Below are 136,929 nucleotides of genomic sequence, written 5' to 3' on the forward strand. Positions count from 1 at the left end.
GTGTATTTTTTAAGGCACATTTTTAAAGTTCTCAGTTACAGAATGTTTTTGGGAGAGACATGCTGAATAAATACATCATGTTTTCAATAAACATTTGAAAAACAATGATTTCAATATTGACCACAATAATCGTTGTTTTGATTTTTTCCATAATCGAGCAGCCCTAACATACAATAAGTGTGTACATTAAGTGCCAGGACGTGCAACATACAATAAATATGTAGAATAAGTGCCATAACGTACAAACATACAATAAGTGTGTATATTACATGCCAGGACGTACAACATACAATAAGTGTGTACATTAAGTGCCAGGACGTACAAGTATGAGGGGTGGGAGGGGGAGGCTATGCAGAGTCTAGGTGAACTCTGAACAGCTTTCGGCACGCATTAATGTGCCAAATAGGCATTCCCATGTTGCCTCTGGCCGGGAATCCTCCTCTGGGAATAGCAAGTGACTGTGATGAATCACTTTTAGCTGGAGAACCACAGAATAATAATTATATTTTAGAATAATTTATGGTAAATGGATGTTGGCAATGGTTGCGATTCCGATGCAGAAAGCATTGAAATCTCATCAAATCAGCACGCTCAAATAAATAAATAAATATATATATATATATATATTTTATATGCATTGGGCTAATTGTATATGTGTGTGTGTGTGTGTGTGTGTGTGTGTGTGTGTGTGTGTGTGTGAATTTGACATATACAGCGTTGTGTTTATAAAGTAGTATTCGCGTTTAGTGTATTTAGTGTAGTTTTTACTGTAGTCTTTAGCATTAAGTGTATTTTGTTTAGTATTTTGTGTAATATTTAGCACTTTAAACTTCACAGGTGAACTTTATTGTTCACCTGCTTTGGCAATGAAAACGTTTGTTTCTCATGCCAATAAAGCTTTTTTGAATTGAATTGAATAGTTGATAAAAGTGTTTGACAATTATTAGTGGTCTACTTCAGGTGCAATAAGGATGAAGAAGCGCACGCCCATTAAAAAGGTATATAGAGAGAGAGAAGTGGAGAGAGAGAGAATCCCACCGCGTTTAAACACACACATACAACCATATAAATATACAAAGATATGATGAATCACGAAGGAAGTGGGAACACATTTGGACGAGCTGCGATGGTGTGTGAAGTGTTGACATCTGGCACCACACTCACACATTTATACACACACACACACACACACACACACACACACACACACACACACACACACACACACACACACACATATATACATATATATATATATATATATATATATATATATATATATATACACATACAACCAAATACATATAAAAACACACACAGTCAATGAGGTGGAAAAACGTAGAGCTGTATTCTTTGACCTCCTCTGTATGTTGCACCGAAAGCACAAATTACTTTGCATCAATATAAATGTAACGGAAAGATGTCCTGATAGGCCTGTTACATGATTGCTCTCTCTCTCTCTCTCTCTCTCTCTCTCTCTCTCTCTCTCTCTCTCTCTCTCTCTCTCTCTCTCTCTCTCTCTCTCTCTCTCTCTCTCATTTACACACGCACAGACACACAGTCTCTCTCGCTCTCTCTCACGCACAAACACACACGCTCTCTCTCTTTCTCACAAACACCGACAATCAAACACGGAAACACACATTAGTCGACACGGTAATCGGCTTGAAAGACCCATTCTCAGAGACGCATCTCCCCGAGCGCGCACCGAACGCAGCGGCTGATGTTATATCTGCCCAGGCGGACAGCGGCGCGCGCGCTCCCCGCTCCCCGCTCGCACGGTCGTGCCGCTCGTGGCGCCTACGACGTGTGTGTCAGATCGGGGGTTTTCAAGCAAAAAAAAGAATCGTTTTTTTTTCACTCACGTTGACTCCGGCGTCGTGTTTGTCGAAATCGTCGAAGTTCCTTAAAAAAAACGTTGATTCCCAGGAGCGCCTGTTCACTCCGAGTCCTTTGGCGGCAGCGGCGGCGGCAGCAGGTGATGATGAAGAGGATGATGATGATGATGATGATGATGAGGAGGATGCTGCGGCAGAGGAGACAAAAAAACGCGAAACACGTCCGCACGAGACAGGGATGAGAAGAAGCCAAGTGGCGCACGAGAGCAGACCCCAGTTGACGGGTTACCGGGGGTGAGGGAGCGCGGAGGAAAACAAGGACATTTTGGAGTCGGCAAACGCCAAGCTCTGCTATTGGACGAGAGGAAAAAGAGGCGGGCCAAGAGGGCTGGAGTCCGGGATGGCGCATGACGCGGTAATAAGGCATTGATTGGTCGCCTCTCGCGATAGTGTTGGTTTTTAGGGGCCATGTGTGACACGTTTTTGTTTTTGTTGTTGTGTTTTGTTGACGTCCGCCAATAAAGGCCAACCCAACCGACACCTCGAACACCTTGATGCGCTTTGTTAGTTTTCTTATTGGTTCAGGGCTGCTAATTGAAAGGATTTGAATATGGCTCTGCCGTGCGCTCACACACACACACACGCACACACACACACACACACACACACACACACACACACACACACACACACACACACACACACACACACACACACACACACACACACACACACACACACACACACACACACACACACACACACACACACTTCGTGCAGTGGAGGGGGGGTACTACACCACGCGTGGCTGCTCGGGTTAAATGTGGGTTGATGCACTTTAGCGAAATGGCGCACGTGCACAAGCGCAGACCTACGCGCGCGCCTAAAGACACACGCAGACATACCCACCACAGGAGCAGCCCGGCGGCAGCACAGTCTCGCGCAAACAATCTTGAATCACAAATAAAAAAAGACACGCGGACTGCAGCAGCAGCCCTCACGCCAGAGCCGAAACCCCCCGGGAGCGCCTAGTGTGTGTGTGTGTGTGTGTGTGTGTGTGTGTGTGTGTGTGTGTGTGTGTGTGTGTGTGTGTGTGTGTGTGTGTGTGTGTGTGTGTGTGCGTGAGCACTTGCGTGTGCGTGTGTGTGTGTCTCTTGAGTAGTGGCCTACTTTTCAACCCGGGTGGGGTCGAGCAGAGATTTCTCGGGTTTGTGTTATTTTTCGTGCGACTATTACTTTTCTCGTTCTTCTGTGGCCCCCCTTGGTGAGCGGATGAAAGAAGGGTTAAATCGCGAGATGTTGGCCGTGTGTGTGTGTGTGTGTGTGTGTGTGTGTGTGTGTGTGTGTGTGTGTGTGTGTGTGTGTGTTTTGCGTAAAAGCACACAATATGTCTCTCAGAACAAATAAACAAACACACGTATGTGTAACAACAATTGCACGAAGTTTCCGCACGAAGCGCGGTACGCTGTGACGTCACTTAGCTGTACGCTGTGACGTTTCACATTCCTAAAAACAAACATTTAGGGGTGTTTTTGAATGCCCATAGCCAGCCATTGTGAAGCAGGCAGGGGCGATTCGAAATGATCACTCGAGACAGGACCGATATTCAAAATTTCGGTGTTAACTACTCTATTTCTTCCTAGACAAACCAGAAAGGGGGCTTAATGTTAAAAATACCGGAATGTACTTTAATAAACATCTGAGAATTTGTCGTCCGAGAGCGTCGCAAACTTCCGGTTCTGGGATTCGAATCCCCATCGAACGCCAGAAACATGGAGGAGTGTGTGTGTGTGTGGGTTACCATGTGTGTAGTTTGGCCAGTGTCCGAGGTGTGTGTGCGAACGTAGGACCGTGTGTGTGTGTGTGTGTGTGTGTGTTTGATCCTCACTTTGATTCTATGAAAGGGGGATGGGTTGGACAGAACTATGTGTGTGTGCGGTCGCTCGCGTGCGTGTGTCTGCGTCAGCCTGTTTCTGAGGCCTGTGTGTGTTTGTTCCTTGTTTCAAGTCTATGGGGGGGGCTAGACAGTCTTGCCCCGGTCCACACCCCCGGGGGAGGGCGTCCTATAAGGGTCCCGGGTGGCCTTCCTCCTGCTGCCTCATCCTCTTCCTCAGCTGCTCTCCGATGTCAGCGAGGGGGTTGGAGCGGGAGGCCAGGGAGCGGATCGCCTCCCCGAACCAACATCTCTGTAAAAGATAACATCATACAAATAAAAGCAATTGACACCAAAGTGCTTAATGAGGCTACAGTACTCTCCTCGCTAAGCTACTAAGTGTGTGTGTGTGTGTGTTTTGTTGTGTGTGTTTCGGTGTGTGTGTGTTTCGGTGTGTGTGTGTGTGTGTGTGTGTGTGTGTGTGTGTGTGTGTGTGTGTGTGTGTGTGTGTGTGTGTGTGTGTGTGAGAGAGAGACTGTGCGTGTGTGTGTCGCTGAATGTGTGCGTTTGTTGGTTTTAATTGAACCACCATTATCATTTATCATCAAAGTTCAACCCCTGGGCATATTTAATAGTTTAAGTCATGTTTTACAAGACCTCATACTTTCCTCAAACAATATCTGAGAAAATCAACAATTTTATTGAAATATGAAGCAGACGAGATTTTGCGGTTCCGGAGTGTATTTTTACAACAACCATCGTTAAAATCCCTTGTCCATTAACCCCACCGCACTGCAACCGTTCGTAATTTAATTCCTGTTGTCTAACATTAGCGTACTAACGCACTGCTGCATAGTGTAGCAGTCGACGGAAAGTTCGTAAATTAACTAAATAATAAACAGAATATGGTATTTGTTATCATCTTTTTAAAATAAATATTTGTCGGATTCTCTGTTCTTGAGGCAAACGTAACCCCTTAAATTGTCCAATCAGATACCAGCATGAGTCCCCCCTCCCCCCCACCGACTGATCCTAATGGAAAAATACCAGAGGGAGAGAGTAAAATACATACAGTATTAGGAGCTATATAGGGCATCTACGTTACACACACACACAACTCCACAGAGTGGTGACCTGGAATGGGCTTTTAATGAACACACAAACACGCACACACACATACTCATACACACACACAAATACATATATACATACCCACACACACACACGCACGCACGCACCCACCCACCCACCCACCCACCCACCCACCCACACACCCACACACACACACACACACACACACACACACACACACACACACACACACACACACACACACACACACACACACACACACACAAATCAGCACTTTGTAACTGATTTGAAAACTGCTATATAAATAAAGTTTATAATTAGGGGTCCGAGCTAGGCCCCTATTGTTTCTGTAACGTTTTTTTTTTCTTTTTTCCTATACTGTATGAGTCGAAAACTCTTGAAAATTTCAGGCATGGTTACCAATAACCCCCTCTACCCATAAACCCACATTTGTGGTACTGCACCCAAAGGTGGCGCTATTGTAAAAAATCACGAATTAGGCTTATTTCTCCTCACCAGATTGACCTTGACTCAAAATTCTTTCAGAATATTAATCTCTAGAATCAGACGCATTTATAAAACCCCGGTCTTATGGTGTACAGTTTTTTACTTTCCCCACGATTTCATATTTAAGCTAAACATGATAAAAAGATTCAAAGGCTACAAAATTGAGCCATTTCAGAAATATTGGCCATTGAAGTTGGAGCAGTTAGCCCACTTTCCTTATATGAGCATTTTGTTATTGTATAAAAAAAACATACGACTATTATTAGGTGGATACCAATGCCCACCACTACTAATAAACCCAAATTGTGGTACTTATTTCTCCTTACGAGATTGACCTAGACTCAAAATTCTTTCATCATATTAATCTCCAAAATCAGATGCATCTTTTTCACCCTGGTCTTCTGCTCTAAAAATGTTTACTTTTCCCACAATTTCATAGAAAAGCCAATCGTCCAGTGTCAATCCATTTAGCCTATATGACCATTTTGTTATTGTGTAACTACCATACGGCTATCAGTAGGTGGACTCTTTTAAGAAAGCCCTTAATTCTCTTGTGAAATGTGTGCTTGGAGTTTTCTTGATGTTGTGTGTTTGTGAATCGACATTTTCAACTTGTGGAATTGTTAATGTCAGTGGCTCAACGGGTTAATACAGTGTACTGGTGATCCTTAGGTTGAGAGTTTGAATCCTAATTAGAGCATTATGAACAAGCTGAACATGACATTCTGTAATTGGCACTCACTTAAAAAACACAACATTGAACAGCACCTGAAAAGCATCAGGCAATCAACATTCCGCCTCATTAGTTTCCTAGAATTGGTCTGACAAGTCACAGTATGGCATTAAGGGGAACTTCTTCGTTAACCATTTTTCTTCATAATTAACTGTCATATTTATATTTCTTCCGTTAGTGTTCTTGACTACAAAGGTTTAATTTCCCGAGAATTCCAAAGATTTTTCAGGTATATGCTTTTAAGAAAGCCCTTAATTCACTTCAGAATTGTGTGCTGGAGTTTTCTGGACAATGTTTGTTTATCTTAGACATTTTGACCATGTGAATGAGGCTGCAGTTCAGGGTTATCAGTGGCTCAATGGGATAATGCCTTGTACAGGTGATCCTTAGGTTGAGAGTTTGAATCCCGATTATAGCATTATGAACAAGCTGAACATGACATTCGGCCATTGGTTTGTAGCTCACCTGAAAGCCGAGGCACAGTATTGCATTAAGTGGAACATCTTCATCAACATCTTTCCTTCATTATCATATGTCATATTTATATATCTTCCATTAGTGTGTTCTTGACTTTTAATTTTGCTTGGACCCCCTTAATCACCGCTTGAGGTTATATTTATTATTATATATACATATACATAGACAAATACACATTTTCATACATATACGCACACACACACACACACACACACACACATACTGACACACATACACATATATGCACACACAGACACACATACACAAATACAAATATACATACACACACACACACAAACGTATACAAATACATACATGTACACACACGTATACAAATACCTATATATACACACAGGTACACATATATACACACTGTACAATTACAATTAGGGCATTTAGCAGACGCTTTTACCCAAAGCAACCTACATCGGTTAATACACATATTGACACACCGACGGCAGAGTCAACTATGCAAGGCGACAGCCAGCTCGTCAGGAGCAGTTAGTGTTAGAAAAGCGCCTCCATCAGCTCCTACACCGACCCCCTGAACCTGTACCGCACACACACACAAAAACACACACACACAAAAAACACACAGACACACACACACACACACACACACACACACACACACACACACACACACACACACACACACACACACACACACACACACACACACACACACACACACACACACACACACATACACACACACACACTTATTTTGAGCTGGTAATTAATCTTCAATTAAAAAACACCTTTGAGGAAACAAGTAGGTCGACTTTAGACCGCTGGGGTTATACGTTTATTTTAAATAGAAACTAAACTCTCCTACATTGGTACATATTACGCATAAATGTCATTATTTTACATTTTTTTATTCCATGTAGTTTTCTAATTGATTTACAATTATTAAATTTTTATTTGATACTTGTCATTTCAAATCATGCCCAGTATTCTATTTCATTTGAAGTTTTATTTTTATTCTAATTATTCATGCCCACTATTCCATTTGGTTTACAGCTATTATCATAATTTTATTTTAATACAATTATTTCATTCCAGTTTATGTTTCTCTGACTTTTATTTTTATATCACATTGTTGAAGAAGCCTGAGACTCAAGAATAGCATTGCGAGCGACTGCTGCTGTAATTCTTGTGAATACGACAATAAACCATCTTGAATCTTGAATCACCTTTAAACCTTATTATCCAAGGTTACAGGTGTAGTGATGCCAGTTACTGCCTCTGTTACTTAGTAACGCGTTACTGGCCTCGGGCCACTTTTTTCAGTAAGGAGTAATCTAACGCGTTACTATTTCCAAACCAGTAATCAGATTAAAATTACTCATCAAAGTCTCTGTGCATTACTATTCTGGTAATCTTTTTAACAGACCACCGATTTGCGTTGAGAGCAATGGAGTGGTGTGTGTGGGTGTGTGTGTGTGTCTGTCTGCATGTTTGTGTGAGAGTGTGTGTGCATGTGAAGCGTAAGTCTCCAAAGACTTCAATCGATCAGAGGCGAGTTTCGACCTTGACTCTCCAGAGTCCGCTCCACCAGTTGTTATTAGCGGCGGAATTAGTCGCGCGGTGCTGCGTGCGAGCTTGTGGAGCTGTGTCCGGTGATCGCCCCGTAAAGCGCGCAGTGATATATCTATTCATTAAAAGTTGGCAGAAGCGTTTGAATGCCGTGTGTCAGTGCGTGCACCCAGGGCCGTAGCATCAAATTCTGGGCCCTGTATACAAGAGGTACTGATGGGGGGGACCAGTTGTTGACCGGGGTGGAAGACCAGTTGTTGACCGGGGGGGGGGAAGCATTTGTTGACAGGGTCAAGACAGTTAGTATAATACATTTTGTCTTACAAGAAGGTTGTCTCATATCTGGCTGTAGGCGAGTTTGGTAACTAAGATTCCTAGTGTTTAGAATTACGATTGCTTGTTCTAACTTTCCATCTGTTGGTCACTCTGGCTAGTCACTTAAGGTGAGAACAAAAGCCTTGATAGCTGGGCGGAGCTAAGTCTGCCTAAGCTACCTTGCCCATTTAAGGGCTAGCTATTATTAGCGTCAGCTGTAGCGTCAGGACCCAGCAAAGGAAGACCTGGGAAACAAAGACTAAGGGAGTCTCTCTGTGGGAGTCAAGATCCGGGAAACAAAGACTAAGGGAGTCTCTCTGTGGGAGTCCCTCGAGGAAGCCCGGGGAGGCCCCCTGCCCTATTGCAGCTATGTGTCGTACTTCACTCATTGTCAGGATTTCCATCCGTAGACGGCGTTACCATAGCTCCTCTGCTCGGTGCAGTAACCCGTCTAATCTGTGCCATCCACCTACCCTTGCTTACAATGACCTTGAGGTGATGGGAGGTCTCTGCAACTGCCAATCGGCGGTCAAGAAGGCGGACTCGATTTCAGCCTACATGACCCTTCACTTCCTGGCCCTGACTTGGATCACCCCAGAGAACTCTGCTACTCCTGCTGCCCTCTCCACTGTCTACTCATTCTCGCACACCCCTAGACCATCTGGGCGAGGAGGAGGGACCGGACTGCTCATCTTGCCCATGTGGTCCTACCAGGTCCTTCCACTAGAACACAGATCTGAGTTTGAACTCCACGCTGTCACTGTCACCCTTCCTATCAAGCTCTATTGTGGTGATCTACCGTCCTCCTGGTCCTCTCCGTGTCTTCTACGACGAGATGGATGCCCTCCTCAGCTGCTTTCCTGAGGATGGCACACCACTCGTTATCCTCGGCGACTTCAACATCCTGCCAGAAAGGTTGCACTCACCTGAACTGACCAATTTGTTTGCCGCCTTTGATTTAACACTATCCCCTTCTCCTCCCACACACAGGGCCGGGAACCAGCTTGACCTAATATTCACTAGGTCCTGCGGCACCTCTGCTCTCTCCGTTACCCCGCTCCCCGTGTCTGACCATCACTTTGTTGATTTTTCTCTCCCCCTCCTCTCTAGTCCCCACATTGTCACCACCCGCCGTAACCTCAAATCCCTCTCTCCCTCTACGTTTGTCTCTATTGTTCTCTCTTCAATACCTTCTATCGAACGATTCTCTCAACTATCTACAGAGGAATCTTCAGACACTCTGCTATCCTCCCTCTCCTCCTCCTTGGATTCCCTCTGTCCCTTCCACTCCAAACCAGCGCGATCCTCACCCCCCCTCCTGTCCGAACCTCTGCAGACTTGTAGAACAAAGTTGTGGGCAGCTGAGAGGAAATGGAAGAGATCAGACTTTCTTAATGATCTATCTCAAAATCTTTTCCTTCTTTCTGATTTCACCTCCACTGTGTCAACAACCAAATCTGCCTTCTACCGGACCAAAATCCACTCCTCCGCCTCAAACCCCAGGAAACTGTTTTCCCTGTTCTCGTCCCTCCCCAACCCTCCCTCACCCCCACCTCCTTCCTGCCTCACTGCTGATGACTTTGTTACCTACTTTACCCAGAAAGTAAATCACATTAGCTCCTCTTTTATCCCTGCCTCCATCCTCCCTCCTCCCATCCCCTCCTCTGTCTTTACCCAATTTATCCCTCACCTCTGACGAGGTCAACAGAATAATAACATCTAACCATGCCACCACCTGCCCCCTTGACGCTATCCCCTCCTCTCTCCTCCAGGATGTCTCATGCGACACACTGCCATTTCTCACCTCACTTATCAACTCCTCCCTCACTTCAGGCATTGTTCCAGCATCTTGCAAGACTGCCAGAATAAAGCCTCTCCTCAAAAAACCAACTCTTAATACCACGACATCCAGAACTACAGACTGGTATCTCTTCTTTCATTCCTCTCTAAAACACTGGAACGTGCCAATGCAAACCAACTGTCCTCCTATCTCTCATCTAACAACCTGCTTGACCCTCACCAGTCAGGCTTCAAGAAGGCACACTCCACTGAGACGGCTCTCCTCGCGGTGACTGAGTCCCTCCGTGCTGCCAGAGCCTCGTCCCTCTCATCGGTTCTCATTCTCTTCGACCTGTCCGCAGCATTTGTCACTGTGAACCACCAGATCCTCCTTGTCACTCTTGCCGAACTTGTTTACAGCCATGTCTTACAGACCTGCAGACATGTCCAATTTCCACCTATTGTATTACAAATTTACTTGGCCTAAGGTAACTCCCACTCCCTACCCACAATGAAAACGTTCCCTATAAGAATCTTGTTCATCCATTGTCTCGAGGAATGTATCCTTGGTAACTTTGCTGCCAGTACTTTTCCCATGATCATGCTTTAAGATTAAATCAAATATTTCGCTGTCCGACGTGTCCGCGAGAGAACTTTCTCTTCATCAACATCCTACCTGATTAACCGCATCTATCAAGTGACATGGAATGGCTCCCTGTCCAAACCTTGCACGCTTGAAACTGGTGTCCCTCAAGGCTCTGTACTGGGGCCTCTTCTGTTCTACCTCTATACCAGATCTCTGGGCTCTGTAATTACATCACACGGCTTTTCCTATCACTGCTATGCTGACGACACTCAGCTATTTCTCTCTATCCCCTCATCTGATAAAGCCGTGATTGCAACACGCATATCAGAATGTCTGGCGGACGTCAGCACCTGGACAACTGCCAATCACCTGAGGCTTAACCTCAACAAAACCGAGCTCCTCCTAATCCCAGGGAAAGATTGCCCACACATGGACTTACTGGTCACCATTGAGAACATCACTGTATCTCCTTCTCCAACTGCCAGAAACCTCGGTGTGGTATTGGACAATCATTTATGCTGCACCGCAAACATCACTGCGGTGGCCCGATCCTGCAGATTTTCACTTTACAACATCCGCAGAATCCGGCCCTTCCTCACAAGGGAAGCAGCTCAGCTTCTAGTCCAATCACTGGTCATTTTCCGCCTCGACTACTGCAACTCACTCCTGGCTGGACTTCCTGCCTCTGCGATTAAACCCTTGCAGCGCATCCAGAATGCGGCAGCGCGCCTCGTGTTCAACCTACCGAAGTTCTCCCATGTGACCCCCCTCTTCCGGGACCTCCACTGGCTCCCTGTAGTAGCTCGCATCAAATTTAAGACGATGTACTGGCATATAAGGCAGTCGATGAAACTGCCCCTGCCTACCTCCAAGCATTGGTAAAGCCACACACCCCAGCTCGATCCTTCCGTTCAACTACCTCAGCTGGACCTCTGGTACCGCCATCGCTAAGAGCTAGCAAAGGTTGATCAGCAAAGTCACAACTTTTCTCGGTTTTGGGACCTCAGTGGTGGAACGAGCTCCCTGCCGTTCTCAGGACCGCAGTCGCTCACTATCTTCCGAAAAAGACTCAAGACTCACCTGTTCAGAGTCCACCTCGACTCTGCATAGCCACCCTCCCCCTTCTGGCCACCATTGTACATTGTATTGTATTATAGTACTTTATTGTGTAGCAACTGCAGTAGCTGCTATCATTGCTGTAACACAGGGAATTGGTTAGCCTAGCGATTGTTGTACTTGCACTTGATTCTGTGAACATCCTTACTGTACCGACAGCGATATATTGTTGCACTTTTTATGACCAATGTACTTATTGTAAATGCCCTAAATGTAAATGTATTGGCAAAACCGGTTGTAATTTTTTATTTTGAGACGGCAGGGGGTGTTGTTGCAGCTAATTGTAACTAATAAAGTAACTTGTAATCTAACTTAGGGTGCACTCACACTAGGCCATCTGGCCGTGGCCGTGGCCGTTTTCACACCCAACCGTGCTCAAAACTGCCAGTGTGAGTGTAGCCACTCTGGCCAGGCCAGACCAACTTGGCCACTTCGGAGGTGTACTGCTACGGTACGGGCCGCCGCGGTACAGATGCTAATGAGCCGACACACCCACGGCTACGCAACCTGAGCTGGATGACGTATAGTCCATGCGACGACCATGGACATAATAAAGGCGACAAGCCTTCTTTCCCATTAAATGGTAAACATGGCGTGAAGCGGTTCAACTGTTGGTTCACGTTGGTCCCATAGAGAAGTCGAGTGTCTGTTAGCTATTTGGGCAGACGATGCTATTCAGGCACAGTTGGAGAAGACCCACAAGAATTCCGATGTATTTGGGAGAATCCACGAATCAATAACTTTATTATGGTCCATGCAGCGGACGCTTGGTGATGACGTGTTACGACATGATGACGTATGTACAAGAGCCTACCGTGGCCAGGCCACAGTCGCGACGGCCAACGGCCACGCGACTGTAAGTGCACCCTTAAGTGCACCCTTAGTTACTTTAAAACCAAGTAATCAGTAAAGTAACTAAGTTACTATTTTAAGGAATAACCAGTAATCAGTAATCTGATTACTTTTTCAAGGTAACTGTGCCAACGCTGGGTAACCAAATATTAAAGTGACTTAACCTTGTAAAATTTCCCACATTCTTAACGGATCAAGCACAATACCCTCGTTTAACCACAGATTGCGCTGTTCCGGAGGTGTCTTTTGAGTGAATCTCGAAATAAAATACAAATGATATTCTACAATAAAAAACAAGTACAAAAAAACGAGTTCTATAGTTTTATTCAAAGGGACAAATATTAGAACTTTCAATTGTAATAAAGTCGCAAATAACCAACAACGGAATGCGTCCGATGTGAAAAAGAATATCTTTTCTATAAATTCCCCCAGTAACATTAACGAAATAGCTCGACTTTTGTCAGGACAATTCATGGATTCCGTCGCTCATCGAAGGGCAAACCGCTGAGTTACGGGAAGGGTAAAAAAAAAGTGAAAGGGTTCGATAATATAACAAGCAGCACTCGCGTCAAAGTATTTATAGTTGCGTACACTGATCTCCGGTTTCTTTTAATTCGACACTTGGATGCGTTGGGGGAGGCTGCATTATTGATGAGCGCTAATGGCGCCGCGCTAACACCGTAGCTGCTATTGATTAGTTTTTTTTTGCGCTGAACCATCACATTGCAATGAAAGTAAGTCGATTTAATTCATTAAGTAATTATTTTAAGTAGTTGAAATTAGTCAGTAGTTTAATTTATAAAGCACATTTACACGCAGCATAAACTGACCAATGTGCTGTAGAGTGGATAACTAAAAAGAAAAATACAAAAAAAACATTGGAACGATAATCATAATTAAAATACAGAAAATTATACCCCAAACACTCTTTGAATGTTCCGGGTATTTCAAACAACCGTACAACTTTAAAACGTGTGGTTTTGTAATTTGTGCAAAGTTTCCATGGAATTTTACCCCAGCACTAGTCGCTAGTCGAGAGCTTGAGAAAAACGTATTATTGCAAAACTGATCACTGATCACTATTCTGCAAAACTGATCACCAGAACACAAAACTCGGAACTGGAGTATATTACCGGAGCCGCCTGTTATTATGTAGAGCTCTTTGAGAAGGAGTAGAAGGAGTAAGAGGTAGAGGAGGAGGAGGTGGAGAAGGAGAGGGAGGAGGGAGAGGAGTTCTAGAGTCGCATCTTGAGTACAGTCGTCAATGCGCTTGCGGTAAAGACAGAAACCCACCGCCTTTGCCATAAAAACATTTCACAATTTATTTCAAGTGAAACAATCTTTCCAAACAAATGAAAACAGAAGAGTGGTGAACGCGTCATAGGACATGCAAACACCCCGACAAAATGGCCAAAAAAAGGGGCTGTGACCACTCTTTATAGATTGCCACCAAATGGTACTCAGGTGCACCAACCAGTAACACAGATAACACCAGTGCCACCAGTAACACCAGTGGCACCAGTAACACCAGTGCCAACAGTGCCACAACCAGCAGGAAATGTCTTCGTTTGATCCAATGGAGCGGTTTATTTCACCCGCCCGCCCCCCGCTCCCCCATCATCCATAACACACTTAAAAGGACAATTCCGGTATTTTGAACATTGAGCTCCCTTTTTGGTTTGTCTAGGATGAAACAGAGTGGTTAACACCAACATTTTGAATATTGGTCCTGTTTCGAGTATTTCACTAATTTCGAATTGCCCCTGCCTGCTTCACAATGGCTGGCTATGGGCATTCAAAAACATCCCTAAATATTCGTTTTCAGAAATGTGAAACTCATCGAGTTGTTAGTGGTGTTCGTTGATGTTCCTAATCAAGTATCGTAGCGAAATACATCGAAATACGTTTCTCTTGTTTTATTTGGCATTTTGTAAATCTGCATTTTGTAAATGAAACGGAAACCGGACCGGAAACGGAAAGGAGGTTGCTTGTAGTCTTTTCGCTCAGTTCTAGCCTTACTGTTGATACGGAGAACCAAACGAAAAGACTAAAACCAACCTAAACTTCCGTTTGTTGTTTTTCCGGTTCCGGTCCAGTTTCCGTTTCATTTTCAAAATGCCAAATAAAACACGACAGAAACTGTATTTCACTACGATACTTGATAAGGAACATCAACAAACACCACTACGACTTGATGAGTTTCACATTTCTGAAAACAAACATTTAGGGGTGTTTTTGAATGCCCATAGCCAGCCATTGTGAAGCAGGCAGGGGCGATTCGAAATGATCACTCGAGACAGGACCGATATTCAAAATTTCGGTGTTAACTACTCTATTTCATCCTAGACAAACCAGAAAGGGGGCTTAATGTTAAAAATATCGGAATGTACTTTAATAAACATCTGAGAATTTGTCGTCCGGGAGCGTCGCAAACTTCCGGTTCTGGGATTCGAATCCCCATCGAACGCCAGAAACATGGAGGAGTGTGTGTGTGTGTGGGTTACCATGTGTGTAGTTTGGCCAGTGTCCGAAGTGTGTGCGAACGTAGGACCGTGTGTGTGTGTGTGTGTGTGTTTGATCCTCACTTTGATTCTATGAAAGGGGGATGGGTTGGACAGAACTATGTGTGTGTGCGGTCGCTCGCGTGCGTGTGTCTGCGTCAGCCTGTTTCTGAGGCCTGTGTGTGTTTGTTCCTTGTTTCAAGTCTATGGGGGGGGCTAGACAGTCTTGCCCCGGTCCACACCCCCGGGGGGGGGCGTCCTATAAGGGTCCCGGTTGGCCTTCCTCCTGCTGCCTCATCCTCTTCCTCAGCTGCTCTCCGATGTCAGCGAGGGGGTTGGAGCGGGAGGCCAGGGAGCGGATCGCCTCCCCGAACCGACTCATCTCAGACTCCCTGGTAGGGGGGGGGGGAGAGAAACAGACAGAGAGAGACCGAGACAGACACACACAAACAGATACACAGGAGTTAGTTTTGGTGTTGTAAATAACTCTTCTTCTGATATAAGTTGATATTGTCTATTCTATTGTTACATTCAGTGTAATTCATTCCTGAGAAACGGTCTCTCAGAGAACACCGTGTTCAAATCGGTCTTCAGATCGAGAACATTTTAGAAGAATACACACAGATCGGTTACTATTGTCAAAAACTTTAGCGGAAAAACATCTTGGTAAAAGATTATAGAATACAGATCGTTTTTTACAATTACAATTACGGCATTTAGCAGATGCTTTTATCCAAAGTGCCCTTAATCGGTCAATACACACATTGACACACCGACAGCAGAGTCAACCATGCAAGGCGACAGCCAGCTCGTCAGGAGCAGTTAGGGTTAAGTCTCTTGCTCAGGGACAAATCAACAATCAGCTAGGAGGAGCTGGGGATAGAACTAGCAACCTTTCGGTTACCTCCTGAGCTAAGCCGACCCACCCTCAACATCTCTGTAAAAGATATCATACAAATAAAAGCAATTGACACCAAAGTGCTTAATGAGGCTACAGTACTCTCCTCGCTAAGCTACTGTGTGTGTGTGTGTGTGTGTGTGTGTGTGTGTGTGTGTGTGTGTGTGTGTGTGTGTGTGTGTGTGTGTGTGTGTGTGTGTGTGTGTGAGTATGGCGACACATTAGTGCCATAATTCACTAATGTGATAAAAGATGCATTCGGGCGTATTATATTATTCCACACGCGTAGATATTAACTGCGAGCGCGCAAATGATCTCCGCGCGCAAAACAGCCTCTTGCGCGCGCAAATTATATAGGCGCAGCCTTTTAAGTGTCGGCCGCATTGTCCTTTAAATAGCTGAAGAAAAGCTTTTTATTGGGAGCAGAACGTCCGCCGGCGCCCGACTATATCTGCGAAATGCGGCCGTCGTTGAGGTACGCCGCACGCGGACGTAATTGAGGCCCACGCTGTTGGTGGTCGGGGATTACACATTTTTCAGTGCTACGGCTCACGCCTAGGGATAACCCAATAGCGATAGCCTTAAAAGGCTGCGCCTATACTCATAGAATCTAGAGTTACAATAAGTAACTATCGTTTCAGCCATTTACTGTACAATTCAGAATTGAATGAGAGGAGGGCTGAGGAGGGCTGTCAATCAAATATCACGCTTCAGAAACGGCCAATCATAGGAAAGCCCGCCCTGCCTTGGTTCCCTCCCCCATAGTGCCAAAATTAAATTCGAGCGAGAGCGTAAAAACATCTTTCGCGAGAGGTTTTGCACGCGCTGAGGTAATTTGCGCGCGCGAGAGGCTGTTTTGTGCGTGTATGTTTTGTGTGTTTGTGTCTCTTACAGGAGTTTGCGTTTCTGCGACTGCTTCATCAGAGTGAAGTCTGTGGGCTCCTGCTTTTTCTTGACAGGCCTGGAGGAGGAGGAGGACACAAACATGAGGAGGAGGGAGAGGAGGAGGACACAAACATGAGGAGGAGGAGGAGGAGGAGGGAGAAGAGGAAGTGGAGGAGGAGGAGGGAGAGGGGGAGGAGGAAGTGGAGGAGGAGGCACAAACATGAGGAGGAGGAGGGAGAGGAGGAGGAGGAGGTGGTGGAGAAGAGGGAGAAAAATTTGCGTCAGTAAAAAGTGTTCTTCTCCTGAAGACGATCATAGCATATGAATGCTATGATCATTTCCCGCTTTACATACTATATGACGAGCTGGAATCAGGTGAATAGCACAACATTAAGGCCTATCTTATTACGTTTTGGACAGAAAACACAAACTTTACCACCGCCTGTCAATTTTTTTTACATTATCAATGGCAAGGCTCCCCCACCACTCTGCACTTTAATACAGCAGAGAAAAATCAGCAGAACCACAAGGGCTGCTCTAAGAGGGTACTGTGTCATCCCTCTTAGGTCCAGCTCCTTTGGTCAATTATGTTTCTCTGTGAGAGCCTTCTAACTATGGAACCAATGCGAGTGGAGATATATAAATAAAAAAAAGACGTTTCATCCCCCCTCTCCTCCACCCTCCTCCTCTCTCCCCCTTCTCCCCCTCTGTCTCCTCTCCTCCTCTCCCCCCCACACCCATAAGCTCCACCCACACTCTGTTCTTGCGGTTGCGGTTGCGTCGGGCGGAGTCAGAGGCGGCGCAGGCGGGGCCAATCAGCTCCGAGAGTTCCGGGAGGGCGTCGGCCAGAGCCTTCATGTCCCCCACGACGGGGGTGGCCTGTCGCCGTGCCAACGCTGCCTGCTGCTCCCGGGCCAGCTTGATGGAGCTGATCTCTGGAGAGGGGAGGGAGGAGAGAGGGGAGGATGGAGGGGGAGAGGGAGGAGGGTGGAGGGGGGAGAAAAAAGTTATTTACAGAAGAGAGGATGAGAGGGAGACAGAGAGAGGGCGAGTGAACGACAGAGGGAGAGAAAGTGAGCGAGTGAGCAAGCGAGAGAGAAAGAGATGGCAGGCGTGAGACAGAGAGCCAGAGAGAGAGAGAGAGAGGGATGGCGAACGAGCCGAGAGACAGGCCCGGGCCATTAAGGCCTAATTATATGAAGAGGATATGGTTTGTGTTACTGGGGGAATTGATTGTCTCAGCAGATAGCATTACAAGGCTGATCGCAATTAGAGCAGATAGTGTTGCTGCTGGTGCTGGTGGAGGGTGTGGGGGTGGTGGTGGGGGGGGGGGGGGTGGTGGTGGCGGAGGGGGTTGGGGTGGGGGGATGGGTGTACGGGTGGTGTCTGACTGGGAGTAAGACGGAGAGATCTTCAGCCCGGCCCAGGACCCAACGCAATGACCACGCAGTCGCTCTGACGGGGTAGTGAACCTGTTGTGGTTCTGCGTCGGGTTTTAGTGAGCGGACAAATCCCAGCCCTTGCTGCTTCATTGCACTTAGATTTTTGGGAGGCGCACTTCCCACCCTTGCGGTGGACGCAAGGAGGGCCCGCAAGGACGTAAGGGGTCCGTAACCCCTCCATGCGTTGCGTCATCGTGGAACAATAACTGAGCCTTTAGTCCTGGGAAACCACGGACGTCATTTCCCACGTGTACGACTTTCGTTAAAAAGGACTTGTTAGCTGGTTTTTGGGGTACATTTTGTGTTTTAATTAGGTTTGAATTTAATTATGTTTTAATTAAATAAGGTGTCAGGAGAACGATGGACGAACCACCATCGCAAACACAACTTTTTAAAATGAGAAAAAAAAGGGGCTGTCCTGGTATTCTTTTTATTATGATGTTTTAAGTAGAGAGAGTTTGAATGTTAATAATTAGCTATTAGTAAATGAATAAATCGTATTCCAAGCTTTCGATAGAAAAGCTCAGATGGGAGTTCTCATAACAGAGTGATTGTCAAGATTTAACGAATTCATTATTTTTCCTCCAACCAATTGACTTCAAATGTTTGCATTTTTGTTGATTTTAACCGATTCATGTTTCAAAAGTACAGGCAGAAAACATTTAGAAAAAAAGGGGGGGGGAGAGAAAGAGTGCGACAGAGAAAGAGAGAGCTTACTGTTGAGCCATCGGTCTCTCCTTTCCTTCATCTTCTCCTTCTTAGGCTTCATCTTCCTCTCCTCCTGGCCTGTAAACACACACACGCACTTAAGGGAGACCACATTGCATCACAATTAAACAGTTATGACTCAGTGTTAAAAACCTAATTTCCAGACGTTGTGCGTGAACTGTGTGAACCCAAAACAACACAATCAAGGCTCTCTCGCTTTGCCTCTGCCAACCCAGACGGAAACCTGCCTATAGCCCATGAGAAAGGGTCGTTAGCAGAGTTTACACCGTCAGAGCTTCGGATTGCTTTCAGGGGAAACTGAGAAATAAACATTCTGTGATACTAACAGATGATTCTGATGATGACCGTCGACAACTCCTAACTTGGGATGGCACTGATGCTGTGTTGCGTGTCTGTGCGTGTGTATTTATGTGGGTTTTTCTTTATGTGTGCGTATGTGTCTCTTTGTGTGTGTGTGTCTTTATGTGTGTGTGTACCTCTTTATGCGTGTGTGCGTCTGTCTGTGTGCGTCTTAATGCATGTGTGAACACGCTGACGGGGCGAAGTTGTCCGGCCCCCGGCCCACCGCCAAGGTCATAAACTCTCCCCTCCCTAGCCCACAGGTCAGAGGTCAGCCAGATCCCGATAGACCTTCCGATCAAGAGGGAAACCTGAATAAAGTCGTCACGAACATTAAACTTCCGTAAGAATCCATGCATTCCACGCATGGTCGGCTTAGCTCAGGAGGTAGAGCAGTTGTCTTGTAACCGAAAGGTTGCTAGTTCGATCCCGAGCTCCTCCTAGCTGAGTGAGCTGGCTGTCAACTTGCATGGTTGACTCGGTGTGTTAATGTGTGTATTAACCGTTGTAAGTCGCTTTGGATAAAAGCGTCTGCTAAATGCCCTAATTGTATTTGTAATTGTAATTCCAAAACCGACCAGACAAAATGGGAGTGAAATTTTTAAACCCACCTATTTTATCTTCTTATGCTACGAGTAATAATTTACATTTGAACAATTACATTCAGGGCATTTCTTTTATTTTTTATTTTTGTTTTGCTTTATTTTATATATACACCGGTCTGTCTTTGTCTCTCTTACTTTGCATCATTTAGAATTATTTCATCATGGGTCGCAGATAAACGAAATTTCTTGCACATATTTTGGAATTGACAATAAAGAAGACTTTTACTTTTATTGACTATACTTTCTTTTTGACTGTACTTATTTTATGTAGCTTTGGATAATATTAGGGATGTGAATAGCTCAAAATTTTCAAGGTTGAATAATCAGTGGGTGGTATGAACGAATAATCAATTATTCGAGGAGTTCCGACATTCACAAATGCACCCATGGATAATCGGCAAGAAATCACTTAATATCTTAAACGCAAAAATAACAACTACCTGCTAAGTAGTTCCAGTCAAATTGTCTGTTCAGGGGTCTAGAGGTTATATGCTCTAGACCCCATTGTATCTGTGGTATAAAGGCTGGGACAAGTTTCGAATTATAAATATGTACAATCCATAACGTTAGCTCTCTGGCTCATAGCTGAGCGGGATAATGCCCTTCGAGGTGTCCAACATAAGTTCCATCTGTTAATTCTTGTTTATTTGAATATTATAAATTAATACCCGTTTTCTTTGGCTAAATGAAACTTGCAATTAATACCTGAAATTACAACATATATTAAAGTTGTCAACTTGGACATACAATCTTTAGGGAGAGAAACAACAGTATATCTCTCGGTGCATTAAAGAAACAAGTGCCAAGGATTCAGTGTGCTGACCTCTGATTGGTCAACGAGCAACAGGTGGTCAGCCTCCGCCACAGAGTCCAATCAGACTCAGACCAGGTGAGGCTGCTGAGACCACAGCCCAGTTGCCCCTCTCTCTATCCCACTTTCACACCATTCTCATTTTGTCTCCCTTTCGATCTCTCCCCCTTTATCTCAGATTTCTACTCCCCCTCTCTTCTCCCTCCCCCAATGCCTCTCTCCCCCCCTCTCCCCATCATCTCTCTCTCTTCCCCTCCCTTTATGTGTGTTTGTTTTCATATTTATGTGTGTGTCTGTGTGCGTTCTATACGATTACTTCACCAATCACAGGACGCACACACACACACACACACACACACACACACACACACACACACACACACACACACACACACACACACACACACACACACACACACACACACACACACACACACACACACACACACACACACCTTGAGTGGACTTAGGTGGAGGGAAAGAAAAGCTTATTGTTACACAAAAAAAAGGAACACAAAATGTCGTGAAAATGTTGAAATCCAACACGCACAGCCCGTAAAACATTCCTTGACGAGACGGATCAATCAGAAGATAGCGTTTCCGCTCCCCCCCAATTGATCTGTGGGGGTCCGGGCGCGGCCGGGGGTCAAAGGTCGCGGTCAAGCGATATGCCGAATGTCGACGCAGATCAGACACAGAGGGGACTGAGGTGAGGAGTGGCCCTCCTCCTCCTCAGACTCCAGAGACTACTGCAAGATCGGATATCAAAATAAAGGCGCTCGGTTTAGCAAACGCACACAGCCTACGGGGGGGGGAGAAAGCGAGAGAAGGAAAGAAGAAGGAGAGAAGGAAAGCGGTAGGGATGCAGGGAGAGAGAGAGAGAGAGAGAGAGAGAGAGAGAGAGAGAGAGAGAGAGAGAGAGAGAGAGAGAGAGAGAGAGAGAGAGAGAGAGAGAGAGAGAGAGAGAGAGAGAGAGAGAGAGAGAGAGAGAGAGAGAGAGAGAGAGAGAGAGAGAGAGAGAGAGAGAGAGAGAGAGAGAGACAAAGAGAGAGAGAGAGAGAGAGAGAGAGAGAGAGAGAGAGAGAGAGAGAGAGAGAGAGAGAGAGATAGGGAGGGAGAGAGAGGGAAGGAGAGAGGGAGAGAGGAGACAGTTCTACGGGGGAAACAACTCTTCGACCGTCCAAAATTAGACATTAAAATCCAAAATATAAAAACCCTCCCGATCAGTGCATTTATTCAGGAAGGTGTTCAGCAGACGCTTTCATCCAAAGCAAATCACAACGGCTCACGCAAACATTCAGACACAGTCGACCCCTCAGGGTGACAGCCAGCTTGTCGGGAGGAGTCGGGGTGAGGCGTCTCGCTCAGGAACACCTCCACACTCAGCTAGGAGGAGCGGGGATCCAACTAGAAACCTTCAGCTTACCAGCCAACCTGCTCTACCTCCAGAGCTAAGGCGACCCCAAGCATGAACAAGACAATTCACGTCGTCACAGGATTCCGTTCTTCGGGATGAAATGCGTCGCGCTGGAACCCAGCTGTCCCTGGTCAGACTTAAACCAAACCGAGCAGGAACATGATATCATTGAAACAATGATATCACCACTTAATCCTCTTGGCATTAAAGCACTAAACCGCTAATGGACGCGTTGCATGTCTTTGTTCGAGGCTTCCTCTCCGACGCATGTGGAATGGAAGTTTTGCAGATATTTGAATGTACAATAACAATGTTTTTGCTTTACTTTGTTCAGTCTGGAATGTTTTTCGTACGGAAATGGAGCTGGTAAGGTACTAGCTATTAGAAGTGGCTAGCAAGGTGAAGGACCTTTGAGTGCCGGAGTATTGCCCGGGATTATTTAGATGACTGTGGTTAAAACGCAAAGGGATTAGTGTGAATGTGAAGGATTATAATAGGAACTCACCCCTGCCCTTGCTTTCATGAGAATTCTCTTAGAAGAACTATTGAGCTCTCTGATGCCACGCTTTTATGTTGAAATGGATAACATTTCGACAATAGTAAAAATATATATAGATTAAAACATGCAAATGGACTGATGTATGAATACGTAATGGTTAAAAATTTCAGTTAAAAACATCTAAAAAATATATTTCCAATTAGTTTTAGTAAGTTTTTTTTAAATTAGTTTGGATACTTCTCCACTCCAGTACTCTAATATAATATCTTTCTCGTTGGTTAATAATAATAATAATGATATGAAATATTCTAATTCGAAATATTGAATTGAATATTGAATCAATCTCAAATCCAGATTTTTTCAATCTAATTGACAAGACAGACCCACTAATGAGCAAATGCTTGAATATCAAGGAATTGCAAAGCCCCAAGTCATTTATTAATTGACTTCGTATGTTCAAATGCAGCCTTCAATGCACAAGAGAAGAAATCTGTTTTGCTGCAAATATAACTAATTAATATCAGCCAGGAAGTGAAATACGCCAAAGTCCAGCGATCTTTGTTGATAGTTTTCCACGTTTTACTTTGTAAACAGATTCACAGATACATCTCTGTTTTCATTTCAGCCCACGATGGAATTTAATCAAATCTGACTCCCCCCACCCTTAAAAAAAAAAAATCCATCGGAACCACCAACCGACGTATCGTATTCACCCTTGTGTAGCGACTCGCTGAGATTGAAGACTTGTCAACATCAACGTTTTTTTGTGCTCTCTTATCTTCTGTGATCTCTCTGTGGTCGATAGCACCGACCGGAGCTCAGCACTTCTGAGCTCCGGGCAAGGCCTAGCGCACGCGGCTAATTTCCGAGCTACCCGTAGTATCGTTTTTCCCCGCCAAAAAGTCGGTAGTGGCTCGCGCGCGTGTTTGTGTGTGGCTCGCGCGCGTGTTTGTGTGTGGCTCGCGCGCGTGTTTGTGTGTGGCTCGCGCGCGCGTTTGTGTGTGGCTCGCGCGCGCGTTTGTGTGTGGCTCGCGCGCGTGTTTGTGTGTGGCTCGCGCGCGTGTTTGTGTGTGCGCTCACACACTTCACTCCCTGCTCTCCCATTTCATCCATTCCACCAAAAGAAAAGGCCTGATGCTCCCAGTGGGAGTAGTGGTAAAGACCCCCCTCTCCCATCACCCTCTCCTCCCTCCCTTTTCTCCCCATCCTCCCTCCCTCCCTCTCTCCTCCTTCTCCTCCCCATCCATACCTCCTCCTCTCCCCCTAACAGAGCCCCCCTCCTCACCTGTGATCGGGTGTCCCTCACCACCACCACCCCCCCCCCCCCGTCAGCAGCCGAGAGCGGGTCGCAGATCTTATCTCTCTCCCTCTGGAGCTTCGAGAGGAAAACAGAAGCAGAGCGACACGTCCTGTTGTATCAGCGGGAGAGATGGAGAGATAAGACCACACGCAGAGACCTCCAGACCTCTGCCTGCCTGCCTGCCTGGATAAAGCCTTGGATAAAGCGTCAGCAAAATCCCCTAAATGTAAAATGTAAACATGTAGAATAATGCAACGGTGTGTGTCGGTTTTCATTTACAACATCGCTCGTTACAATGCTCATATCAGTTAATCAACGACGGTACTAAAATGTTGTACATTGGAGATACTTTTGTGAATTAATTAAACGTCAACAAAGATATATATCGGTAGATTTTTAATGATGCACACAACATTGCACTATTTTGAACTATAGAACGATAGTTCCCTAGATGGGGAAGTAGACAGCTGCTGACAGCATCGCGAAATCTCACCGCGATAGCTCATCGTTTTGGAAAAAATATATAAATATATTTATCTGAGAAATGCCGATGTTTAGAACGAACTTCAGTATAACTGTGATCTGTTGGTCAGCCACACGGGGCAGGTGAGTTTGTCGTAGTATGCTCTCATTTTCGGACACAACCCCCTCTGTTAGTGCTTTCCACTTGGTTCTATGAACATCCTTACTGTACCAACAGCGATATATTGTTATGAACCAAAAAAAGTGTAAAATCACTGCAGACGAGTAAGATGTCGTTTATTAATGTGAACGATGCGTTTCGCTGTTGCTTCGTCAGGTTCACATTGATATTCATATTGTTGTTTCTGTTTCTTCTGACCAACGTTCTTATTGTGTCGTCTATTTGGCGTCTGATAAACGCTCTGAATGTAAACCATGTTAATGTTCGCAATGCCTCAGTATAAACAAGCTCTTATTTTGCCAGTGGGTGCTACTACCCTTTAAATGACTCATCTGAGTTCCCCGTCACGTTGGTTCCGACTTGACCGTGAACGGACGCACTGATGCCAGCTCAGAGCCAGAGGGCCGTCTGTCTGTCTGTGTCTGCTGCAGGACGGACAGACGGCCCTGTCTGGCTGCATCCCTGCAGGGAGAGAGTGGATGCGAGTGAAACACACACAGACAGACTCTTACTAACACATGCACACACACACACACACACACACACACACACACACACACGAAGCGAGAGCAAGAGAGGGAGAGACAGAGATAGAGAGAGACCAGTGTTTCCCATACATAGACCAATGTGTGGCTCAGCGCCACAGAATCAACACAGAGCGCAACACATTGATTCTGCATTTCTTTCTTTTTTTTAGCGATTTTGAAATATAAATATTGTTCCGTTCATTCATCTCCGCGTAGCACTCTTTCTCCCTGTCATTGTCGTTCTCACACGCACACAGAGACAAGCTTGCATACATGCCAATGGTGCGCAGGTGCACTACATGCACAAGCACTAACAGCGGATTCGCCCTCGCCCTCTCCTCCTCTCAACGCGCCTAAGGCAAACCCGAAGCAGCGGGATATGTAAGGGATAATGTATAGAACGCCGGTCATTATCGGGAAAATAAGCCCCAGGACAGGGCAAACATGACACCGGCGCGCATCGGAGGCGTCTTGCTTCGCCCTGAAGGGGCTTATTTTCGATAATGACCGACGATGTTCTTAACATTATCCCGCTTAATACACGGCTACTTGCCAAAACGAAAAAATAACTACATTCGTAGTGTTGATCAGCAGAGAAATAGTCCACCAAAGATGTTGACGTCGCTTAGTAACCGAAGACGCTGGGGTTGACAAGTTAACGGTAAATGCGGAGTGATACCAAAGACGTCATTAGAGGCAAAAAATCCTTTGTTTTCCTTGACAGCGGTCAAATATCCTCATGATTATACTTAGCAACGGTGAATTATCAAATATAATTAACCGCCCAAAGTTGTGAAGGGCCCATGCAAGTGAACAGAGTGTTTCCATGGCATTGAGAAGACCCGTGAAATAATTGTGATTAATGTGAAGTACGGTTATAGTTTATAGATATGACGGTGTTAGACCCCCAGGCCCTTCTGCCCGCGATTTTAATTCGCTCTGCAGCAGACGCTGGAGATTCGGGAAGATCGGGAGTTCTCCCAGTGGGCCGGTCCACTTTGAAATGTATTTTGTGCGTGATTGATCGATTACGCGAATGAGCAATCGCGAAATGTCCCCCTTCCCCGGCTGGACACCTTGTCCCCGCGCTACGGCCATCCGGAGGTGCACAGAGCTATATTATATCATATATACAATTATATTATACTATTATACAGGGACGGCTGGTATAAATGGGCTAACAGGGCTAAGCCCTCCCTACCTTTTACAGTAAAAATGAAAAAATATTATTAAAAACCTTAGAACATATTGTTTTAAATTTTGGTAGAACCTAAAGCAGCAACTGCACCAAAAAGTGACAGAAAAACCCAGGATATATGATATATCTTGGCTTTTTTCCTGTGAATGGGCTAAATGTATTCAGCCCAAACGGAGTAGTGTAAACTTCCATTCAATTTTGATTGACAGGTATCGTGACACGCCCCCTTCATATGCTTCCCATTTGGGCTAGTCATTCAGCCCAAGCACAGTAGCTAAGCTTCAATTGACGTTTGATTGACAGGTGCCCAGACACGCCCCCTTCATATGCTTCCCATTTGGGCTAAATTAGTTTAAGGCTGACCTTGGACTTACAGCTAGCACAGTAGCTACAGAACAGCGACCTTCGACCAATCACAGCACATGCGCAAGTGCAGTATGGTGGGCGTTAGCATGAAAATGAACGAAGTGGATTATTTACTTTCTAATCGGTTTTCTTTAATGTCTTTGGAGGAAGAATTGGAAGTGAAGAGATTGGGGACACATCATCCAAACGATGTACATCACACAAATTAATTAAATGCTGACTCATCTATATAACATTTTATTTTTACTCGGTGCATTACGGAACGCACTGCTTTTACTGTCAGGAATGCGGTCAGAATATGGCCGGTAATTAATGCATTTGTAAGCGGGTCAACAACGTTTCGTATCAAAACATTAAAAAAGCATATGTCTAAATAACCCAACATGACGTGACAAGTGTGTAGAGAAAGTGGCCCCTCTCCCAGCTGCATTTCAGCGACAGGCAGTAACAATAAGGTTCTCTAAGGAATCGGAAAAGATCATGTTGCATACAACATTGCCACTTTAACGTCAACCCGACGTATAGCAATGAGATGGCATGTGCACAACTCATTGCAATAATAGGCGACACCTTAAAGCAAAAGACAGCTGCGGACGTCGGAAATGCCACATACATGTCCTTCATGATTGATGGCGACACAGACGTCTCTACCAAAGAGTGTGTGAACGTCTACAGCAGGGGTACTCAAGTAGAAATGATGAGGGGCCACAATTTTTTTTTTCAGTGACTCAAGGGGCCGGTCGGTATACGTGTGACTGAGGCCGATATATGCTCTGTTTTAGACGTAACGCGTAAGCACGTAAGATACATAACCCCCCCTTGCGCGGTAAAATATCCCCCCTTACTTGCTTAAGTGCGTCGGCCAAAATTCCTGACTATGCGACTAAAACACTACGGCCCTACGCAGCTCGCAAAGACTGTGATCGGCCAGCTAACCACATCCTTTCAGGAGTCTCACATTTCCGGTTTTACAGCATAATAGCGCCATTTTTAAAAGGCTGTGAGAGAAGCGAATGAAGAATTTTGAAGAAGGAGAAGAAGAAAACAAAAGAACGTATTATGATAATTATAAATATAAACAAGCCAGCGATTTCCACTTCCACGCCCACAGATTCGTTCGTTGCTCCCCCTACTGTTCTGGCGGAGAATCCCCTTGCAACACGCGCAATCCTTAAGGAACCTTAAAGGAACCGTAAATCAAAACTTGTCTAAAACAAGTCCCTTGTGTAAATTACGTGCTTACGTCTCTGCGTCGAAAACGACCCTAAATCGGCCTTGACTGCTGCTGAGATGGACTGTCTGCCTCGAGTTTGGGAGGGCTGGAGCGGTCTGTGGGCTGGAGTGCTATCTGTTTATCGTTGCAACCCCCAGCCTCGTATTGAGATCGCGGCGCGCGGTTTCAAAATAAGAGCGCCCAACACGATTATTATTATTTTTTATATAATTAAAAAAACTTTTCAAAACAGCTCGAGGGCCATTTATAGACACCCCGCGGGCCACAAAAGGCCCGCGGGCCGCTACTTGAGTATGACTGGTCTACAGCCTCGTGTTGCCATATTAGAGAACTTGTTATACCCTTTTTAATCGAGTAAACGCAGCTGTCCTCGCTCTTCCATCTCACTCGCACTGTTTTCTGAATAAGGTCACCACACACATCTCGCGGGACCGCGTTGAGGGCTCTGGGGGAGGGATTGCGCATGCGCTCTTTTAGAAAAACTGAAAATTCCAAAAGAATCATTCCAACTCGATTTTCTTAATTAGGAGACCGATTGAATAATCAAAATCGTGATCAGAATTCGATTAATTGCACAGCCCTACGCGCAAACTACGAACCGTGCTGTAGAGTTTAATGTCAACGTTTTAACAACGTCCTCCACAATTTCATGTGGTGAGAATAAATAGGACGGAAAATACATATAAAGAGAGGGCAGATACACACTATCAGGAACACAGACAGTGTCATGAACACACATACACACATACTGTGTGACTAAACACAGCCAAAAACGCACAGTGAACCTTGCAAGCACAACACAAAGACGACGGAGGATGCACACACACATACACGCACACACTTTTTTTCTAGACTGCATGACGATGAACAAAATCTTTAAGTCTCTGGCTGTAAAAAGACACATTTATTCCCGCTGCCTGCGCTAAAAATAGCCTCGCTCCCTCGAGTAGCCAGCGCTCAACGCACTACAGCCTCCATCTCTATCTGGAGAGGAACACAACGCTGGGAAATTAAGATTCCAGAGAGCAGCCTGGAGAACAGACGAATCGGCCGTTCATTCATTCATATCGGATCAAACACAGGCTCCCCAATTAAAATATATATTTTTGCCTGCCTTTCAAGTTGCTATGTTTGAAGAACATGGATGATAAACTGGACCACAGTGCAATATCATTTTCCTCAGCTACCATTCTTATTTCTCTGTATGTTTTATCTTTATTTTTTATATGTATCTTTATTTAGCTTTCTTATATAAAATGTGTTGTTATAAATTGCACCGTCTGGTTGACATTTAAATTTCGTTGTACTTTGGGCAATGACAATAAAGAGATTCTGATATGCGGGACTCTGAGCTTAATTAGAGGAGATAAATCCCAGAGAAATCGTCCACTCAGCCGAGTCGCTGAAATCTAATTGATTAACCCCTGCCGCCATCTAGCGGCCGCGGGGAGTTACCGCGCGCAAATTCCCTTTGCCGAAACAACGCATTTGGCAGCAGAAGCCTCATATTTAAAGGATTTAAAAGATCAAGATTGTACAGTTATTATTTCTTAACCATGTAAAAGAGAAGTTTCCGGTTATATAAACACGTTAGGCACCTAAAAATCATTGATTTACCAAAAAGATTTAAGAATCACCCTATTTATTTATTTTATATTTTTTTCCTTACCTTTTTTGATATGCATGTGGAGATCGGAGGGTTCTTCAAACTTCAGGGTTTGTACCAGGGCCTCCGGGGTGATTTTGGTGCCCGCAAATATAGAATTGGGGAAGGCAGTGGGTACCTGTATTCATCGCAAATCAGATGTATTATTAATAATAATAATAATAATAATAATGATAAATTAAACCTATACGGCGCTTAACTAGTTCCTCAAAGTAGCTTTAGAGAAGATATAAAACAAATAAAATAAAAACATTGAATAAGAACATATATAAGTATAAAGATCAAATAAAATAGGTAGCTACACAATTTAAACAGGTAGATAAAACTAGGAAAAAGGTACAAAGGAGGAAGGGGAGAGATAAAAAGGGAAGGAGGTTCTGTGGTGAAAGTAATCTTGAAAACGTGGGTTTTGAAGGCCTGTTTAAATTATGGGAGTGTGTATTTAAAACAGAAAAATTAAATTAAAATTAGTTAAAACAACCACCACAAACCATGTATATATTTTCATGAATATTATTGACTCAATTGTCCTCCAAAACACATTATTCATACGAAGTATTGATCACCGACCTTTAGGATGCTCTTAGGCTTTATTTCAGGCTGAGGAGCGAAACTGGATGTGCGCATGCGCAGAACGGGGGCACCAGGACCGTCGGACGCAGTTCTCGGTGGTTTCTCCGCAGATTGCGACAAACCGAAGCCCGGCGGCCTGTCAAGCTTCACCGCCTCCTGGTGCAGCCTCGGCCGCACATGTTTCATCTTCCCCACCATGGTTGTGCTGTTTAAATACGAGCGTTATGCGTTGTTTAAGCTGTAAGAGATACAAAGGAAACAGCGTGTAGCCTTCACATCAACAACAAACGTGCCCCGGTGCGCCCGACTAATAGCTCCGGCGGGGGAGGGGAGATACGCGGTGTTTGGTTCCTCCTCCGTTTGTTTTGGTCCGACTTGCGTTGGTATGAAACCCTAAATGTCTTGTGAATATCTAATCAATTGTAAATGTATTGTAAATGTCTAAATGTCTTGTAAATTTATTCTTATAATGTTTGAGTGTTGAATGTTTTTCCCTACAACAATATATATTGCAATATATATATATTTTGCACTATTATAATATATCATCAATGTATATGTTGCTGCTACTACTGACCGTTTTTTGCCCTCTTATATTTTATATTTAATTTTTAAACGAATAAATATCTTTATCTGTTGTGTGTGTGCACTTTCTCTCTTTCCCCGTGGGATAGTGAGACAAGGTGTTTAGATTCCTTTGTATGCGTTGTGTTTGTTACATATGAAGAAATTGATGATAAGCTGACTTCGCATATAAACTGTAAATTGAACGTGAATGTGTAAAGGGGTGTCAGACGATGTTTGGTTCCGCCTTGTTGGTATTTTGGTCAGCATAATTTTTTCTTCTTCTGAATACTGGTGGTTAAATATATCATACAATATACCACACGCGCGCACACACACACACGCACACACACACGCACACACACACACAGCATAAAAGAGAGGCTTCTTGAAAAGACACACACACACACACACACACACACACACACACACGCACACACACACACGCACACAAACACACACACACACAGCATAAAAGAGAGGCTTCTTAAAAAGACACACACACACACACACACACGCACGCACTCATGAATATGAGACACAATCAATGATCACAATTTGTATTTTTTATTTCTACTACCACAATCTATAAACGATACGAATCGATACAGGCCCTTACAAAAATAGTCTGCTTCTTCTTCTTAACACAAAATGTACACAAGCAGGAAGCATTTACAAGCCGGACGCGATGACAAACACGTTATATGTTTATAAAACACGATAATTCTGAAAATAGATCACCATACGACTCATCGCATTCACATAAGAAGCTCTTATGTCGGAGCACAGATATATATCCATAAACTGTAGATATAGGCATAAATATATACTTAGGGGTCGCTTAAAAGATACATACAGGAAACCATGCTGTTACATTTTCAACATATATCCACAATAGGCCTGTCCGTTTTTTTTATCTTTTTGCGTTTTTTATTTTTTTTACCATGCTAATTTGAATCTGTGATCTAGCCTCCTGTTAAGTGCTACGGTCTGGTTACGGAAAAAATACTGAGCATAATTTCGAAAGTGTGATGGAAAGATGATGGTGGCACATTCTTATGATCATGTAATCGTATGACACAAAACGAAAAATAAGAAATAACTAGCTAGGTAAAACGCATTTACAGCGCTCCGATAAAACTCGACAATTGTACGACACACTTTTGGTTATGAAGCAAAAACAACGACAATCTATAGTGCACATGCCTCTTCTATTAGAACGTCCCTCACTACTCACAATCAATGCGAATAGAAAATATTTCATAAAAGTACATTTCGATGGTTCGCACAAATTTTCTTGCTATAAGGAAATACGAACAAAAATATAAACACACCATTATCTGCTATATCTCCAATTTGTGCCTCTAAACGATAAATAAACAAAAATAATGCATTTGGCTAAGTATGTCTTCACATCAACTCAAGCAACACTCAATACTGTTATTGTTTCTGGGAAAAATACTGTTTCTATACAGTACTGAACTACGCCTCATAACACACTCTCTACACACTTCAGAATTGTGTTATATTAATGTTAATATGATCGTCAAATATTGAAACCTATATTATTTTAACTGTTTCAATATTACAGTACAATACTGTAAAAATACTGTATTGTAAGAACACAATAACTTGGTAGCTGAGGAAAATGTTGGTTGTATTTTAACGTATAATGTATAAATATACATAGATTAAAGTTAGGTTCTCCAATAACTATTCAATTAAACTAACTAATGTATGGAAAGAGAGAGAGACAGCAGAAAAGAGGAGAAGATTTTGAAACTAAACAAAAAATGTTCTGCTCTTGCTCTCCCTGTGTTCCTCACCAATGAGAAGTGTTGCCCCTGTGATTGACAGGAAACATCGACTCCCCCAACCAATCAGGGAGGAGGATACCCCGATTGTTCCGAAATTAGCCCGAAGCGGCCTTAAATTAAAATTCAGAAAACTCGTACAGATCGATGTGTATGTGTGTGATGTTGGATTGTATGTTTTCCTTGTGTGGCTTCATTGTGTGTCTCGAAATATGTGTTGTCTGACTGTGCCCCGCCTTCCTGAACTTTCTGGATGGATGGAGCCAACATGGCCGCCGTGAGGCGTTCATGCCAGCTCCGTGATCCTGACGTGCACGAACAGGGAGGCAGGGGGGATCCTCGTCCCGTCTCGAGACAGCAGATGAATGTGCCGGTAACCTGGGGGGAGGGAGGGAGGGAGAGGGAGGGAGTGGGAGGAAGAGAGAGGGGCGAGAGGAGGAGCGACAGGGAGGGAGAGAGGGTGGGAGGGAAAGAGAGACGGGAGGGAGGGGAGAGAGGGGGGGAGGGGGAGAGAGAGGAGGGAGGGAGGGAGGGGAGAGAGGGGGAAGAGAGGGAGGGAGGGAAAGGGGAGGGAGAGTGGGACGGAGGAGAGGGGAAAGAGGAGGAAGGGAGTGAGGGGAGGGAGGGAGGGAGGGAGGGAGAGAGTGTGAGGGGAGGGAGGTTGGGTGAGAGTGAGGGGAGAGAGGGAGAGGGAGAGGGAGAGGGGAGACAGGAGGGAGGGAGAGAGTGATGGAGGGGAGTGAGTGGAGAGAGGGAGGTGAGGGAGAGAGGGGAAAGAGGGAGGAAGCGGGAGAGAGGGAGAGAGGGAGACAGTGAATAAAAAACTTTTTTCTAAATGATGTTATGGTACGCACATTGTACGCACCCACCTCTATTGTGCCAGGTATGAGTATGATTAGCAATCACAAGCCGTTTGAAATTCGGCTTTCAGTGACATCACAGGTGGGTGTGTCCACCTAGATGTATGCTGGATAGATGAGCAGCGTTTGCTACAGTCCACTGGGTATGCTGGTAGACTGATCTATCCAGCACACGTCTAGATGGACACAAAACACTTATGTTGTTCCTAAAACACAGGAAGTGGTCGTTTTTTGAATGGCTTGTGATTGCTAATCACACTCACACCTGGGGGTTTAATAGGGGCCCTTTTAGGTACCATGTTTCATTTCTGTCATTCGGTGACTCTCTATCAAAACAACTAGGGGCGGCAGGAGCTCAGGAGGTAGAGATCAACTTGTAACCGGAAGGTTGCTAGTTCGATCCCCGGCGAGTGTCGAGGTGTCCCTGAGCGAGACGCCTGACCCTGACTGCTCCGGACCAGCTGGCTGTCGCCCAGAGGCGTCTACTCCGCCGCTGCTGTGTGCAGGTTTGAATGAATGAGTGAATGTGTGTGTGGACTGCTGTAAGTTGCTTGGATAAAAGCGTCTGCTAAATGCCTTGAATGTAAATGTAATATACAGTGTAACGTCCTGACCTTGCTGGAGGCTGCAGAAGGGCAGTGTGTCTTTATGTTTCTGTGTTTGTGTCTCCATGTGTGCGTGTGTTTCTTTATGTGGGTGTGTGGGTCTTTATGTGTGTGTGTGTGTCTTTATGTGTGTCTTTATGTGTGTCTTTATGTGTGTGTGTGTGTGTGTGTGTGTAACGTCCTCACCCTGCTGGAGGCTGCAGAAGGGCAGTGTGTACTGGCCCACAAAGTCGTTCCTGGAGGTCTTGTCGTAGTCCTCCACTACGAAGCGGACCAGGGCCAGCTCGGGGGTGTGGATGGTGAACCGCAGAGTGTCGTACCACACCGGGTTGAAGCCTGACCGTGGGGACACACAACGTTGAACACACAACGTTGAGCGTGTAACAGAGCAGTTGGGGATTTCATGTTTTCGTTCGGGAATTTACAGAGGGGTATTCCACGAACGGAGGTGTAACAAACACAGAGTTAACGCTGAACTCTAGGCTGATTGACCCTGTGCCAACTAAACCAGAGCTGTCGGTTCCACCGCACGGGTTATGCATTAGTTCAATCAACACAGGGTTGGTTAACACAGGGTTGTGCACGTCCACGGCAAACCTATAAAGACGTGATGTATGGATCATGGAAACCCTGATCAAAATGGCTGCTTATTTCAATGAAATGGAACTCCAGGTTCTCCTGGAGAGCTATGAGGAGGAGAAGGACATTATCACAAGAAAAGGGAACGCTAAAGCCTCTGCAAAGCCTGGCAGCGGATCGCTGACCGCGTAAATGCGTTAGTTACATGTCAAAGGCATGATCCTTAATATTTGAGCCATGAATCTATTAATATCCCAGTTAAGCATTCTTAACGTTCCTACCACACAACCCCTTTCTTCTAAAGAATATGTACCCCGATGGCTCCCAAGCAGTCAGCGGATCAAGTAAAAATGAAGTATAAAAACATAGAAACTGGTAAGCATTTAAATGTAAATAATTTAAATAAGCCCTTTTTTTTAAGCCAATCGTGAAAAGGCAGACAGTTGGCAGACTGGATCTGGCCCTCAAAATTTCTTGGGGCTCAAGCGGGAGACATTCGCGGCCAACAATCCCTTTCTCCTCCATGTCGTGGTTCATGTTCTTGAGGGAGTCAAAGCCAAAGTTCCTTTCCCCAAATTCATTCTCAACCATGGCTGAGATAACCCTTACTACGAGTCTCGTTGTAGAAATACCAGAGACGAGAGTCCGATGTGTTATGCGCCATAACACCAAAAGCAGAACGGTTATCCAAATAACAAGGAAGTGTACAACACTTGTGTTACAGTCCTGGAGCTCTATATCTAAATAATATCATATAATACATAGATATCTACGTATTCATATAATACATATTATCACGGCCAAAAGCTGTGTGCGCCTCCAGACGATATTATGAATCACAAACGACTTCGTCGGGTACTCCGACGTCTCTGGTTCTTCCACTTCCACATCAATCTGAAGTAGACTGAACCGCCCGCTGCCCACTGCCCGCTGCCAGCTGCCCGCTGCCGGCTGTCGGCTGCCGGCTGCCCGCTGCCGGGCGGTGGTGCTTCGCGGCCGTCGTCGCAGTTCATATACTCCAAGTAGTCAAAGCCAAAGTTCCTTTCCCCCAATTCCTTCTCAACCATGGCTGAGATAACCCCCACTACGGCCTCATTGTGGAAATACAAGAGATGTCAAAGAACCGACAGCAAAGACTTGCGTTTAATGACACACACACATGTGGCGCTCGGGTCGTGTCTCATTGGCGGGCCAAATTCTCTGGGCGGGAAAGGCAGAGAAAGGGGAGGAGCTTAGATCCTTTATGACGACATGTGGGACCACATTCCAAATCAGCGCGCTTGAGCCTCCGTTTTCTACAAAGGCGAGCAGAACACCTAGTGCTCGTTTTACACCGAACGCAAGTTTTAGCCACTGGGGGACCATAGGCAGGCTAGGGGAACTCATATTTATGTTAGAAAACATCATAAAGTGAGATTTTCATGCCATGGGACCTTTAATCGCTCCCGGTGGATTGCACGAATAATTTGCGCTCCGATATCAATAGGCCTCTCATCAAAAGGGCATGCCATTGTGAACACATGAAATCTGCGGTGAACGCGGGTTTATATACTCAAAACCGGGTTATGTTCCAAACTTAACCTGCGCAAAACCTGCTCCGACCAGGTTTGATTCAGAGCATATGTTTCTATAGTAACTAACAGTGACGGACTGGGCCCTGGCATTTGCACCCACCAGCGGCCCACGTGGCGCACGCAACTCGCAGATACAACTTTTCACGCACGAAAAGCCTGAGTGTACTTAAACGCGTTAAACAACTGCATCAAAATATGGACAATGCATAACAAATTAATAGATCTTTAGAGCCAGCCGCTCCGTAATAAAAACATGTCTTACCGTCATGCAGTTAACAAAGTGCAAAGGAGCTTGCTCTTCTCTGCAACCCTGTCTATTACGTCATCCGAATCCAAGTTCATAAGGAACTATTTCTCTGTTGCCATCACTGATGACGACAGAGTATAGATTCCAACTTCCACAGTATAGCTTCCAACTTTCAACTTCCAACAACCCCAAACACGCAGACGCAGACTCGATTCGGTCTCTTCGGTCTTTAAACTTTTGCAAACAAATCATCAAATCAAGAAAATACAGGTAGATTTGTTTTATTTCAAGCCATGCACATATTTTAACATCTGAATAGGAAATTTGGCTACAAAACAATGCAGATCGATGTAAAAGTTGAGGGTAACCATGCCTGTAATATAGGTAAGGGATAATGCCCGATGAGGTGTCACCTTGAAGAGCATTGTCCTGCTTATACCATGGTCACTAGCGATGTGAACAACTCCAATTTTTCATGGTTGAATAATAAGTGGGTGGTATGAACAAATAATTGATTATTATAGTGTGCCGACATTCACAAATGCAGCTATGGATAAAGAAATCACTTAATATCTTAAACGCAAAAAAAGAACTATCTGCTAAGTAGTTCCAGTCAAATTGTCGGTTCGGCATTCAAAACGAGAACTGGTAAATTGTGAAAAATGCATTAAACTGTAATCAGACAAATACGGTTATATGCTATAGACCCTAGCATCTGTGGTATAAAGGCTGCGACAAATTTCTAATTATAAATATGTACACTTTATGTTGAAAGTATAGACCGTCGCGATTCCCATTGAAACGAATGACGCGGTGATTCATTCTTAAAAAGGAGAGCTGGTAAATTGTGAAAAATGAATTAAGCTGTAATCAGACAACGCGGTTATATGCTCTAGACCCCATAGTATCTGTGGTATAAAGGCTGGGACGAATTTCGAATTATAAATATGTAAAATGCATAACGTTAGCTCTCTGGCTCATAGCTGAGCGGACTAGAATACCTCCCGTGGCCAAGTCGAAGCTAAGGTCTGTCTTATTTACTGGAGTGAAAAACGTTTCCGTTGCATAAGAACCTTACAGGAGGGTAATGATTCTTCCCGGAATTCGTCAAACCCTCAGGGGTTACCAGGAAAACAAAGTTATGGCTTGTGAAAAACTTTATATTTGGATTGTAAAATGCATGAAAATATAAATGAATGGTCTTAATTTATTTTCTTTGGCAAGCGACCATGTTATAAGTCGGATAATGCCCTTCGAGGTGTCCAACATTAGTTCCGTCCGTTAATTCTGGTTGATTTGAATTGGAAAAAAATGTAACGGTCCAAGGGCCCTATCTTGCATCCGGCGCAAGTGACTTAGTCACTGGCGCATGTGTCGTTGCTAGTTTACAACTGGCGCAGAGCGTTCTTTTCCCACCAGCGCCACTCGCCGGTAAATTAGGGATTGATCATGCGCCCCAAGGGGCGGTTCGGCGGAAGGAGGAGGCGTGTTCTGGCACAAACGGTATTTTGCCGTCTCTGAATACCATTGCGCTACTGACCAGGAAATACCTGGTTTAAAGTCAGCGGCGCGTTGTTCAGATGCTATTTTAAGGGCGCATGCATACATGCGCATGCGATGCATACGGATTGCTTGTGCACCTCGCGCATACACTTTGCTTCTCTCATCTACCTAGCCGCACATTCTTGGTAAATTATTTGGGAAAGAACAGCTGATGCAGCGGTAATAAGTTGTACTTTTAAATCAATGCATCTGCAAACACCGTACAGCAAACACATATTTTCTTGACACAGACATCGTGTAGGCCTACATAATAATAATAATAATAATAATAATACATTTAATTTAGAGGCGCCTTTCAAGACACCCAAGGTCACCTTACATAGCATATAGTCATCATACATTTTTTAAAAAACAAGACATTGTGGAAAAAATAAATAAATAAACATAAGCAATAAGAAATAAATAAAACAAAAACAAGACAAAACAAAACAAAGAAAAAAACAATCAAAACAGTGATCAGTTAGACGTTGTGTGCGAGTTTGAACAGGTGAGTTTTGAGTTGTGACTTGAAGGTTGTAATGGTGTCTGACTGTTTTATGTGTGGGGGGAGGGAGTTCCAGAGCCTGGGTGCTGAACAGCTGAATGACCGGGCACCCATTGAAGTGAGTCGTGATGTGGGGATACATAGTAGTCCAGCAGAGGTTGAGCGGAGGGAGCGGGAGGGAGTGTATTCTTGGAGGAGGTCGCAGAGATAACTGGGGGCTAGGTTGTGGAGAGCTTTGTAGGTGAGGAGTAGGGTTTTGTATTGGATGCGGTAGTGTACTGGGAGCCAGTGAAGTTGAATGAGGACAGGGGTGATGTGGTCAGATGATTTGGTGCGGGTGATGATCCGGGCGGCTGAGTTCTGAATGATCTGCAGTCTGTTGATGAGTTTGGTGGGGAGTCCGGTGAGGAGGGCGTTGCAGTAGTCTATGCGTGATGTGACAAATGAGTGAACTAGGATTTCAGTGCTGGATTGGGTCAGTGATGGGCGGAGTCTGGCGATGTTGCGGAGGTGGAAGAATGCAGTCCGGGTGATGTTGTGAATATGGGGTGCGAATGAGAGGGTGTTGTCCAGGATGACGCCGAGGCTCTTTACTTTGGAGGAGAAGGGTACTGGGAATCCATCGATAATTATGAGTGGAGCTGGGGTGTGTTGTGATTTAGTGAGGGTGGATTTGGATCCGATGAGCAGGGCCTCGGTCTTGTTTCCATTGAGTTTCAGGAAGTTCCTGCTCAACCAGCTCCGGATCTCTTCCAGGCACGTGATGAGGGAGGTGGGGGGGATGGCAGCGGTGGGTTTGGTGGAGATGTAGACCTGTGTGTCGTCAGCGTAGCAATGAAAATGGACCCCATGGTGACGGAGGAGTGTGCCCAGCGGGAGGAGGTAAGTGGTGAAGAGGAGTGGACCCAAGACTGACCCCTGGGGGACACCCAGTGAGACACCTGAACACCCAGACTTGTGGTTGCTTAGTTGAACAAATTGTTGACGGCCGGTGAGGTAGGATGTAAACCAGGAGAGTGCAGCACCAGTGATCCCAATACCAGCTAGGCGGTCCAGGAGCAGAGGGTGGGAGATGGTGTCGAATGCTGCGCTGAGATCGAGGAGGATGTGAATGGTGAGTAATCCAGAGTCGGCTGCAAGGAGGAGGTCATTGGTGATTTTGACTAGGGCTGTTTCAGTGCTGTGTTTTGGACGGAAGCCAGATTGGAATGGTTCGTGGAGAGTGTTTGTGTCAAGGTGGGACTGTAGTTGTGCGGCAACCACCCTTTCAAGTGTTTTGGAGATGAAAGGGAGATTGGAGATGGGCCGGTAATGGTTAAGGTCAGATGGGTCAGCACCAGGTTTTTTCAGGATGGGAGTGATGGCAGCCAGCTTGAGAGTGGGGGGTACAGTACCAGTAGTGAGGGAGGAGTTAATTATGTTGGTGATCATGGGGGAGATGGACGGAAGACATGCTTTGACAAGGGAGGTGGGAAGAGGATCGAGCTGACAGGTGGTGGTTTTGGCTTTGCGGATGAATTCTGAAACGGTCTGTTCTGTTACTAGGGTGAAGTCAGAGAGGGAGCTGATGAGAGGTTGGCCAGAGGTGATCATCCAGGGTGGGTCATCAGAGGGGGTGCGAGATGAGGCCAGTTGTTGGTGAATGGTGTTGATTTTAGAGCTGAAGAAGTCAAGGAACGCAGTGCATTGGGTGGTGGAAATGTCTGGAGGGAGAGATTTAGGAGGCTGAAGTAAGTGGCTGACTGTTGAGAAGAGGACTCTGTTGTTGCCTGTACCAGTGTTGATGAGGTTGGAGTAGTATGAGGTTTTGGCAGTGGTGAGGGCATTCTTGTAGTGATGGAGGTGGTCCGAATACATTTGGCGGTGTACAGTGAGTTGAGTCTTATTGTAGAGTCGCTCCAGTCGACGACCAGTGGCTTTGAGCTGGCGCAGATGAGGAGTGAACCAGGGAGCAGTGTGGGTGAATGAGACTGAGTGGGTTTTCAGGGGGGCCAGGGTGGTGAGGGAGGAGGAGAGGCAGTTATTGTAGTGAGTCACCAGGTCAGTCAGGGAGGAAGCTGGGGGAGGGTTGGGGTAGGAGCTGATCATGGTGGAGAGGTCTGTGGTGTTGATAAGTTTGATGTTTCTGAAGGAGATGGTCCGTTGTTCCTTGGTTTTGTGTAGTTGGGTATGAATGTCAAAAAGTACAGCTTTGTGGTCAGAGATGGGGAAATCAATGACATCAAGGTTAGTGGGAGTGATGTCAGTGCAGCAGATTAAATCCAGAATGTGACCTTTGTTATGGGTTGGGAGGTTGACATGTTGTGTGATGCCAAGACAGTCCAGAAGTGATGTGAAGTCATTAGCAAAAGTACAGGATGGGTTGTCAATGTGGATGTTGAAATCACCAAGGAGGATAACAGTGGGGGACATTGCACATACAGATGTAAGTAGTGATGAGAATTCATTGAGGAAAACGGCGGAGGGTTTTGGTGGTCTGTAAATGGTGACAATGATAGTGGGTTTGGGGCCTGAGAGTTTTACAGCTAGACATTCAAAGGAGGAATGAAGGGGGACTGTGACAGTGGTGACTTTGATGTTATCACGATGGAGGAGAGCAAGGCCACCCCCCCTCCCATTAACCCGGGGTTTACTAATAAAAGAAAAACCTGGTGGGACAGCTTCATTTAGATGGGAGAAGTCATTTGGTTGTTGCCACGTCTCAGTGAGGCAGAGAATATCTAGGCTCTGGTCAACAATAAAGTCATTTATCAAAAGGGCCTTATTACTGAGGGATCTGGTGTTCAGCAGACAGAGTTTCAGACAGGTGAGTGGAGTGTAGCAGGTTGCTTTGAGCAGAGGGGACAGTACACTGTGATTGACGGGACTGACCGTACGGGCTGTGCGAGGAGGGGGGCGGGGCCCAGTGGACCAGAAGGAGCGGATGTTTTTGTTGCTGGTTTGAGTGTACTGAAAATTCCGTCCAGAGCCTCGGTGGATGTATTTTGGTCGTCTGAGAATGTCCTGGTGGGATGCAAGCTGAGGTGGTTGGGTCCTTGAGAAGATCCGTAGACGTAACATCTCCGTTACCGAGTAACGGAGCGGCAGAGATGCGCTCGTTACGTGAGAGTCAAACATAGCGCAATCCAGAGGAACAGGTTAAAATCCACAGGTTGTGCAGTCGGAAGAAGCCAGCGGTAGATCCAGGCGATTATGGTGAAGCCACAGAGCCAGCACAGCGGAGGCAGAGGAGTGGAGCAAGCCGGTTGTAGCTACGCTGGAGACGGGGAAGCCAGTTGGACGGCGCCGCGACTTTCCGTCTCGTAAACGGTCGTTGCCATTTGAAACGGTCAATGCCATTTCCGACCATGTCCGATTGTGTCCGCTCTCCGATCTTGAATTCCGAATGCTTCGTGAAACGGTCGATGCCATTTCCGACCATGTCCGATTGCGTCCGCTCTTGGAGTCAGTTAAAAACAGCACAGGACGGAATGTTTTTTTCCGCTCAGTTGCCGTGAGTAATTATGAAACTATCTATGCCAGTCATACATAATGATTGATTGAATAGAGGAGACCTGGCACAGTTGCAACACTTTTTGCTATAATGGCTCTTTTGCTTAGCAACCATTTGAATTTAAGGGATGATATTTGAATAAAATAAACTTACATCTGTCAGCTATTCATCAATAAAATTTAAGGATGATTACCTTAAGTACATTATTCACAGTTGGCCTTTGAATGTAAGATGCCAACAGCAACTGTCCCCGTAAAGACACCCATGATAAAGACTGATATGCTCGGATATAAATAACAATAATCGGGTTAAATAACTTCACATGGTGTGTCTGGTGTGTTTCCAGCATTCGTAGTGTTGATCAGCAGATATATAGTCCGCCAAGACGTTGAGGTTGCTTAGCAACCAGAGACTCTGTCCATGCAAGTGAACGGAGCGTTCCCTCTTCTTCATAACTATCAAACCAAACATCCTTCACATTCACCGAGCGAACATTATGAAAGTAAAATGCACATTTCTCGTTAAAAATGTTTCCATAAAAGCATTTAATGGCGTAACTATGTTACTATTTCCACACAGAATAAAGAAAGATGTCGGCCGTATGCTTCTGTCCAAGCTCACTACTCTCTGCCAGTGACGTCGGGTCAAGCTCAACGCTGATTGGGCAACGCGGCTAATCAATTCAAGATCGGAGAGCGGACGCAATCGGAAATGTTCGGAAATGGCATCGACCGTTTCAAATGGCAACGACCGTTTACGAGACGGAAAGTCGCGACGGCGCCGGGGATTAACAGCAGTCTAGCCGGCCAGCAGGTGTCATCCACCAACAGCTGCACGACTCCACGCACAAAACACCAAACAAAACACGCAGACGTTTAACGTTCAGAAATAAATAAATAAATCAAGAAAACTGACGCAGTTACTTAACTTAACTTTGTAGTCCGACCCGAGGTCCAGAAGGGTTTCAGACAGAAGGTGTTGAAAGTAAGCAAAAGAAAACTGATAAAAAGTTAAAAGACTAGAAAGAAAAAGAAAATCGCGAAAAAATAATGTTCAGAATGACGTTCCGGTGAGCAGCAGCAGCAACAGCGTTCAAAAGGCAACAGCGTCCACCAACTGTACGACCTCACGGATAAAACACGTAAAAATAAAGAAAACTGGCGCACTGACAATAGCGAAAAGTGACTATATATAACTAGTAAACTTAGCTAAACGACTAAAAACCAAAAAAAACGACAAAATGTTCAATGCAATCGTGAGAAATATTGGAAATACTGAATAAAAACAAGCCATACAGAGCGGCGTTAGACTCGCCAGCGTCCCCGTTACTAGGCAAGTTGATGCATGCCCATACATGCCCATAACTTTTAGGATTGATGAGTAGGCCTAGGCCTATTTGATCGTGAAAAACATTGTTTTACCGCGAGTGAGTGTTAAAAAGAATGAATGAATGCGGGCGCGCGTGTGTGCTCTGTTTAAACACACGCAAACTTAACACTCTCATCATCATCTCATCTTCGTTCGCTTATCCGGGGTCGGGTCGCGGGGGGAGCAGCTCAAGCAGGGGGCCCCAGACTTCCCTTTCCCGGGCCACATTGACCAGCTCTGACGGGGGGATCCCGAGGCATTCCCAGGCCAGTGTTGAGATATAATCTCTCCACCTAGTCCTGGGTCTTCCCCGAGGTCTCCTCCCCACTGGACGTGCCTGAAACACCTCCCAAGGAAGGCGCCCAGTGGGCATCGTTACCAGATGCCCGAACCACCTCAGCTGACTCCTTTCTAAGTAAAGGAGCAGCGGCTCTAATCCGAGTTCCTCACGGATGGCTGAGCTTCTCACCCTATCCCTGGGAGACGCCAGCCACCCTTCTGAGAAAACTCATCTCGGCCGCTTGTACCCGCGATCTCGTCCTTTCGGTCATCACCCAACCCTCATGACCATAGGTGAGGACAGGAACGAAGATCGACCGGTAGATCGAGAGCTTTGCCTTGCGGCTCAGCTCTCTTTTCGTAACAACGGTGCGGTAAAGCGAACGCAATACCGCCCCCGCTGCTCCGATTCTCCAGGCAATCTCACGCTCCATAGTTCCCTCACTCGCGAACAAGAGCCCGAGGTAGCCTACTTGAACTCCTTCACTTGGGCAAACTAAACACGTAACGCATAATACAATCAATGGCAATGTCTATTACCGCGGGGACACATGCATATTAGGATAGCATACAATACTGATAAGAAAAAATGTTTATAATGTATTGCGTAGGCCTATATCATTAAATAGAACCACAGTACCGCATATCATGTTATAGCCTATCATACGTTTTCTTTGCCGAAATTTATTTGAGGACTCAGTATTTCTGAAGTTGTGGAAGAAAACCCCTTATTCCATGTGTGAATTAGGCCATATTATTTGGCAATAAACTAAGCCATTTGCAGTTTGAAATTCATGTGCATCTGTCTCATCGGAGACTGCAGACGCGCTGTCAAAATATCAACTCGTCCGATTCAAATGCGCTCATGGCTCTTAAAGGGGATGGGAGCTGGCACTCTCATTGGTTTGTTGCACGTTACGCCCAAACCACACCTACGGGTAATTAGGCTGCTTCAGACCAACCCTTTTGACACTTGCGCCGTGGCGCAAGCGTCATTTATCCGCCTGTAAAATAGCGATAGCGCCGTAGAACCGCCCACAAAGCTACTTGCGCTTTGCGCTTCCCACTTGCGTTTCAGACCGTTAAAATAGGGCCCCAAATGTTAATAATCGACTTTGACCCTCGGGAACGAATAATCGAATAATCTGATATTCTGTCCCATCCCTAATGGTCACTTGCCAAAGAAAATAAATTAAGACCATAGTTTTATATTTTCATGTGTTTTACAATCCAAATATAAAGTTTTTCACAAGCCATAATTTAGTTTCCCTAGTAACGCCTGAGGGTTTGACTAATACCTGGAACCATCATTACCCTCCCGTAATGCCGCGTTTCCACTGCAGGGTGCGGTACGGTTCGGTTCACAAAGGTGCAGTACGGACTGAGCCGTACTCGTATTGCCCTCGTTTTCAGTACTCCTCCGTTGGGGTACTGAAAACGAGACGAGACGCCTGAAAGGGTACTGGAAAATTCGAGCTACACGCCCCCTCCGTTGATTGGTCGACAGAACCGTCACTTCCGGGCGACGTGGGGATAAAAACAAACAAACAGTAGCCTCGAGGTATTATTCTTTACAATGAACATGTCGCGTAAAACGCTTGCTTGGGCGAACAATGTTTCCCGAAGCTCCGCTAGGCATTGGAAAAAACTACTTAATTCATCGTTCAGATCTACTTTATCTTATTTTATTTCATGATCATAATACCTAACAGTATATAGTTTGTTTTCGTCGTCCTCCATTGCTCGATTCAACAATACATTTTGGCACTTTTTACTCCCGGATCAGACCGCAGAAAAAGCCTTGGACTTTCCTATCGCCAACATGCCTCTGTACTCGGATATTTCAGGCACGGAGACTGGGAAATGCACAGACTGCACCAAACTGCAACAGACGGTGGCTTTATTTGAAACGAGACTAGCAGCATTAGAAAAATGCAAAGGACTCCTACAGGATACAGTGCCGATGGGTGAGTTTGCTGAGCTCACTCAGATACAGCAAGATTATCAAAGCTACACTGTATCCTTCCCGAAGCTGGACAAGAGAGAGACAGTTCCAGCTGCGTCTCACTGGCACAGAGTCGGCGCTAAGCCAAAACAACATACCAAAGTGAATCAACAAGATCACTCAACGCCAAATGCTAAACTACCCAAAGCTAAAGTTACATGTATCAGCCGGATTAGCCCGTCACTGAAATTAACCTGCCACTGAAGAACCGGTTCCTGCCACTTCAAGAGTCCACGAACGCGCCTGCCACCCATGCACCCCTGAGCCCCGAGATGCGTCCGGACGGACAGTGCGGACAGAGACGGAACATGAACCAGTCGCCATGGAGGCGAGCTGCGCATGCCTCGGCCACCTGTGCACCCCTGACCCCTGAAATGTGTCCGGACAGACAGTACGGACAGACATGGAACAACCAGTCGCCACAGAGGCGGGCTGCGCATGTGTCTGCCACCGTCCAACAACGGCCCATCTCAGAGAAAGCAGATGAACCAGACACTCTGATTATAGGAGACTCAACCATCAAGGATATAACCGGTAAGAAGATCAAAACATGCAACTTCCCATATGGAATGGTTAGTGATATCAACCATAAACTAGCCAAAATCATATTGGAAAACCCCAAAATCTCACAGATTATTGTGCATGCAGGATTTAATGATATTCAAAGAGAACAGTCAGAACTTCTGAAGAGGGATTACACTGATCTATTGGATACACTGGACAAAATACACATCAACTCATTCATCAGTGGACCCATACCAGCAGTTGACAGGGGAATAAACAGATTCAGTCGTCTACTTGCACTGAATACATGGCTTTCCAGAGTCTGCAATGAAAGAGGAAGGGGCTTTATTGACAATTTCAACTTATTCTGGGGGCGCAAATATCTTTTCAGAGCAGATGGCCTACACCCAAACAGGTTAGGCTCAAAACTGTTGAGGGACAATCTTTTCTTCTCGCTTTACGCACAGGCCACAATCTTGCCATGGTCTGACGCACAGGCCACAATCAGAGCACAGGTTGAGAAGAAGCGAGACTACAGCCTCCCCCACACATCTACTCTGCCACTATCTGACACACAGATAGCAGACAGCCCACAGACCTTGAAGAGAGACAACAGCCCGCCCGACGCCATCAACGATGTGTCTTCCCCAATCGCTGATGCTGGCTTGACGAGGAACGGCCACCCCCCTCCTCTGCATTACAGACCAAAGACCTTGAAGAGAGACAACAGCCTGCCCGACACCATGGACACCGTGCCTTCCCCCATCGCTGATGCTGGCTTGGCGAGGAACGGCCACCCCCCTCCTCATCTCTCCCATAGCCACAACAACTCCAGCTCCACTGTCTCCTCCCTTTGCGATTTTCCAGCTGAATTTAAGAAACAGGAATATGTAGGCATCAAACTTGCATCTGTGTCAATGATAGCATCGCCAGGTCATTCCCACAGGCTGATAACACCAAAGCGGAGGGAGCCCCAGCCCCCCGCCCCCTGTACTGATAGTAGTCCTGAGTATTACTGAGACAAAAAAGGGTTCAGCCGTAGACAAAGTATAAAGGACGTTTCGCATAATCTGCTGAACCCAAGGTTGCCTATGTCAAAACATGGCAACTTTTGCATTCCTGCTGTAACCACTAAGAGAGTAAACAAAGGGAAACTTAAGACACACTGCTAACCTCACAAATCTCATACATGTTTCATCCAAACCAAAAACAACCTTAAAGCCTCTCAACAACACCATCAGGATGGGTCTACTTAATGTTAGGTCTCTTAATAACAAATCATTTTTAGTTAATGATTTTATTACCACCTCTAAACTGGATTTTATGTTTTTAACTGAAACATGGCTGGAACAAAATAACAGTGCAACCGTTCTGATAGAGACAGCTCCTCCCAACTATAACTTTTTTGATGCCTGTAGATCTGGAAAAAGAGGTGGAGGGGTTGCTGTTATATTTAAAAATGTTTTTCAGGGGAAACAGATGTTATTTGGTGATTTTCCATCATTCGAATACCTTTGTGCTGTATTGAAATGCTCCCCAGAGTTCTCCTATTAATTATTTACAGGCCACCCACATACTCTGCAAATTTTTTCGATGAATTCACAGAATTATTGTCTAGCATCTCCACAGACTTTGACTGTCTAGTTATAACTGGTGACTTCAATTTTCATACTGATGATTTGAATGACAAGTGTGCAAAAAAACTTTTTACCATTTTGGACACATTTGAACTGTCCCAACATGTGAAAGAGACTACTCATTGTAAGGGCCACACTCTAGACCTGGTTATCACAAAGGGCCTCAATGTTTCTGATCTCTCTGTGACTGATCCTTCCTTGTCTGACCACTTTTGTGTTTTCTTTAATATATCTTTTATTGCCGACATACAGACAAAATCAAATACTGTCAAAAAACGGTATATCAATGAAGAATCCTATGTACTTTTTAGAAAGGCCATCTCCTTACTACCACCTCTCAACCCATGTTCTGCTGATGATCTTGTAGAAAACTTTAATTTGAAAATTTTGAAAGTCATGGATGTCATTGCACCTTATAAGGTTAAAACGATTTCTGGAAAGCAAAAGGCACCCTGGAGAAAAGCTGCTTCTGTAACAGCACAGAAAAAAGAATGCAGGAAGGTTGAACGCATCTGGCGTAAAACAAAACTTCATATTCACCATGATATCTACAAAGAGAGCCTCCGTGCCTACAATTCAGACTTAAAAAGTGCTAGAGAAACATTTTTCTCCAATATCATTAAATCCAATAATAATAATGCAAAAACCCTATTTGCAACTGTTGACAGACTGACCAACCCCCCAACACAAATTCCACCTGATCTCCATTCCACGCAGAAATGCAATGAGTTTGCAGCTTTTTATACTGATAAAATTGAAGGCATCAGACGCGCCATCAATATCTCCACTTCAAACAAAAATGTTGGACTACCACCCTGTTCAGGCAAAAGTAACGTGGCAGGTATGGCATGCTTTAATGTTATTGACTCTAAAACTCTTGTGGAAACTGTTACACAACTAAAGCCATCCACCTGTTGCCTTGATTCTTTACCTACCAACCTCTTTAAGAATGTTTTTGACTGCCTAGCAATAGGCATATTGCAGATAGTTAACAACTCTCTCCAGTCAGGCAACTTCCCAAAAGCCCTGAAAACTGCAGTTATTAAACCCCTTTTAAAAAAGCGGAGCCTAGATACCTCTATTATTAACAACTACAGACCAATATCAAATCTGCCCTTCATAAGTAAAATCATTGAGAAAGTTGTCCTCCAGCAACTTAATCACTTCCTGGCATCAACTGGTTGTTATGACACCTTCCAATCAGGATTTCGACCCCTGCACAGCACTGAGACTGCCCTCATTAAAGTTGTAAACGACATCCGTCTTAACACAGACTCTGGCAAAACCTCAATACTAATGCTACTAGACCTCAGTGCTGCATTCAACACTGTAGACCATACAATACTTTTGGACAGGTTATAAAACTGGGTGGGGCTTTCAGGCACAGTCTTAAATTGGTTCAGATCCTACCTACAAAATGGGAACTACTTTGTTTCCATTGGCGACTTTGTATCAGAATCAACCAACGTGATGTGTGGAGTCCCACAAGGTTCGATCTTAGGACCCTCTTTATTCAACATATACATGCCCCCACTAGGGCAAATCATGCATAATAACAATATTGACCATCATTGCTATGCCATGACACGCAAATCTATGTATCGCTATCACCAAATGACTATCGGCCCATAGATCTGCTGTGCCAGTGCATTGAGCAAGTGAAAGACTGGATGCGCCGAAATTTCCTACAGCTAAATGAGGATAAAACAGAGATAATTGTATTTGGTGCTAAAACGGAAAGGCTTAAAGTAACCCAACACCTTCACTCTCTGTCCCTGAAAACCTCAATCAAAGCCAGAAATCTAGGGGTTATCATGGATTCTGATTTACATTTCGAAAGTCACATCAAATCAGTTACAAAATCTGCATATTATCACCTTAAAAATGTAGCAAGACTTAGAGGGCTCATGTCCACCGAAGACTTACAAAAACTTGTACATGCCTTTATCACTAGTAAGCTTGATTACTGCAATGGTCTCCTTACAGGTCTCCCAAAACAAACTCTAAGGAAGCTTCAGCTTGTTCAGAATGCTGCTGCTAGAGTTTTAACAAAGACCAAAAAATGTGAACATATTACACCAATTCTTAAATCGTTACATTGGCTTCCTGTAGGTCAGAGAATTGATTTTAAAATCATGTTGCTAACCTATAAATCCCTACATGGTTTAGGCCCAAAATATTTAACTGATATGCTTCCACTACATAAGACTAGAACACTAAGATCTTCTGAGACCAATCTGTTAATTATCCCCAGAGTAAACACGAAACATGGGAAAGCAGGATTTAGTTACTATGCAACAAATAGCTGGAATAAACTCCCTGAGGATTTAAGACTTGCCCCAACTCTGAGCACCTTTAAAACAAGATTGAAGACTTTTATGTTTGCTTTAGCTTTCTGCTAAATCTTAAATACTTTACCTTTATTTTACTAAAATGCCTTTTTAACTTTCCCTTTATTTTCTATTTTTACCAGAAAAATACATGATCTGATACCAGAGAGAAAGGTTGTATAAGGCAGTGGTTCCCAAACTTTTTGTGCCCAAGGCACACCAAAGGACAAATAAAAATTTCAAGGCACACCTATTGTGCAAAATAGCCTTATAACACATGTTATCACTAATATCTGTTTATCTGTTAAGTTTATAATTATTTACTAATGCCAAATAAGATGTGACAAAGACAACTATTCTACTCATGAAATATTTATTAACAAAATACTTCACAAAAATATTTAAACTTTATCAAATTGGGCTTAATCAAACACACCCATTTCAACCAGACAGGTGAGGCAAAGGAAACTGAAATTCAGCAGAGAACTGTCCATGAGAAAGCTGCATGGTCCTGAATCTGACCCACAAATTATAACTAACATTTAGAATCAGGCTTTTTTTGTAAATATTCTAACAAATCAGTGGGACACATGTGCCTGTCGGGGCGCACAGATTTTTTTAATCCTTGGTGGCACGGAGGAGAGGGCCACTCGCAAGTCCTGCTCAACAGAGAGCCGTGACCTGGTCTTGTTCTTCATGTAAACAAGAGTGGAGAACGCCAACTCACACAGGTAGGTGGTGGGGAAATGAAGAAGTTGGTCGATAGCGTGGTGGGAGATGGTTGGATATTCTGATGCACAAACCAACCAAAACTGATCGAGTGTGAGCTCACTAAATTTCAGTTTCAGCGTGCGGTCCGCACGGAGCTCTGCGCCCTCCTCTCTCTCCTTCATAGTGAGCTTCTCTTTTGAGGACTCGGACTCCTGGTTGAATGGGTCTCGGATCCAGTCATTGTCCTCGATGTCCGCCACACGTGGAAAATAGCGCTCAAACCTCTCTTTTAAGGTCTGAAGGTGTTCGGCATATATAGCGCGCTCACTGGCTGCCTGTGGCGCAGCTGATGCCAGCGGGAACATGTTCATGGAGCCCTGTTCCAAAGCCTCGCGCCACAGGGTCAGTTTGCCCATAAAGCCCCGAATCTTGTCTGTGGATGATAAAATGTTTTCATTCCTGCCCTGAAGCTTGGCGTTTAACTCGTGGAGATGCCCAAATCTGTCTGCAAGGTAAGCCAGCCTGGCGCACCAGCTCTCATCCGCGAGCCTGTCTTTATGTGGGACAGCGTGTTCACGTGAAAATTCCAAAAGCTCTTCCCGAAGCTCGTAAAAACGGGATAAGACTTTCCCCCGAGACAACCATCGTACCTCTGTGTGGAGGATCAGGCTTTGGTGGTCGGCTCCCATCTCAGTGCACAGCTGGGAGAAAAGGCGAGATTTCAGGGGCCTTGATTTGATGTAATTCACCATCTGCACAGCCTGATTCAGCACCTCAGTCAACTCCGGGGGCATGGTTTTGGCAACTAATGCCTCTCGGTGCAAAATGCAGTGGTTGGTCATTATTTGTGGATTTTGTGCTTTTACCTTTGCAATAAAGCCTCTCACTCTCCCCGTCATGCATGCCGCACCATCCGTGCACAGACTGACGCACATACTCCAGCACAGATTGTTTTCTTTTAAGTAGTTATCAGTTACCTTGAATATTTCTTCTCCCGTTGTATGGCTTGCCATTTCTTTACAGAAGAAAAAAGTCTCTTTAATAGAGTCACCGTCAACATACCTGACGTTTGCCAGGAGCTGGGCAGCCCCACTTATGTCGGTCGATTCATCTATTTGAAGAGAAAATCTGCCGCTCGCCTGCAGTTTCTCTGTTAAATGTTGTTCAATGTCTTCTGACATGTCATCTATTCGTCTTTTGATTGTGTTATCAGATGCCGGCACCTTGGATAGCTCATTTGCGGCATCTGGACCCAGCATGACACCTGCAATTATTTTGCAAGCAGGGAGGATGAGTGTCTCCGCTATTGTGTGGGGCTTCTTTTGCTTTGCAATAAGCTCCGCTAACATGTAACTAGCCTCCATTGCCTTTTCGGACACTTTCACACAATCCAACAAACGGTCTTGCTGCCTCTGGTTCAGATCCCGCGCTCTTTTGAAATAGGCCAGGTTTCTCTCAGCGTGGAAGGGATGTTTGGTTTCCAAGTGCCTCTTCAGCTTGCTTGGAACCATATTAGAATTAGCTAACTTCTCCCGACAGAGGACGCACTCCGGCTGAGGAATGTTGACATCCCCGGTCCAACTGAAGCCATAAGACAGGTAACTTTCATGATACTGTCAGCTGACAGTTTTTTCCCTCTTTTCTTTCGGTGGGTTGTCGGACTCGGCAGTCTCTGCACTGGTGGTTGGTAGTTGTTTGCTCCGCACGAGAAAGTGCTCCATTTTCCCTCTTGTTTATGTTTTAATGTTGTGTTGACCTACTGCCTTTGATGCGTCAGTCTAAATTAAATCCCCACCTGCGCAACTGCGCGAACAGCGAAATGTGGGATCCTCTTTGAGGATTTCTTAAATAGTTTTTAGATAAAGAGTTTGCCTCTGTATTATGGAATGAGTGCATTCAAAGTAGTATATAGTAAATTAAAATAATTATTTTCGTATAGTTGTATACTATATTGCAGTAGGCGTTGCCACAAAATCCCACGGCACACTTGGACTTGCCTCACGGCACACCAGTGTGCCGCGGCACACAGTTTGGGAACCACTGGTATAAGGGTTAGAGTCCTGAGTTTGTTTGTATAAGGGTTAGAGTCCTGAGTTTGTATTTGTATAAGGGTTAGAGTCCTGAGTTTGTATTTGTGTAAGGGTTAGAGTCCTGAGTTTGTAAGGGTTAGAGTCCTGAGTTTGTATAAGGGTTAGAGTCCTGAGTTTTGTTGAATAAGGCCTTTGGTCTGGGCTAGAGTCCTAGAAGCTGGGTTAGAGTCCTAGAATATTGTATAAGGGTTAGAGTCCTGAGTTTGTTTGTATAAGGGTTAGAGTCCTGAGTTTGTGTATAAGGGTTAGAGTCCAGAGTTTTGTTGAATAAGGCCTTTGGTCTGGGCTAGAGTCCTAGAAGCTGGGTTAGAGTCCTAGAATATTGTCCTTTAGGTCGGGTTGTAGTCCCGACTTGGGTTCCAGAGAGACTGTTGATCTGATCTTAAATACATTGCACTTTCAATTTTACTTACTAAAAAGCCTTTTTAACTTTCAATTTAATTTTCTCTTAAATACATTGCACTTTCTATTTTACTCATTTCTTGCCTATGTTTTCTTTTACTTATCTATTATTTTATTTTATTGTATGACAATGTTTATATGTGAAGCACTTTGAGTCTGCCTTGTGTATGAAAAGTGCTATATAAATAAAGTTGCCTTGCCTTGCCTTGCCTACCATAATGGCCCGTTCAGACTACACGATTTCAGCCCAATTTTGCCCCGATTCTTTCGTCGCAGACAAATTTGCGAATCGTACACGATTTTGACAGGTCGGCGACGAGACGAGGTCTTGTAATGTGACATGCTTGTGATCTGCAATGTTTCCGTCTGCGACGTTCGAAAACCCCACGACGAAAAGTTTGGCATGTCAGAATTTTTTGGGGAATCGCATGACGTATACATTGTTGACATGAGGGAACCACGCCCCCAGTTGCGTGAGGGAACCCCCCGAACAGCTGGAACTCACGCGCAGTGTTTCCCAACTGACCTCACTGCACTACGCTGAGTAGGAGTAACTACTGCAAAAATGAATGCGATCAATAACAAGAAGAATGCTAATAAAGAAAACTATAGAAAATAGAGCAATATAATGGATACAACTTTGGTGGAAATGTGGCAGCAACGTCCCTGCATTTTCGACGTGTCCTCGAAGGACTTTCACGATAGGGTGAAAATGGAAACAGCCTGTCGAGAAATAGCCGACACCCTTGACCTACCCGGTAAGTTTGGAGCCATCAGCTGTTGACGTGCTAATAGCTATCATAACCTATCATAAACCGTCTCTGTGCAAAGGACCGCCAGCATAATGCCTAGTGCTAGGTACTCGGGATCCATTGTTGACGCTTTGTTGCTAGGCTACGTTGTTGCTGCATCTACTTTGTATAGTTCATGTCACGCGCAACGCAACTACTGTGAGGAAGTGCCGCATTGAGCAGATATAAAAACTACTGGAACCTTTATGACAAAAATGTAAAAAGCATTTATGTTAGTTCTAAATCCTAGATTTTCAAAATATCTTGCAAACGTGAATGATACAAAGTAGAGAGCATCGCACCCTCGAATCTTGTAGTGTGGAATGTGAGGAATGTCTGAGAATCGTGTAGTCTGAACCGGCCATTAAGGGTACTGTCGGCGGTGGAAACGCAACCTCGGAATTGAGCTGGGCTATACCGCCCCCTCCCTCCCGGACTGAGGCGAACCGAACCGTACCGCACCCTGCAGTGGAAACGCGGCATAAGGTTCTTATGCAACGGGAACGTTGTTCACTCCTCCAGTAAATAGGACAGACCTTAGATATGACTTGGCAACATGAGGTATTCTAGTCCGCTCAGCTATGAGCCAGGGGGCCAATGCTATGCATTGTACATATTTTTAATTTGTCCCGGCCTTTATAACCCAGATACTCTAGCCCAGGGCCCCTCTGGCATTTGCCAGATTTCCAGAGGGGCCGTCCGTCACTGTGCACAGCAGATGCGTTTGTAATTTTACGTTTCAATTTGTAACCGCGGCAACGTTGAAGACACTTAATGTGTATTCAAGACATTTAAAATGATATCACTGTCACTTTTTTAAATCCTACCATCTGAAAGCCTAAAGTTAATCGTTGAAATTAAAAAATGTAAACGATTTATTTTATATTATAATACGTATTTCTTTTGAAAAAATGTCTTTGTTGTATTTTTACATTTTCAAACTGTCAAATGATTCCAGGACGGGGAGCTTTACTGTACCGTTGTTCTCGATGTAGCGGGTCTCCTGCTTGCCCTGGTCCAGTGGGACCCCGTGGATCTCCACTCTCACCAGGGGGTCCACGATGGACCCCTCCTTGATGTTCACCTTGGGCAGCTGCTGCCCGCTGATCACCTGGATAACCGATGAATAATCCAATAAATAAACACGACCCATAAACAATCCGATAATTAAATACAACCCATAGGCTAAATAATCTGATAAATAAACACAACCCATTAACAATCCGATAAATAAACACAACCCATAAATAATGCAATAAATAAACACAACTGATAATTATCCGGAAAACACAATACGTTTAGCGAATATTTGAAGGACATTGATGTAGTAAAGGACTTTTATTGATTTATGTTTCGTTATAATATAATGTTTTTATAATATACTATAATAATATAATAACTCAATAATACCAAAATTATACCACATAATAAATACTTTACTTTACATATAAGTAATTTTACATGCATAACTTCAATAAATGTACTTGTGTGGAATGTCACTTTTTTTTTTACTAAGGTACTGCTTTCTGAAGGGAACTTTAAGGTTTGGGTAATTTTGTGTGTCTCTCCAGTACCTGGATGTGCAGCACCTGGGGCAGGTAGGAGTCCCGGTTCTGGGGGGCCTCGGGGTTAAAGCCCCCCCCAGGCTGCCTCATGAAGCTGGGCTTGAGGATGTACCCGCAGCCCCCGTTCTGCCGGAACAGGCCGTCGTTGAGGTCCATGGCCTCGCCCGCCGTCTGGAAGTTCAGCGCCACTGGGGGACGGGAAGGGGAGGGGGTTTTGGGATGTTGGCGGAATTTAGAATGTATAATTACACAAAAAGTGTTAAGTATTTGTTTTATAATTATAATACAGAAATATTAATGTTTTCTTAAAAACATTATTTTTTATTATTTTTTTACAATTATTTTTAACCCATTAGGAAGAGCGTTTCCATGATCTCACTTCCTGTCTGATATCCCCACCTTAATTGGCTTTTCCCCCACACGCCTCACCTCTTTCGTCAAAATACTGAACGAGTCTGTCGACGGAGAGCATTGGAAAAATCAGAATTTTGTGCTTTTCTTTAATCACAAATTAATTGTCCGGATGACTGAAAGGAAAGTGGTGACCGATCCAAAGTCATTCTAAGTTACAATTAGGGCATTTAGCAGACACTTTTATCCAAAGCAACTTACAACCGTTCATTCTCCCATTCATACACACATTCACCCATTCACAGCGACGGCGGAGTCGATCCCTCAGGGCGACAGCCAGCTGGACAGGAGCAGTCAGGGTGAGGCGTCTCGCTCAGGGACACCTCCACACTCAGCTAGGAGGAACTGGGAATCAAACTAGCAACCTTCAGGTTACCAGCCAACCCGCTCTACCTCCTTAGCGAAGCCCACCCACACTAACCTATCTGGCATCCTGCGTTCCACATCTCCTGGGGGCTGAAGTTGGAGGAGTCAGTCCGGAAGCCGCTGGGGTAAACGCGGCTCAGCAGCCGAGAGTTGTGAAGCACGAACTCCCCGCCTGTGGAGAGAGGTCCGCAGGAAGTGGTCCCACTCTATCCAAAAGCCCTCTCCCTTTGTCTCTCCATCGCTCCCCTCTGCCCCCAAAAACTCTGGACTTTCATTTTATTTTTAAACTATGAACTGTTTGGTTTTGCTTTGCCTTTTGCACTTTTTAGAATACATCATGTTTTCAAACTCGTTTGAATAAATCGTGATTTCAATATTGACCGAAATAATCGTGATAAGGATTTTTATCCACCATCAATACTGCGACAACAAGCCTTACCGGCGTCCCTCAGGTGCTTGCAGTAAACTGTAACTGTAAACTGTAACTGTAAACTGTAACTGTAAACGGTAACTGTAAACTGTCTCTGTAAACGTAAACTGTTACAGTTACTGTTGCCTTACCGGCGTCTCTAAGGTGCTTACTGTAAACTGTCTCTGTAAACTGTAACAGTAAACTGTTAAAGTCACTGTTGCCTTACCGGCGTCTCTGAGTTGCTTGCGGGCCTTGGACTCTGTGAAGGAGGACACCTCGTAGAACTTCTGGTGCAGGCGGCTGTGCTTGAAGCCGCTGAAGTGGACGCTCTTGCAGTAGACCACGCAGTCAGACAGCTCCTTGGAAAGATGCTGCTTGGACTTCTGCATAGAGACACCCCCCCGGTCGGGGACAGGACATGCAGTGAGTGGCTGGCCTTTTGACATTAGCCAGAATAAATGTTGAAACGAGTTTCACAAAAAGTCGGGGGTGAGTCTTTGTCCGGACCGTTGCAAATGAGAAGAGGAAAAAATGGTAAACAGACTGCATTTATACAGCGCATTTCTAACCAGTGGCCACTCAAAGCACTTTACAATATTGCCTAACATTCACCCATTCATGCACCCATTCTGTGGCAACCCGCCACGTGCCAGGGACAGGGAGCGTTCTCCAGCTGATCCTCATCAGCTGGATGGGAAACACCCGGCGAGAGGAACGCGTGGAGGGGTTAAAGCAGAGTCGAGGACTCACTGCAGGGAGGCGACCCACCGACAACGGAGGAGGAGACGCACAACCCCACGACGGCTACGAGGCTCACGGAGACCCCAGCCTAGAGACTCTTATGCTTCAACCTTCTACCCTGTTGTTAATAAACGCCGTAACCGGCTTTAAACTCGCCTAGAACGTGCCTACTTTCCGTGTCAACCAGTCTTCCAGCCAACCGGGTTGCCACAATTCACACACCAACGGCGGAGTCGACCCCTCAGGGCGACAGCCAGCTCGTCAGGACCAGTCAGGGTGGAGTGCCTCTAACTAAATCCACCAGGAGGGGAATGTTAACGAGGGACAGGTGAGGACAATTAAGGTGAGCGAGGACGATCAGCGCAGGGGGCGAGATGTGACACGCCTGGCATCGGGGAACTCCTGCGTTGACGGCGGAGTCACCTCTGCATGGGTGATCACCAGGGTGCACCGCCAGACTCGAGCCAAAGACAACCCCCCCACCCCCCCGGGTGCTGGTGTAAGCTACACCAGGACACCCGGCTGCCAAAGAGCGACCATAGTGCTATAAGTTACAGTGTGTTTGTGGAGTGGAGTAAAGAGAGAGAGAGAGAGAGAGAGAGAGAGAGAGAGAGAGAGAGAGAGAGAGAGAGAGAGTTAGCCTTGTGCTGAACTGGATGATGAGTTAATGAAGTGTTGTTGAAACAAGAGTAGCCTAATCTGTAAAGAGATAATGGTAACTGTAATAATGCTTTGTTTTCTTTAACTTGTCTATTTTCTTTTATTATTTAATTTTATTGTATGTGAAGCGCTTTGAGTCTGCCTTGTGTATGACGACGGAATACAAACTGAAACGACAATTCTATCATTCTTATTGCATGTTGTACTCAGTTATAGTACTTAGTCTTGTCAGGGCTCTCAAGTTTTGAACTGAGTTCAGAGTGAGATTTTGTCGGCGGGGGGGGGAATGCATTCAAATGTGTCCACAGAAATGGTGACTAATGTATGATAGTAAGCATTATTGGCCATTAATACTAATATTCAGAAACAACACTGCCTCAAAAGTCTATTGGCTTAAGCAACACCAGTAATGGCATATACTTTTCCCTGAACTTTTAAACGTTGCAAACGTGCAAAAACATATTATATATTTATGTGGAATTCAGTCCAATGCTTAAAATATATCTGTGGCATTCAGTAGGCCAATGCTGTGGTAAAGTGTGCAAAGTATGATCAAGTGTTTCTTTCTGTTCAATAGATAAAACTTTATCAATCCTCTGTAGGAGAAATGTGTTAATGTTTGTCCCTATAAAACAATAATGGTAAAAAAATAAATACAAAACATGACGGTAACTAAGTAAGTCAAACCGTCCAATCTGAAGGCTCTACTTAACCACTCCCCCTACTCACTTCCACCAATGCAAAGCGAACAGAACAGCCTAACTAGTTTGTGAATGACCCAGAGAAACGCAACTCAAATTCAATGTCAACATGTATGAGGCTTTAATAAAATCCCGGACGATTTTGAAATTGTGTCTCAAAAAGAGGGCATGTCCGGGCAAAAGTGGACGTCTGGTTACCCTATGTACGGGAAACCCTTTGGATTCCTACCTGTTCCACTGTTAAATAGCAGCCCAAATTGGTGGGCGCTATTCTTGTAATTTCTCTTTGTGAGACACACGAAGTGTGGCGTGTCAGCGTGTGCATGGGTTGAATTGCGTGTGTCTCACGCCGAATGCATGAGACTTGAGAGCCCTGTCTTGTAGCATCGTATCCTAGCTATCTGTGTTGTATGCAGGGAATGGTTTAACCTAGTGATAGCTAGTGCTTGGCACTTGGGTCTATGAACATCCTTACTGTACCGACAGCATTATATTGTTGTTTCTCTTTCTTCTGACAAACATTGTAAGTCTCTTAGGATAAAAGCGTCTGATAAACGCCCTGAATGTAAATGTAATGTAATATCGTGCAAGTCGTAACCAGTTGTCGGCCTTCTGATCCCGTCGCTGGCCCCACCCCCCATGACCCACTGGTCAGCAGGGTGACCCACTGGTCAGTGGAGTGACCCACTGGTCAGCGGGGTGACCCACTGGTCGATGACCCACTGGTCAGTGCTCCCAGTTTGGTGTTTCCAGCGTCTCGGATGCTCATGAATAAACATGGCCGCACACGGCTGCTGACAGATTTGTTGACACGGCAATCTCACCGTCTGTCCAGAGACATTCCGGGCGTCTGTCCATCCGACCCCCTTGTGCTGAAACACAAGCTAACGACACGAGGCGGTGAGGGGACTCCTTTATGCGTCGCACCGGCGGAATATGTTCAGCAGTGAGCTCATAAAGAGAGACAGAGAGAGAGAGAGAGAGAGAGAGAGAGAGAGAGAGAGAGAGAGAGAGAGAGAGAGACATACAGAACATACAGAGAGAGAGAGAGAGAGAGAGAGAGAGAGAGAGAGAGAGAGAGAGAGAGAGAGACACACACAGAACATACAGAGAGAGAGAGAGAGAGAGAGAGAGAGAGAGAGAGAGAGACACACAGAACATACAGAGAGAGAGAGAGAGAGAGAGAGAGAGAGAGAGAGAGAGAGAGAGAGAGAGAGAGAGAGAGAGAGAGACACACAGAACATACAGAGAGAGAGAGAGAGAGAGAGAGAGAGAGAGAGAGAGACATACAGAACATACAGAGAGAGAGGGAGAGAGAGAGAGCGAGAGAGAGAGAGAGAGAGAGAGAGAGAGAGAGAGAGAGAGACACGCAGAACATACAGAGAGAGAGAGAGGGAGAGAGAGAGAGAGAGAGAGAGAGAGAGAGAGAGAGAGAGAGACACACACAGAACATACAGAGAGAGAGAGAGAGAGAGAGAGAGAGAGAGAGAGAGAGAGAGAGAGAGAGTCTCGTTTGTGGTAATACATACACTAAACTCTGGGCCACCTCCCTCCAGCTAGGTGCCAGGCCCCTGGCAATTAGAGCTGCTATAGGGTTTAGTGAGAGGGCTGAGACCGTGGGTTAATTAATGCCCTCAGAGGGAAGAGTGTTTCATTTCAGGTGGATGTTACCGCCATCGTCTGCACTCTACACCTTGTTCTTTCCGACGCAAGACATGCTTGGATTCTCTGTGTTTCTTCCCTATTGCATTTATACCGCGCTTTTCTAACCAGTGGCCACTCGAAGCGCTTTACAATATTGCCAAACATTCACCCATTCATACACACGTTCACACACCGACAGCAACGTCGATGCCTCAGGGCGCCAGCCAGGTTTCAGGGAGCAGCCATGGGTGAAGCGTCTCGCTCAGGGACACTCAGCTAGGAGGAACCGGGGATCCAACTAGCAACCTTCAGGTTACAAGCCAAACCGCTCTACCTCCTGTGCTAAACCGACCTCCTACTTAGCCCCTAAAGAGTGTCCTTCAACCTCAGTCACCCCTTATGTAATATACATGGGTTCGGAGGCTGCGACCCAGACCAGGCACCGGGTGTTGGATGAGCAGATCCCCTTACGGCCCAAGGACCCTGTGGAAACCTCATGGAGAACTGGAGAGGTACTGAGGCCCTGGTTGAACAGACGAGAGGCGAGAGGCCGATAAAGACGGACGGAACGGACTGAACGGAAAGAACAGATGAGAGCAGGGTCAGAGTCCGATAAAGACAGAGGAGAGTCCGATAAAGACAGAGGAGAGTCCGATAAAGACAGGCGGAACGGACTGATGGAAAAACAGTCGAGAGCAGTGTCAGAGTCCGATAAAGACAGAGGAGAGTCCTATAAAGACAGAGGAGAGTCTGATAAAGACAGAGGAGGTTCCGATAAAGACAGGCCAGAGTCCGATAAAGTCAGACAGAACGGACTGAATGGAAAGAACAGTTGAAAGCAGGGCGAGAGTCAGATAAAGCCAGACTTTCGAAATGTAGTGCATCTATAGATAACGTCTTAAAATCCAAGCACTGAAAAAAAAGCAAACCTTTCAGTGAGTCAGAATGGGTTTGACAGATGAGCTACACATCACCAGATCACTACGCCTGTTCGAGCGCCCCGGAGGCAACGCAAGATTACGTCTGTAGAGAAGTAGTGGAATTTTCCATTCAAGACGAGACAAAAGGGCAGAGGGAGCAGAACGAACACAATGCATAGGGCACGGCCAGGAGGACCACTATGGAGGGCTTTTGTCAACGGTAGACCGCTCCGTGTAACCTGCGTGACATGGGAGCATACAGGAAGGCTAGGATCCAAAGGAAAAATATTGAATTCGAAATTTATTTATTTTTAGAAATTTTTAGGGCTGTCAAGCGATTAAAATATTTAATCACGATTAATCGCATTAATGCCGTAGTTAACTCACGATTAATCGCGATTAATCGTACATTTTTTTCTATGCTTAATATCCCTTGAATTCTTTGTCCCATTAATTTTTCTCATTTGAATGCTCTTATCAACATGGAGATGTGCATCGGCTTGCCTTGTGCAAATGTTTTTTTATTGATAACAACATTGGCATATACTGATCCAAACAGGACGGTACAAAAAAAAAGCCTATAATGCAATTAAACGATGAACATACAAAGATATGCCAAATTAACGTCGTTAAAATTGGTTTGCGTTAACGCCGTTAATAACGTGTTTAACTGACAGCTCTAGAAATTTTGTTTTTATAAGCTAAATAAAAAATCACTTTTTGATGCAATCTGTTGATAAAAAAAGATTAGCGGAAGAAATTAATAATCATAAGAGAAAATGCTGTAGAAAGTGCAGCGATATCTGTGAGCAAATGGAGCACAATTTGATTTATTAGATTTTTGATTTTCAGAAACAACTCAAGCTGAACCAACCACGATTGAAATAACCTGGCACAAGATACAATTCTTTAGAGAGTGCAGCGATATCAGTGACAGAATAGGCCTATAGCAATTTTTTATTGTTGTTAAAAATTGTTCTCCAAATAAAATCGCACATTTACGATGCAGACTGTTGATCATTTTCATATTTAAAAATATATAAAAAATACATAAATAAATGACTTCAACCACGATTGAAATGACTCGGGCTTAGAAAGGCGTGGAAAGTGCAGCGATATCAGTGAGAGAAGACGCCACATCACCCTCTCCTGTTCCTTCCCTCTTTGGCGCTAGGTTGAGTTGAAGCCAAACCAACACACCGCCCGCGTCGTCAGACTTGTGAATCGGAGGCAACTGCCGATAAACGAGGTCACTGGCGTCCGTTCTCGCTGGAGACTTTTAATTACGCATTTCAATTCTGGCCATTGGTTTAACTCTGAACCACACAGCTGCGTACAAACTGATGCTGTTCTCAAACCACCTCAACTTTCAGAGCCAGGAACCAAAAAATATGTTAAATAAGATGACTCTAATCAAAAAGGAGTGCATTCATTTCAATTATGTGCTGAGAAGCGACAGCACATCAACATTTTAATGGTGGAGAGAGAGAGAGAGAGAGAGAGAGAGAGAGAGAGAGAGAGAGAGAGAGAGAGAGAGAGAGAGAGAGAGAGAGAGAGTCCAAAAATCGTAATAAGCCTGACGCTCAGACAAATAACGAAAATTAACAACCAAATGTATCTCTAATGCACTTCCTGTGATGGAGCTGATGCATATCCAGCAGGAAATCGATCAACAGCAGCGTGATAGATAATTCAAAACCAAAAGACATTGACCTGCATATGAACATCGGCCATGCAATTGTATATGATATATGTTTGATGCTTGTCGAGCACGTGCTAACCTCCCTTGACGTTTACGTTTCAATACCAGTATCGGCACGGATCGAGATCGACTACCTTGGTCTTTCGGCGGAACGTCTCGCGGTGGGAGTGCTCGTCGTCGATCTCGGCTGCCTCGTCCTCGTCGCTGACCTCGCCGGTGAGGGGGTCCTCAGTGAGACCTCCGACCCTCTCCTCCAGACCCCCGATCTTCTTGGCCTTCAGCAGAATCTTCCCCTTCAGCTCCTGGTCAAAGAGAAACGGAAAAAAACGTCAATGATGATCCGTTTCTGAATTGTAGGTAATTCCATGTTTCCATATTTTTGCAAAACACTTGAAAACGAAAGTGCATTATTTTTTGAAGAATTTGAACGGAATAGACTTATATTAACGTACAGTGGTCTTTTATTTTATTGTTTGTATTTTGTCGGGTTGTTTTGTCTCATGTCTTTTTATATGTTGTGTTTGCATCTTCCACAGTGCTGTAAAGCACTGAACTTATCTGAACTGAACTGAAATAAAGTTCAAATCAAGAGAGGGTCTTTGTGAGTCTTTGCAGCTATCAGCAACACGTTGGGGCCCTCAGATATGATTCAACACACTTTAAATTCGGCATTTGTTACTGCGGGTTAAATGGGTTCGGCCTAGCTACACTTCTGTTTTTCTGAGCCTTTGCGGTAAGCAAGTACTGTTAACAATACATTTGACAGGGCCTACATTGGCATAATTACGTTAAATGGACTTCAACTAGGGATGGAGAGAGAGAGAGAGAGAGAGAGAGAGAGAGAGAAAGACAGACAGACAGAGAGGGAGAGGGAGGGAGAGAGGGAGGGATGGGGAGAGAGAGAGATAGAGAGAGAGAGAGAGAGAGAGAGACAGAGACAGAGTGAGAGAGGGAGACGGAGAGAGAGAGAGAGGGAGGGATGGGGAGAGAGATACAGAGACAGAAAGAGAGAGAGAGAGAGAGAGAGAGAGAGAGAGAGAGAGAGAGAGAGAGAGAGAGAGACAGAGACAGAGACAGAGACAGAGAGAGAGACAGACACAGAGAGAGAGAGGGATTGAGAGAGCCCTGCCCCCCCTAAGTTATCCTAACGGTCATCTAAACCTAATAGGTCTTAACGAACCCAATCAAGATAATAAAGTGAGCGCGGTGTAATCGGGCTGTTCATATTCCTTGGCGTCTGCGTCGGTGAGGCGATAGTGGCTCCATTAATAATTCAGCGCGGCCGTGCCTCCGCATGTCGGGGCCGATCAGATGACTAAGGGGGGGAGGGGGAGTTAGGGTGCTGGAGGGTGTTAGGGTGCTGGAGGGAGGCGGTGTCGTAGCAGCAACCGTCCCACAGGGAGAAAGTGAGTCTGTTCTCTGGGTCACGACACAGGGAGAGAGGGAGGGAGGGAGAGAGAGAGGGAGAGAGAGGGAGGGAGAGAGAGAGCGAGAGAGAGCTGCTCCCTGCTGACTAGGGTGGACCGGGTTGTGGCTTAGATGCTGCGTTGAGTTACTCACCAGCTTCCGCAGAAGACTCAAGACTCACCTGTTCAGAGTTCACCTAGACTCTGTATAGCCTCCCCCTCCCACCTTTCTACTTATTGTATGTTTGTACGTCCTGGCACTTAATGTACGCATTGTATGTCATACTTATTAATCCTGGTTGTGTAATATCTTATCCTAGCTATCTCTGTTGTATACTGGGAATGGGTTAACCTAGTGATTGTGAGTGCTTGGCACTTCTATGAGCATCCATACTGTACCGACAGAGATATATTGCTTGGATCGAACTAGCAACCTTCAGGGAGCAGTCAGGAGGAGGTGCCTTGCTCAGGGACACCTCAACACTAAGCTAGGAGGAGCCGGGGATCGAACTAGCAGCCTTCCATCTTTCAGCTGGGAGTCAAGTACCCTTACCACTAGAGTTACCCCCCACCCTTCAAATTCAGTATAGTAAGTCAAAAAATGTAACCCTATTAATAAATCAGTCACATAGCAAAGTCGAGTACCGTATTTTCCGGACTATACGTCGCTCCCGAGTATTAGTCGCATCAGTCAAAAGATGCTCCATGACGAGGAAAAAAACATATATACGTCGCATCGGTGTATAAGTCGCATTTATTTTTAAACATTTAAACAAGAACGTTTAGTCTGGAGAGACTGAATAAAATTGCAATAGCAATAGGCCTATAGGTGTGTCGGTCCCACTCGTAGTTCTGAGAGTATACCGAATTCAGTGACACCGGGATTCCACCGGACGCGTATGCGCCGCGGTCCTAAACCTGAGCGCACGATCGGGAGGTGGAAGTTGCGCTTTAGACACAAGTCCAGCGGAGGGCTCCAGTTTTCGCCGGCCAAGTCATGCGCTGTGATATGTGTGACAGCTATGTTGCACAACATTGCAGCTAAGGCTGGGGTAGCTTTGGTTGAACCGGAGGACATTGAGGACGATGACGACGAGAATATAATTTATTCGGTGGTGCAGTAGGCTTGCAGCGTTCAGTTGTAGGCCTAATGAATGACGGTGCCATCTTGCGGCCGAAGATTATGTACGCACAATTTTGGCATATAAGTCGCTTCGAAATATAAGTCGCAGGGCAAGCCGAACTACAAAAAAACCGCGACTTATAGTCCGGAAAATACGGTACTTCCATTCAAAGATATCTTTCGGGTCTGCAGATCGAACCAGCAAACCTCCCTGTTACAAGTCAACCCGAGCAAGCTCCACCTTCTGGGCCACCTGATGCCGCCACTGCCACTCACCTCGGGGGAGGGGAGCCCCGTCAGGCCCTTTCCCTCCAGGGGGCTCCGCAGCAGGGCGTCCCCCAGGATGTGGTTGAGGTGCTGGGCCATGGTCCTCTGCTGCTCCACGCTGCAGTGGTTCTCTATGGACAGGATCACCGGGTAGTCCGAGGCCTGGGGGAGTAGGGGGGAGGAGGTGGATGCTTTTAATATATCATTTTTTGCAGACGCTTTTATCCAAAGCGACTTGCAACCATTCATTCACCTTCAACGCATGCTGGAGGACGAGTCACGAGCAGACCTGCACAGGGATGATTGCAGTTTGCGTTTCAATTCATTCATGCAGCAGCTGTGTGTAAAACGGTAAATAATGCGTCCACTTCTCCACAGGTTTGCATTGGGGTCGTGGAAGCCATGAAAACCTCTGTGTTACATTTCGGGCGTTTAGCAGACGCTTAGGGGTCGAGTCCACACACAGACAGTGGAGTCGACCCCTCATGGCGACAGACAGCTGGGTCAGGAGCAGCCAAGGGTTAGGCGTCTCGCTCAGGGACACCTCGACCTCGACAGCTAGGCAACCTTCAGTTTATCAGTCAACTGCTCTACTTCCTGAGCTAGCGGTGGAAGGTGGATGTTGTCATTGGAGCATGGTGGAACGGAGGATAGCGGGGGAGGAAGGGAGGGAGGGAGGGAGGGAGGGAGGGAGGGAGGGAGGGAATTGAACACTCCCGCCCATTATCACAGCGGGGGGTAAGGTAATACCCTTAATTGAGGGGCCGAGGCCGGGGCCGAAGCGCTGGGGTTGCAGGTAAACACGAGTTCTTCATGGGCCGGGATATTGGTCTGAAGACGGAAAAATATCCCGGCCCCTGGCGACCTGGGATTTACCTGGTGGGAACCTGGATGTGGCAAGGGCCCCTGAGTGCCTTTTTCCTGGCTGGCACTGCAGGCTATTCATACACTATTGACAACATGGGGCCATTGTCCCTCTACTTGAATTTATATTACTATATTTATATTTATTTATATTTATATTTATATTTACTGCACTTATTGTAACTCTATGCTGCTCTGATAATTCTCTGATAATTCATGTACAAACTGCACTTTACTGCTCCTTTGCACTTCCGGTTGGTCTCAAAACCTCATTTCGTTGTACTCATACTCGTTGCACAATGACAATAAAGTGAATCCAATCCAATTCAATCCAATCCAATTGATACAATAATGAATTAATGGGGACCAACGATTCACTATTGATAACATGGGGCATTGATACACAATTGACAACGTGGGTCTATTGATAAGCCATTGACAGGTTCCAGGCAGGATGGCCGCTGGGCCGAGCCTAGGCTAGCAGAGATGCTATCGATAGCATAGATGCCGTTGTTTGCCCTCATTAATACACCATGCAGCACGAGGTGGGGTTTGTTGCTACGTGCCAGCTGAGCACAATGAGAGCGGGGAGGCAATGGTCATTCGTGACCGGCACTGAAGGAGTGCGACGGGGAGGTTGTACAGTACTGTACAGTAAGGACGGAAGGAACCCCTTCTCTTCTCTAGTGTCCTGCCTTTTTCTGCCTGAAGCAAAATATGAATTGCAACCCCTCCGGTGTAGTAGAAATGAGTCCAGCCGGGGGCTTGACAGTGACCCTGAAAGTCTAATTGATTGGGGTTCAACTTTGCTTAAAACCGGACGGTGGGAGGAGGAAGGCGGGGCCTACCTTGAAGGCGTACTTGTCCACGGCCTGGACCACGTCCCTGAAGAGGATCTTGGAGGTGAAGGTGTGGCCATGGTACACGATGGGCTCTCCGTTTGGCCCGTCCCAGCAGTCCACCTCCACGCAGCGGCAGCCCCGCGTCAGGGCCCTGGGGGAGGACATGGTTCTTAAGCCCCGCCCACCCACCCCTCACATCATAGGGCCATTGATACGCTACGCTCCCTCCCTCCCTCCCTCCCTCCCTCCCTCACTCATTCCCTTCATTCCTTCCTTCCTTCCTTCCTTCCTTCCTTCCTTCCTTCCTTCCTTCCTTCCTTCCTTCCTTCCCTCACTCACTCACTCACTCACTCACTCACTCACTCACTCACTCACTCACTCACTCACTCACTCACTCACTCACTCACTCACTCACTCACTCACTCACTCCCTCCCACACCCATTTCCTCGATCCCTCTTTCCCTCACTGACTCATTCCCTAACTCAATCACTCCCTCCCTCCCTCCCTCCCACCCTCCCTGCCTCACTCCCACACCCCCTTACTCCCTCACTCATGTTCCGTAGCAGGTAGGAAGCCAAGGTAACACATCGTGTCTGTGTTGTGAAAGTGAAAGTGAAAGCGTCAGTGAAAGTGCTCAGTGAAACTGAAACTGAATGTGATACTAAAAGTTAGAGTGAAAGTGAAAGTGTTGGGAGTGTTGATCTGATGGAGGCACCTGATGTAGCCCTCCACGCTACTCTGGCCCCGGAGCTGGTCCTCCATCAGGTAGGTGTTGTGCGAGGAGGAGATGAAGTAATGGCAGAGCGGCTGGTCCAGGTCCTGGAAGAGACCGCGCCACCGGGGGTCCTGGATGGAGCCCTCCGCCGAGCCCAGGTACATCAGGAAGCCGTCAAAGGTCATGGCGTTGAGCTGCTTGGCTGAGAGACGTGGAGAGATTAGATCATTGTGAGTTGGGTGTCTGAATGATGGCAGGTAAGGGAAGGCCAGAGGGGCTTTTGCATTTTTTGGGTGATGATTTGAAAATACAGAATTTTTCGTTGTTGATTTCCATTTTTTTATTTTTTACATTTTTTTTGCATTTCTTTTCTTTATGATAGAGTGAGATAGGCAAGAAATATGGGCGATAGACTTGCAGCAAATGACAACTGGCAGGAATCGAACCCAGGTCACTGCGGTAAGGACTGAGCCTTTGGTACGCGCTCTACGCGGATCCATTTGTATCCATTGATATAAAAGGTTCTCAAAAATTCCGAGAGACGCAATTTTGTAATTTGGCTTGTGGTTTTCGATTGATGATTTAAGATAAGGGACAGGGAGCATTCTTGATTAGCTCTTCAGTTTTCAATAGTAACATCTTTACCCCCGTGTCTTTTGAAGCTAGACATATAGCAACCCGAGTTATGTTCAGAAATTTGTGCTCAAGATAAATCTTCTATAATCTTGCTTAGTGTTCTGAACAAAACCCGATTTCAGTTCAACTCTGCAGTTGTCCACCTTTTATTTTTTTCATATAGATTTTTTATTTTTTTTTCCAAAAATTTTTTAAGCATGAAAAAAGTAGAACATATATAAAATAAAAACAACTTTTTCGTGTTTTGCACGATTTTCCCGATGTTCCTTCACCTGCGTCCGAGGGCTCGTACGTCTCTATGATCCGCGCGGCGTGGCCCGCGGCATCCTCCGCCTCCAGCTGCTCCTCGCGCAGGAAGTCCTCCAGGTCCGCCGCCGACAGCTTCTGGCCGTCGCCCGAGAAATCCTGGAAGACGCGCATCACGTCGTCGCGCTTGGTCAGCATCTTGTAGAAGAGCACAAACTCCTCGTCCAAGAGCGTGCCCGTCTGGGACCGGTCCGCCATCTGGGGGCCGAGAGGGGGGAGAAGACAGTCATGAAGCTAACACTTAAACCAGCTTAGCTTTGAAAACTTTAAATTCATTGCCAGCAATAATTGTTCCTACATGTTAATTTTGTGCATTTGACTAAATTAAGAACTTGAACTTGTTGTCATCAATCCAGTAGATCGAATGGGGGGGGTTGGAGATAAACACAATTTCTAAAGTATGTCTAGCACACCTTTTGAACTTGACGACAAAGTTAACTTTGACTTTGACTGTGGTTCCTCATCACCGTGAAGAGGCTGTGGCTGTGCTGCTCGTTCAGCCATTCATACACACATTAACCCATTCATACACCCATTCACCCATTCACCCACACTGACTGTGGTCCCCCACCGTGAAGAGGCTGTGGCAGTTCTGCTCGTTTACCATTCACACACATTCACCCATTCACACACACACTGGCTGTGTTCCCTCACGGTGAAAAGGCTGTGGCTGTGGTGCTCGTTCATGCATTCACACACATTCACCCATTCATACACTCTTTTACTCATTCATACACACATTCACCCATTCATACACCCATTCATACACACATTCACCCATTCGTACACCCATTCACCCATTCACCGACCCACTGACTGACTCCTCCTCACCGTGAACAGGCTGTGGCAGTGCTGCTCGTTCATGTCCACGTTCATCATCCTCAGCAGGTCCTGGGTCTCCTTGAAGTTCATGCGTCCATCCTTGTTCTTGTCTGCCTTCTTGAACCAGTCCCCGATCCACCTGCGGGCCGCGGTTAAGGAGAGCGGGGGGAGTGGATGCTTGAATGGGTGAATGAATGGGTGAATGGGTGGGTGAATGGGTGAATGAATGTGTGAATGGGTGGGTGAATGGGTGTGTGAATGGTTGAATGTATTCGTTAATGGGTGGATGTGTGATTGGGTAAATTAATTAACTGATTAGTAAACCAGTATCCTACTGGTTTTCACTGGTAAAGGATACTGGTCCAGCCTCTCCCGCTCCCCCATGCTCTCCAGGCTCTCCATGAGCTTCCTGGTGCCACGCACCCAGGACCGCGCCTCGTCCGCCGAGTCCGCCACCAGGTCCAGGTTACCGCGGCGACCCCGGAACACCAGCGTGAAGCAGCGGTCGGGGGGGAACTCGTCGGCCAGGCTCAGCAGCACCTCCGACTGGTGGCCTTCGCGGACCCCCTCCAGGTCTCCCACCGAGACTGACCAGGGGGGAGGGCAACGGTTAGAGCACTGCAGTATAATTATTAATATTACTTGGTTATTAAGTAATATTAATTATTAAGTAATTACTTTTAACTTTTTTAACTGGGGGGGTCAACGGTCATCCCCGTTCAGACACATATTCACCCTTTCATACACCCGTTAATTCACCCATTCATAAACACGTTCACCCATTGATAGACACATTCACACACCCATTCACACACCCATTCACACAGTATCCTACTGGTTTTCATGTTGTGAAGGATACTGATCCAGCCTCTCCTGCTCCCCCCCCCAGTGTGTGAAGGATACTGGTTAGTAAACCAGTATCGTACTGGTTTTCAGTGTGTGAAGGATACTGGTCCTCCCCCCTCCCCACCCCAGTGTGTGAACGATACTGGTTATAAACCAGTACCAGTGACTAAAGGATACTGGTCATTTAGTCACTGGTCCTTGAGACATCTCCAATTCACTCAGAGAAAGAGATGTCTGGTCCCAGCAGCCTCACCTGGTCTGAGCCTAATTGGACTCTGGGGCCGGGGGATGCTGCACACCTGTTGCTTGTAACCAATCAGTGTGCAAGCCACTTACAATACGTCCATTTATCAGAGGAAAGCGAAATGACGAAATTACAATATATCTCTGGCGGTACAGTAAGGATGTTCATAGAACATGTCTCTCTCTCTCTCTCTCTCTCTCTCTCTCTCTCTCTCTCTCTCTCTCTCTCTCTCTCTCTCTCTCTCTCTCTCTCTCTCTCTCTCTTTCTCTCTCTCCCCCTCCCCCTCCTCCCCTTCCAGGTGAAGACTGTGGTGAAGACGGTACACACATTAACACATTCATACACATTCATAAAAATACATTGTACGTCATACATTCTATGCTTCCGTCTTGGCCAGGGCTTTCTTGAAAAATAGATTTTTATCTCAATGAGACGTTAAATAAATGTTAAATTAAATTTTAAAATAATATATCCGGCAGCACTTTTGAGTTGAGTTCTATAAAAAGGAAACATCCATAAGTTACCAAGCAGAAGAATATATGTAATTTAAAAAAAATACATATATATATAGATAATAAATAATAATAAGTTACCAAGATTGAAAATAAATAAATAACAATAATAATAATAAATATAAAGAATTATATATATTGAGATAGAGGTATAGATATATAAATAGGTTTCCGAGATTGATACCCAAACGAATCCCATTTGCCTTTAGCTCCCTTCTGAAGATGGTTATGCTGTTCCCCACTCACACGTGGAGTGCGGCTTGCCGGCCTTCTTGGACTTGTACCAGATGGTCATGCAGTCCTCCTGCAGCTTGAAGTACCGCTGCTTCTTCCAGGTGCGCGACTTGACCTTCCTCATCACCGTGCCAACCAGCATGGAGCCCAGGTTGTCGTCCCCCTGAATGCCTGGCCGGAGATACACACATGTTTTGGGAGTCATCCAGTAGATGTTTTTGTTTAGATACATCGATGTTTGTGTTTTAACACATCCAAAGTTCTCTGTCTAGATGTCTGCGTTTGATACATAGATGTATGTGTTTGATACATATATGTCTGTGTTTAGATACATACTGTTTATATATATGTCTTTGCTTGGATACACAGATGTTTAGATACTGTACATAGATCTCTGTGTTTAGATACATACACACATGTATGTGTGTAGATACATCCACAGATGTCTGTGTATGACACCTACACATGTCTGTGTTTGATGCATATGTCTGTGTTAAGATAAATATATGTTTTTGTTTTGATACACAGATGTCTGGGTTAGATACATAGACAGATTACTGTGTTTTAGATACATTCATAGATGTCTGTATTTAGATACATACAAAGATCTTTGTCTATATAGAGATGTCTGTGTTTAGATACATCGACAGATGTCTGTGTATGCATAAATCAATGTCTGTGTTTAGATACAAAGATGTTTATGTTCAGATACATTCAGAGATGTCTGCATGTAGATACATACAGAGATATTTTCCATTTTAGCTGCACAGTCACGTCGACGCAAAGATGTCAATACACAATTGTGTGGACAGACAGACAGACAGACAGACAGACAGACAGACAGACAGACAGACAGACAGACAGACAGACAGACAGACAGACAGACAGACAGACAGACAGACAGACAGACAGACAGTCAGACAGAGGGAATTACAGACAGCAGGGTAATTGGAAGGCAGACAGACCAACAGACAGACAGACTTAGGGACAGACATACAGAAGGGCAATAGGAAGGCAGAGGGGGTGCCTGGTGGTGGCTCATCACAACTTAGTTTTCAGGGGGATTAATATTAATGTGATTAATATGAACCCCCCACGGAGAGAGGAGCAGTGGGTAGTCGACTTACGGAGGCTGCTGCCAGTGAAAGCCATCGGTATCGCCTCAGGCACTTTCCATCTGCCAAGAATTAAATTATTAGATTTTATTAGAATTATTATATTTTTTTTGCCCCAACGTCATTTACATTCAGGGCATTTAGCAGATGCTATTATCCTAAGAGACTTACAATAAGTACATTTGTCAGAAGAAAGAGAAGCAACAATATATCTCGGTCGGTACAGTAAGGATGTTCATAGAACCAAGGGCCAAGCACTAACAATCACTAGGTTAACCCATTAGCCGTATACAACAAAGACAGCTAGGATAAGATGCTACACAACTAAGTACTAGAACTAAATATTACGCACAATAAGTGCGTACATTAAGTGCCAGGATGTACAGCTTACAATAGGTAGGAGGGATGGAAGCGGGTGGCTATGCAAATTGAAAATTTGCTGTTTTGTAATCTGACTGAATGCAGCCCTACAAAGCTATCTCTCTCTCTCTCTCTCTCTCTTTCTCTCTCCCTCTCTCTCTCACTCTGTCTCTCTCCCTCCCTCGCCTCTTTTCTCCCTCTCTCTCATTCCATCTCTCTCTCATTCCGTCTCTCTCTCTCTTCCTATCTCTTCCTCCCCTCCTCCCTCCCTCCACCCTCTCTCTCCCTCTTAAAGGGGGACAGTAGCTCAGGAGGTAGAGTTGGTTGGCTGGTACCCTGAAGGTTGCTAGTTAGATCCCCGGCTCCTCCTAGCTGAGTGTCGAGGTGTCCCTGAGCGAGACGCCTCACCCTGACTGCTTCGGACCAGCTGGCTGTCGCCCTAAGGGGTCGACTTCGCCGTCGTGTGTCAATGTGTGTGTGAACCGTTGTGAGTCTCTTCGGATAAAAGCATCATGGCTTCCATAACCGCGAAGCAAACCAGTGGAGAAGTTGACACAGTATTTCCCCTTTTACACAAAGGGGTTATATGAATGAATTGAAATGCAAACTGCTATTATCCCTGAAGGGGGAGTCGTGGCTTTTCCTCCAGCATGCAGGGCGACAGCTGGTCAGGAGCAGTCAGGGTGAGGCGTCTCGCTCAGGGACACCTCGAAACTCCGCTAGGAGGAGCCGGGGATCCAACCAGCAACCTTCAGGTTACCAGTCGACCCGCTCTACCTGCTGAGCTGTGGAGAGGTGGCCGCTCAACTCCAACAATTTTGACAAAGTATTTCCCCTTTTACACATCGGAGTGTTTATAGATTAATTGAAAGACGAACTGTAGTTCTCCCTGCGCAGGCGGGCTTGTGGCTGTTCCTCCAGCCTGTGTTGAAGGTCTCACTCCAGAGACACTCCCTGCGGCCTCCCTCTATACTCAGCTTACCCCCGTACACTTGGACGTTTGTTAAGCTCATGTGACACGTGACTTGGCAGACTTTTAGCGGACTCACTTTTAACAGCACCGGGTATTTATTACATTTTTTACTAACTTTTATTCAGAAGTGAACTTACTTCTGACTAACTGAACTTTTTTTTGACAAACTTTAAACAGAACTAACATTATGTATTTTTACTAACTTTTAGCAGAACTGACATTATTTTACTTTTATCATGACGACTGTCCCTCCAGCCCAGCGGAAAATTCTAGAACTCATAAGAGCTTTAAAGATGCCAAATGAGGCGGCACAGAGAACACAACACAAAGTTGTGGTTGCTCTAAATTCCTCCTAACCATACAGATTTTTGCTCCGAATGTGAAATCGGTTCCCAGTTCCCACACACACAACCCAGCCACACATAGATAGACAGCCAGACAGACAATCCACTCCACACACGCACACAGAATCTTTCTCACACACACACACACACACACACACACACACACACACACACACACACACACACACACACACACACACACACACACACACACACACACACACACACACACACACACACACACACACACACACACACACACACACACACACACACGCGCCCCAGAACACCGTGTTCTCTGTGTCAGTTTGCAGCGGCCAGTGCGTGATTTTGGAAAAGCAGAAACTGTTGAAATAGGTTGCATTGTTCCGTGTGCGTTCGTTTTTTTCGTGTCGCCTTTTCCTTTTTATTGTCTAACGCGCATTGCTAAGCCAGCTAAACCTCTGCAGCGCTCGGACAGTCCGTCCCGCCATCATCACATTCAGAGAGAGAGAGAGAGAGAGAGAGAGAGAGAGAGAGAGAGAGAGAGAGAGAGAGAGAGAGAGAGAGAGAGAGAGACACATACATACATAAACAGAGGGAGAGAGACAGAGACAGAGAGAGTCACAGAGAGAGAGACACAGAGAGAGAGAGAGACAGAGAAAGAGAAAGAGAGAGACAGAGAGACAGACAGAGAGAGAGACACAGAGAGGGAGACAGATAGAGAGCGACAGAGAAAGACATCATCACATTCTGACCCAGACGGCTAGAATAAGCCACTCGACAACAATTAGGATTACCCCTCCATTATTTCTACTGACTGGTGTGCCTTTTTTGGCATGACACTGGATGTGACCTGGTGAGCAGTAATCTGTGTGTTTGGGTTGGGTTAGGTGGATGAGGGTAAGGCTCAGTTATTGTTCCACGTTGAGGCGACGCAATGACCACGCATACGCTTTGACGCAGTCGTGAACCTGTTGTTGTTCTGCGTAGGGTTTCAGTGAGCGGACCAATCACAGCCCTTGCTGGACGCAAGGAGGGACCGCAAGGAGGGTCCGCAAGGACGCAGTGGGTCCGTAACCCCCATGCGTTGCGTCAACATGGAACCATAATCAGGCCTTTACAGATAACTGATAAATGAGGGGTTTCTTAACTGATGGGAACCATTTACATTCAGGGCGTTTATCAGATGCTTTTATCCAAAGCATACAATACAGCTTACAATAAGTCCATTTGTCAGAAGAAAGAGAAACAACCATATATCTCTGTGGGCACAGTAGAAGGGAGCACAGTTTATAGAACCAAGTGCCATGTACTAACAATCCAGTATACAACAGCAGGGGTGTTTCTTGAAAATGGCGCGTAGTAAGCAATGAGCAACAAAAAATAAATAAAAAAATAATAACAAATAAAAATAATAAAAAATTATTGATGCGCACTGCGCATCAATTATTTTTGTATTCTTTATTTTGCATGCACATTTTTTCATAATGCTTAACATAAATAAACAAAATACGCCATTTATTATAGCTTTAAATAGCTACCTGACTGTGCTGCTTATCCCCAAACATCTAAAGTTCCATTCAAGTTATTTCAGAGTAAAATTAATACAAATGAGACAGAGTTCATATAAAATATAAATAAATATATAGATATATATGGATCTGACTGGGGATAGGATAGGTTAATACACTTGAGGTGGTAATCAGTGTGGTTATGTTTTTTAACTGTTTATTCTCTTGCCAGAAGGACTATCTAGAAGGTCTAGGCTACTTTATTTGACCTAAAGAAATTATTCGGGGCTGATTAAATAATATCCGGGGCTTTAGCCCCGAATAAAACAGCCTAGTGACAGCACTGTACAACAAAAATAGCTAGGATAAGATGCTACACAATGCTAAGTACTATAACTAAGTATGACACACTCTAAGTGCGTACATTAAGTGCCAGGAGGTACTGTAACGCACAGTAAGTAGGAGGGGTGGTCTGGGGGCCTACCCTATTGGAGGTTGTGAGCAATGATATGGACGTTTGAGAGGAATACATACTGTAGCTATTATTTACTGGGTATCGATTATAGTTTTTCTGGGTACGGTATGAGCATAACACGTAGCAAACATCTGAATGTTTCAGGCAGAATGAGCGGGATGATTTCTGCATCATGTGGTTTTTGATATAAAATTGAATGATATAGAAATCATTCCTCCATCTTCCCTGAAACATCCAGTTGTTAGCTCAGTTGTTATCTCCGTCCGTCCGTCCGTCCGTCCGTCCGTCCGTCCGTCCGTCCCTCTCTCTCTCTCTGTCTCTCTCTCTCTCTCTCTCTCTCTCTCTCTCTCTCTCTCTCTCTCTCTCTCTCACAGACACAATGCCTCCTGCGTAATTCAGACATCCATGACACATGTTCAAACACATGTTTGTACGAATACTTGTTCATTTAAAACATTAAAAAGTGCAGAACATCAGCTGTTGTTATGGTGACCCGCAAAACAGTCAATAGAAAAAATAAAGTGTGTTTACTCAACAATCCCACATGGTAACCTTAGTCTCTCTCTGTCTCTCTCTTTCTCTATACCTCTCTCCATTCCTATAGCATAAAGTTGTTAAATAGCACTTGTATTTAAAATAAGTATTTAGCATTGTGTAGCATCTTATCCTAGTTATCTCTCTGTTTCTCTTTCTCTCTCACTCACTATCTGTCTCTCTGTTTCTCTCTCTCTACCTCTCTCTCTCTACCTATGTGTCTATGCCTCTCTCTCTCTCACCTGTGGAGGAATCATCTCTGACGGTGCTGGTGTTGTCGTCTGAAGTTATTTCTCCGATGGCTTCGCTGAAAGGCAGTGGGGCCAACTGGTGAGAGCAGCGTAGAGTCAGTCCGTCTGCACGGCCAAGCTCACCTGACTCCGCCTCCAGACCACGCCCCCAACCCCCCACCCCACCACAATACAGACAGACAGAGCCTCTCTCCTCCCATTCTCTCCCTTACTCCCTAACATGTCTCACTCCCTCTCTCCCCCCATTCTCTCTCCTCTCTCCCTCTCTTTCTCTCCCCATTATCTCTCTCTCTCTCCCCCTCCCTCCTTCCCTCCTTTGTCCCTCTCTCTCTCTTCCTCTCTCTCCCGCACTCTCCCTCTCTCTCTCTCTCTCTCTCTCTCTCTCTCTCTCTCTCTCTGTGTATCCGTCAGATAGACAGACAGACAGACCGATGAGAGAGAGAAAGAGAGACAGAGACAGAGAAAGAGAGGCATCAATTATCAAGAAGGCCAACCCCCCCCCCACAACTGACACCAAACCGTCACATGGACGCCGGTCGTTCCCCGGGAGACCGGCACCTGGCCCCTGGCCCACGGGACGGAGGGCCCCGGGGACGCACCGTCGCGGCCCGGTCTGGGGGCGCGCCCGACCTCCGGTTACTAAGCAGGAGCGACTCATGAATATTTCAACGGCACGGCATATCAGCGAGACGCGGGAAGACGAAGGCATGGGGGGGGGGGATAGTCATGTAGCCCATATTTTGGACGCGTAACAGCACTTCTCAAACACACACACACACACACACACACACACACACACACACACACACACACACACACACACACACAAAAGGCATTAATAATCAAACGTGCCAGATCAGCTTCATGGCTCACTTTTCGCAGTTGGAGACACAGCTCAAGTGTGTGCGTGTGTGTGTGTGTGGTTGTGGGGGTGTTTGCTGGGGGGTTATTGTTCCCTTTTTTCAAAAGATCAAACCAGAGCCATAGAGTAGAGTTGTGACACTCTCTGACCTCGCCGGCAGGGTGGTCACGTGGTTCATGTAAGCCTGTATAGTTCCAAAACACGCCGCACTGCTGTGTTCTTCAATGGGACTGACAGCAGCGATTGCAATATTGAATGGTAAATATAAATTAAAAAACACATACCCAAGTACTTTTCTGACATATTTGTAAATGTCAGTTTTACATTTGGAGTGGTAGGGTGACAACTACAAGCTACTTATACGTTTTTAAGTTTGAGGGAATGCTTCACGTTCATGTTAGCATGGGTAGCACTACTGACTTTAGTGGCTTAACCTTAACTTTTACCTTACATCTGTTCTGAAATCAAAGACGATTCCAGTTGTTCATTTTTGCGCAACTGGACTATTGGATTTCCTTGATTTTGCTTTATTTCCGATTCACTTACCCGTGGTCAGAGGGCGATTGAGAAAGCAGAGTAGCAACAGTCCATTTAGCATTTAGTTTCCAGGCAACTTCTGATGAGGCAGGAGCTGACCACACAAACATGATACTTTTAAGACTAAGCCATACACAAAGTACCACATATATTAAAGAATAACAAATCATTACGCTTGGATGAATGAAATAGTAGTTTTTTTTATTAAACAATGGGTGAGACAACAAGAATGTATGTGTCTGTATCCAACTTGAAAAACAAGAACAAAGTGAAGGAACAGGGATGAATATTGTAGATATAAGTGTTAACAAGAGAGGAATACGGTGAGGAAAGGAGACAATTAAAAAAGCAATACAAGTAAAAGTTACTCAAGGGAATGTAACAGAGTAATTGTCAATAGTTAGAATCACTCTGCACCTAGCAAGCGATTTAACATAGGTAACAGTTAACAATTGTTAACCAGCTTAACTTGATATATTGACATCTATTAGTCAGTCATCTTTTAGCTAAACAACATGCAACAGCATTACTCAACTTACACGGTTTGTTTGGAGAAAACAAGGTAAAGTTTGGTTAGCTGAACATGCTTGAAACAGATCTGAATCTATTGAAATTACTACACGACAGCGGTGCAGTGTGCCACCTGGCTCCGCCTGCTCATGGTGCGTTCAAAGGCGGCTCGGAAAAACGTGTTTCCACGTGTTAAAAATGAATTGAATGGTTGTAATGGCTGTAAAAAAAAAGTGCGGGGGACGGAGGGCACTATTACGGGAAGTGCGGGGGACATGTCCCCCGCGTACCCTGCGTCCGCTACGCCCATGATCGCAGCCGTCGCCGACGCCACCACCAGCCACCACCACCAACAGCCGTCGCCACCACCAACAGCCGTCGCCAGCACAAGCCGCCACCACTAGCAGCAGAAGGCAACCAATCATAATGATTTTACTCTTGTGTAGGCCTACTATAAGAATGTATTAAAGCAATTCTAATTCTGATTCTGATTCAGTGTAATAGTTGTGTGAACCACACATAATGAACCCCTGAAATATCCAATAAAGACGCTATAATAGGCCTACAGCATCAAAATGTGCTCCCCTCAATATTTAATATGCTGATAATATAAATAAATTGGCGGAACACCGGAATGAATTAAACGATTTCCTTGGTGAAACACATGTGCAGGACCGCACGACGGACACTAGATGGTAATGTCGCCCTCGGTTCAATTATATTCGAGGGCGTCTCTTTATTAGCCTCGTTGTATCTCATGTCAACAAGGTATTTATAAAGTGTTTGTGTATCGTGGGTAACAATAGTGCTTTTAATTGTATTATTATTATCACGTTTTACATTTTTTTTATACATATATATATATTTTTATGTTTTACATTCTATTTCGTATTACTATGATCAATTCGTATGGACGTCTCAGTTTACCGCTGTAACGTTAGATTTTTATGCAAAAAGCAAAACACGATTGACTACATATGTCTATAAAATATTGATACATAGGCTATTGGCCCATATCAAATTAGGTTTGACTATCGCAATAATTTGTATAATGGTCGATAATATCTTGTATTTTTAATCTGTATAATTAAACTGAATTCAACTTACTTCACCATAATGCATAATTACACTATCATAAGTTACTATAATAAACAAGTCTTCCTCGGCCTAATATAACTCTGTTCGTATTGGTTGATCTCACACCCGTCGAAGATTTATTTGCGACTTAAATCGGGACTCTCTAAATCGACGCCACTTCGACCTGGGCGGGACTTTACGTCCTACGTCACTCGCTATGGGTTTGCATGTGTGCGCATAGCGCACACATGCGCTATGCGCATTGGGACACAGCCTATGCGCTAGGGACACAGCCTATGCGCATTGGGACACAGCCTATGCGCTAGGCTGTGTCCCAATTCATAGGACGCATCCTTCGTAGACCGCGTCCTTCGAAGGATGCGGCCTTCGTAGACCGTGAAGGACACTCCGAAGGCCGAAGAATTGGGACGGTCTAGCCTACGGAGCATTTCTGGTTTACGTAACAAACCGTTACCGCCCTTTCACTTGCGTGACCACGCTGCTCCTGTCACCTAGCAACCCTGACAGCTGAACTCATAGACATCATATATAACCCTATATGATGTCTATGGCTGAACTGACCCGTTAGTAAACAGAAGTTAAACCGGGCAGCACGAAAAAAAGAAACCAACAAAAATTATTATTGATCATTATGTTTTTGAAAGTCACAGGATATATTAAGCTAGCGTGAGTGAGCGCTGATGCACGGAGCTGAGTGGAGAGTGATATCCCGGATTGTGTGTGACGCCCGTGTTGTTTTGTCTCCTTTTGGAAAGAATAAACCTCCAGTACTCGACTCCTGTGTGTGCCTCACTCAAAGATACAAGACACAACGCAGAAAGACATCGGTTACAAATGGTGTAACCAAATGGTGTAACCGCTGCGCGTCGGGGCCGGACAACGCCCCTTAACAGTGGTATAATGAGCACATACCACAGCCTGGCGTGATCTATTGCTTAAAGGCCCACTATGCAACTTCGGGAATTTCTTCGCTGTTTTCTTGGTTTTGGCACGCACATTTCTCTACACAGCGCCCCCTACAGCTTCGTAGTAGATATTTCACAACACTGTCGTAACAACTCGTTGACGACCCTTCCCCATGCACTTCTACGCGAGCCATGTGCATTTGTTTTCAAAGAAGCCGGCGAATGCGTGGAGCCATGTCCGAAGTAAATGTTCATAAAGTGTAGGCAAGGTTATACATTTTTAAAATGGTGTATTTGTATTGCAATAAACATAAATCAGCGTGGAGCTTGACCCGACTTCACTGGCAGAGAGTAGTGACCCTTGCACAGAAGCATACGGCCGACATCTTTCTTTATTCTGGGTGGAAATAGTAACATAGTTACGCCATTAAATGCGTTTATGGAAACATTTTTAGCGAGAAATTTGCATTTTACTTTCATAATGTTCGCTCGGTGAATGTGAAGGATGTTTGGTTTGATAGTTATGACGAAGAGTGAACGCTCCGTTCACTTGCATGGACAGAGTCTCTGGTTGCTAAGCAACCTCAACGTCTTTGCGGACTATTTCTCTGCTGATCAACACTACGAATGCTGGAAACACACCATGTGAAGTTATTTAACCCGATTATCGTTATTTATGAGTCCTTAGCCCAAGTGAAGGAGTTCAAGTACCTCAGGGTCTTGTTCGCGAGTGAGGGTACTATGGAGCGTGAGATTGGCCGGAGAATCGGATCAGCGGGGGCGGTATTGCGTTCGCTTTACCGCACCGTTGTTACGAAAAGAGAGCTGAGCCGCAAGGCAAAGCTCTCGTTCTACCGGTCGATCTTCGTTCCTATCCTCACCTATGGTCATGAGGGTTGGGTGATGGCCGAAAGGACGAGATCGCGGGTACAAGCGGCCGAGATGAGTTTTCTCAGAAGGGTGGCTGGCGTCTCGCAATAGGGTGAGAAGCTCAGTCATCCGTGAGGAACTCGGATTAGAGCCGCTGCTCCTTTACTTAGAAATGAGTCAGCTGAGGTGGTTCGGGCATCTGGCAAGGATGCCCACTGGGCGCCTCGATTGGGAGGTGTTTCAGGCACGTCCAGTGGGGAGGAGACCTCGGGGAAGACCCAGGACTAGGTGGAGAGATTATATCTCAACACTGGCCTGGGAATGCCTCGGGATCCCCCCGTCAGAGCTGGTCAATGTGGCCCGGGAAAGGGAAGTCTGGAGCCCCCTGCTTGAGCTGCTCCCCCCGCGACCCGACCCCGGAAAAACGGATGACGATGAGATGAGATCGTTATTTATATCCGAGATTATTTAATCTAACCCGATCTAAACTCTATCACGCACCCAAACACGGCGGCGTTTGGGTTTACTACCTCGGACTCTAGCGCAGCCACAGGCGCGTTGAACCATTTTTGTGACACACAATGATCAAGCGTCAGGTTAGGCGCGTTACTCGCGTTATCCAACGCGAGTAACGCGGTTGGTGTGGCCGTACCATTAGTCGATTGATCCATGATGAATGCAACAATTGCCTCGCAACTGGCTGTTTATATCTAGCCGGTGCCATGTTTGGGTGTGTGTCTGTGCCGTAAAGCATTTTCGAAACTACAATCTGACTACATTTTCGAGGATACTTCCGCCGCGTCACATCCGGGTGCGCTCGGTCCGAACACATCAAGTTGCATATGCGCTTTTTCACTGTAGAGGCCACATGGGAAAATGACACACCCACCAATCGACCCAGAAATGGATGCAGAACCATCAGCATAACTCTCAACCTGCATACTTAATGTAATTTTGGCTAAAAAAGTTACATAGTGGGCCTTTAAGTATATAGTAGTTTTATAATAATTGTTGTAAATAGTCACATGAATGTTTGTTGTAAATAGTTTTATTGTTATATATATACTTATATATGTTTTATAAGTTATATACGAATACATTAGTCAATACAAAAAAGTTAGTAAGGGTTTTAATAGTTAATCAAAAAAGTTAGTTAAATAGTTAGTTAAATAAGTTAGTTTCAATAAATATGTAAATAATAATAAACAATGTGTTAAATATTACAGAACATAAGTTATTTGTCCACCAAACGCTCCAAAATTGAGAAAAACCTATCCATTCTTTCCCTGCTTTCCTGGGCTTTTCTCTCCTCTGCCTCCCTTTGTAGCCTCATGTCCTCTTTTATTAACTGGAAAATTTACATTTTACATTTACATTTAGGGCATTTAGCAGACGCTTTTATCCAAAGCGACTTACAATAAGTACATTTGTCATAAGAAGTGCATCAATATATCGCTGTCGGTACAGAAAGGATGTTCATAGAAGTGCAAGTACCACAATCGCAAGGCTAACCCATTCCCCGTGTTACAGCCATGATAGCAGCTACTGCAGTTGCTACACAGTTAAGTACTATAATACAATACAATACAATACAACACAGTGTACAATGGTGGCCAGAAGGGGGAGGGTGGCTATGCAGTCGAGGTGGACTCTGAACAGGTGAATCTTGAGTCCTTTTCGGAAGATAGTGAGCGACTCTGGAACATGTCTTCCTCTCTGTCCCTCTTTCTGGACCTTGGCCCTCGCTGTCTTTCCTCCTCCTGATCCTTGTCCTCCACCCCCTGATTCACCACTGCTGTACTTGGCCCTGGTGTGTTCTCAGGGATGGAGGCAAGTAGGACAGGGGGGTTGGTGGAATGCCTCTGTCCCAATCCAATACCTTATCCATGGGGACAAACCAGGGCCAAGTGGCAGCAGTGGGTTTCCCACCTACCCCCTCTCCTGACCCTGGATACTTGTAGCCGAGCTAAATTTAATTTGATTTTGTTTTATTTTTTTATCATTGTTCATACCTTTTTTATTGTGAACTCCACCAAATATTGGTTCCTAAGTAAGTTGATTTCGTTGTTCCGTATGGCATGCCTTTTGTTTCCCTGGGGAGTGGTTTGGCGTTGCACCTGTGTGTCTAGCGGTAGCTGTGTTCGAAATCGTTCCCTATCATGGATGTAGTGCACTAAATAGGGTGCACGCCATTTTGTAGGGTGTTCGAATTCTCAGTGGTCCACTATATAGGGCACTATATAGTGGACTTAAAATGGGGTACATACGATGTTCCCTACACGTTACTCCCGTATACCACAATGCAATGCGGTTATATTTTTCCAGGGGAGAAGAAGAAGCCGAATGACCGCGAAAACGAATACATTTAATGATGGAGTCTGCGGCTTTCGTTTAGAAATGTCAACATTTTATTTGGGATTTGACATAGAATATTTAACATTAAAAATTAATTAAACAAGGAAATGTAACATTCAACATCAATACAACCTCCAGCTTTCGTCGTGAGTGCCAGCTGTTTACATGATGTGGGCGCATCTGTCTGCGTCACACAAATACCCGGCGCATTTACTGACGCAAATGACGTTTAGAAATGTTCAGCGTAGTGTCCGAATTCTCGTTCCCTATTCCCTATATAGTGCACTATATCATGTGTACACTATATAGGGAATAGGGAACGAGTGTATAGGGAACGATTTCGAACACAGCTAGTGAGCGCTGATGCACGGAGCTGGTGAGTTCCGTTTGTGTCTCTCTCCGTTAGATTTTTATGTTAACCCCTTGTTTGTTGCCCTTGAACGGCTGTGGTGGTTCACACTGCTTTGCGACGTGCTTTTAGGCACGCGGGAGAAACTCTGGTGCGTAGACAATTTAATTGAACTGTTGGAAGGGTGGATTTTGATTAACTCGTAACCTAGCTTGAGCCGGTGGTAGCTTAGTTTTTTCCCGCCTTGATATTTCAAATGCGGTTGTTTTATCAACCAGATTTTGACGCGCCGCAAATCAAGTTTTGCTGCCCGTTTTCTCGGTAGCAAATGCTGCGGCAGCAAAGCAGTAACGCGTCTCTACATTCACTTTGAATGGGATCACGACGCGCGTCAACTTTTTGCATCTTTTGGTGTGAACGCAGGGTTATGTGTCTTTGTTTATGGTAAAATATGTAAAATGAGTGTGAGGAAAATGACAATTCTCTATTATATTTTATTTCCTTTATTAGTGTATATATTTAATATACTGTCTTTTTATTTAATTAATTTATTTGAGATCATTTTATGCTTTGTTTACATTTTTATAATTTATTCCCTACATGTATTCATTGAAAGTCACAGGATATATTAAGATAGAGTCAGTGAGCGCTGATGCACGGAGCTGAGTGGAGAGTGATATCCCGGATTGTGTGTGACGCCCGTGTTGTTTTGTCTCCTTTTGAAAGAATAAACCTCCAGTACTCGACTCCTGTGTGTGCCTCACTCAAAGATACAAGACACAACGCAGAAAGAAATCGGTTACCTACTTGCAATCCTAAGGCAGAGGAAATCAATCATGGCAGTTAACAACAAGAGCAGTATCAAAACAAATTTCAGCAAAAGTTTTTCTCGTTACAAGATACAATTATTTTAGTGGAAAAAAATTGTCATACACATACACAGGGTTTGGGAGATGGGGGCGGGCCAGGGTTTGTTGTGCGTTGCTGTGGTCATTTTTATATTGCCAAACATGCTCGCTAGTGCACCTGTCATAGCTATACTGCTGTGTGTCTCGCTGACAGGGGCGTCGCCGTCAACCTTGGCTTTTCCACGGAAAAGGTCGGTTAATTTAGCACATTTGGCTGCGTCTTGCTCTAACATTTTTTTCCTTTTCAACCTCAACTTCTGAGCGCCACCCAATTATTTTGACTCTTCACCACCTTTTTTCCTTTTTGACATTTTCGTATTTCTGTGTAACTTCAGTGAGATCAACGAGAAGTACCGGGTAAGTGACCCGGCCGTGTGTCAGGCTGAGCCAATCAGAAATGACAGACCGCGGAGCAGTCCAAGTTGGGAGGGGCCGTTCGGCTGCTCGCTTTGGCCGCTCGCTTTGCCCCCATACACTGTGGGGGTGCTCCCCCCTCTAAATTGACAGTAATACATCGGCCCCGTTTCACCGTCAGGCAAGAGCTCCGTTTCGCGCTGTAAGTAAGAATATCCGGCAGTAGGCCACCCCAAATCACGGCTTACAACAAAAAAAAATATATAAATTTATAATAATAAAAAAAATCTAAAAGAATTACGGCCGGCCGGCTCGGCCTGAAATCGTCCGGCCGTTCGGGAAATCTCCCGAACCTCCCGATGGCCAGTCCGCCCCTGCCTGTATAGGTCCGGGAACGAAATCCCTGCACGGGTCTGTGCAAACTCAGCTGTTCGATCTGACGATCGGGTGCTGAGTTGGGGATTGCCTAAATCAGAGTCGGCCCATGCCGACCATAGACATCATATAGGCCTAGGTAGACGCCCCCTTCAGCCTTGGACGGCATAAATCGTCGGCGCCAACTTGGTACGGGAGTTATTTCGTCTTCGGAGTGAAGATGCCTACTTCATGCGCCGCTTGGGGCTGCACCACCTTCAGGACGATTCAAACAAGATCGCAAGGAATTACCTTTCACAAGTAAGACTAAACAATTGTTTCTGTTTGTAATTGTAAAATTCAGTCATGTCACGTAGATCATGTGTTATGTTGAGAGCTAAGAGCTGTTGAGACAGCTAAGTTGCCACCAGAATCAGACTATAGCTAGTCAGGCGCGGTCTTTGCATAGAGGCGTTGCTAGGCAACGGCCTTGGGCCCCTCCAACTGTAGGGGCCACTCCTGACTGGGAGCTGCACACTTCCCATAGGCCTACAGCTGGTAATTGGGGCCCTTTGGACAGTAATTCACAGATAAATGTTGATTTTTTTCTTAATTGGTTATTTTTGTAGGTTTAAATTGGAAAGAAGAACAACAGAATAAATTACAAAGAAATACCGATTACGTGCACACCCCCTCTCTTTCGCGTTAAAATGGAATATTCCATCCATGCAGTTGTTGTGACTCGTGAGCAAAGACGTGAACTTAGCAACATTAGCAACATGAAGCGCCACTACCCAAGTGGCGCTACAAAAAGAAAAAAGAAGGAAGAGGCTAAACTAAAAACAGATGCTCTCCCAAAATTAACAAGCTTTTTTAGCGTGACAACACCACCGGACACAAATGTTTTGGTGGAGGGGGAGGGGGGGGAGGAGGTGCCGCCGGGCCCGGCTGTTGATGCAGCAGGAGGAGGAGGAGAGGAGCTAAAAGCATCGTGCACTGATGACAAAGATGACGAAAATGCCGTGGAGGAGGCGGTGAGTAGGCCTACTGCTGCCGTTTCTGATTCTGACCACCCAGAAGAAAGTGATGCTCTAAGTGATGACCCGGGTTTGTGGCCCACAGTAGTCAATGACAGGGAACGGTGCGAATTGGTTAAAAGAGGGCCCGTGCAGCAACAGTCAGAATTCCTAAAAAATGCTCAAACTCTGCCTCCTCTCTCTCATATTTTCACTTTAAGTGTTGTTGTGATTAATAATTATTCTTTATCATTAAGTTCAGTTACAAATGCTCTGTCACACTGCTTTACTTTTTTACATTTATTTATTTTTTGGCATTTAGATATATACATATATTTTATTTAAAGATATGTTTATTGATTGCACATATAAAAAATACAGTTAGCACTGAAAGCTTCAATTTCCTTTTAAAACTATTTTTGTTGAATAAATATTTTGCATTTTGACATACGATGGTGTGATATCTGAAAACGTATTTCTCGCATATGAATGTTGAGGGCCCCACTAGCTAAATTCGCCTTGAGCCCCCAAATTGCTAAGTCCGCCACTGTAGCTAGTCTAACGTGAAATGGACATGGTGAGCAAAGCCTTATTCTATCGTTCGTCAACAGGAGATAATATTGTCAAGAAATATAGGATATACAGTATATATATATATATAATCCACCACTTGCTTGTGAGTAATTACAATGTATGTATAATGTAATTATATAGCATTTATGGTCGCGACGGAAAGCTGCGTTTCAGGCTGAGCGACTGGCCTTAATTTCTCTCTGTGATGTATTTAAAAAAGAGACTAGATTAAAACAAAAAAAGGCTCAAAACATGCCACTGTATATGTAATGGTTCTACAATATATGAAGGTGTCACGTAATGAATGAAACTACGGAAAAAATGTCACATACTCTACATCAGGGATGGGCAACTTTCATGATAAAGAGGGCCACATTTTTTATCATAACCATCGGAGGGCTACATGACTGCACACTTCAACTAAACGTGAGCTGAGAGAAGCTACATAATTTTGAATTTGGTAGATGATTTCCTGTATTCTGGTGCATTTTGGCGATGGCCACTACCTAAAAAATCGTCCAGAATCATAACCTATGTACGGTATGTTAATTGAACCGACATACATTAATTTCATGTTTTCCATGCTCAAACAGCCACATGAATGGTCAGTATTTTTGTCAGTGCAAAGGGCTCACATACATCATCATTCAATGAAGTAAAAAAACTGGAAAACAGTGGCCCAATATTAAGTGCAACAACTCAATGAACTCAAACCCAACAAGCAGTTGTAGTAGTTGTAGTGGCGACTTAAGTGATATCTATTAATGACTGATATCGCTTCTAAGCAAACTAGACGCATGGGTTTGCCTTTGAATTCTATGAATTCTTCTCATCTTTCTTGAACGAGTTTTCTGTAACTCGATCAATTATTATTATTATTATTATATATATATATATATATATATATATATATATATATATATTTTTTTTTTTTTTATTATGTGCGGGCTGATTGGGCATGCGGGTCGCGGGCCGCATGCCCGCGGGCCGCCAGTTGCCCATCCCTGCTCTACATGCACCTGTGAGATGCACCTGCAGTCAGTCGCCGGCCGAAATTGACGTTTTAAACGTTATTTCTATTTTTTTTTTAAAGATACATCTGTATTATGAATCTGACTGACTGGCTAGCTAACCTTTCTCGCAATTCCCAACGACAGTGGGAAGTGGCTGTGAAAAGGGAAGACTTTTCTGCCAATGAGAGGTCAATGCTCTGTAGCCAGCACTTTCAGCCGGAGGATTTTGACCGGACAGGCCAAAATGTCAGGCTCAGGGATGGAACTAAACCATCTGTGTTCAGTTTCCCAACACATCTCAAAAGAGTAAGTGCATCACTAAGCTTGCTGAAAATGGTTTTATTGTGTGTGTGTGTGTGTGTTCATTTGGAATGATGCTCCTCAAGGGCACATTCAGGACACACAATTTGGCATTGAAAACCACCACTTTGCACTTTTGTCCTTGGTTGTGTCTGTATTTCACAAGATCAGGCTGCACCACATTGCAAAACTGAGCACGCTGCAATTACAGACTGGCAACAGTCGAAAAAAGCTCAGCAAGACAATACTTTTTAAAGGGTTCTAGCCTAGATTCAATTATTATATTATATCATATATTGTGTGAAATTATATATTGTGTCAATTGCACTGCATAGATGTGAAAATGTTATGAGCATGATTGTATATTATGTCAAATTGTACAAATGTACAAATATATATATATATATATATTATATAATATGAATATATACCTATACTTAAAATATATTATATTATATTGTTTCACATATTATATATATAATATATATGTTATTCCATTGCACATTATACTGAGTCATTATATTATATTGTATTATATATATGCTGTTATTTATATTACAGTTCAACTATTGAGATGTGTATGTATATATTGAGATGTGTAGGCCTATATTTTTACTGCTATAGAAATATATAGCTTTTTTTGGTAATGTTGATTTGTGAAATAAATGTGTATTGCCAATTGCACTGTTCAAGGTTTCTTAATGCACATACTTGAAAAGGAACTATTAAACTATGAAAAACACACTGACTGCCAGTTTCTCACTATTTGATGTATGCTCTTTCTCTTAATGATGGTCAATACGTAGTAACTAAAGAAGCACTATTTCGATAGTTTATAGATCTTCTCAGTATTTTCAAAGTGCACGGGCTGTGCAAGAAAAGTGAGCGTTTATCATAGACCCATGCACATGTATGACTGGCGATTTAACTAGCGAGATTCAAAGTAGGCCTAACGTAGAGGCAAATCTTTTTCACACACTTCACGTAGAGCATAAACCCTTGAATACTCCATGAAATTGGTTGCGAAATGTAAAAGGTTATCGTGATTTTTATCCAGATAAACCGCAGCTCCTGGCAACTTGCGCTTGTTTGACACGTCTGACAGACCTCTGGCTTCAGAGAGCTCCCGTACCAATATGGCGGCGACGCGTTTCGCCGAGGCAACGGGCTGAAGCAGTGGAGCTGCTTCAGCCCGTCTACCTATATGATGTCTATGATGCCGACGGGAGCGGAATGGGATGGGGGTGGGGGGGAAAGGAGTACAGTGGGCGGGGCTAGACTCAAAAGGAAAGAGAGAGGATATCATTCTCCAGACAGTGATGTGGATAATTCACAGGCAAAAGCAATGAGACCAGACCAAAAAAGTGATGATGGGTTTAAGGTTCTGATCAAAGTGACGGGAGGTGTTGGGTTTTCTGCTGCTAGTCCCCTTAAATTGACTAATGAATTAAAAAAAGAGATAGGTGATGTAATGCATGCCTCTATTCTGCAAAATGGGATGATTTCTATCATCTGCAAGTCTACAAGGCAACAAGACAAGGTGCTTAATATAAAAAATGTGCTGGTTGAGGGAGTGGAGGTGTTCAAGCCACGGATTAGTACCTGGGTTAAAGGAGTTGTGTATAATGTGTCCTTGGAAGTGTCTGAGCAAGAGTTGTTATCTTGTCTGAAGGGGGCTGATGTCATAGCTGCAAAGCGCATGGGGAAGGGTGAGAATGGAAGAGGGACTGCTCCTGTCCTTCTTACCTTTAAAGATGATGTGGTTCCCAAGAGAGTCATGTTGGGATACATGAGTTACCCAGTGAGAGAGTATGAAAGACCTCCTCTGAGATGCTTTAAGTGCCAGAGATATGGCCATGTGGCAGCTGTGTGTAGAGGAAAGCAAAGGTGTAGACGATGTAGCAAGGATCATGATGGAAAAGAGTGCAAGGAACCTGTGAAGTGTTGTAACTGTGGGGGTGATCACCTGGCTTCCTTCAGGGGGTGTCATATCTTATGCAGAGGCAGCCAGAAGGGTGGAGGAGAGCAGGGTGGGCAGTCAAAGTCAAAGTATGGCTGTCGCAAGAGATGTTGCAAAGGGGCATGCTATAGCTGTAAATTATGATTCAGGTTTGATAAGCAAGAAAGGGCTACTGGCATTCATGGTTGAAGCAATGTGGAGGGTTAAATTGGTGGCAAAGAAAAAATCAGATGTGGTGCGAGAAATTGCTTCTGCTGCAGAAAGGGTGCTAGGTTTCAAGGGAATAAATCCTAAGGAAATATGGGAGTTTACCTATTCTCAGGAGAGTGAAGATCAAAGGTCAAATGGAGGTCAACATCCAAGCTTGGATGATAATGAGGAAGAGGAAATGGAAAGTACATATGGGGATTCTGATGGGGATTAGTGTCCTTTGTGTTATGTTTTATTTAATGCAGTGGAATGCCAGGAGTCTGGTTGCAAATGGGCAAGAGTTTAAACAAATGTTGGATGGGCTTGAGGAACAGCCAGAATTAATTTGCATTGAGGAGACTTGGTTGAAAGCCAGACTGGATTTTAGAATTCTGGGATATAAGTGTGAAAGGAGGGATCGAGAGAGTACGGCAGGAGGGGGGTGTGCAACTTTTATTACGAATGGAGTTCAATATAAAAGAATGGAGATGGATACAGTGTTGGAATGTGTTGTCATAGAAGTGTGGACTGACCGGGGGAAAATCTCCATTGTTAATTTGTATAACCCCTGCATCAAGTTGGAGGAGATTCATTTTCAGGAAATCTTGAATAGGATTAGTGAACCAATGGTGTGGGTTGGGGATTTTAATGCACATAATGAGCTGTGGGGGAAGCAAGAAGAGAAATAGGAATGGGAAAATTGTCGAAGAGTTTATAGACAAAAACCAGCTAGTTGTGTTAAATGATGGTCGACCTACATGGTTCAGAACAAGTCGGACAGGGTTTTCCTCCATAGATATTACAATTGCTTCAGCAGAGTTGGCATTAATTAGTAGGTTGGAGACAATGGATCTGTATACAATGGGAAGCGATCATGTACCAATAATTAGCAAATTTGGTAGATGTTTAATTGAGGAACCAGTCAATCTGTCCTTGAGGCTTAATTATAAAAGGGCTAATTGGATCAAGTTTGAGGAGGATGTAAATATGGGTTTATCATTAATAAGTAGTGAGAAAGGGGTAGATGAGTGGAATAATTCTTTAACTAAGGTAATCTGGTCAGCTGCAGTACAGAATATTCCTAAGAAAAAAAATCCTATAAGAGGATCAATGGTTCCATGGTGGAGCGAAGAATGTAATGATGCAGTCCGAGCTAGAAATAGGGCCTATAAAAGGTTGAGGAAACGTCTATTAGAGAGCTATGCTATTGAGTATAAGAGACGTAGAGCTAAGGCTAGACGTGTCATCAAGGAGGCAAAGAAGCAAAGTTGGAGACTTTTTTGTTGTAAATTAGGACCGGATACGCCCATAAAAAAGATTTGGAGTCTTGTTCATAGAATGACGGGGGTTTTTCAGCAGATATCAGTCCCAGTCCTTCACTGTGATGGAATTGTAGCTATTAATAACAAAGAAAAAGCAAATATGTTAGTTAAGCAATTCCATAAAGTACATAGCTCTAACAATGTAACTGATGTAAATAGAAGTAGGCGATGTGAAATATTGGGAAAACACATGAATAAACTGCAAATTAACTATGATAATTATGATGATGTCAATATGTTTTTCTCATTAGGAGAGTTACAAAAAGCAATCGATCAGGGAAAAGATACCTCTCCAGGTAGGGATGGATTGGGATATCAATTATTTAAACAGTCCGGGGACCTTATGGGGGAGGAAATGCTTGCCCTAATTAATAATGTGTGGGAGGGTGGGTGTCTGCCTAAAGAATGGAAACATGCTGTAATTATTCCAATTGTAAAACCTGGAAAGCAAGCGGGTAGCCCTAGTTCCTATAGACCAATTGCCTTGACTTCTGTCTTGTGCAAAATAATGGAACGTATGATAACGGATAGACTTGTGGATAAGTTGGAGAAAGGTGGGTTTTTTGTGACTCATCAGGAGATTTAGGCAGGGAAGGTCGACAATGGATGCTGTTTTAAGTTTAGATACGGACAGAAAGAAAGCTATGGCAAATAAGGAAGCAGTAGTAGCGGTCTTTCTCGATATTGAAAAAGCATATGACATGCTATGGAAGGAAGGGTTACAGATTGCACTATATGATGCTGGAATCAGAGGGAGAATGTTTAACTGGATCAAGAATTTTTTATGCAACCGGTCAATTCAAGTGAGGATTGGAAGTGAACTATCAGATGAGTTTGAGGTGGAGAATGGAACCCCTCAAGCAGGGACGTGCACAGGAATTTTGAGGGGCAGTTGCTCTGACCTGAAAAAAGGGCACCCCCCCCCCCCCCCATGCAGCTCTTTAACCCTGTACTTTCTAGCATGGTCCTCTCATATATGGTGATCAGCACTTAGGCCTACCTGCCTATGTGCCTCCTCCTGGTCCACATTTTCTGAGTGTCTGGAGGCTTGTGGCTGCTCCTCATCTTAAATGTAATGTAATTATGAAAAATTCCCATTAGTAGGCTAAAATATGAGTCTGATTAATTTATCAATTAGCCTACACAGTAGGCCTATAATTTTCACTAATTTTCACTATGCAAAGTCTCTGTCCCACCTGCTGTTTGGCTTTTTCGTAGCCAACCCTGTAGTGATGTGCTCCTCTTTGCTGCCTCCTTTAGTTGTCTCTCTCTCTCTCCTGAATCCTCCTCTTTTCACTGGGCATTTCGGCTTCACTTAACAATAACAAACAATACCCAAAATAGTGATAAGATTTAGGCATGAACCATTTTGAATGAAAGAATTCATGTGATGCATTACTTCCATCATTTATTCTTCTTCTTGAAACGAAATGTTAGAAACTAACTATCAGCAGACATGTAGCTTAGTTTGCCTACCAAAAGAAAAGTGTAGACTATAGTGATAACGGGCTGATTGTCTGCAAGCTAGCTAGCTGTCTGATTATTTAGGCTAAACGTTACGTGGCAAACTGAGCCTGGATTTATGAAGATTGTAAGTCATTTCATAAAACGTGATGATGATTGTTTGTTTGTTATACATCTCAAATTCACCTTTTCCGACAACATCAAGGCAGTCGTCTCACAGGTGCCGGTGTTCCGGTCGCGTGCAGCGCTGCAGCTACGTAAAGCAGCTTTCACACGCCACACGGCAACTCGCCGCCTCCATTCATTTCAATGAGGGAAGGGCGGCAGAGGGGAGGGGGCAAAAGCGGCTGTTGCCGCGCGGCAGAGTTTGCCCTCCCCCTACTGACTTTCACTCTCAGTGCCCGAACGGAATTGAATGAGGCTACGCTTACTTTATGAAATGTTTCGAGTGGCGATTTTTTTTATCTAGGCCTACATGATATTCTGCATCCATTAAATGATTAACTTTTTTTTTTTCTTTTTTTTTTTCTCGGAATGGCAACGTGAGTCGAGGAGGGCATATGGGCAGTTGCCCAAGCAACCTGAGCAACCCCCCTGTGCACGTCCCTGCCCTCAAGGAAGCGTGATAAGTCTGGTTCTTTTTAATATAATAGTGAATGGCATGTTTAGTAGAGTGGGGAGAGGATTTGGTTTCTCATTATTCGCAGATGATGGGGCTATCTGGAAGCGAGGGAGGAACCTCCCCTATCTGTTTAATCAAATTCAAGGTGCTTTGGAGAAAGTGACTGAGTGGGCCAATGACTGGGGTTTTACAATTTCTACAGAAAAAACTAAGTGTATGGTGTTTGGAAATAAGAAAAAGATGCCATCACAGACAATTAAATTGTACAACAACAATCTTGAGAAAGTCAAGTATTTTAAGTTTCTAGGAATGTGGTTGGACGAAAGAATGACAGGGAAAAAGCATATTGAGCTGGTAGCTTTGAAGTGTGGGAAAATAAATAATGTCCTTAGGTGTGTGGCTGGTTCAGACTGGGGGGCTGATAGAGAATCAATGATGATGATTTACAGAGCAATGATAAGATCAGCAATTGATTATGGATGCATGGTTTATGGATCAGCAGCTCTTTCAGTGTTAAACAAATTAGACATGGTCCAAGCAAAAGCCTTAAGAGTGTGCTGTGGAGCATTCTGTACAACTCCAATAGCAGCATTACTAATAGAAATGGGTGAGATGCCGCTAGTATTAAGAAGATATAAACTTGGCTTGAAATATCTAATGAAGCTCAAAGGACAAAGGGAAGTGTTACCAACAAAAGACCTACTCAGTGATAATTGGGAGTTTATGGGAATAAGAAAAACTAAAACTAACTTTGCAGAAAATCTTAAATCTGTGGCACAGGAAATTGGTATTGGGGATGTTAGTGTTTGTTCTCCAGTGTGTCGCTCAGTTGCTCCGTCATGGCTGATCCCAGATCCCAGTGTTGACCTAAAGTTTATGAGTATAAGCAAATCAAGGATGTCAGAGGGTGTAGTAAACGAGATAGAAGTCTGGCAGCAACAAGTATGGGGAGACCATCTACTCATTTACACTGATGGGTCAAAGGAGCATGAGAGTGGTAAAGTAGCAGTGGGTATTAGCATTCCTGAAATCGGGTACAGAATAGGGTATAGAATCTCAGATCATATGTCAGTATTCACAGCAGAGATGGTGGCAGTCTTATGGGCCTTAAGATGGGTGGAGGATAATAAACAGGGGTATTCAATAATATGTAGTGATTCAGCTGCAGCTTTAATTTCAATAAAAGAAGGAAAATCCAAGTCCAGACCGGATTTAATTGTGGAAATACTACAGTCTGTGTTCAGAATTTACAAGGCGGGGAGGGAGGTGGGGTTTCTCTGGGTGCCGGCTCATGTGGGTGTGAAAGGGAACGAGGAGGCGGATGAGGAGGCAAAGAAGGCGGTGAAGGAGGGAACAGTGCAAATTAATTTGCAATATGGGCAAAATGAAAAAATAAACAGGGCTCTAAAAGAAAGGTGGCAAAAATCTTGGGAGAAGGAAAGGAAGGGAAGGGCGTACTTTTCAATACAGGAAAATGTAAATAAAGATAGGTGCACTTTTAGGTGCATAAGAAAAGATGATGTAGCAATCACAAGACTGAGGCTTGGACACTGTGGGCTGAGGAGTGGGTTGGCTCTGATTGGCAAACACCCAGATGGCAGGTGTGAGTGTGGAGAAAGAGAGACTGTAAAACATGTACTTCTCCAGTGTTGGCACTATTCCAGGCAAAGGACTCTGTACCGGAGGCTTGGATCAGCTGCGGAATCAGTTTTTAATATGCGCACCCTTTTAAATCTGGATTCAGTGGATAAAACAAAGGAATTGATGGACTACCTTCACATCATTGGAGTATATAAAAGGATTTAAAGTTCGGGGGAAATAACAAACAGTGGGGGGCAGTAATACGCCATAGCTGCGTCAATTCTGCCTAAATAAAAGAAGAAGAAGAAGAAGACCTCACAGATGCCTCACAGCCGGGGTACCGGCTGTTGGTGCAGCGTGATTGGTCAACCCCACGTGACTCCCATGCGTCTCACAAAACGTGCGACCCGATTGGTCTATCTGTCACAAGCCCTCTCAGACAGCTGGACTTCTCGTATTCGTGACGACGCTGAATTGAAGAAGCCTAAAAAGGTCTTTAAACTCTACTGCTATCATGATCAACTGGAAGGTATGTGGATATAACGACGCAAACACGTATTGTTTTTAGTATATAGTGAACGATTTGATTGAAAGTGACACGCAATGTCTCTTTTGGTGTCTTTAGCTGTAGCTTTAAGCGCTAGCCTGCGTTTATAAGGATGTTGCGCTCCACTTGCACATTCGACTTGTGTTAGTTAACGCGTAGATTTTACCAAACTGTTTCATATTTGCGATAAACTATTTGTTCTGATGTTGTCTGAGTATGGTATGATTGTCAGGAGTCGCATTTGCAAGGAAAATAAACAATCACCATGAATTATAATGATTAGTTAGCCATTTCTGTCGGACCATCAATGGGCCATAACAATCTGTACTTCCGGCCATGGAAAGCAGCGGATTATGAATTAATCATAATAATGTAATAGTTATTACTAGTTTGGCTCTAGTCAGTCATTGAGTTGGTGTGTTTTAGTGATTGACGGTAACGCAACCAAATATCATGTTCCTGCAGCTGTCCTCTCACTCTGTCACACACGTGCACACACGTGCACACTCGTACACTATGTCACACACACACACACACACACACACATTCTGACACACTCCTACACTGTCTCACACACACACTCTTACACTAAGGCACACACACGAACTCTGTCTCTCACACAAACACCCACACACACTCGTACACTATGTCTCTCACCCACACACACACACACTCGTACACTATGTCACACTGGTACACTATGTCCCAAACACATACACACTGTCACACAGACACAAACACACACTCGTACAGTATGTCACACACGCACTCGTACACTATGACACACTCGTACACTGACACACACACACACACACACACTCGTACACTGACAAACACACACAGTGTCTAAATTAGCCTCCCCATTCCTGGACCCCATTGATGCGGACACACGGCTGTCATAGGCTCTGCTGGTCCTCATGGACAAGGTGGGGGGGAGAGACAACCTTAACCCCCCCCCCCCCCCCTAGAAGTTTCTCTTCCTTGTGGACTCGGGTCTATTTATAGATGTGACGGTAAGGGGCCGAGGTTGGGAGAAGGTTCCAGAAAGGATTATGTCTGGCTAGGTTTGGGGTGGATGGACAAACACACACAGGGCACAAGAGTGCGACCTAATTTCTTAAGCTGCGAGTTAAAATTGAAATGAGGTCGCTCCGGTGCTACTTGCAGGAGGACGATTGAAAAAATAAATAAATAAATCGGTTTTTTTTTTTTTCTTTCTCTCCCCGCGGTTGTGGTTGATAAAATCTTACTTTCTGGCTCATTCCTAAGAGTCCACTACTCTCTCTCGCTCCCTGTCTCTGCCTGCCTGTCTGTCTGCACCTTTTACAGTCTATGGTCTGCACACTACACGTGCAGTCTTGCTGCGCACGCAGCACGCACAAAAAAAGTAAACAAAGCAGATACAATATGAAGCGGTCGATAGTCTATTTTAAGAAAAAAAATGTGCCAGAGGAAGCAAATTATGCTGTTGTTTAGTGGTGCAACGGTTCACGGGTTTCCCGTGATCCGTACGGATCAACCCTTGCGGTTCGGGACGCAAGTGATCCGCGGATCGACTGAAATCACACTTTTTTTTTTTTAATTGTGTTACCAACAATTTGCCAAATAAAACACGACAAACTGTATTTCGCTAACATACTAGATGAAAAAAAAAGAAAAGAAGATGAGGATGTCTGCATTGTCTTGGGAGAGTGTAGTCTCTAAACTCTCCCCAGGCAATGCAGACATCCTGAATTTAAAGTTTTAAATCCAGAGTTAGGGATTATTTACTATCCATGTTAAAAAGAAGGAAGAATACCTCAGATTGCATTTTTTTTTAAATATTGACTATGCTTAAAGGAAGCAGGATTATTACCACATTTTTTACTTTATTTTGTTTTTACACATTTGAAGATTTTATTTAAAGTCACATTTGTCCCGTTATCTTTTTTGCTGTTGTTGATCCGAAAATGATCCGACCCGTGACTCAAAAACCGGGACACGATCCGAACCGTGAGTTTTGTGATCCATTGCACCCCTACTGTTGGTGGTGGTGGAGAAGGGTTAGCAGAGGAAGCGACAAGAATCTCAGATTCTTCTTCTGAAGACGACAGTGACAGGTTGGCGAAAAAGGATCTACACAATTCAAAGTTCAGTCATTACAATTACACAACGAAAGCCAAAAGCACAAGACGTGCAGGGACCGCTGCATCACACGAAGCTCCCAGCCCCTCCCCACCTCATTTAATTGGATAGATGAGAGCAATCGCTCTTCGGAGAATGAAGAAATAATCATCAAGTTTAACACCGCCTACAACATCACTAAAGAGGAACTCTCGTTCACAAAAAAAGAAAAATATGGTGCTACCTAATTTGTTTTGGTGCTACTAAATGACAAGCTAGGTGGCACCAGTGTTACCTGTGGAAAAAGTTAGTCTGGAGCCCTGAACACACACCTAGCCAAATGACACACACACCTTTCAAAATGACGCACACAAACTCAAACCTAGTTCAATGACGCACACCTAGCCAAATTACACACACCTGGCTCTGATGCGCGCGCACACACACTCGCACATAAATGCACACACACACACACCTGCATTTACAAAAGAAATGTACAACATTTACAAAATAAATTACAAGAAGTTAAGTTGCCATGGATTGTCATTCTGGGGATCCCTTCCCCAAAAATAATCATCATCCTCCTCCCCCTTCCTTTCCCTCTCCCCCCCAGGCCCTGGACAACGTGCCCCTCCTCTTCTACATCCTGGCGCTGAAGACCCTGGTGCTCTGCCTGGGCTTCGCTGCCGTCAAGATCTACCAGAGCAAGAAGGAGGAGAAGGCCCTGAAGCTCCAGCAGGAGGAACGGCGCAGGCTGGCCCAGAAGACCCAGGAGCTCATCGACAACAAGAAGGACGACTGAGGGAGGAAGCGGCACGTTAACGGTGGGTTACACTTTAAAGGGGTGATGATTTACCACCAGGTGTGAGTGCGATTGGCTGTTACACGCCCACTTTTGACGGCTTGCAACGACGTGTGCATATGAAAGGGTAATACCGCGTTTCCACTGCAGGGTGCGGTACAGTTAGTTTCGCAAAGCTGCGGTACCGATTGCGTTTCCACCGCCAAAAGTGGGCGTGAGCCGTACTCGTTTTGCCCCCTTTTTCCGTACTCCTCCGTTGGGGTACGGAAATCGAGACGAGACGCCTGAAAGGGTACCGGAAAATTCGAGCTACACACCCCCTCCGTTGATTGGTCGACAGAACCGTCACTTCCGGGCGACGTGGGGATAAAAACAAACAAACGGTAGCCTCGAGGTATTATTCTTTACAATGAACATGTCGCGTAAAACGCTTCCTTGGGCGAACAAGGAGGTGGAAACGTTCCTCTGCATTCTTGGGGAGGAAGACGTTGTTTACGATGTTTACGTAGCTGCTGCCGCGATCGACATCCGGCCTACCATAAAGGGTACTGTCGGCGGTGGAAACGCGTCCTCGGAACTGAGCTGGGCTATACCGCCCCCTCTCTCTCGGACTGAGGCGAACCGAACCGTACCCTGCAGTGGAAACTAGGGATGGGCCGATAGTCGATTCTATCGACTATCGACGATAGATGGATTCCATCGTCGATCGTCTCAAGTAGCCGATAAAAAGGCGATAATTATATTTTAATTATATTTTTTTATTTATTTTTTTATTTTTTTTTTAAAAGTGCTGTGGTAGCTATTTTTTCAACTTAAAAAGCACCGCAAATTGTAATTGAAATGAACTGGCACCGGTGGAAAACATACTATGTAGCGCTGACCTGCCGTATTCACTCACTGCTGCGAGAGGAGAGGGGCTCGAAACTTACCGGTCTGCTCGCACGGCGAAATGACATCACACCCCGCTGCACCATTTCCGGGTCACAGCTGTGGTACATGAGCTGTGTTCGAAATCGTTCCCTATTCACTCACTCACTATTCCCTATAGTGTTCATGATATAGTGCACTACATAGGGAACGAACAAACGAGAATTCGGACACTACGCTGAACATTTCTAAACGTCATTTGCGTCAGTAAATGCGCCGGGTATTTGTGTGACGCAGACAGATGCGCCCAGATTGTGTAAACAAACCGGGCACTCTAGAGGAAAGCTGGAGGTTGTATTGATGTTGAATGTTACATTTCCTTGAACAAGGTTTTCCTTATTAATTTTGAATGTTTCATTTTCTTGTTAAATCACAAATAAATTGTTGATATTTCTAAACGAAAGCCGGAGACTCCATCATTAAATGTAGTCGTTTTCGCCGCTTGCGGTTATTGAGCTTCTTCTTCTCCTCCGGAAAAACACGACTGCATTGCATTGTGGTATATGGGAGTAACGCGTAGGGAACATCATATGTGCACTCACATTTTGGGTATTTTAAGTGCATATAGGGCATGAAATTAACCAGTGAGAATTCGAACACTACAAAATAGCGAGCACCCTATATAGTGCACTATATCCGTGATAGGGAACGATTTCGAACACGCTACGAGCTGTGCGTCATCAGCGTGTGTAATCATGACGGCGCCGCCGGCGCCGACGCATCGAAACTTAAATCAGCGGAGGCTCACGCTGGTCCAAGGGGAAGACCAACGTATTCGTTTTTAAGTAAAAATTTGAAAAATAAAAACGGGATTTTTTTCAAAGTGATAAATTATTATAAATAATTAATATTATAAAGATGCCCCCCCCGATAGTATCGACTATCGGCGATCGCTAGGGGGCGCTATCGGACGATGGAAGCTTGTAGACGATTGCCCAACCCTAGTGGAAACGCGGCATTAATGTGTGTGTAAGGGTGACATTGTGTGCGAGCCAGTATACTGTGTGTGTGTGTTTGTGCGACATTGTGTGTGTCTTACATCGTCTGCGAGTGTGTGAAAGAGTGCATGTGTGTGTCTGTGACATAATGCATCTGTGCAGAGTGCGCATGTGTGTGTATGACAGTGACACACCTGGTGGCGTAATAGGACCCCTTTAATGTCTTCACCGTCTTCTTGTGTCACTCAGGAGCCACTCTTGGGGGCTGGAGCCGTTAACAGTGGCACCCGCCTAGGATCCATACTCCAGCGATCCGCTGCAGACCTGAGATCAAGCCCAAGTCTTTCGACGGATGTGGATCAGTTAGCTTTCTTCTGGATTGTTCTAGAACCAGTCGAGGAACGTTTCGACATTTCGTCACCACTTTAAGAAGGACCAAAAAACTTTATTTTGGGCCTTTCTTAAAGTTCGACATCAACCGCTTAACAGCGGTTTTTCGCGATGAATGCATTTTTGTGAAGTATGGCATTTACGGTTTTAAAAACGATTTAAAAAAAAAAATAAAAATGTCTGAATGTATGCTGTTCTTTAAGTTCGACATTAACCACTTTAAGAACGATCGGAGAACGGTTTTGTCGTGATGTCTGCCTTCCTTAAAGTTGCGTCTGGAATGGGAAACGTTTTATAAAAAGGGATCATTTTATCTTGCATGCATGTGTGCGTTCTCTGGAAACAGCAGTGCATCGATTTCCTGTTGCTGGTTTTGATACTGTAAATACTTATTTTGTGAGAATAGGATTATAAGCTTTCAAAATGTGTGTTGTACTGGTTGATTACTTTTTTCTTAGGTTTGCTACAAACATAACCCAGTATGCATGTGCAGAATTTTGTATTTTGCATATTGTTGCATCAATAACTTCACCTCTAAAATGTTTGTCATCTTCACTGTGGGTTTAGACCCTAAACTGTTGCCAAGTGTTCTCCCATTTGTAAATAAAAAAACTAGTTTAGTAAATGGTTGTCGTTTACTTTCTTTGTATACATGTCGGGTAAGCAATTCAAATAAACAGTAAAACATTGTGTGTACAAGATGCAGTGAATGCAGAATATATGGAAGGCAAAGATAGCTTAACAATGTAAAATATTTTGAATTGCTGGATCTATTCCCTGTAAACTTTTGCATACTTAGATCTTTACTTCAGAGAGCACAGCTTCAATATTTTGACATGCAATATAGAATGTAACGACCCAAAGCAGGCAAAAACACACGCGCACAAACATAAACCTAGCTCAATGACTGACACATACTTGGCAAATAATCTGACCTTTTTCTTTAAAATGATAAACGACAATTAGAACCAGAACACAAGGACTATTCACCACGGCAACGAGACAAACCACAGCCACACGTACAGTCGAGTTTGATAAGTCAAGTATTTATTCAATGAAAAAATCCGAAAAACAAATCAGTTTAAATAACAGCTGTGCTGAAGGTAAATGAACCGATCCAACCTGATGTGTGTGTGTGTGGGGGGGGGGGGGGGGTCTTTCACACTGTCACATGCTTTTTCACAGTACCATCCCGGGGTGGGTTTGGGGGCTGAAAACTTCTGATGCCCCAGTGTTCTAACAGTGAAATCGCTTCCAGACACAATAATGTCCACCCCCTCTTCCAACCATGAACACAGTGGTGGTCGAACCGTAAAATATTCAATTTTCCCCCCACCCCAAGTCAAAACAAAAGTAAGTAGAACTTAAACAGCCAAAGTCGTATTTCTTTTGCGTTTAGCTCGATGAAGTCTTTGTGCCCGTAGCTTTTTTTTAAAGGTGACATACTATAACACAAAGTGTGAGTGAGATTAGCCGTTACAAGCCGTTTAAAAAAATCGCTTGATAGATCAGTATAAGCCTCATAGACTGTATGAGCAGTGGACTGTAGCAAATATTGCTTATCTATCCGTCATACATCTAGTTGGACACGCCGACACTTGATTTCAGAAGAGGCCGATTTTTCAAATGGCTTGTAACGGCTAATCACACACAACAGTGGAATACAAACAACACCGTTTCATAAATAAGTATTTTATTACGGGCGGCGTTTAGTAAATGTAGCACTCTGTAACAAAAGTAATCTACATTCAAATCGTTAGCAAATTGTTTATTTTTTCCACTTTATACAATCGTGCTAATTTGTTTTATTTTGGCGGGAGGAGGACAGGGGATGGAAAATTTAACATAGCATAACATCACAAGCGCACGGACACACACGATGCGTGCAAACACACACACACACACACACACACACACACACACACACACACACACACACAGTGCAAGTTTCCCTCCTTACAGTGGTCTTGTACAAATGGTTATTAGAAATACACTTTTACATACATGACTTTTGTGTTTATGACGAGAAACAAACTTCCAGCAAATTCGGAATCGGAATTCAGAGATTTTACAGATTTAAACTCAGTCCTCGCCAGCATTTCCATTTTTATGTCTGAACACAGTGCCTTTAAATGTGGTCAATACGCCACAACTGTGGTCGCTTGCTCAAAACGTAAGCCCAAGAATAAGCCGAAAAAGGGTTAGCCCTAGTTTTATAGATTAACCTACAACACAACATAGAAAGTATCCTTTAAAATCGTTACGTTTATCTATCGTACAAGGGGGTTTGATGTGAAACAAACAAAATGCCCCCCCGCGGGTATATATCGTAGCACTAGTTAACAGAAAAAATGTAGCAAACATATTAGAAATGGTATGAAATCCGACACAAAAACAATTAAGTTTGTGATATTTCTCTGGTCGTCTAAAGTGTCAACAAAACCAACCAGAGATATTATTAAAACATAAAAATAACAAAAACCTTCTGATCAAACCTGCCTCCTAAATAAGCAAAGTTCGGAACAGTGTCCGAACACCGAACTTATCCCCAGTCAGGAAAAACCAATAGTCTAAAAACGGACGTCAAGAACTTCAAAACAGACTCTTCGCCCTGTTACCGTCTGTCAGACTTTGGTGTCACCTGATGTCCATTCAACAAGGGGGGGGGGTGTCAATGAGGGATCAGAAACGCAAACATGAATGGACTTTATGGTTAAACTACGTTCACCTCCTCTCTCTGATCTCTACAGTCCGTCCCCCCGTTTTCGCGTTGAAATGCACATTTGTCTTACAGGTCCGTCGTCGCTCATCTCCAAGTTAACTCCGGAGCGAGCTTTCCAATACTTTTTCCGAAGTTTTTCCTCCGATCTTCATTTTTTTCTGATTTTTGTTACGCGGCTCTTGACCTGTTGAACCTCGAACCCGAACTAATTGTTTAAAAGCTGACCGTTTCGGTCGGACACGGGGGAGCCCCTCCCCCTCCCCCCCGGCGCGAGGGGAGGGTGAAAGCACCCGCTCACTGCTTGACTCCGCCCACAAAGTCGGGCCGCCGCGTCTGGATAATCTTGGGCCGGGGGGGGCGGGGCTTGTCGTCATGGTCGCTGTCGTCGGGGCCCGAGCTGTCAGCGTGATCGTCCTCGCACACATGCACTACCACGCTTGGGGTGGTGGGCGTGGCCGTGTGGAGCTCGTACTTGTCACCTAGGAGAGTTAGGAGCAGGTTTACATTAAGTCACTTTAGAGAAGGGTTGAGCCGATTTAGATAAAGTCACTTTAGAAAAGGGTGGAGCAGGTTTACATTAAGTCACTCTAGAGAAGGGTGGAGCAGGTTTACATTAAGTCACTTTAGAGAGGGTGGGACAGGTTTACATTTAGTCACTTTAGAGAAGGGTGGAGCATGAGGCTGCTGGGTACCTAGCGTGAGGATGCTACGTACCTAGCGTGAGGATGCTAGGTACCTAGCGTGAGGGAGGATGCTAGGTACCTAGCGTGAGGATGCTTCCTAGCATGAGGATGCTAGGTTTCCTTTATTAGGGCCCCTATTGTTTCTGTAACGTTTTCTTTTTTCTCAAATTCTACAAAAAGTCAAAAAGTCAAACTGTAGCCTATACCGTAAGTCGAAAACTCTTGAAATGTTCAGGTATGGTTACCAATAACCCCCTCTACCCATGAATCCGAATTTGTGGTACTGCACCCAAAGGTGGCGCTATTGTATAAAATCATGAATTAGGCTTATTTCTCCGCACCAGATTGACCTGGACTCGAAATTCTTTCTGAATATTAATCTCTAGAATCAGACGTATTTATAAAACCCTGATTAGACTGACTAGACCAGGGATGGGCAACTTTCATGATAAAGAGGGCCACATTTTTTATCATAACCATCGGAGGGCCACATGACTGCACACTTCAACTAAACGTGAGCTGAGAGAAGCTACATAATTTTGAATTTGGTAGATGATTTCCTGTATTCTGGTGCATTTTGGCGATGGCCACTACCTAAAAAATCGTCCAGAATCATAACCTATGTACGGTATGTTAATTGAACCAACATACATTAATTTCATGTTTTCCATGCTCAAACAGCCACATGAATGGTCAGTATTTTTGTCAGTGCAAAGGGCTCACATACATAATCATTCAATGAAGTCAAAAAACTGGAAAACAGTGGCCCAACATTAAGTGCAACAACTCTATGAACTCAAACCCAACAAGCAGTTGTAGTAGTTGTAGTGGCGACTTAAGTGGATATCTTTAATGACTGATATCGCTTCTAAGCAAACTAGACGCATGGGTTTGCCTTTGAATTCTATGAATTCTTCTCATCTTTCTTGAACGAGTTTTCTGTAACTCGATCAATTATTATTATTATATATATATATATATATATATATATATATATATTTTTTTTTATTATGTGCGGGCTGAGTGGGCATGCGGGTCGCGGGCCGCATGCCCACCAGTTGCCCATCCCTGGACTAGACCAAGCCTGACAAAAAACATCGAACAGAATTTGTTTTACTTAGTTCCATTTGAGAAATATTGGCCAATAAAGTTGGAGCAGTTGGCCCATTTTTCTTATATGATCATTTTGTTATTGTATAAAAAAACATACGACTATTGTTAGGTGGATAACAATAACCCCCACTACTAATAAACCCTAATTGTGGGACTGCATCCAAAGGTGGCGCTATTTAAAAAAAATATGAACTAGCCTTATATCTCCTTACGAGATAGACCTGGGCTCAAAATTCTTTCATCATATTAATCTATAAAATCAGATGCATCTTTTTCACCCTGGTCTACTGCTCTAAAAATGTTTACTTTTCCCACAATTTCATAGAAAAGCCAAACGTCCACAGTCTCAACCTATTTTGCCTATATGACCATTTTGTTATTGTATAACTACCATACGGCTATCATTAGGTGGATACCATTAACAGTGCAAATTTTCAGTTCTGTACTACTTTAAGAAAGCCCTTAATTCTCTTGTGAAATGTGTGCTTGGAGTTTTCTTGATGTGTGCTTAACAATCAACATTTTCACGATGTGAATGCGACCTCATGCAGTTCAGGAATGTCAGTGGCTCAACGGGTAAATGCCGTGATTCTTTAGTTTAAATCCTGATTAGAGCATTATGAACAAGCTGAACATGACATTCTGTCATTGCCACTCATTTAAGAAACACAACATTGAACAGCACCTGAAATTCATCAGGCAATCAATATTCCGGTTCATTAGTTTCCCAGAATTGGACTACCAAGACACAGTATGGCATTAAGGGGAACTTCTTCATTAACCATTTTTCCTTCATAATTAACTAAAGATTTTTCATGCATATGCTTTGAAGAAAGCCCTTAGTTCACTTGAGAAATGTGTGCTTGGAGTATTCTGGATGTTGCGTGCTTATCATCGACATTTTGACCATGTGAATGAGGCTGCAGTTCAGGTTTATAAGTAGAACATCTTTCCTTAAATATGACAATTATATGTTATATTTTTTTAATTTTGCTCGGACCCCGTTAATCACCGCTTGTGGTGATATTTATTAATTATTATTATTATTATTATTAGGTGAGTGCTGTATGTAGGGATCAACTATAGATCTTCTTAAAGGGGTTGTTCGGAATTTTGGACATAGGGCCTGATTCCGAAGTGAGCATTGGTATTCTATATCACTGGAGACAGTTTAACACATTTCATTCAGTCCTTCTAGTTGCAGAGTTCGCTCGTGCTAGGCTAGCGCACGTCAACGGGCAATGCTAGCCTGCTATTAAAAACAGTCTTACCCACTCCACAGTACACCCGAGGTAAATCAATTATAACGCCAGACTATAGATTTAAATGTCTGTGTTGATAGAATAATGTTAGAAATAAAACTAACTTGCATCGCATGAATCATCGAGGGACTACTTTCTCAGCAGAAGCGGAATTCTACTATGCGCTGGTTAGGTTTGTAACCGAATCACGACAGAAGAACGTAAACAGAGAAGCGTGGGACAGATGCGCAATTGAACGACTAGGCAACATGATGGTTCAGTGTGCTTTTAGAAATTGTAGAAATAAACGGTACAGATGGGCACCACAAAGTTTCCACCAATTTCCAGTGCGAGATCCAGAAAGGACTCAACTGTGGCTTGTTGCTGCTGGCTTTGACATCAAAACACCGGCTCGTACATGTACGGTTGGTTGGATACAACAAATTCCTCATAATCGTCTTCAAAAGCAGATGCATCGCTAACAGATGCATAAGATAACTTGGCCATATCTTGTTAATTTAATACGCTTGTAGAATTCCTTCGTTCACTGTACTCTGCGTTTGTAGCAATGACAGCGGCAGGTAACCTAGGTATCAGTCCGCCGCTGCCGTAGCCTACGTACAGGAATATAAACACTGCTGCTGAGACCCCGCAATTCCCTCAAAATGCAATGCAATGCAAGGTTGGTTTTATTTCTAACATTATTCTATAAACAGACATTTAGATTTATAGTCTGTTATAATTGATTTACCTCGGGTGTACTGTGGAGTGGGTAAGACTGTTTTTAATAGCAGGCTAGCATTGCCCGTTGACTTGCGCTAGCCTAGCACGAGCGAACTCTGCAACTAGAAGGACTGAATGAAATGTGTTGAAAACTGTCTCCAGTGATATAGAATACCAATGCTCACTTCGGAATCAGGCCCTATGTCCAAAATTCCGAACTACCCCTTTAAGTTTCTTTCGTTCTTTCTTTCTTTCTTTCTTTCCTTCTTTCTTTTTTTTTTTTCTTATTCTTTGCAAACTTCGGGACCTATCTCCTTCCTAATTTTTCACCTATAGACTCTATTCCAATTCTAAAATCTTTTCAGATTTTTAAAATATTTTATACTTTATAAGATATTCTATTTTTATTTTCTTTTACAGTGGAAGTCAATGGAAGGACAGCGGAGCCGTCCGCCCATTCTGACACTTTTGTCAAACAAAGGTTTGACAAATCAACACACTTGTATCTTCAATAATCTGGAAACAGAATTTCGATTCCCTTTATACTTATATATATATATACTTTTTTTAAGTTCAGTGTTGGCTTGTTTTCAGTTGGTCTCATTGATTTACGCTAAGGTGAAAGCGCAAGGACGCGCTCTAAGCTTGTGTTGCCAGATTGGGCAGTGTTGCCAGATTGGACATTGGACATCTCGATCAATAGGACTACTTTTTACGATGTTCAGGCAGCGTTGCCAGATTGGGTGATTTTTACTGCCCAATTGGACTAGTTTTAATAATGTTAGGCTGGGAAAATGAGCATCAGGCGAGTACATACAATTCTGGCTGGTATAAAAAAAATAATGGCGGGATTATTATAAGTCTTTCGAAACATCAATCAATACCATACCTTTAATAAGGCATATCGTTTGTGCAGCTATTACCACTATAACTTCAGCTACTACTACTACTTCAGTGACGACTACTACTACTACTTCCACTTTAGCTACTACTACTACTACCAGTCCATTACTACTATTACAACTACTACTACAGCTAGTACAACTACTACTACTATCTTCCAGGTTTGACAGTATTACAGTTAGTAATAGTAGCTTCCAGCTTTTGTAACAATGTATGTCAGCACTTTGCTTCTTCAGGTAATGTAATTCAGCGTCAGTCAGTTTTCGACTTCCGCTTCCAGGTGCACTGTGCACTGCAATACATTTGAACTTTCAGATTCTTCAGTTCAATTAATTTTACATTTCTGCATTTTTAGCAATGATTTGCTCTTTTCATTCAGCTGTCACTTTATTTGTTTACAACTATTTTAATTTTTTCTTGAATGCTGTGCATGTTTACATTGTTTACTCCATTTAGACTTTTGAACTTTTGTTCAAATCCCTTCACTTGATTTAAGCCATTTAACATTTCTTTATGTCTTAAACTATGCTTCTTTATTCAAACATATCTTCGACCTCACTTTGCCCTACAGCACTAACAACATTTTCTGCAGGAAATGCATGTTCTTGTTATATATTATAATTATTATTATTGAGTGTGTTAGCCTTGTGTTAGCCCGCGATGGTTGCGCTGCCTACCGGGGCCCAGCTTGGCGATGGCGCAGAGCAGGTCGTAGTTGACCACAGGCCGGGCGTCTGGGGACTGCTCCCAGCCCACGGGGGGCGAGGCCGGCGGGGAAATCAGGAACTGCTTGTCCGGCTTGGGGGGCTCCAGGTGGGGGCCGCCGATGTGGACCGACTGTGGGCGGGGGGGGAGAGGGGATTAGCATGGTAACGAAATGAACAGAATTGCTTCATAGGTTTAGGGGGTTAGCTTTCGTGCAAAAAAAAAAATAATTGCCCAATAATTGAAATCACGGTCAAAATTATATTAATTGCACAGCCCTCCTCCCCACACACATGCACACAGGCTCTGTCCCCTTCGGCAGCCCATTTACGGCCCGTGTCCCATGGCTTGAGCACCACTGTTATAGTGAATGGAACACACACGCACGCACGCACGCACACACACACACACACACACACACACACACACACACACACACACACACACACACACACACACACACACACACACACACACACACACACACACACACACACACACACACACACACACACACACACTCTCTCTCTCACCTGGGCGAAGTACAGCCTCATCTCGCGGCCGTTAAGGTCGGTCTTGTGGAGGCGGAGCCTAGCCTCGGCCGCGGCGAGAGCGTCCTGGAAGCTGATCCGGACCCTCCGGAATGACCGGAAGTACTGGAACTGGACCTGGGGGTCGAAGGAGCGGAAGAGCCCCTCAAAACGGGCCTGGGGGCGGGGGGGAAAAGAGGTGGGGGAGAGGGAGAGAGAGGGAAGGAAGGAGAGGGGAGGAGAGTGAAGGAAGGAGACAAGGGAGAGATTGGGAGATTGTTAATAAAGTTAATAAAAAACGACAGAAGATGATTTCATTGAGCGAGGAGGAGGACTGTGCTCTGATCGTGTCACTGAAACGGCAATAAAATAAAACGTGCAATAGAAAATGGGTGAATGTATGTATGAGTGGGTGAATGTCTGTGTCAATGTGTGTAAAATGTGCATTTCTGCAATTTAGAAGACAAAAGTTTTTTTTGCTTCTGTATTTCAGTCTTATTTACAAGCGCGGGCTCTCTCTCTCTCTCTCTTTCTCCTGATTGGACTCTGGGGCTGGTGAGGCTGCACACCTGTTGCTCGTTGACCAATCACCTTTCTTCTCTTACATTTTACATTCAGGGCGTTTAGCAAACGCTTTTACCCAGAGCGACTCACAACTGCTCATGCACACATTCACCCACCGACGGCGGAGTCGACCACTCAGGAGCAGTCAGGGTGAGGCTACTCGCTCAGGGACACCTCGACGGCCAGCTAGGAGGAGCCGGGGATCCAACTAACTAACAAATTTTCAGGTCACCAGTCTACCCGCTGTACCTCCTGAACAACTGTCGGCCCTCATTTCTTGATCAAATATCAAACGGGCGGAATCAAACAATGTTCCAGGAAACTGAAAGGTCTCGTTCTCCCTGGGTGTCTAAAAATAACCACGGCCCCCATCTCACAGATATGACCGCCAAGAAAGATTCGACCTTGGAGCGGATCTGAATAAAGATTCACACTGTGACCACACACAGACTATATGCATCCCAACAATCTATAATCTGGGGGGAGGGGTGTGTGTGTGTGTACGTGTGTGCGTACGTGTGTGTACGGGTGTGTGTGTGTGTGTGTGTGTGTGTGTGTGTGTGTGTGTGTGTGTGACTTGCGTCAGAGAGGGAGCGAAATTGTCTCCCTTATGAAATGATGAAGTACCAGCTAAGACGCTAATTATACACACATTAGACACACACACACACCTAGAATAAATTGAAAACGTCCACTTCCATCAACCTGCGGTAACTACGGCAACCTGGCCCCTGGTCTCAATCAGCCCTCACAGACAGACAGAGAGGGGCTGGGGGGGACGGATACCGTCAGAGACACACACACACACACACACACACACACACACACACACACACACACACACACACACACACACACACACACACACACACACACACACACACACACACACACACACACACACACACACAAAGGGAGAGACAGAGAGAGCGAGGCAGAGACAGACACAGAGTAGACAACAGCAGTCCCTGGAGGTCAGGAGGTCACTGTCATCCAACACCTGACCCAAGGAGGTCAAACTGATTCCTTTGAACTCCGACCTCAAGGGTGGGAGGATGAGCCCACTCCCTCCCCACCTTCAGTCCTCCCTTCCTCCCCCCTCCCGTACCACAACAGAGCATTAACGACCAATAACGTCGCTCCACCAGAAACATCATCTCTCAATGAATACTGAACCGTACGGATGACGAAGGCTGCACGCACACACAGCCTAACACACAGCCTGACACACACACACTGACTGACACAGCGATTGCTCGATACATTTTTGCGGCGCTCCGAAGCACGTTCACTTGACGCCTGAGTCACCGCCGACCCAGAACACCGCACTGACTGAGACCAATGGAGAGGACCACATGCTCTCTCTCTCTCTCTCTCTCTCTCTCTCTCTCTCTCTCTCTCTCTCTCTCTCTCTCTCTCTCTCTCTCTCTCTCTCTCTCTCTCTCTCTCTCTCTCTCTCTCTCTCTCTCTCTCCTGTGCGTGGCTGTCTCTCTCCCTCTCCCTGGTCTAGGTCTCTCACCACCACCCCCCCCCCCCCCCCCTCTCTCTCCCTCTCTCACCTGGGCGTCGGGGCGGTCGAACAGCTCCGGGGGGGCGGTCGAGGCCACCAGGCAGTAGCGGCTGCATTTGGTTGTCTTGATGTGCATGGCGACGGCAGCTAGGGGCGGGGCTACAGCGTAGCTCCGCCTTCTGTGGCGGGGGGGGTGGTGGAGGAGGGGGAGGGGCCGCGGGGTCAGGGGTCGTCGGGGGGGGGGTGGGCGCCGTTGCCTTCCCCAGGGTGGCGGTGCGGGCCAGGAAATGGACGGTGCACAGACTTCCTGTATTGGCGAATGCGAAAGAGTCCGCCTCGTCCCCTCTCCTTCTTCTTCTTCTTCTGCTACTCCTCCTGCTTCTCCTTCGTCTCCTCTATATCCTCCTTCGTCTTCTCCTGTCTTAGTCTGTCTCGCCTGAAGCAGAGGATTCGGGGTCGTGGTGGGAATCGGGGAACTCGCAGCCCAACCTTCTGTCCACAAACGCTTCCTCTTTCAATTACTCAAGCTGTGGTTCACTCACCGATCTCTTTCCCCCAAAATGACACCAAAATGGAGAGACGTTTGCACGCGTGTGCGTGTGTCAGAGCCTGTAATCCTCTCCCTCTCTCTGTCTGTCTCTCGCCTGCTCTACAGCTGCTTATATGAGCGCGTGCCATCGGCTGACGCACGAGCCGCTTGCTGCGCTCCCATTGGCAGAGAGCTCTCCCCATTCAGTTTTCCTGAGCTTGGTGCTGGGGCTTGTTCGCCCCCAGCCAATCAGAGGGAAAAGGGGGCGGGACACACAAAACGACATCCAATAGGCTGGATCGTAGTCTCTCTCTCTCTCTCTGCTCCTGTTTGTGTCTGAGGGCGATCGACGGAGCAGGAAAATCAAGGGCAATGGCTTTATGGCCGCATATTTTCCACTCTGACTAACCGGCACAGTGTGTCATCGCACGCACGCACACACACACACACACACCCCCACACGTACGCGTGCACGCACACACACACACACACACACACACACACACACACACACACACACACACACACACACACACACACACACACACACACACACACACACACACACACACACACACACACACACAGAGACTGGTAGAGAAAGAGACACAGGGAGAAAGTTAGAGAAACAGAGAGAGAGACAAAGATCTGAGTGTCTCTTTGTTTCACAAGAAAGGAGAGACTGAGGAAGGAGAGAGGGGGGGGAGAGAGAGGGAATAAATAGTGACACACAGCCCTCATGGAAAGTATGCAGTCTGATAACAGCCTTTTATGAGGTATTAATAGCAGAGGGCTGTTTGTGAGCTCTCCCCCCTCCCTGTGTGTGTGTGTGTGTGTGTGTGTGATTGTGTGTGTGTTCATAATTATTAATTATATTTATGTGTGTGTGCGCTCCCCGTGTGTGTGTGGTCTCCCTGTGTATGTGTGTTCTCTCCCCCTGTGTGTGTGTGTGTGTTCTCCAAGTGTGTGTTCTCTCCCCGTGTATGTGTGTATGTGTGTGTGTGTGTGTTCTCTCCCCGTGTGTGTGTGTGTTTGTTTGTGTGTTCTCTCCCCGTGTATGTGTTCTCCCTGTGTGTGTCTCTCGCTCTCTCCTGCAATGCGTTAAACCCAGCGACCACAAACCACACCTGCGTCTGACCTACCACCGTGTGTGCATCTGCATATGTGTGCGTAATTGTGTTGCGCACACGGCAAAGGTCACAGTGGGCCCCGCGGGACCCTCACGTCTCTTGGGCCCCAGAGTTTCGTGATGATCGTCACTTGTCGTTGACGGCAACCGAGGATGCGATACGAGCGGCGAGGGTTCGGTGTCACACACACAAAAAAACACACACACACACACACACACACACACACACACACACACACACACACACACACACACACACACACACACACACACACACACACACACACACACACACACACACACACACACACACACACCCTGGTATCAGAGACCTGATATAAAGAAAACTAAGCTATAGTCATGATATAAAATACACATTATCTTATAGTCATAATATAGTCTTGATATAAAGCCCATTTTCTTATAGTCATGGTATAAAGCACATAATCCTAGTCATGATGTAAAGCAAATTATCATCTACTCATGATATAAGATGCATATCAACTTATAGTCCTGATATTTACCTTCAGACTCTTTTATCCAAAGAGACATAAAATAAGTTATTTTGTCAGAAGAAAGAGAAACAACAATATATCTCTGTCGGTACAGTAATGCTGTAATCCATTTGGATGGTACGCCGGCACGTGCAAGTTGTAAGTTGCAAATCTCCCATCTATCTTGCGGCATTTCACTGAGGCCCGCACGCCCCCTTTTGGTCATAGTATCGCGTCGCTTTGGAAAGTAGAGCGAGTTCAGTGAGGCCGAACGTACTAGTCGTAAAAAAAAAAAAAGGCTGCGCCCATAGAGATTTGTATTTGTCTCATGTTGGTCATTTGAATGTAGATTTAAATGCTTTTACACACTTAATTACATTGGTACTTTGTGCCGGTCACCAATTTATGCATTGCACGGTCTTGCTGTGCTTGCAATACAATGTCAATTTGTGTTGTTTGTTTTCGAGCTGGTTTGCTAAAGAGACTCATGTAGCTAACAATAACAATGACTAGCCAATGAGAAACGGGAAATATACTACGACAAAAAGGGGACGTGCGTCCGCAAATGTCGCAAGAAAGCTGGGGGATTTGCAACTTAAGACTTGTACGTACCAACGTACCATCCAAATGGATTACAGCATAAGGTTCATAGAACCAAGAGGCAAGCAATTACTATCACTAAGTTCACCATTTTCCCTCCAAGGTCCCGTATAGAACACAGATAGCTAGGATGAGACACTACATGAGGATATCAGTGGGGTATACTGTGGGGTATACCTCGCTGAACATACCCAGGATTTCTTGGGTAAGCCTTGATCGCCAGAGACGCAACTCACGATCAGAGTTAAATGGTACTAGGAAACTCACTTAGGATTCGATTAGTCGAGCCAGGTTTTCCGTTTTAGGTTCAATGCGTGTTCCCGTGAAAGGGGCGTTTATCGCATCATTTTACTCACCTTTACAAACTGGATAGATCAAGAGCAGTCTATTTCACTCAAGAGGAAAATATAGTCATAATGAACTCCTATGAGGATTTCAAAAATCAGATAACAGCTAGAGACAACACAGTTGCACATAATAAGGCTAGCAATTTTGTCCGTGTTTTGGGCGTGACAAAATTGCAGCAGTAACCAATGAAAGTCGCCGGCAGGGGGTGCATTTTTCAAACTACACTGGGACCATCCAAGCAGACCATTAAAATACATTGAAGGACACTTGCGGCATGTTGCAATAATGCAATAATTGTTGCAATAAAATAATGCAATAATTTGGGGGGAATTCAGTTGAACTAAGTAATTTAATTTGACATAATGTAAGATACCCAACTCTGTCATGTAGAATACCCTCTTGTCTACTTTCAAGACTCCAGAAAGTAAGAGTTTGCTTGGATGGCCCCAGTGTAGGGATTTGAATAGCTCCAATTTTTCATGGTCGAATAATCGGTGGGTGGTATGAACGAATAATCGATTATTTAATGTCTGGCGACATTCACAAAGGCAGCCATGGATCATCGGCAAGAAATCACTTAATATCTTAATAAACGCAAAAAAACAACTACCTACTAAGTAGTTCCAGTCAAATTGTCTGTTCAGCCCTCAAAACGAGAGCTGGTAAATTGTGAAAAATGCATTGAACTGTAATCCGAAAAAGCGGTTATATACTATAGTCTAGGGCTGCAGCTATCGAATATTTTAGTAATAGATTATTCTACCGATTATTCCATCGATTAATCGAGTAATCGGATAAAACATACATTGCTCAATTGAAAAGTAATTATAAATAAACATGAGAAAATAACACGTCAATTAATAATGAACAACCAATTTGTTTCCTTTTTTGAAAAATCAACATTTTTATTTAAAAAATGCATGGAGTAGCAAACCATATTTTCTACCAAAAGTACCAATTTAGTTACTTTCCCATTGTTTATTATTCTGTACTTGTACCGGGTCGGCGGTCTGCCGAGTAGAATGGGTGTTTTCTGTTGAGATGCTGCAGCATGGAAGTCGTGCTGCTGTGGTACGCCAGCTCGGTCTTGCAGTGGGGACACACCACGGTCTTCTCATTAATGTTCAACGTGAAATGATCCCAAACCTTGGACATTCGCTGTTGCTTTCTCCTGCCCGTTTGGCTCTCCTCACTATTTTCGCTCATGTCTTCCATTTTAGCAAGTGCTAATGTTAGCCCCTAAACAAGTCAAAACATGTCGCGTCTGTCCGTTCTGTGGGTGGCGTATGCGCCGGTTGTGTCACACTAAAAATGGTCCGTGCGGAAAACTGACCTCAGCTGTAAAATTAAATAAACGATGAATCGAGGCAAGAAAAATTCATCGATCCTTTTTTGTAATCGAATTATTCGAATCAATCGATGAATCGTTTCAGCTCTACTATAGTCCCTACAGTATCTGTGGTATAAAGGCTGAATCTGTCTATACTTTCAACATAAAAAGTATGTATATTTAATTTCAAATTCGTCCCAGCCTTTATACCACAGATACTATCTATAGCATATAACCGCGTTTTCTGATTACAGTAACAGTAAGCTGACAACATCACTAGTTAACACCGCAACTGCAAATTAACCACACGGAGATAACCATGGCAACCGGTCAAATCTTTTTCTCATGGCGATAATTCTGCACGCACATCCGCCGTGTTGATAAACAAATAATCCCCCTATAAATGAATGGTCTTCATTTATTTTCTATGGCAAGTGACCATGGTATAAGCGGGATAATGCCCGTAGACACCTGTCTAACATTAGTTCCGTCCGTTAATTCTTGTTTATTTGAATGGGAAAGAATGTTACCGGTCCAAATGTTAAAAATCGACTTTGACCCTCGGGAACGAATAATCGAATATTCTGACCCATCCCTATCCCAGTGTAGTTTGAAAAATGCACCCCCTGCCGGCGACTTTCATTGGTTAATGCTGCAATTTTGGCCCTTCCCACAGACACTCTGCTTAATACCCTATTTAGTGTTTACAATGGTAGAAAAAATATTGACGACATCAAATGTACTGTTACACATTTGAAACTTAAGAGTACACATGCAAAATAAATATCGAGGACTTCAAATTTACTGTAACACATTTGTGACTTTAGTCACAAATGTGTAACCGCATACAAAATCTGCAGGTACAGGTGCTAAAGATTTTTGCCACAATAATACCTTCATATTTCCCTAGCGAAAAATTTGCCTGATTCGCGTCTCTGCATTGACTTTGTATGGAATTGTCGCCCCTTTGCGTTTGGTGTGACACACAGTTACAATAAGTCCATTTGTCAGAAGAAAGAAACAACAATATATCGCTGTCGGTACAGGAAGGATGTTCATAGAACCAAGTGACAAGCACTAACAATCACGATAGTATCCTATAGTCATGATATAAAGCTCATTATTCTATTCTAACTCAGGAGGAGACGAGGGAGGAGGAGACTAGGGAAGAGGAGACTAGGGCCTAAAGCAGCCTGAGTGGCCAATAGCGATTAACTCAGGAGGAGACGAGGGAGGAGGAGACTAGGGAAGAGGAGACTAGGGCTTAAAGCAGCCGGAGTGGCCAATAGCGATTAACTCAGGAGGAGACGAGGGAGGAGGAGACTAGGGAAGAGGAGATTAGAGCCTAAAGCAGCCTAAGTGGCCAATAGCGATTAACTCAGGAGGAGACGAGGGAGGAGGAGACTAGGGAAGAGGAGACTAGGGCCTAAAGCAGCCTGAGTGGCCAATAGCGATTAACTCAGGAGGAGACGAGGGCCTAAAGCGGCCCGGGAACGCCACTAGTGATAAACTAAGGAGACGAGGGATGAGGAGACTAGGGAAGAGGTGACTAGGGATGGAGACTCGGAAAGGAGACTAGGGAAGGAGGAGACGAGGGAGGAGGAGACTAGGGAAGGAGACGAGGGAAGGAGGAGACGAGGGAAGAGGAGACTAGGGAGGAGGAGACTAGGGAAGAGGGGACTAGGGCCTAAAGCAGACCGGGAACGTCACTAGCAATTAACTAAAGAGACTAGGGAAGGAGACTAGGGAAGAGGAGACTAGGGCCTAAACCAGACCAGGAACACCACTAGCAATTAGCCGCCGCCCAAAACGTGAGAGGTGGCAGATCTTCAGTTGAATCCCTCTGTACCGACGCCACAACAAAGACTGAACCAAGATTAGATTTGTACACGACCTCACTTTGATACACTTCCGTCACACAGACCATCAAAACCCAAATCAAATCTGCCAGTGTGAGTGTGGCCAGTCTGGCCAGGCCGGGCCAATTTGGCCACTTGGGAGAGGTGTGCTGCTACGGTACGGGCCGCTACGGTACAGATGCTAATGAGCCGACACGCGCAGTCGCGCACACGCACGGCTACGCAACCTGAGCTGGATGACGTATAGTCCATGCGACGACCACGGACATAATAAAGGCGACAAGCCTTCTTTCCCATTAAACGGTAAACATATATCCAAATAAGCAACAGACTCAGCAAAGTGCGAACTGTGTTCTCTGTGTTGTTGTCCATTGTCCTCGAAAATCGTCGACGGAGAAATTTGACGTCATCGGCGCGTCGACGTCATCGGCGCGTCGACGTCATCGGCGCGTCGACGTCATCGACGCGTCGGCGTCATAGACGCGTCGGCGTCATAGACGCGTCGGCGTCATAGACGCGTCGGCGTCATAGACGCGTCGACGTCATCGACGCGTCGCTACAGCTCTACTGTAAGGCGACATCGAGAGTTTTGATAGGCGCCCTGGATTAAAATGTATTATTATTATTATTAGTGCTGCTACTAACAACCTTTTTTTCTGTCAATTAAGCTGAAGATAATTGATTGATAGATTAGTCCAGAACAGAGTTTCCCAACCAAATCTTTACACACAGTGTAGTGTGACTTTGTTCCCTGCCCCTAACAACCAATGTCCCATTTGTTCCAGCAGGCTGTTGAATAAACAGTACTCTTCTTGCAGTACTTCTCCGTTGGTGTACTGAGACCCCTGAAAGGGTGCCGGCAAGTTCGAGCTACACACGCCGTCCGTTGATTGGTCGATAGAATCGCACTTCCGTGCAACAGGGGGATAATAACAAACAAACACAGTAGGCTACCTGCGAGGTATTTTTGGACAACGGTGAAAGTTAAGCAACAAATTAAGTTCCCTCATGGGAAAAATAAAGTTCTTTGAAGTGTGTGTGGGAGGGAGGGGGGAAGGGGGAGATAGATTCAAAGATGGGACCAGCTGAAGGGGGGGGGGATACAGCAGCAGTCCTCACTTTTAGCGTAACACACACACACACACACACACACACACACACACACACACACACACACACACACACACACACACACACACACACACACACACACACACACACACACACACACACACACACACACACACACACTGCAGGTGTCACTGCGGTGGGCGACCAAATGAGTAATGTTCCAGAGAAAAACACACAAGTTAGGGACTGTGCTGAGATGGAAACTGTCTGTGTGTGTCTCTTTATGCGTGTGTGTGTCTCTTGATGTGTGGATGCGTCTTTATGTGTGTGTGCTTCATGTGTGTTTGTCTTCATTTGTGTTCATAATAGTGTGTGTGTATCTTTATGTATGTGTATCTGTGTGTGTGTGTGTGTGTGTGTGTGTGTGTGTGTGTGTGTGTGTGTGTGTGTGTGTGTGTGTGTGTGTGTGTGTGTGTGTTCATAATAGTGTGTGTGTGTCTTTATATGTGTCTGTCTGTCTGTTGTGTGTGTGTGTCTTTATGTGTGTGTTGGCCAATGCGCTCATCTAAGTGTTGTTTGTGTGCGTTGAACATTACCGCGGGAGAATGTGTATCGTAGGTGCAAATCATCTCCATGGCCCACATCGTCCCTCAGCTGGTGTGTGTGCGTGTCCTCAGATTTGCATTTTTTCCACTGTCATGTTTTGGTTTCATCTTCCTATTTTTTTTCCCCATTACCTTACCCAGATAGCCCCACACACCCACACCCACACCCACACACACACACACACACACACACCTATGTGGGTTATTTTATATTAGGAGACGAAAGAGGAGAAGAGGGAATGGGATGGGTTTCACAAACACACACACACACACACACGTTCCTTAGCATTTCTGCTAACTATCCCCTTTTACGAAATACGGCCTTAATTCCCATGAATGGAAAAAAACAAACATGAATGGGATTTTGTGGAAGAAAAAAATCTGAAAAAACCCAAACTATCACGCGAGGAGGGGCCGCTAACGGTGTATTGAGAACGAGGTTGGGAATAATTCAGGGAAGTGTAATATTCCGACTCAAACGGATGAGAGTATGTCGGTTAACAGTGGGAATGGAAAAATATCGAAAAGAAATTTGCTGTGATTAGCCAATGGCGAGCAAACTGTACCAGCTTACTGGCGATGGCGACAGACAGACAGACAGACAGACAGATCTGAGTGTCTATTTTTCACAAGAAACGAGAAGAGATGGAAGAAAGGAAAGAGAAGGGGAGAGACACTGGCTGCATCCGAATACCTAGTACATACTATTTCTGTCTAGTGTCTACTACTTGACCATACTACACTTGACTGTGTAGTACGGTCTACAGACATGCGTAGAACGCCTCCGAACACCGCCGAAACTCCACCGGATGTTTGGAGATGCGTATCTCCCCCCAGATGGCGGCAAAATTTACCTGTTTTCCGTCTTGTTATCGTTGCTATTAAATAAAAAAATGTCTCTTTCTACGCGAATGTCTCTTGAAATGGATATCTCTGCTAGAAGGCGTCGTCGTCGGTCATCTCGTAGAGCGACTTACCGGCAGGTTATGTTGTATATATGTGGAAATTTGGTAAGTCATTTTTTTGGAATAATCATAATACATTTACAGTTATTTGTTACTCCGTGAAAAAGACGATTGAAGTTAATTTTTCCTTTTATTGAACACACACACACACACGAATAAAAAGCCGCTGTTGGTGGTGTCGGGTCAGCCATCTCTTCTTCGTTTGTTACCAGACTCCGGTTGCATTGTGGGATAGCGTAGTGTGGTCCGTGGTTCACTTTGGCGGTAGTATGCATTCGGAAATGACTTCCGTACTACAGAATGCATACTACAGTATTCGGACGCGCTAGATTTTTCGCATACTACAAAATGCATACTATATAGTATGCAAGTACGAGTATTCGGATGCAGCCACTGTGTTTAGTTTTGTGTGTGAGACTTTGTTTAGACAATTGCATTAACATACAGCGAGCGAGTGGGAGGGGGAGACGAGGGAAGGAGGCTAAGAGGAGACAAGGAGACAAGGAAGGACAATATGCATAATCACCCTTTCCAGGAGGGGACTTCGGCCGCTTGCGTTGGAGCCTTTAACCTTCAGGGTCAGCATGAGTCAGCACGTCTGCGGCTAATCGATAGCACGGCCGTGCTATCACACATGCTATCACATCGTTAGGGCCCAGTAGGTCAGGAACAGAGCTGTATAACCCCACAATTGCTTTACGAGGGAAACACTGCATCCTAAACCCGCCTATCAGAGGAGGCACTGACCTTAACGAAAAACAATTATCATTAACTAATACGATATGCGAAAATCAGACATGCTGGATTATCAACGATAGCATTATCTCGGTGTAAATATTGCCATGGCAAAATGGTGTGTGTGTGTGTGTGTGTGTGTGTGTGTGTGTGTCTCACTGTTTATATTATACTGTTTTGTCAGCGCTGCTATTTGTTGGTATTCACGAGGTCCTGCCCCTGTCAGCTGGAGATACTAGTAAATGGCCCCGCCCAACAAAAGTAGTGTGTGTAGTGAGAACCGGCCAAGCCTCCACACGCATGCAAAAGTGCATATGAAAACACACACACACACACAAATACAGTGTGTCTAAACACAGACGCACAAATATGACACACACACACAGAATTGTGAACAAAGACACACATCAGTATCATGAACACAGTCACACACACACACACACCAGTATCATGGACAAAGAAACACACAAAATCAGGAACACACACACACACACACACACACACACACACACACACACACACACACACACACACACACACACACACACACACACACACACACACACACACACACACACACACACACACACACACACACAGTGTGTCTGGACACAATCACAAAATCATTACACACACACACACACACATATCAGTATCATGAACACAGTCATACACTGTGTGTTTAATTGCGTCTTTCACAAGTATTGTGATCGCAGACACGCACACATACTGTGTGTCAAAACAGTCTCACACACAAACTGAAAGCTGAAAAACACAATGGCAGGTAACCAAGTAGCCATGAAAGGACAAAAATACCCCACCCCCACACACACATCATGTCATTTGACCCAGTGAACAACTTTTTCCCCTGTTGTCATCTGAGAGTCCACTCACACACACACACACACACACGGTCCTGGGTCAGTGAAATGTTAAATTCCACAACTGACTTTGCATAATATGTTTCCACTGTTTAACTTTCCACTGTCTAATTGCAGAAAACATACAAACAAACACACACCTTTCCCTCCAGACTCATGAACAGGAAACACAAACACACACTGTGTGTCTTAACACAGTCACACACACACACAACTAAACAGTCTTGAACAACTAAACAATCATGAACAAAGACACACTCACACTTTGTCATGGAAACATGACACACACGCAAACTAAATAGTATTATAAACTAAGACACATACAATGTGTGTCTGTCTACCCAGCCAACCACACACACACACGTCATTATCCACAGATTCTCTTCAGCTCACGTCAATCCCAGACAACAACAGGCCAACCTTTTCGTTGTTTATCTCCTAAACAAGACCGTAGAGAACTCAACCCGCGGGGACCTTAGGAAGGAGCCAGCGGTCCCTCACATCCTCCCTGCTGGGTCCGTAGGGGGAGCAATCCCGACACGCGCGGGAATCCGTACAACTTCCGTGTTTGCGTTTGCACACCGGCTCTGTCGGGGATTAGCCGATTAAGCGTGCCAATTAACAGACCCAATTAAGGAACGCAAAGCGCCCGCCCGGTCTAAACAGAGTGGAGTCAATGTCGCCTTGCGTTAAAGATCCCATTGCTAATAATTGCATTTGGGGTTACTTCTAGAAGAGGGATATATGCCTGTATGTTAGAAATATCCCTTATTATTCTCAAACTGTTCCTTTCTGCAAAAAAACAATTTCAAGAGACATGATACAAAAACATTCTGTTTTGTATCATGTCTCTTTAAGGCCCGCCTCCTCGAGTAGCCCAGTCTGCTGTGATTGGTCAGCATGCCCACTCTGCGATTAGTTGAACGTCGGCGTGAGCGTCGACATACTCACACCCCCCTGAAAAGTTGCAAACATTTGGGGTAGCCGGGAGATGGGACTTCTGCACTTCAGCACTGCACAGTCTGATGTCACACTGGTACGGATGTGAAGTTTGAACTCAAATTCGATTTTAACACACACTTATTGAGGGGCGTTCTCGGTGGGCACAAAGACTCCGCATGGCTCGCACTTGGATTTTTCTAGCTTAGCAGACGTAAAACATGTATACATATGTCATATAACAGTCTAAAGCTGAAAAAGCATGATTTGACCCCTTTTAGACTACTCTACTATGTTTATTCTGTGGAGGAGGGTTTATGATCCAGTGTAACACATCCGATATGCAGATCCCTGCATCAACAGGCTATAAGAATACCCTTTGAGTTGTGTTTGTGGTCTATTGTGTTACCGCATCGTACAGAAAAGTATCTGGTATGGAGATTTTTTCTCGATTTACATTTTATAATGAGGGCGTCTAGCAGACAATTTTATCCAAAGCGACTTACAATAAGTCCATTTGTCAGAAGAAAGAGACACAACAATTTATCGCTTTCGGTACAGTAAGGATGTTCATAGAACCAAGTTCCAAGCACTAACAATCACTAGGTTAAACCATTCACCGTATACAACAGAGATAGCTAGGATAAGTTGCTACACAATGCTAAGTACTATAACAAACAATAAGTAATAACATTAAGTGGCAGTACGTACAAATATACAATAAGTGCGTACATTAAGTGCCAGGACGTACAACATACAATAAGTGCGTACATTAAGTGCCAGGACGTATAAACATACATAAGTGCGTACATACCTAATTGTTTATGAATCACTTCTTTATATTTAGAGTCGTTGCTTTCTGCATTCACAAACACACAAAGTTCAGTGTCTAGCAGAGCCATTATAAAAATATATAACAAATGCGACAATCAAAAAACATGTGACCCACACCGACGGCGGAGTCGACCCCTCAGGGCGACAGCCAGCTGGTCAGGAGCAGTCAGGGTGAGGCGTCTCGCTCAGGGACACCTCGACACTCTACTCTACTCACAGCTACGAGGAGCCTGGGATCCAACTAGCAACCTTTCGGTTACAAGCGAACCCGCTGTACCTCTTGAGCTATTGCTGCCCAACAACGATACAAAACACATCAGTTTTAACTAGTTTACATCCGATAAACATTAAGCCAACCATGAAATCCAGCAGCCAGCACCTATCTGTGGGAGACGGGCCCTAATCTTGACATGGAAACAGTGATGTCAACATCAACATTGAAGCCTTCGACGCCGGCGCCTCTCACCTTCACACCGCTGTCATCGAACAGGTCCACGGCGACCTTGCAGGCGATGAGCGCGTTGGGGAGGTCGGTGAACTGCACGGCCACTGTCGCCTCCTCCGTGGTCCGCGTGGACTTCTGCATCGCTGCACGGATAGTTATTTTTGTTGTTATCACAGATCCACGGACCTGCGAATGACAAAGACAGTGAATGTTAAATAGACTGCATTTATACCGCGCTTTCCTATCCAGTGACCACTCAAAGCACTGAACAATATTGCCTAACATTCACCCATTCATGCACTCATTCACACATGATATATATATATATATATATATATATACACACACACACTGTATATACATCTATCCTATGACACACACCGTATATACATATATCCTATGATATACACACCTACACACAAACACCGTATATAAAATATGATACACACACACACACACACAACGTATATACATATATCCTATGACACACACACAAACACACCGTACATACATCTGTCCTATGACACACACACACACACACACACACACACACACACACACACACACACACACACACACACACACACACACACACACACACACACACACACACACACTATACATACCAATGGTTTAATGTGATGCCAAAGGTCTCAGAGTAGCATAGACATGAAAAAAAAAGAGAAACTGGGTAGAAATCAGAGCTTAGTTGGAGAAAAACGACAAGTCAGAGGAAGAGGATGCTGACACCAGGCTACTTCTTATACTATTAAAATACGCCCGGAAAGACCCTAAAACGTCGCAGTTCGCGGACAAAAAACCTCGCTTATAGATCGGGTGGAAACGGGGCACGCAGTGGATCGGTATCTTTGTTTTAATGCTCAAATAGTGGCATTGTAACGGGACTAAATGGTCACTAAAGAGCGCCGGAGGGGGATATTGTTGCTCGCTAAGGCCCGAGAGATGCGGATAAAGGAGGTGACGTATTCGGGACAGCTGATGCGCGTTTCCGGTACTGACCGGAAATGAATGAGTTTACCTCCGACGATTGGACACTTTATTTTTTATAATTTACACTTGCAAAGTAGATGCTAATATACATTTATGATAATGAATTAATAATAATTCATAATAATGAATTAATAATAATGATAAAAAATGCAGATAATGCAGATAAAGCTGACGTAGGCTGGACAGCTGATGCCCGTTTCTGTTGTAGACCGGTACACGTGGGTCTCCCTCCCGCGATTGTATTATTATTAATTTCTTACACTCTATGATCTACAGTTGAAAACTTGTATAATAATATATAAAAAATAATTCATTCTTAATAATGATCAATAAAATTGAATTGTTAAGCACAAGACACGTCGCTGCAATTCTAATTTATTTTTCAAAATTCAATTTTTTGTTTTTTTATGCCACCATAATCACGTGACACCAACTGAATGTTAATTTATACATTAATTGCTGATTTACAAGTCAGTATGAAGTGTGTCAACTGGCGCTTCTAATAAATATGCAACCAGGGAATTAAGAGGAAACGGTTATCATTGATCTGTATAATACATTTTGTCTTACAAGAAGGTTGTCTCATACCTGGCTGTAGGTGACTTTGGTAACTACGATTCCTAGTGTTTAGAATTACGATTGCTTGTTCTAACTTTTCATCTGTGTATACTGTGTGATTTAGGCCTATTTAGTCAACTGCAGTAGGCCTAGCTGCTATAATTGCTGTAACGGGGAATTGGTTAGCCTAGCGATTGTTGTCCTTGCACTTGGCTCTATGAACATCCTTACTGTACCGACAGCAATATATTGTAGCACTTCTTATGACAAATGTACTTATTGTAAGTCGCTTTGGATAAAAGCGTCTGCTAAATGCCCTAAATGTAAATGTAAATCAGGGATGGCATATTGTATTCATTGTGACTAAATACGAGTATTTAATTAATGTTCATTCAGAATTACATTCGGTAATTTTTGTTTCATTTATAATAATTATCATAACGGCTCAAGACGCAAGGGTTAGTTAAATTGAGACTAAGAACGCCCCCTTGTGGCTACATGCCGTGTCAAACTATTAAGTTTGAACACTGATTGAACACTGACACCCTATGCAAATGTAGTGCGTCTCCTGTTTATTTGTTTTGCATTTGTGATTGTTCTTTGTTTGTGTGTGTGTGTGTGTGTGTGTGTGTGTGTGTGTGTGTGTGTGTGTGTGTGTGTGTGTGTGTGTGTGTGTGTGTGTGTGTGTGTGTGAGAGTGTGTGAATGATTGATTGAGTGAGAGAGAGAGAGAGAGTGAGAGAGAGAGAGAGAGAGTGAGAGAGAGAGAGAGAGAGAGAGAGAGAGAGAGAGAGAGAGAGAGAGAGAGAGAGAGAGAGAGAGAGAGAGAAAGTGAGAGAGCAAGAGAGAGTGTATAGGTGTGTGTGCGGGTGTGAGTGGACAGGTAGGTGTGTGTGTAGGTGTCTGAGAAAGAGAGAGTGAGCGAGAGAGAGAGAGAGAGCGGGAGAGAGTATGTGTGCGTTGCTTGCGTGTCAAAGAACCAGGCTATTGGCTGCTTGGGGACCTTTGACCTCCGAGTGCTGCTGGACCCAGTCGGGGGGGGGGGGGGGGGGGGAGTTTAAGCTCCTGGTCATGTGGAGATCAGCCTCCTTCTAATCCGCCATGCCTAGAGAGAGAGAGTGAACGAGAGGGAGAGGGGGGTGGGAAGTCGAGAGAGAGAGAGAGAGAGAGAGAGAGAGAGAGAGAGAGAGAGAGAGAGAGAGAGAGAGAGAGAGAGGGAGGGAGAGGGGAAGTGGAGAGAGCGAGAGAGAGAGAGAGAGAGAGAGAGAGAGAGAGAGAGGGAGGGAGAGGGGAAGTGGAGAGAGAGCGCGAGTGACAAGGAGAGAGAGAAAGAGGGAGAGAGGGGGCAGAGGGACAGCTAAAACAAATCAAAAGGTAGAGGTAGATTCTACTTAGCCTGCAGAGTGCAGCTCAGCTCAGAACGCCCTATAGTTCTTAGCGCCTAAAAGGGGTGTGCTTGTGTTCTCTCACACTAACTTTCTGTGTAAAACATAAGTACTTCCCCTTTTACTACTCAGATTATCGTTCTCTACATTCCGCGGCATCGTTTGCAAACGTCGGACTCACAAGACTGAATTTGGACGGATCTTCATGCCACTCTAAACACGTTTTGTACGCACGTTTCCGAAATTTGCCTGGTACTGAACCGATTCTTTCTTTGGAAAATCTACTCACGTTTTGCACGCAAATTTCCAAACTTTCCCTGAAATTGGACCGAAACTTTTTGGAAACTCAAGAAGTTTTGTACGCACGTTTCTGAAGTCTCTCTGGAATTGGACCAATCCTTTCTTCGGAAACATAACCCGATTTATACTCACATTTCTAAACTTTCCTCGGATTGAACGGATACTTTCTTCGGAAACTTTACGCACATTTTCATTCACTGTGCTCCAGAACACGGGACCCTTCTTAAGGTAAACACCTCCTCCTAACCCCACCGCCCCCCACCCCCGGACAACAAACCCCTTATCCCCCCGGCAACAAAGCTCAGTTTGACCCCGGACACATCATGGAGCTGATACCCAACCGGGGTTTCCATGGCGACCCGGGTTTCTGCACTGACTCGGACACCAAGGTAGGAGGAGACCGAGGAGGAGAGGAGGAGTTGGAGGAGGAGGAGGAGGTCGACTTCGCAGAGGAGGTCGGAGAAGATGCCTTGCTCATGGGCGGCGATGAAGAGGGAGGGTCGGATGAGGAGGGCGCCTGGGACTCGTCCGGGGAGACCGCGGTACCTCCTCCCTCGGATGGAGAGCCGGAGGAGGTCGATGAGGCGGAGTGGGGAGGTGCACCGGTGGCGGTGGAGCAAGGGGAGGAAGGGTGGATAGTAGGGGTGGAAGTCCCTGAGGAAGCGGGGGAGGAGTGGGAGGGGGGAGAGCGAGTGCGAGAGGTGGGGTCCCTCGATGAACAGACACAGGTTCAGGGAGAGAGAGAGAGTGAAAGAGAGAGTGAAAGTGAGAGAGAGGGGAGAGTCGGAGAGAAAGTTTGGCCAGACTTTTCAGAGCCTCAACTCGATCCACATCCACCAATCGACGAAGACCTTAAGGAGGAAGAAGACTGTGGAGAAGACGAAAGCAATACAACAGAACCGAGCCGACTAGAGATTGGCTCGGTCGCCGATGAGGTCCCATCTGAGTCTGAGAAGCTCAGAGTCCTCCCCGACATTGACCAAACCACCAACACCGACAGAGATGCCATTTGCGTCGCAAACTCCGGGCACTCGCACCATGCTGGGGTCGAACCCATCCAACCCACAGAGGGTGCCAGGCGAAATATCCGGGTCACTGTAATGACCTGCGCGGTCGTCGACGTCCACGCTGAATCGAGTACGGATCCCCCGTCCGTTCTCGATGAGGAACCGGACATCGGCGGGAGAGCCGCGCTGATGGATCAGCGGAAAGGACAAGGAGAGTTCGGGAACGACGTCTCAGAGTTGCAACCGCCGATCGAAGGGGGAGAGAGTCAGCCAAAGGTGGGAGTGGGAGTGAGTGAGTCGATGGAGGAAGTGAGAGAGTGTCCACCGATGTTGGGAGTGAGGGAGTGTCTTCCCACGATAGGAGGAGTGGGGGAGTGTCATCCGACAATGAGAGGGGGAGAGAGTGGAGCATGGGTAGAGGAGCAACAACCGAGGACAGAGGTGGGGTCCAGGGAGAAGGAGGGGGAGGAGGAGGAGGAGGAGGAGGAGAAGGAGCACCTGACAAGGACAGAGGGAGAGATGGGGCAGAGGAACGGAGCAAAGAAGGAGGAGAAGAAGGAGGAGGAGGAGGATCGACAAGTGGAGGTTAATACCCTCAGCGACACAGAGGGAGAGGTAAATTGGACCAGACAGCGGGCGGATAATGAGGTTAAGGAGGCGATGGCAGGTGGGAGAGAGGAAGAGGAACAGTCCGGGACAGAAGGTTCAGGGATTGGCAATCGGGAACCTCGGACCTTGAGCCAAGACACTTCCATGCCGGGTTTGCCTGATGTTAAGTTGCCTCGGACGTCCACAGGGGCAGGGAAGGAAGGCCTGACTGGAGATGGTCGCGGGGAGGGTGAGTATCTCTGCACACACACTCTTTTTGTCTCTCTCTCTCTGTCTCTCTCTCTCTCTCTCTCTCTCTCTCTCTCTCTCTCTCTCTCTCTCTCTCTCTCTCTCTCTCTCTCTCTAACTGTCTCAAGCTAATTTTTGTTTCTGTTATCTGCCCTATTCAAATAAACTCTGTGTGTCTCTCACCGTAGGGCGAAGCATCGTGGAGGAGGCGGTCGTGATGGAGAGAGTACCAGGTGATATACAGCAGGCGGTGAAACCAGAAGATGTTCCAAGCACCAATCCCCTGCCTGCAGAAGGAGACGAAGGTACACAACCGCTGGGTGGGAGGGTGAGGGAGGTGGAGAGTAATAAGGACAACAGGGTCCAGGCAGAGGGGGAGATGGAGGGAGTGGCAGGGGATGAGAGGCAGGCGGTGGATCCAGAAGTTGGGGTTCCCTGCTCCATGCCCCGGCCTGCAGAAGGAGACGGAGGCAGAGAGGCATCCATCGATGTGGGGAGTGAGGAGGGGAACAACAGACTGGGGGTCCGGTATGCAGAGGGGGAGATGGACGGAGGAGAGCTGGAGAAGGAGACAGAGCCGGTGACGGTCCTTGACGACGAGATCGAGACCACAGAGGAGGCGGGAAGCCCTCCAGAGCTCGATCAGTCGAAGCCGGAAGAGATCACAGCCTCGGCTGAGGAGATGGTTGCTGGGAGCGACCATCACACCGCCTCAATTGAGGTGATGGTTGCCGGGGGCGACGATCATACCTCCTCGGCTGCGGAGACAGTTTCCGGGGGCGACCATCACACCGCCTCGGCTGATCCGACGGTTGCCGGCGACGACCATCACACCGCCTCGGCTGAGCCGACGGTTGCCGGGGGCGACCATCACACCTCCTCTGCTGCGGAGACAGTTGCCGGGGGCGACCATCACACCGCCTCAATTGAGGTGATGGTTGCCGGGGGCGACCATCATACCTCCTCGGCTGCGGAGACAGTTTCCGGGGGCGACCATCACACCGCCTCGGCTGATCCGACGGTTGCCGGCGACGACCATCACACCGCCTCGGCTGAGACGACGGTTGCCGGGGGCGACCATCACACCTCCTCTGCTGCGGAGACGGTTGCCGGGGGCGACCATCACACCGCCTCGGCTGATCCGACGGTTGCTGGGGACGACCATCACACCGCCTCGGCTGAGCCGACGGTTGCTGGGGGCGACCATCACACTGCCTCGGCTGAGCCGACGGTTGCCAGGGGCGACCATCACACCGCCTCGGCTGAGCCGACGGTTGCCGGGGGGGACCATCACACCGCCTCGGCTGAGCCGATGGTTGCCGGGGGCGACCATCTCACCGCCTCGGCTGAGGAGACAACGGTTGCCGGGGGCAACCATCAGACCGCCTCAGCTGAAGAGACGGTTGACGACGAGATCGAGACCACAGAGGAGGCGGGAAGCCCTCCAGAGCTCGATCAGTCGAAGCCGGAAGAGATCACAGCCTCGGCTGAGGAAACGGTTGCTGGGGGCGACCATCACACCGCCTCAACTGAGGTGACGGTTGCCGGGGGCGACCATCATACCGCCTCGGCTGCAGAGACAGTTGCCGGGGGCGACCATCATACCGCCTCGGCTGAGGAGACAACGGTTGCCAGGGGCGACCATCACACCGCCTCGGCTGAGGAGACAACGATTACCAGGGGCAACCATCAGACTGCCTCAGCAGAAGAGACGGTTGACGATGAGATCGAGACCACAGAGGAGGAGGGAAGCCCTCCAGAGCTCGGTCAGTCGAAGCCGGAAGAGATCACAGCCTCGGCTGAGGAGACGGTTGCTGGGGGCGACCATCACACCGACTCAACTGAGGTGACGATTGCCGGGGGCGACCATCACACCGCCTCGGCTGAGCCGACGGTTGCCGGGGGTGACCATCACACCGCCTCAGCTGAGGCGACGGTTGCCGGGGATGACCATCACACCGCCTCGGCTGCGGAGACGGTTGCCGGGGGCGATCATCACACCGCCTCGGCTGGGGAGACAGCGGTTGCCGTGGGCGACCATCACACCGCCTCAGCTAAGGAGACAATGATTACCTGTGGCAACCATCAGACCGCCTCAGCTGAAGAGACGGTTGCCAGGGGCAATCACATTGCATCAGTTGAGACAACAGTTGCCGAGGGCGACCCTCACCCAGCCGACAACGCCGTCAAAGATGGAGTGAAAGACGAGGAAAGAGAGGAGGAGGAGAAACAGCAGGAGGCGATCAGAGCGGAGGATGAGGAGCTGGAGAGGAGAGACAAGGAGCTCAAGGACATCATGGAGAACGGGATCCGGAGTTTGGACGGACTAAAGACCCTCGCCCCGATCAGAAGGGAGTCAGGGAGCCGCCGGGGGTCCGGCAAGGTGCTGGCCCCCCTGAGGAACGACACCGACTGGATCAAGCAAGACCAGCGCTCCCAAGAGGAGAACGATGAGGAGCCGAAGGAGGAGAGGGAGGAGGTGAGGGGCCTCGAGAGGGAGAGGGAAACTCCAGAGCCCGGAGACCGAGCGAAGGATGGCGGCACCCCCAAGGACCCGGCGAGAAGCCCCGGAGCGCAGGAGGTAAGGTATCTAGACACTCTCTTTCCACCTCCCCGCTCTCTCTCTCTCTCTCTCTCTCTCTCTCTCTCTCTCTCTCTCTCTCTCTCTGAGTTCTGTGCTGGATGGGCAACGTGGAGGGAAGCTAGGATGGGGGTTATATGTTGGTTTTCTGGATCCAGTCAGCGGCCTTGCTGCAGAGTTCTGGACCAGCTGAAGGCAAGAGAGGAGTGATTGAGGGAGTCCTAGGCAAAGGGAGTTGAAGTAATCCAGCCGTGATGTGAAGAAGGCGTGTATTACTTTTTCCAGATTGTGAAATTATAAATGGGGTTTCATCTTAGGAATGACTCAGAGCTGGTAAAAACTACTCTTGAGTACAGCAGCAATTTGCTTGCAAAGAAAAAATTTGAGTCAAAGATGACACCCAGGTTTCTGGTGTTGGGTTTGACGTAGGGGGAGAGAATACCTAGATGAAAGGGAGTTGAATGTTGATTGCAATGTTTTTGCTTTGTTCTGTGAATTTGTAATAGAAAACATTTTTTTGCAGAAATCAGGACTGATCTCTCTCTCTCTCTCTCTCTCTCTCTCTCTCTCTCTCTCTCTCTCTCTCTCTCTCCTCCCTCCCTCTCTCTCCTCCCCCCTCTCTCTCTCCTCCCCTCCCTCTCTCTCCTCCCCCCTCTCTCTCTCTCTTTCCCCCCCTCTCTCTCTCTCTCCTCCCCCGCTCTCTCTCCTCCCCCCTCTCTCTCTGTCTCTCTCTCTCTTTCCCCCACCCTCTCTCTCTCTCATCCCCCCTCTCTCTCTGTCTCTCTCTCTCCCCCCCTCCCTCTCTCTCTCTCCTCCCCCCTCTCTCTCTCTCTCTTCCCCCCCCCTCTCTCTCTCCTCCTCCCCCTCTCTCTCTCTCTCTCTCTCTCCTCCCCCCTCTCTCTCTGTCTCTCTCTCTCCCCCCCCTCTCTCTCTCTTCTCCCCCTCTCTTTCTCTGGCTCTCTCTCCCTCCTCCCCCCCTCTCTCTCTCTCCCCCCCCCTCTCTCTCTCTCTCTCTCCTCCCCCCTCTCTATCTCTGTCTCTCTCTCTCTCCTCTCTCCTCCCCCCCCTCTCTCTCCCCCCCCCCCCTCTCTCTATCTCCGTCTCTCTCTCTCTCTCCCCTCTCTCTCCTCCCCCCCTCTCTCTCTCTCTCTCTCTCTCTCTCTCTCTCTCTCTCTCTCTCTCTCTCTCTCTCTCTCTCTCTCTCTCTCTAGGACTGGGTGTGTGAGCTGAAGTCGGTGATCCGGGATGAGTCACTGGGGGCGGGGCGAGGGAGAGGGGGGCGGGCCAAAAAGAAGAGGGTGGTCCTGTTTGAGGACGGCCAGTCGTACCTCCCGCGGGACGGGGGGGAGACGGCGATGGTGGAGGAGGAGGGGGGAGGAGGGGGCGTGCGAGAGGGGGGGAGGGGGGCCCCCTTACCCCCACTCCCGACGATGGCGGGAAGAGGAGGAGGAGAGACGGGGGAGCAGGTCTACAAGATCGCCCTGTACGTCAAGGTGAGGAGGACATCCTCTCTCTCTCTCTCTCTCTCTCTCTCTCTCTCTCTCTCTCTCTCTCTCTCTCTCTCTCTCGCTCTCTCTCTCTCCCTTCTCATCCCATTCTCTCCCACTCCCTCGCTCTCTCCCTTTCTATCCTCCTCCCTCCTTCTTTCTCTCTCCCTCTCTCTCTGACTCTCTCTCTCTCCCCCCCCCCCCCCCATGCACACACAGATGAACGAGGATGTGCGATGTGTGCATGTTGACACACGCGCACACACACACACACACACACACACACACACACACACACACACACACACACACACACACACACACACACACACACACACACACACACACACACACACACACACACACACACACACACACACACACTTTTTGGACACAAAAAGTATACAAATAATGCAACAAAAATTTGCCAGGAGTTCATTTAAAGAGACAAAAAAAGAAAGAAAAAAAAGCCAGGCTTCAGGGTTGCCACGGTTACATCCTAATTCCTAGTGGCTTCATTTTAGGGCCGCTGTCATGCCAAATTTTGTACCGGCTGCCAAATTTGTACTGGGCGCGTCATCCATACGTAATCCATTCCAAACCTGCCTGGCAACAGATGATCGCGTCGTCCGTTGCCTGGCAACGGACGATCGCGTCGAATGACGTGAAAGGTTCACGAACATTCGCGGACCTTCAAGCTCGTTCATTCGCACTTGTCCGTTATCTGTATTGTGCTATTTCGTCCTTGACCTGCTTTAAACACTCAGTTTACTTTCTAAATTTGATTAAACAATTAAATACAATACAAATATAAAGTAAAAACAAGTGTTATCTAGCGATCCGTTTTCTGTATTATGTCATTTCGTCTTTGGCAACATGAGCGCGAATGTTTTTTGAAACCTGCCCGGCAACGGACAACCCTTACGTAATCACTTGTCCGTTGCCTGTTGACGTGCCCGGTACAAATTTGGCAGCCGGTACAAATTTGGCATGACACCGCCATTACTTTGAAAACATTAGGGCAAAGGTGTTTCTGGAGGGGGGAGGGGGGGCTGCATTTCAGGTCTGCAATAAGATTACCTGTCCCACACTGGAACGGTCTGTTCAGAACTACGGAACAATAGTCCAGCTAATCCCTCTCGCTCCTTCTCTCTCTCCCTCCCCCTCTCCCTCTCCCTCTCTCTCTCTCTCTCTCTCTCTCTCTCTCTCTCTCTCTCTCTCTTCTCCTCCCATTCTCTCCCTCTCCCTCTCTATCCTACTCCCTCCTTCTCTCTCTCTCCCTCCCTCCCCATCTCTCTCTCCCTCTCTCTCTCTCCCTCTCTCACTCTCTCCTCCTCTCTCTCTCTCTCACCCCTCCCCTCCCATTCTCTCCCTCTCTCTCTCTCCCTCCCCACCCTCCCCCTTCCTCTCTCTCCCTCCCTCACTCTCCTGTATTTGTGCTGCCTCTCTCACCCCGAACTCTCTAATCCACTGAGCTTACCCATGCTTTGGCAGAAGGATGTCAACACCGTTCTCAGACTCCCCGCTGATGTACCTTGACTCCACACATTGTGCACTGTGTGTGTGTGTGTGTGTGTGTGTGTGTGTGTGTGTGTGTGTGTGTGTGTGTGTGTGTGTGTGTGTGTGTGTGTGTGTGTGTGTGTGTGTGTGTGTGAGTGTGTGTGTGTGTGCGCGTACCTGACCGTATTAAGCGAGCGCTATCCTAATCCAGCATCACAGTTATTTAACC

The 136,929-nt window shown here is 45.4% G+C and overlaps 4 protein-coding genes across 5 annotated transcripts; 1 reads left to right on the forward strand and 3 right to left on the reverse strand.

Moving 5' to 3' along the window:
- Nucleotides 1–11,411: 11,411 nt before the first annotated feature.
- Nucleotides 11,412–30,668, reverse strand: slx9 (SLX9 ribosome biogenesis factor). The gene is made up of 6 exons (XM_056594962.1): nucleotides 30,341–30,668; nucleotides 29,774–29,888; nucleotides 19,154–19,222; nucleotides 17,749–17,929; nucleotides 17,002–17,070; nucleotides 11,412–15,603 (listed from the first exon to the last, which is right to left on the reverse strand). The coding sequence occupies exons 1-6, from the start codon at nucleotides 30,539–30,541 to the stop codon at nucleotides 15,471–15,473; spliced, it is 768 nt and encodes a 255-aa protein (XP_056450937.1). The 5' UTR covers nucleotides 30,542–30,668; the 3' UTR covers nucleotides 11,412–15,470.
- Nucleotides 30,669–31,492: 824 nt separating this feature from the next.
- plcd4a (phospholipase C, delta 4a) lies at nucleotides 31,493–77,810 on the reverse strand. The gene is made up of 16 exons (XM_056594578.1): nucleotides 77,720–77,810; nucleotides 73,311–73,360; nucleotides 72,196–72,354; nucleotides 70,706–70,934; nucleotides 70,357–70,486; nucleotides 69,492–69,723; nucleotides 68,584–68,785; nucleotides 67,874–68,018; nucleotides 66,171–66,323; nucleotides 63,500–63,667; nucleotides 57,224–57,380; nucleotides 56,641–56,757; nucleotides 55,818–55,996; nucleotides 55,222–55,354; nucleotides 34,373–34,522; nucleotides 31,493–33,099 (listed from the first exon to the last, which is right to left on the reverse strand). The coding sequence occupies exons 2-16, from the start codon at nucleotides 73,333–73,335 to the stop codon at nucleotides 33,008–33,010; spliced, it is 2,271 nt and encodes a 756-aa protein (XP_056450553.1). The 5' UTR covers nucleotides 73,336–73,360; nucleotides 77,720–77,810; the 3' UTR covers nucleotides 31,493–33,007.
- Nucleotides 77,811–97,198: 19,388 nt separating this feature from the next.
- Nucleotides 97,199–102,754, forward strand: LOC130385546 (small integral membrane protein 11-like). Its single transcript, XM_056594073.1, has 3 exons — nucleotides 97,199–97,399; nucleotides 100,134–100,344; nucleotides 102,437–102,754. Exons 1-2 carry the CDS (start codon nucleotides 97,385–97,387, stop codon nucleotides 100,320–100,322), a joined length of 204 nt encoding a protein of 67 aa, XP_056450048.1. The 5' UTR covers nucleotides 97,199–97,384; the 3' UTR covers nucleotides 100,323–100,344; nucleotides 102,437–102,754.
- On the reverse strand, nucleotides 102,189–127,001 carry LOC130385544 (calcipressin-1-like). 2 transcript variants are annotated; one of them, XM_056594071.1, is made up of 5 exons: nucleotides 126,662–127,001; nucleotides 126,057–126,221; nucleotides 111,201–111,374; nucleotides 110,640–110,799; nucleotides 102,189–105,778 (listed from the first exon to the last, which is right to left on the reverse strand). In XM_056594071.1, exons 2-5 carry the CDS (start codon nucleotides 126,174–126,176, stop codon nucleotides 105,594–105,596), a joined length of 639 nt encoding a protein of 212 aa, XP_056450046.1. In that variant the 5' UTR covers nucleotides 126,177–126,221; nucleotides 126,662–127,001; the 3' UTR covers nucleotides 102,189–105,593. The 2 variants fall into 2 exon arrangements, with proteins under 2 accessions (XP_056450046.1, XP_056450047.1); XM_056594072.1 differs by lacking the exons at nucleotides 126,057–126,221; nucleotides 126,662–127,001 and adding an exon at nucleotides 113,321–114,123.
- Nucleotides 127,002–136,929: the final 9,928 nt, after the last annotated feature.

Source organism: Gadus chalcogrammus, chromosome 7, assembly GCF_026213295.1.
Source record: "Gadus chalcogrammus isolate NIFS_2021 chromosome 7, NIFS_Gcha_1.0, whole genome shotgun sequence".
NCBI lineage: Eukaryota > Metazoa > Chordata > Actinopteri > Gadiformes > Gadidae > Gadus > Gadus chalcogrammus.

Bases quoted from the DNA above. Each gene is read 5' to 3' on its own strand.
- plcd4a (XM_056594578.1), bottom strand. From the start codon at position 73,335: ATGGCTTTCACTGGCAGCAGCCTCC. The intron at 72,355-73,310 runs GTAAGTCGACTA...ATCTCCGGCCAG, and splicing joins TTTCACTGGCAGCAGCCTCC to GCATTCAGGGGGACGACAAC. The intron at 68,019-68,583 runs GTGCCTCCATCA...GTCCTCCCCCAG, and splicing joins AGCGTGGAGGGCTACATCAG to GGCCCTGACGCGGGGCTGCC.
- slx9 (XM_056594962.1), bottom strand. From the start codon at position 30,541: ATGGTGGGGAAGATGAAACATGTGCGGCCGAGGCTGCACCAGGAGGCG. The intron at 19,223-29,773 runs GTAAGGAAAAAA...GTGTGTTTACAG, and splicing joins CCACATGCATATCAAAAAAG to GCCAGGAGGAGAGGAAGATG. The intron at 15,604-17,001 runs GTAAGAGACACA...CCCCCCTACCAG, and splicing joins TCGCAGAAACGCAAACTCCT to GGAGTCTGAGATGAGTCGGT.
- LOC130385544 (XM_056594071.1), bottom strand. From the start codon at position 126,176: ATGCAGAAGTCCACGCGGACCACGGAGGAGGCGACAGTGGCCGTGCAG. The intron at 111,375-126,056 runs GTGAGAGGCGCC...CCCCGCCCCCAG, and splicing joins TCGATGACAGCGGTGTGAAG to GCCCGTTTTGAGGGGCTCTT. The intron at 110,800-111,200 runs GTGAGAGAGAGA...CCCCGCCCACAG, and splicing joins TGAGGCTGTACTTCGCCCAG to TCGGTCCACATCGGCGGCCC.